The sequence below is a fragment of the Psittacula echo genome (genome assembly GCF_963264785.1).
Source record: "Psittacula echo genome assembly, chromosome: 12".
NCBI lineage: Eukaryota > Metazoa > Chordata > Aves > Psittaciformes > Psittacidae > Psittacula > Psittacula echo.
Genome location: NC_137747.1, coordinates 2,946,760 through 3,090,938, shown reverse-complemented (window position 1 = coordinate 3,090,938; position 144,179 = coordinate 2,946,760). Strand labels below are relative to the sequence as shown.

Genomic DNA, 144,179 nt, shown 5'->3' with positions numbered 1-144,179 from the left:
AGGTTTTGTTTGGTTTTAATCCTGAGCTGAGGCTGTGACTCTGCATTGTCATCCAGTTCCGGCGTTTTACAGTTCAAAATGCCCCTACACATACATCTGTACTCACTCATGTGTATTATTAGTAAAAACAGTTGCTCCTTTTGATGTACAATTAGAGGCACACTATGCAATTACTTCTACAAAAGCATTAATATGATTGGACTAAATTCTGTCTTAACAGGAGACGTGATATTTATCTTTAAACTTCAAGAACATGGCTTGTGAGCCTCTGGATGGGATTCACAGCATGGAACTAGTGTACTGTAAGCAAAGGATCATTTTTACAGTATTAATTTCTCCTGAGTAGGTAACTGATCAAATTCAGTTGTTTCTGACAGTTTTTTTAATCACTTATTTTGTTTCTCTATTTTTGGGTTTTTTTTTCCATTTTTCCTATCAGATTGCACCAGGTTGTTATTATGGAAAATACCTTTACTGCTGTCAGTGCCCTGTATGGCTGCTGTGCATTGTGTATGCAGGATGGGGGCACCTGCAGCATGCTGTGCACGTCTTTGCTGCATCCCTGCTTTCTTAGTGAGCTCAAATGAGATCAGAAGAATGTTTGCCTTCATATGAACTCTTGAAAAGGCAGCAAGAAAAAGCAGCAGCTAATTTCTATGGATGGTGGTTTTCCAATTAGTCCGAGTGTTTCAGGCTGCAGGCTGTGCAGTGCTGTCCTAGGGGGTGCAAAAGGTGATGCTAATTTTTTTTCCAAGCAGCAGTTTCCCTGTCAGGATGCAGGACTTTGGTGGGACAACGTCCCCTGCTCCCTTCCTCCAGTGCTCACACAGCCTGACACCCCCCACGCAATACTCACCTATTCTGTGCAGATTAATTCAGAAATATCAAATGAATGGAAATAAGTACACATATGCCAATGTATGCATTTAGCACTCCTGGCAGCATCTTTGGGTTTATTCTTCTTCCCCCCCCCACCCTGTTGAGCAACTCATGATTGTAATGTTTCATTAACAGTACAAGTGTGTGGTGGATTCTTCCAGTAGAATGGCCTCACAAATTCTCCTTTGGTTCTTCCATGGTTTTTAAGTGCAATATACGGGTTTATCCTTATTAACCACCTACATCACAATTTCTGATCTCTGAAGGTTGAGGTTTTGATATTAAGTATGACTTAAACCTTTGTTTTTATGAGGTTTCAAAAGCCTCCAAGTATTTGTTGCCTTAATGTTCATTGCATTGAGGTCTACAACTTCCTAACAGCCTGTGACAAAATGCATGCTTGCAAATGGTAATGAGAGGCACAGTTTTATTTTATGAGCCGCATGAATTCAAATGCCTGTGCTTGCACCAGGCCCTGAGTCACGGAACAGTGGAGGGATGGTGATAGCCTCTGATTAATCCCAGCCGGGCTGTGAGCCAGCAGCAACCTGAGGCTGGAAGCTCCATCTGCAATCTCCAGCCCGCTCAACCATGCAGAGCCCCAGGGATTTCGCTTGGGGCCTGTTATTCCTAGGCAGAAGGCAAAGCAATCCATTGATTGCATACTGGTCTGGGGTCCTTTGTGATTTTATGTTCCCAGATAAAACACTGTCCAAGTACAGGTATTATTTAAACAGTTTTTAAGCAGAAAAGGAGATCTGGTTTTTTCTTTGTTTTCCCTAATCTGTCTCACAGATGAGAAATTCTGGAGATCACAGCTCTTTTTGAAGCTCGGCTCACTTCTGACATCTAAGAATGTTGCTCGACCAGTTCTTTCAGAACTTGGTTCTTTCATAAAACTTTATTTCTAGAATACTTTTTTTCCCACCTTGAATCCTAGTAAGATGTTTTAGGCAGCTGCATTTTAATCTTTAGCATTAATTAACTTGGTAAAGTATAAAGTAGCAGAAGCATGGATGACAATATTAATGAAAGTAATAAAAACAGATTAATGACTAAATCCAAAGAAACAGAAGCCCAGCCTCCCTGCAGACATGGATATTAATGGGATTTCCTTTGTTTCTCTCTGAGGGTGCGAAGTTTCTCCTACTCCACCAATTTCTGCAAGTGCCAAAGAGCTGGTTTATTTTGTGGCTGGTTCCAGTTTGAGCCGCAGGCAGAATCTGGTGAATACAGTGAAATACTGTGAGGAACACGGATTTCTGACCTGACAGTAAATGTGACAAACCAGTCATCTTAAGGGGATTTTTTTTTTCTTGAGGTGACCAAAATGAACAGAGAGCAGCTCTGCTTTGGAGTATTTATACACACTGAATCTCTGAGATTGCTTTGCTCGGGTATGAAAGACAGGCATATTGCTGAGCAGCATCTACCCAGCTTATTAGGGGAATTTAAATGTATGGAAATGGATAAAGGGAAGGAGATGAATTTGGGACATTCGCCACAACGGCTGCTGGCCTGTTTGTCTGCGTAAATAAGACCAGTAAGTGTCTTGAGGACAAATTAAATAGAATCTCAATGCAATAGCATGTAAACAGCTACTGGGTATTTGGCATGCTTGTGTTTCCTAAGGTCTCCTAGTTTGTGTTGAGTGCACCCTTCCCTCACTTGATTTCAACAGGTAAAACACAGACAAGCCACAGTTTCTTACAGTGACGGTAGGGCATAACATCTCAATATTGGTGTGTCCAGAGCCTTTGTCCAGGGAAAGAAAGTGATGATGGACTGAAAATTAACAAGAGCACTGTAGTGTATATTTCTGTGCCCATGCCTGTGTCCTGCTTAGGGAATCAGATAAGGTTGGTTTGCACATTCCTTCTGTTAATGGCTTTGTGATCTTGCAGCAAACTCAATTTGTATCCATAATGAAACCTTATAATGTTAGTGGCAGTATTAATATCAGTGTAATTAATAATACTATTTATATCATCAAGAGACAGTCACTAATTATGCAGAAGGATTGATATCTAAGAGCAGATTAACCTTCTCTCACGAGGCAACAGCTTGAACTTGTTTTCACCCAAGTAACTCATTAAGGGAGATGCTCAGAAGCATTGCCATGGGGGCAGAGAGCTGCTGCATGAGGGCAACTGAAATGTCATCATCAACTGCAGCACTGCCAGGTGGGCGAAGTCTTGGGGCCAAGGTTTCCATAATTGAAGTGAAATAAAGTTGCACTTCTAAATAAAGCTCTCTCATGCCTCTGAAAGGGAACCTGGTTCTCAGGAACATACCAGTGGGACCAGCACATCTTTATTCAGAGCAGTTCTTTCCATTTAGGTTTGTCTGGAGCTGGATCATTCCCCAGTTATCTCATATGTAGATCAGGTTTCTTCACTTGTTTATAACAAATAGTGGGTACCATGCTAAAGAGAAATGTCATTTGTAAAACCAGAGGAGATGTGGTCATTCCCAGCAAAGATATTTCTCTTGATGAGGTGGACTCCACGTGGGTGAGAAGTGTGTGAACTTTTTTTTGGTTTAATTTATTTTATTCCTGCTTTATGATACTTATTTAAAGAAGCCCCAAACATTTTAACTTGTCAAATTCTTTCACTCTGTGGTTTGTTTTGTTGTGTTTTATATCAGATCCTTTCTACCTAAATGACTGGAGAACTGGTATGGGGATGGAACAAGAAATACCGTGCAGATAAAGGCTGATCCATGGTGAGGATAAGAACTTCTTTCAAACTATTTGAAGCTCACCGTTTTTTTGTAGTTCTACTTTAATTCAGAGTTCTGAGGAACTGTGAGGCAGGAGATGTCTTTGTGAAAATTCATTACTTCTTTCCCTTTATTTAAAGAAGAAATAAGAGTCTGAATCAGAGACTGCTGATGAGTTATATGGGAAGGTCAGAATTGATAGCAGCTGTAAAGAAGAACAAAACTGCTTTAAAACCTCACTCCTTTCTGGTGATAAAAAAGAACACCATAATACCAATTATTTTTCTCTTTTATGGACCTGTTTCAAGTGAAGAGTTTTTGTTATATGCAGTTTCTTCTCTGAAAACAAAGTACATTGGTAACAAAAAGTAATCCTTCCTTTGGGTAAGCTTTAATCCATGAATTCTGAAAACCCAGCAATCACGACTTGTTTCTTCATCCGCAGGCTTACAGTCTAAACCGCACAAAGGGTTGTACATGTGCAGTGCACAGCCAGAGCAATGTCCCACACCCATTTGCCATGTAAAAATGATGTTGTGGTAAGAAGACAACGGGGTTCCCAATAAGAGGTTGGAAAGCTGTCAAAGCAGCTGCTAAGTCAGCTTTTGATAGGAGTTGACTTTCTAAAGACTGCTTGTACTACTTCAGATAATTTATGCTCTTGAAATTTTAGCCATTGAAAACTAGAGGTCTCAGATATTTCACCACTGGCGGCCAGCTGTGCCTTACCTTGGTTTTTCCAGCAACCAGCAGTATATATTAAAAGGTAATGGGCTTTGAATTAGATAGTCATGGAGGCAGTGCCATCTGAAACCTGTCACAGCTTGAGTCAGACTATTGTGGAGATGTCTAGTAGTGCTAGATCAGTGCTTGGTGCTCTAAAGATAATAGTCTTGTACAAAAGCAGAGCAATAGTTGAAAATCTCATTGTAACCCTTCTGGTACTACATGTTCTCTGTTTTTTTTCTGAGCTTATCAAATGTTATAGTAACATAACTGCTCTATGACTCCACAGCTTCATGAGGGAGGTGGGAGTGGGAGGAGAGAGAAAAGCTGTCCTTAAAATAAAAAGGTTGAATAGTAAGTAGAATAATGAGATATAACATCCAGATACACTAGGGCTTCTGAACAGTCATCAGATAATCCCGTTACAGGGACATGCAGGGGCATAGCTGGAGCAAAACCACTTGAGGCCAAATTCAGCCTTGATGCAACCAGAGGCAGCAAATTCATGCCTGAAGCTCAGATCCTCCCTGGACCCTTTAGGAGGATAATGGTCTGTCGCACTGCTATGTTAGCTTCAGCCTGTCTCCATGGAGGACAGATGGGTGCACAGAGGGAGACAGATTGTCCTGCCCTTGACCCAGCTCCTGGTGATGGTGCAGAGCTTCAGGTGCTTCCCAAGGGGCAGGCAGCAGCTCTCAGCTGAGCAGCAGGGCAGTACCTGCCAGCTCTACTGCTGCCGGCCCCCCACGGGAGCCTGGTCAATGGGGCTTGGTTTGATTTGAGGGTTTCAGTGTTCAAGGAAAACAGACTGCTGTTTGGTACCTGGAAAGAAGTGTGTTTGCAGTGTGATTAGTACCCAGCTCAGGATCAGCACCTTGCTGCTTTTTCATCCTGAGAGACTGAGCTAGTTCACAGATACAGGTATGATTCCAGGAATATGAATGTCAAGCTGGGCCTTATTCTACCCATAAAATGAAGATGTGTGTGAGTTCCAGTCTATTTATTGAATTAGAAAAACAATATAGCTCACACTTTTCTTCCTTCTTTAATGTTTAATGCTTTATATTCACACCTTGAACCATCTTCTATCTCTCAGGCAGACCTTAGTTTCACATTCTCCTGGATAGCTGGTAGTCACCATTTAATCCTCATTCACCTCCCTCAAGATGAAAGTATTGGCCCTGAAGCTGGAAAGGCCTGCCCTGACTGATAGGTGAAGTTAAGCAGGAATTACCTGAGGCTTCCTACAACAAGCGGAATATTTTTTGTTACAAAAAAAGGATGAGTTTGCAGGTGACAGCAGAATAACGCTTGTGGGTTTACTTCCCAGCCCTGCAAGGCTCCCTTCAACCTGAACCGTGAGTCTTGGGTTTGAGCCTGTGCCGGAACACTGGACATCAGTCTTTCCTTGCAACCCGCCTTCCCTCCGAAGAGCCACCCCAGCACCTTCATGGGGATCAGGCTGAGCACAGAATTTGCTGGCTTACGCTGCCAGCAAAGGCCACAGTGCCTCCTCTGGAGATGCTGAGGCTTAAAGTCTGGGAGTCCCACGGCAGCCTTGAGGGCTGGTCCAAGCTGTCTGCAATCAAGGGAAAGATTTAGCTCACCGTGGTGGGTGTGGATCCAGCCCTGAGTCGTTAACATTCAACAAGAGACAAACACCCTCTCATTCCTGTAAGTAAGTGCGAGTCTCACTCACCAAATACTTAAACTGTCCACATAAGACAAGAACACTCACAATAAAATCTATTGTTTAATGGCAGGCATGACATTGAGCTCTCAGTCTACAGCAAGCCCATATTTTTGTCACTAAAGATGTAACTTCAGATTATTTGGCCTTTCAGCAGAAGCCCATGGATTCCTCCAGTAACCATAATGTGCGGAGTAACAGCATGGGTTTTACACACGCTCTCACATGAGGGAGGAAAAGCACTGCAGAGTTCTATATAAATTAACTTTTCATGTAAAAGCCCTGGAACAATGAGTCTTCAACATGCATCTATAAGCAATTAGTGCCGTTATAAGTTGGCTGGTTTCTTGTAAATTGACTGTTTGTATGTATTTATTGACTTTGAAAATTATTCCAAACTTTCCCGCTAAATCAGAGGAGCTGACTTTCACTCTTACAATGGTCTCCACGTGCCTAGGGGCATAGGGGCTTTCCCTAAGTTACAGAAGGAAAAGGCTCCCCTCTTGTGGCCACGAAGGAAAATGACATGTTCTGCGCTGTGTTCTCTTTCCTAGGTCGAGAGAAACACGTCAGTTATGAAATTCCAGTTCTCTTACACCACAGAATGCAGCTTTGCCACTTGTGGAGTGCTGTAACTTTTCTAGTAACCTCTTCAATAGCTGCGAAGCAAATGAAATACTGGGGGTGGGAACTGATTTATTTAAGTTGTAACTAAAAGCCATGATCTGTATCACTGATTTATTTAAGTTGTAACTAAAAGCCATGATCTGTATCAACAGTCATTGACGTTAGACTTGAAGAATGGATTTTAAGCTGGCTAGCATTTATCCTTTTAAAATATGTTCTTAGTAAATTTTGATTTCCATGTGTTGGATTTCTTTTGCTCTATAAAGTCTGCTCTTGGACAGAAGACCTTATAGGTAAATGTTTAAACCGTTCTGTAACTCAATCTTATTGATTCATTCATTCAGATTATCAGGGTTTTTATTACTTTAGAAGTGCTAATAAACATACGTTATTTACAGGATTGCTGATTTCATTGGTGTGAAACTGCTTTTGAATAAAACCTGAATTGTAATTTAAAAGTCACAAAAGACTTGGGATACATCCGAAAGAAAAGCAGTGAGTTTACACAGGCACACAGTTCAAATGAACGTATTTTTGCATGAAGGGAAGTTTTTCTCAAAGTTGAGACTTGAAGCACTTGTTTCTTGTCAATGTGTCTGCTAAAGTTTTGGCATTGGCTAATAGCGCTTAGCCTCTCACACCTCATTTGTATGTAAAAGTTGGAAGAAGAAAACTAACTTTCTTGTTTTTTTCAACTCTAGCCGGTTTCTCACCATTGAATGATGTACTCATTGAACACAGATAGGCCGAAACACAAATACACTGCGTTTTCTTTCTTCTGTGTGCCTACAGAAGAAACAATTGCTACCCAAAGTAGAGCTCATTTACTCATTTAACAGTCCACCTTCCAGGAGAATAGCTTCCTTCAGGCCACTTGCTTGACTTTCCTTATAATATCAGCAGCAATGATGTGCAATTTGAAAAGTATATAAATAATTTATCTAAAATATAAAATAGCTTATATTAAATTTATGCCTCAGTATAAGTTCTTATTATTTCAGATTTGTATTTTATATTTGTTTCTTTTAAAAAGAAATTTAAAATTAATTAAAAAGAAATTTAAAAATTTTAAAAAGAAATAAAAATTATATATTAATTTATTTAATTATAATTATATTTGTTTCTTTTTAAAAGAATTTGTTTCTTTAATATAATATATAATTTAATATAATATAATATATATAATATAATATATAATATAATATATAATATATTATATAATATATTATATTATATATAATATGTATATATAATATAATATAATATAATATAATATAATATAATCTGTATTTGATCCGTTGTAGAGACACTTAAATTCCAGGAAATAATTTAATCCTGGGATTTGAACTGGGCGTACAAGAAAACAGTGAAAGTTTTGAATTCAAGGCTATGATCTTGGACAACTCTCAAAAGGAAATATAGAAAAATGAAGTTCAGGAAAAAGGCAGCCTGAAATTAGAACTGTTGTTAATCCAAATATAATAGAACTGATTTAGATTTTAGTTTTAACCCTGGTGCTATTTTTATACTATAAAGAAGCTAAAATGGGAAATCTTATGTAACAAAAATCCAAATAGAAACAATTCCTTGTTGATTTCTAGATTTTGCTACTGAGGAAGACTTCTGATTTTCAAATTTGGTGCATCTACTATTATCATTATTGTTATTATTGTTAATGATCTTTAAAATGAGATGCATTTTGCCCCAATCCTTTGACACATAGTAGAACTGTTCACTTTTAATTATTAGTCTGTGAAACTACGCTGTTATTTTCTCTGTGTTGAGCAGATCAGTTCAGAAAGACCTGAAAATGGGGTGGAAATGGATTTGCACTTCAGGGCATCAAGAGGTCACAGCACTTGTGTGAGTATCAGTTCTCATATCTGACAAGAATACGGGTTGCTCTGTTTGTGTCCCCTGTCTTTGGCCACATTCTGCGTGATACCGTTTTGTACCATTGGTGACATTTTGAATGTCACTGATGCATTTCTGGAGCTGAGGTGCCTTTGCAGGGCAGGGCCACTGAGAAACTGAGCACTTCCATTCATTTACAAAGCAGAAAATAATCTGCAGCTTTTGAAGCTGGAAATATCCCCAAATTTATGTGATGTGTTTAGTCCAGATGCATTATGCATGTCCTTAGCTACGCTGAGGGCTTCTCAGGAGATGCAGCTATCACCACAGCGTAGCCAGCTATTTATTCTTCCCTCTGATACACAGAAAGGTTCCAGAGAAGGCAATTTCAGGCTGCTGTCTTTGGATTCAGCCTGATCTGAGCAAGCACTCCAGGAGGAGTGAAGGACACCTAAGGGCTCTGTGCAGTTTGCAGCTCCCCACAGAGAGCTGTAAATTTCCCGTGTTAATCCCCTGCCAACCAGATTAAAAGCTTTTCAGATCCTTTGCAGCTTGTATTTTTCTTTTTAAAGAAACAACCTGTAGAGTTCTGTAATCTCCACTGAAAACAGCAGCCTTCCGTGATGTGAGAGGGTGAAATGAGGGCCCTGCTTTCTCTACTCTGCAGGAAAGAGCTGATACACACACCACCCTTACAGAGCAGATCCCTCCTCACCCTTTCCTGCTGCTCAGCATCTGCTTCAGAGCAGGTTTTTCGGGTAAGGTGATCTGTTTAAGCCTTCCAGCTTGGAAGTTCGCCCTATGCCGTTTCCATAGTAGATTCTGAAGGAGCTCCCAGACAATTAATATGCAACGATGCAGGTGATGGCTGTGGGAGGTGATAGCAGTTGCATGGTAATCTATACCCCTCATGTCCTGCCTATGTGTTGCTCTCTCTCTGACCCAATGATGCTGCTCTCAGCACACATCAGGCCTTAGCATGAGCTGTGTGTCAGCCAAAACCTGAGCAGGAGTTGAGTGAAGGGACACTGAGGTGCCTGTGACTTCAATGATGCTGCTGCCCGGGACCGCAGGGAGGGCAGGGGCTGGCATGGTTTGTGAAGTTCTGCTTTGTATTTGCCTCTTAATGCTTCATAGAGAGTAAAAATTGTGTGTGCTTGCTATCTCATTACTGTGCATAAGATAGCTAGGGCTCCTCTGCATGAAATGAGAAATGCATGCCTCTTCTGCTCTGCATTTAAGCAATAATAATTTATGAATCTAATCAGGCTCTGGTTTGTAAGAATGATGAATATTCACATTCTGAACAGCTGAGAAATATTAAAAATGTATGACAGCTTTATTTGTTCCAGCTCTGAGCATTATGGGTGAACATTTTCCTGAATGTCCTGAGCTTTCCCAGCATCATTCAAGCTCTGAACTAGGAAAAAAGGGTGTCCAGCCTGATGCAGAGCTGCGCCTGCCCAGCAGACCTGTGTGCAGTGCCCTGCAAATGCAGTCCATGGGTTTTAAAGTCTCTGTGACAACTTGTTTCAGTGCAGTAGCTAATGTCCAGGTAATTTTCTAGTACTTGTATTTTTTAGAATCTGGATTTCTTGGAAGTGAAGTTAAGGATAATGGTTTCCTAATAACCTCCCCCTATTGCTTATCTTACCAGTAACTTTGGAATTTGTGTATTTGAGCTGGTGGAAGGATTTGGTAACTTTAATTGTATACATTTTGCTTTGGATTCCTCTGCAATAATGAAAGCAGAAAATCAGCAGTTTTGCTGCCCTTAATAAGGTGTTTAATTAACAAATCCTAGGTTGCCTGCAGAGCTTCACATTGTAGGGAAAGTATGTCATTTAGTTTTTAGATCTCTTCCTAATTACTTTCTATATTTTGCCTGGCTCACACAAAGGTTCAGCATTTGATTTGTTTGTCTTACAGTGATCTTTCCATAAGACCAAAGCATAATTTTGCCATCTAAATTAAAACTGGTGTGCTGAAAAGCCCATCTTATAAGAAGTTAATTTGAAATGCATGTTTGTATGGGGATTTTTTTTTTTGGTGCTTTTTTTTTTTGTTGATATCAATATAATTATCAGGCTGAAAGAACTGAGAAACAGAGACAGAAACATCTTCTGTAGTCCATTGTTCCATAGGGATTATTCTTATTTTGTTACATTGGTATCGAGTTTGGGGCACAGCTGACACTGAGGTCACATTATCTATCACACTGAATTGCCAAGTAGTGTGTCTGCAGTCAGCCAGCATATAGAGGTCTATGGTATGCTGCAGATTTCTTTGGGTTGGTTTTGGTTTCCAGAAATTATCCACATACAAAAGGAAAACTCGCATTTCTGCCTTGCAACTCACAGGATCAGCACCTTGGGAAATAATTTTCATACTTATGAATGAAAATTAGGTCAGACAACCTGGAATTTCAGTATTTATAAATCAAGTACTTTGGACTATGGAACTGACAATAATGGGAACTACTAACCTGCAACTTGAACACAGAGAAACCCCAATCTCCTTTTACCCCGTTGTTTTCTATGTTTAGTGTACACAGGGCTGAGGCTCTGTGTATGGCTTTGCACGAGCTGACCAGGTCCTACTTGGCTGGTCAGCACTGGCTGGTTAGTGCCTATGAAAGGCCAGGCTCTGGACTGATTAATTTTGTACCTAACTGGATCAGGCAAAATGAGAGCATGCTGAAGGGTCATTATCCCTGTTCCATGGACTGGGAAATACAAGACTGTTACACAATAGATGCAAGGGTGCCAGATGCTGTAGATGCCAGAGATGGGATTTAAACCCAGATGTTCTGAGTGCCAGCTCAGCACACTACATTCATAGTTATCCATCCTCTCAGAAATCCAAGAAGGCTTTCTGACTGATTCAGTTTTCAGAAAATTTTGGCTGCCATAAAGTGATACTTGAAAGAACCTACAATTTGTTAATGTGTAAGGCTATTTTTACTGATGAATTTAGCCTTTTGTTAGGTAAGAGAATGACAGTTAAAGCAGCTTTTCGGAAGTGGATGTTACATTACAGCATACATCTGAAGTGACTTGCCAATAGCACCCGGGAAGTCTATGTTAGAAGATATAGTTCTAATTCCACTCGATACGGCAGTGATTTTCAGGTATCCTTCATTAATATTTCCTTCCTCAGTTTTCCTCTGTTCTTTGGCACATTTTTTTAACTTTTCAGATCACTAAAATTGTATTGTTTTCAGATTGATAAAACCACTTCCTTAGACCAGAATAAATGGAGCATCTCTGGTGGATATGATTGAACTGATTTACAGGAAAGGAATAGCATTTAACAAGGAAGACACTACCTTCAGAAAAAAGAGAGTGGGGGGAAGTCTACAATTCCAAAGACTGCAAGTTTTGGAGCATAAATGACAATGGAAGTATATGGAGCCTTTAGGATTAAACCAAAGGCCAGCTCCGTTAAGCCAAATGGAGCATTCCTAATCTGACATGTTGACAAGGACCCCCCTGCCTATTCCAAAGGGAGTTTCAAATGAATCCAGATTTATCTTATGTTCCTAACAGGGGCTGGGCTGGCTCCAAAGGAAGTTATCCAGGCCAAAAATAAACAAGATACACATGAAGCTGCTTGTGCCACCAGGAAACCTTCCAGGGAATATGTGGAGAAGAGAAGGAAAGCCAGAAGAATCATAGCTTAAGATATCTTTCCTCTCTCCTCATTATATCCTATCTCTATTTCTTCAGAGAATGTAAATCCAAGTTTCTTCCCCATGAGACCTCTTGCCCTTTCCTCATCCTTGCTTCCCCAAGAAGACTGCTCCATGTGCTGTTTCTCCCCAACACTCAGCTCCTCCCTATCCTGCAGTTGCAAGGAAGCAGCTACAGAGATGCTCAGTGTTGAAGTGCTGATCCTGCATCTGCTAACATTCATTCTCGATTACTGCCTTCTGCAAGAGCTGGCTGGAGCCGAACAGCCATGCTCTTCCCAGGAGTCTGTGTACATAATATGAATTATGTAATTCTAAAAAGCAAATTTAGCCTTCTCCATGCTTTTACCATGCAGGCCCATAGTCACAGTGATTGCAAATATCAGGACCAGCACCTTTTGCATTTATGAGACCAACGTTTTAATTTGCTAAGAGACCCCAGGAAAGCTGTCCCGGTGGCACACGTTGTTCACTGCACCATGTCTGACCAGAGTCTGACATGGGCTTTATAATTTGCTGGAGTAAAGTCACTAAATTACATATTGCAATGAGATGTATAACCCCATGAGACACAGAACAGCACCTTAATACAACAGTCTTCAAAGAGGCATGAGCTCAAATACCACTGCAGAGGACAAAACTTCCCAGTGTTAGATACAATATTAGAAGAAGTTCTACCTCATGAAACATTATAGACTCCATTTTCAAAGGAAATCCAAATTTGTGCCCATAATAATAGCATGTTCAGAACTTGTTGCCAGAGAAAATGTCTGCCTAGCTATGTATAGACAAACATCAGTGCATACAAAAAGGAAGGCTCTAGAGTGTCTACAAATGCAACTCTAGGGTTTCAGCAGTGTATGCTATACACATGTAGGATAGAGACGGTTATGTTTGGTGGTGAGAGCCAGGGTACAAAATATGAGTCTCAGAAGGATGTTTTATAGCCTGAACTGCAGATTTTGCAGCAGCCTTAGTATTCTGTTGGTTATATTTTGGAAACCAGAAATCTGGTCTGGAGATGTGTGTTACCTCCCATCTAGTACCAAGATCTACATTTTTTGTGGGGATCTCTAGTCATCAAGATAACAACAGTCCTGTTGTGTTACTTACTATCCTCAGTGATAACGGCCATATTCTTGTAGAGTTTGATACTTGAAGGCAATATGCTAACAGAATTGAATGTGAAAAAGAGATAACTAGTGTCACTTGCAGCAGTGAAAAGTTTTGCAGAGAGATGGTGTAGGATGTTACTACAGTATAGAAACTTGTTGGAACACTGACAAAAAATAGGCAAACGATGATCAATGATTGTGTTTGTGTATTCACCACAGAGTCACACTGACTTTAATAGCACTTGATTGTACACAGCAAAGGAAGAATTTATATGTCATAAATATAAATAGATATCTATATGGATGGATGTGTGTACATTCAGGTGCAACACTGCACAAAACTGCAGCTGCTTGGTTCTGTCCTTTTGCTATAACAATTCACAAGTCAGAGATTTATTATGATAATATTACAGCATATTTGCTCCATGTACCCAGGGTTTGTTTGTTTGTTTGGGGTTTTCTGTATGTGTCAGGAAGGTAATAGGTAGCTGGGGCTTGGGGTTCAAGCAGATGCAAAAATGTGAGGCTGGCCAGATCAAGATTTAAGCTTGAGAGGTGTGAAATATATAGTTGGATCACTCCAGCAGTTCTAATGCAATGATTTTGCTCTTGTCTGTCTGTAAGATGTCTTTTGACTTGCTCTTAACCTTGGCAATAAGCTTAGATTTGAGGCTTTGGCACTCCTTCCAAGGAGCACTATTTAGGCCAATATGGACACATGAATTTCCCAGTCCTTACAGGAACTGATAAAATCATGGGCAAGTTCCATTAAATGACACTGGAGAGGTTTGCTTTTAAAATTATTTACAACTAGGTCGTGCCTGTTGTAAATAACTCAGGGTTACTTACCTTAAACCCGAGTTTAAGGGACTCAGGCTGGGTATACAGGTGGGCAGTAAGGAATCTGTGTACCTGGGTTGGAGACGGGGTGATATCACCCCTTACACTCCGATCCTAGCCCGGGGCTTAGGAACTGTTGCTAGCTTTGGCCAGCATTTAGCTCGCCATGGGGAGGCTGGAGGGGGGATGATGACTCAGAGGGTGTCTGAATCATCGGGGCTTCCCCTGGGCGAGGCAGGACTGGGCACAGCGCCCTGCTGCATCCCCAGGCAGGGAGGGATGGATGGGGAAGGAATTTTGAGCTCCACAGCCCCAGGAGCAATCTCCCTCCTGAAGGACCCTGTGCTGATAGGGGAGCCACAGGTGAGAAGCAAGATGAAGGAGACACATGGCATTTGCAAAATTCATTCCTGTGACTTTCTGTGTGTGTGTTTGCTTTCAGGGTCTGTTTTCAGTTCATCGGGGTTACAAACTCCAGCAGCTTCCCTGCAAAGTCTGCAGTAATGTGCAAACAGAAATAAGCGGTGAGTGGCTGTTGCAAACTACACTGGCCTCCTGGCATTTTTGGCTGTTTTCCACCCACCCTTGAAAATCATCTCTGGCCCAAAATGAAACTGTGAGCTGTACCACATGCTCTAAATGAAGTGCTAATCAAATACTTCTACTTAATGTAGACAGCATTTCTTTGAAAACACTGTAATGTATCGCAGATGTCATGAATTCCCGTAGAGAATGATGAAGGGAGCAACGTACACATTGCACCCCTCTCTAGGATGCAGGGATGTAACCTGGGTAGTTGGCACCGATAAGGCCTAATACTGAAGCAGCACTCATCTGATCCAACTTCCCACACACATTCTCCCACAGTGACCTTGGTGTCAGGAATACTGCAGATGCTTCCATCTGAGTGCACACTTTGACACATGGGAGGTAAATGGTGGAGCCATAGAGCTTGATAGATACTTGGAGTCTTAAAGAAACCAGGTAAGAACTGGCAGATGTTACAGAAAAGGACCTAAATCTCTTTGGGTGAAGGCTGCAGTCGCGCTGAAGGGGCTGGCAAATGGTTTCTGGTTCAGACTGTCCCAGTGCAGGACAGAACTGCACAGCAAAGGAGCTGAAAGGCTTTGGGTTTATCACATGCTCTAAAGTCCTTTCTGGCAACAGGAGAAAGGATGAAAATCCAGTTCCAGAGTAGCTGGAAGGCTCTTGTAAAATATTGCTATTGAAATCCTGGTCAGTCCTTAGGTTTCAGGGTCAGCAGCCATCAAGCTCAGAAGAGCCAGATCACCCAACTTTTGGGATATGCTTTTGCAGTTAATGGACCATATGTTCAAGTCCATTTCCAAGTCCAGACTTGCCCATGAGCAGCTTGCTTTCATGCAAGCTCTGGCACAGGCTCAAGTCCAGCTCTGCTCTGTCTTGAGGGAAGAGTTTGAGCAAAATGGATGTCTTTGTACAGACCCAGGCTGTCATCAGTGCAGCCTGGGTGGATTAGACAAAAGCAGGGCTGTGCATACAGGGGTTCAGTTTTCCAGCGTGAATCCAAAAATCAGATTGAAATGCTTTCTGTGTATACCAGACCCAAATTACCACTAGGGCAATAGCCAAGTGGACAGAAACTTGCATGTCACGGAGCTTGTCCCCATGTGCCTGTGCTTATCACACACATGGTCTCTGTCCACAGGCAGGCTCCGAGGTCAAGCCCTCTTGGGTGAGATTTCTCTCATAATCCACAGGCCTAGGAATACATCCTGTGCTGTCCTTCCTATGGCATTTCAAAACCTTGTGTGTCTGAGGCACTACCTGTGAGAAACCAGCGCTTCTGTCTTGAGCTCAGGCTTCAAGGATGGGTCAAGGGTCCTCGTTGCACACAGTGGGGCAGGAAAGGGAGATTTTGGAGTGTTTCAGCTGCAGTGGTCTGAATATACCCCACAAATAAAGTGAATAGGATGGAAAGAATAAACTGGGAAATCCAGTTTTCATGCAGTGATGGTTGCTTGCAGGGCTGGGGAAGATCTCTGATACTCCAATGTCAGGATGGGGCGAAGAGCCTGGTTAGGCAGAGGTTCCAATTCAGAGAGGAAGGAGCGTGAGCCAGGACTCCTGGATTTCATTAATTTGTGTTAACGAGTTGTTAGTGGTTTGCCTAATGATAAACCAGTTTGCTTTTCAAAATGGATAGTACTATCCTATCTCATTGAGATCAAACAACAAGGGTGTGTTAATGCAGGCGAAATAATGCTTACATAGGACTTCCAGGCCTGCAGATGAACACTGCAGTAGTGTCTGCATTCTGGGGTGACAGTGATGACGAATTAAATCTTACATTAACACTGGATATGTGTAAATTTAAAAGTTCATATTGGAGAAGGAGCTTAGTGCTGAAGAGTTAATACATGGGGGGGTGTGGGATGGGGGAAGTCCAGTTCTTTCTGTTTCCATTCTGACACAGTTTGCTTTGAACTGCAGCCAGCACGAGCCACCTCTGCCCTGATCCAGCAGTACATCCTCACTGCACTCACAGAGCTTTTCTCCCTGGGACTGTGTCCTGCAGGTCTCCCCAGCAGAAACTGAACTGGGTATTCATAGATCCCTAACTGCAAATTGAACTCTGTCTCTTTTTCTTTTGAAGATTGCAGGCTTGTAAAGATCTGAAGCTGGTTTAGCAGCTGTTCTCTGCAGCAGGATTGTGCTTATTGTGCAATGTTAAAGCAGTTATTTTTATTTAAAGAGTGAAGCCAGCGTGTTCTCTTGCTAGTGGAAGGACCAGTGTGGACCATACTGTATTGAGTTTCTGCCTGCAGTGCCCAAAGCCTGCAAGCAACATTGACTTGAAGGGTGATGATCTGGGGATGAGCAAATCTCAAGCTGGATAGTTTCTGAACATGAACTACTTGTAACTTGTAAGTGCGGAACTGTGGGTACAACCACTGTAAATAATATTTTGGATAGCACAATGCATTTATTACCCACCTCTTGTGGGTGAGGAAGAAGTTTCAATGTGGGATTCAAGCACACAGGGGTCAGAGTTGCTTTCATAGATGCAGTAGGTACCAGCATGAGCTCACAGAGAGCTGTGGGTGTCCTGTGTGAAGATACCAGGAGATACTGAAGAGTCTGATACTCTCTTGGGAGAAAAAGGAGGTAGGAATGCAAGATGATGCAGAAATGAGAAAAGGGGTGAAAAGAAAGCAGGTGACTAGGCTGAGAGCCTTCCTTAATAAAGTTTCACACATGGAGGATGTGAACTCAATTGCCAGTTGCTATTTATCATGACCACGTAAAATTCAAAGTGCTTTGGTATTTAAATAGTTATAGATTGAGATGAGTCAGGAAGCAGAACTGATATTTTATCCATGGCCATATTAGTGAATGCTTTACTAATGGAAGGATCTTATTTCCACTCTCATTTTCCAATGGTATTTCTGATCTCAGATTATTTTGTTGTAGATAAATGGGGCAAAATTAATAAAACTTGTACTTCTGGGGCTATGTATTATTACAGCCTTAATTATTGTCTTTTAAAAACCATACTGCTACACAGTATTGCAAAGATATTCCAAGTTCTCACTCTCCAGAGAGAATTAACTAAGAGTTACCTTCTGGTTCTACTTCTGTAGGAAACTTTGAGGGGAATTTTTTGCTGCTGTTGATGAATCAAATCTTATTTTGCGCATCTTTTTGCCAAGAGACAACATGTCATTTGTGTGACAGGCACTGCAAGCATCCTGCACGAGGGAATGAGTCTTTGGGAGTTTAATTCTCTGTATTTCTGCATATGGCAAGCTAGAATAGGCTGAAATTTGTACAATAAATAGGATCATTCACATGAAATGTATTTTGATACAGAACTTTCCCTCTTGCCTGAAGACAGCCAGCTACTCAAGCAGCCCCTCCACCCCTCAAATAATCTGTAATGGCGTGGTGGTAGCTTTCTCTTCCCCTGAAGGAAGAGTTAAGTTTGAGAGAAGACAGATCCTTGTCCCAAGGGAAGTATTGCTGATGTTAGAGTCAGGGACCCCGAACAGAGGCTGCTTTAGGAAGATGCATGTTGAGGATTGTTAATGCTGAAGAGGGAACTGACTCATCACATCATCAACTCTGCTCCTCTGCCAGTACAGCACAAAACATCTTTTATCATCACACTCTCTCTTTCTTCTTCATTTCTTTTTTAAAGAGGTTTAAAACTGTTCAGTGTTCTTCCCCTTTTCCAGCCTGTTGCTATTCTCTGGCTGGTGGTTATGATTTGGGGTGATGGAGCCCACATTTGCCCTGTGCAGAAGGACTCTTCCCATCCAGGCATTCTCAAGGAGAAGCCAGAGGATGAATTTCTTGGCTTCTAGCTCTGAGTTGCATACATACCCCTCAGCTGTAAGAGAACTAAGCTTTCCCATCTGAGTCCTTTTTGCTTCTCTTTTGCTTGCCTTAATCCCTCCTTTCTCTTTGTTGCGGAAAGCACTGTTTATCTTAACAGGGACAGCAAGAACACTCTGGCCACATAATTGCCATGAAGGCTACAGCGTGGTCCAGACGGTACCAGTTTGCAATGATGTTTTTCTGGAGCATGCCAACAACCAGCGGCTGCTGTGAGAGCTGAAATTGCTGCTTTTTTTTCTGCTCACATCTGCATCTGATTTTCAATCAGAGTTTGTTGGTGAAAAGCCAACTAATCTACGGGGCTTACAGGGGGTTTTGTTTGTTTTTAAGGGGCTGGTTTGAGCCAAGTTTAGTACCACAGAACTGGTTTTTAATAGAATTCCCCCCCCCCCCCTTAATTATAAGTACTGTTGGACTATTTCATATGGATCTTATAGGAAAATTATTATTCACCATTATTTTTTTGTATTAGTGTCTTGTGTATGACAGTTACAAAGGGACAGAACTTTCTGTGCCAGGTGCGTTACAGCACGCAACAGAAGGGCAAATCACATACCCAGGACCTGCTGGTGTCAGGGATGCTGCTGGGGAGATGGGTGCTTCCAGCTTTGTTCTCTGGAGTCTGGGAATCAGAGAGGTTTGACTTTGTGAGAGCTAGGGGAGGAATTTCCACAGGCTTGCATGAAACTCCTGGCATTTTGTTGGGGCTGGTGTCACGTTCTCTTCCATTTGCTGCTATTATGGCAGATAAAGAATTGGTTTTGTATTGAAGATGTATGAAAAGTCACTCTTTAGTTAGACGCTTCAAAGGAACAGGAAAAGAATCCATCTGTGATTCAACTATCTTAAGCTTTGGGAGACAAACCTGGTACCAAAAAAGAGGAAAAGGTCTTGGATCATAGAGTTTGCACCTTTTTTTAAGGTATTTTTTCTGTGAATTACAGCAACAGAAAGCACTGACCTGTAACTAACATAGTCTGCAGCAGGACTTCTAGTATTGCTTACTGTCCTTTATTTATCTAAGGCTCTGTTTGATGTGTAACACACTTTAGCAGAATTTGTTGAGCTAAACATACAGTTACAGTTGAAAGGTGCTGAAGGGACAACCCTCTGAAACTGGTTTTCTCATAGTGTGGGGGACATCGGTTGGGGGCACTGGCTGGAGGAGAAAGGGAGCAAATTAATTGTGCTGACAAAGCAAAAGCATAAAAGGTAAAAGCAACTGATATAGTTCAACAGTAGTCCTGTGAACCATTAATGCTCAGATCTCAGTGCTTTGTACCTAAGTTTTAATGTGTGCTAGTGCAAAATCAGTGTAAAAATCTATCTTGGTCAGTCTGGGGTTTTTGTGGGTTTTGTTTTGTTTTGGTTGTTTTTTGAATTGTTTAATGCATATTTTCTGTAGTTGTTGGTTTTTCAATTAAAGGTGTAGGCTTTTGTGATGAAAATCCACGAGTCGCATCCCTCCTCTACCTTTTTCTACTAGCAGGCATGATGTACTCACTGCAATAGTTTTAGCTTGTAAAGAACTGTTATAGTTTAAAATACTGAATAACTGTGTGGTTGTAAGGCAAAGTGCAACCTCCAGCAAGTCCATCCCTTCTTCTGATTTGTGGCAAAAGCTTGGAGAGTCCCTTGATAATGGACAGCCCAGAGCTGTCTACCATTCTTTTGTGGTTAGCTGTCTTTTAGCCATCAAAGATATTAACTGAAGAACTGGTATTACCTGCACTGATTTCTCACCTACCTTCAGTTTTCTGAGACAGTCCCAGTGGGCTGCATGGGTGAAAATATGCGATAACTGGAGGCTGAGCGTGCAGCTGCAGTGTTTTTGTTTAGGCAGCTGATGAAAGCTGGCAGCCCTGTTCGTGTTAGGTATTCAATACTGAGGGGAGCTGGATGTGCTGGTGTGTGCATGCTTGGGGCTGACACCATCCTGCAGACCGACAGGCCATCCTCTGCTTGATGTGGAGAGTGGAACGCGCAGAACTTTAGATCTCTGCCTGTCTCGGTCTTTGGGGACATTTTCAGGGAGTTTGGGTAGTTTGATCTGCCTTCTACATTGTGAATAATGTCATCAATTGCTGCCTTCTCTGCAGCACCTAAAAACCTTCCTCTGGATATGGTTTGTTTTTATGTCCGGTGTATTTGCCTGCGTATCTGACCTAGACATAGGATAAGCAAATTTAGGTATTTAATTTAAATATCTTCTCTTCCTCCATGCTTGGCTTTCAGAAAATGGTTTTGGTTTTGGGTTGTGTTTTTTTCTGAAGGAAGGAAGGAAAAGCGCTGAACTTCTGTTTACCTCATTTTGTTTGAACAGAGCCCTGTGTGTTAACCCTCTGCCACACAATGAAACTCTGTACAGTGAAAATTGGCTAAGTGGGTCCTTATTCAGGATCATTCATCACCATGGCATAGCCTCGTGCATACATGGCAGATTTACATCAGTGAAACTGAGGAAGGAAAACAAAATGCCCATGATCTAAAAGAAGGCCTCATGTTATTTATGAAGTGCCAGTAATGTCCTGAGGACTAGATGAAGATCTAATGAGCCTTGTTCTGCAAGGGTGCTGGTGGCAGGGTGACATGCCACCGAACAATGCAGCAAGGGGGGCAACATGTTTGGCAACTCGGGTCTCCTTAAAGGCACTTTGTAGTGTGCATTTTGCACACTAGGCTCTCCCCTTCGGAGGATGAGGAAGTAAGTTCAAGGGTGAGTACAGACAGTAAAATTAGTTAAAGGAAATAGTGTTCCTTTTGTATTTGCTTGTTTGAAGCCTCAGGACCTTCACGAGGCCAGGAAGCCACAGTGATAGGTTCAAATCCCACTTTGCTTATTTTGTCTGAGCTAAATAAATGTCAACAAATATCAGAGGGGATGCAGAGATGAATGGAGAAATGTGCTTCTTGGAGTCTGTAACTCATTCTCCTTGAGAGGCTCAAATATACACCTTCCCTGGTGTGTCTCTGCTGTATTTCAGTGAGGGACCAGCAGCAGCTCTGAAGTTGTTACCCAGGAGCCCAAACCCATAAGCCAGGCTCAGCCCAGCTTCATCAGGAGCATCCTTAGGATGCTGCTAGGCTGGGAGCAGTGTGTGCGGTGTCAGCTGGTACCTGCTGCTCATTCTCAAATGAGCAAAGGTCTTTCATAGCAATGGCAGTGCTTGCTCAACAGCCAGTGGCCAGGCCATGAAGAAGCCTTCTCTCACTCCCTGGACCCCTGGTGGTTTGTGTTAAAGGAGAAATTGCATCTCTTGGCCCTGGGTGAGATGAGAGTTATTCTGGTTTCCGAGGCGTTGCTTTTTGGTGAGTGTCTCCAGCTGCTGCACTCCCCTTCACTCAGGGCACTGACTCATGCTTTTTGCCATCACAATAAGTCTGTTTTCATAAACAAAATTAAGTGCACTGTGTTTATTCATTAGGGAGAGTTGAAGTCTCTCAGCAACCAAGAAATATGCTTTGTTGGATGAACACTTCTCCCTCTTCCACCCTTTTGTCTTCTACCAGCTAAGGGAAAAAAGAGATTTGGGACAACACTGGCCTGATACTATCAGCGAGCTGATCCTGGCCTGCTGATGTGCAGCATGATGACTGAGGAGACAGTATTGACTATTCAGCTGGGTTTGTACATCTCAGAGACTCAGTTCTCCAGAGAAGGGCATTTAAAATTGCTCAAAAGTGAACAGGAAAAAAAGGGACAGGTTCATGAACTAGGCTTTAAACAGCGCTGCAGGTGAGCACAGCACAGATGAGGAGTCTGCTTGACAGACAGAAAGAGAAGTTTGTCTGACGTGTGGATGGCTCTGTGCCAGTGGCTCCTTCATGGTTTTGGGTAGGACTGGTCAGGGGCATGGGCAGAGCCAAGCATGGAAGGTTGCCCGATGCCCCTGTGCTAGAGCCCTTGTGGCATTGCTGCTGCTCTCCGTGTTGTGTCATCTCACCCCCAGCCTCCTCTCTCCTTCCCAAAGTGGGAACACAGCTGCACCCAGCCCCTTATCCTGTGTGGGACAAATTCAATTTGCCTGCAGTGCTGATGGGTTTTAAACTGGATCTGCACCAAGGTAAAAGACTTATGTGGCTTCACTGTGCCAAGACCCCTTACTTTTGGATGTCCCTCCTCCCTGCTGCCAAGGCTTCTGCAATTGCTGCCATCTGGGATTACTGATGCATTGGTGACATTAATGTTTCTTCATTAAGGGCTGGACTAATGCCTGCAATATAGTTTAAGAGAAAAGAAAAATCTTCCTATGGGTAAGTCTGAAATAGAAATAAATCAGATGGGAATTGCCTGAGTGGGTTCATGGCAACAGGATGGATAAAATTTTGTGACTGAAACAAGCCTTATATCAGCTCACCAAAACAGCTTTGCTCCCTAGGATATAATTGCCTGTTACCGTGTGTTTTCCAGCTTGCCAGTGTGACGGGGTACCTACTGCTCCCTTTGAAATTTGGTTTATATTATGATGCCCAAATCAGAGACTTGCAAAACCCTGTCTCAGACTGACTGCATGTGTCTATTCGGCTAGATGTCATCCTGCAGCAGAGAATTTAGAAGCAATAAGCAATCCCCTCGTCAATGGGGAGTGGTGAGGGAAGCAGTTTGATTGACAGGTATGATGTCAGTATACACCTAGAGTAATTCCAGCCTCTAGAACAGTGCGATTTGGGTTTGAACCAAACAATAATAATAAATAATTTTCATAAAACCATGTTATTCCACAGCTGAAAATATACCTTGAATTCATATTCATAACAACTATTCAGTGACTTCTGTATTAGTATGCAAATTTTGCACCTATTGAAGAGGAGTTAAACATGGAATTTGCTGTCTTTGCAGCAAATGTAGAAGGTATTTTGGCCATTGTTGAAATCCCACTTTCTACCACATAGCAGAAATGAAGTGAATACCTTTCGCTTGTGCTTTAGAGAGAACATAAATCAGAAACAAAGGACAGCAGAATAACAGGGTGGTGTTTCTCCTTCTAGAGCACCAGATACCCTGTGCCAACAGCAACAACGTTCACACGATCTGTGGTTTCCATGCCAGACAATTCTATGGGACTTGAGTGCGGCAGTTGCTTACCATCCAGTGAGCCAGCAGCCAGTCTTCATCAGGGGTCATTCCTTGGTAAGAAATGCAGGCACTCACCTCAAACTTCATGCATCTGGGGGAGTGGAGCGTGGGTATTGATCTGGGATCAGACTTCTGATAACTGGAGTTTGTCCCAGTTATTACTGCAGCTGCTGGAGCTGGGACACCGGATAAGTCCATTCCCTGTGCCCCAGTTTCACCATCTGTCCAAACAAGGTCATAATATTTCCTTGAGAAATTAGTCCCGTGAGGGTGAGAAACCCCTGGGTAAACCCAAGGAATTTTGTGATTTTAAAATATTTAAATTTGTGCATGTTTTGTTGTCTCTGTGATTGACTGTGAATGCAGCGGGTCTTCTGGCTTAGGTTCCCCTACGGAAAGCTGGATACACTGATATGTTTAGGAATTTATCGGCTAGAAACACACCGTGTCTTCAAAAGCATAACCAGATGGACTGTCCTGCTAAATAGTCACAAGCATGTGACTGTGCACAATTCTTCAAAGACGACAACCTGCAGCCATCCCTCATTGTGTGCCTGCAAATACTGTCTTCAGTGCTTTTCTGTTTCTGTTGCTCTTGGATTCCTTCATCATTGAAAAATGCTCTGGATAAAGTGATGGCCAGGCTGAATGGGTAAGTCTAATTTTCAGCTCCTGCCAGGTAAGCCTCCAGCTCTGGTTGCTTATAAAACACCTGACAGATGAAATTGCATGCAGAAGTGTATTGGCCTCTTCACCATCTTCATCATTATGCTTATTTGAGAGGCTCCAGGTTGGCCAGCAAGATTTGGGTTTGTCTGATATAACATTAGGAAAAGGGATTAATCCTGGACTATAAGCACACAAAATGGTTCTCGTTTCAATATAGCTCTTCAGTTACAAAAAATACATGTTTAGCTTAACCTATTTCTAAAGAGCTAAGGGATAGTTAAAGCAATGGTTGATTGTTGCCAACCCCACTCCGTGTTGTGTGAATCAGAGGTAATTTATATAGGGTACAGCATCTCCACTCTTGCTCTGGTTTCTATACCCCCTCTGGACCTATGGCTCATCCCCACCTGGTCGGCCATCTCCTATTTGTCAGGTAAGTTTGGTGTGGCTTTCCCATCTGTGTAATGATTGGGGTTTAGAGGCTAAAATAGGACTGTGCAGTGTTGGAGAACAAAGAAAAAGGCCGGGAAGTCTTGTAGCAGTTGCAGAAGCTGTGTTGGTTTAATACAGAGGTGCTGTGATTAATAGAAAGGGCATCATCTATGATCATCACCCACTGCCTGGTGCGTGAAACGTGGTGGTAGACATCAGATCAACAAAATTCAATGCTTTCTAGTAACATAACTATGCAGGGACTCTGGTGATCAAATAGGCAATTAACTGATTGAAAGCTGCTCTGGGCAGCTCCATGGGACCACGACAGTCTTCATTGCTCTTTCCCTGTCCCATGATCAGCCTGAGTGAGCTGAGCAGTGCTGATGTCTGGGTTATCCCCGCGGTGACCTGGGCACGCTGTGATTCTGTGATTCCACGACTGATTCCTTGTACGTGGCCGTGTTTCCCCCAGCTTGGGGAGCAGCCCGGGCAGCTTTGGTCAGCGCTGGCACAGGCTGTGCCCGATGGCAGCACCAGAGCAGGGCCCTGCAGCCACCGAGGGGTCGGAGTGAGCGCCCAGAGCTTTGGTCCCGAGCCCATCCCTGCCCACAGCTGCAGAGAGCCTGAAAGAGCCGCTCTAAAGAGCCAGGGCAGGGAGCCCACGTGAGGACAGTTGGGGTGCCCCAGCACCCAGCGCCAGCCCCCATGGCCCCTCCAGCCCTGGGAACCCAGACCAATGGAAACCACTTCTCTGCCAAAGCCACGTGTGATCACAGTGAATACCAAGAGAGACAGGGTCAGAAAAACGTCAAGAAATGTATTTGCAAAACAACAAAAGTAAAATAAGCAACAAAGAACAACTGTTCTTATCAAAAATACAACTCTTCTACCTAAAACTACAACTATTCTACCTGAAAGTACAACTCTTATCCTTAAAACTATATCTATTCTATCTAAAACTACAACTCTTAACGAAAAACGAACAATCTTCTTAAGCAACAACAATCTTCAATGAAAACAGGAACTCTTCTAAAGAAAACTTCTTCAAATTCTCCAAAACTCCCATCTCCACATCGCTGGAAACAAGCAGCACAAGGTCATTTCAGTGAGGCTACTGATGGTCATTGTGGTTGCCACGCGCTGGGGAGAGCGGGACTCTGCCGTGGGGCTGAGCCGTTGCTGGGGCCGGGAGCTGGGCTCTGTGTGATCAGGCTTGGCTCACGTGTCCCAAAGGCAGCGCAGGGCAGCGCGGTGGTGGCGCTTGTGCCGCCAGGATGAGGCCACCGGGCACCGTGTCCCTGCAGCGGGGCCGTCGCACACAGCCCCAGCCCCAGCCCCAGTGTGGCAGCAGCCGACCCACCCTGACTGCCAGCAGTGGATGGGGGCACGTTGCTGCCTTAGCACTCATCAGTCTGTATCCATCGCCTCATCCTTCTCCACCTCCCCATCCACCTCCATGGGTTCCTCCACCTCCCCATCCACCTCCATGGGTTCCTCACGCAGCCCCACTTGGGTCCTGCTGGCGGCCTCTTCCTCCAGCTCTCGCATGTGTTGGAACAGCCTAAGGCAAAAGGCCAGCAGAAGAGTGCGTTGGTGCTGCCCAGAGCAGCAGAGCGCAGCTGTGGGACAGGGCTCTGGGCACCCCGGTCCCCTCTCGCTGCCCGGGCAGAGCCGTGGGGCGCTGGGGCCCCGGGCACGTCCCCAGCAGGAGCTGGCGGGAGGCCGGGGGCTCCTTGTGCAGCAGCACCCACCAGCTCTGAGAGGCTGGCGCGTGCAGCTGGAGGATCCTGCGCCTGCTTCTCTTGAGCGCCTTGCGGGGCGGCAGCGGCTTCAGGACCTGCCAGAGCAGAGCTCGGCCACCAGCAGGACAGGAGTGGACTTCTTTTGGAGCTGCATTTGGTGGTTCGAAGAGGGGATCAAAGGGGAAGGGAACACGAGTGTAGGGCTGGGAGCACTCGGAAAGGGCTGGGAACAGGGCAGAAGGGAACAGAGGAAAAGTGTGTGTTCAGGGGCAATGCTCTGAGCTGTTCTGTGGGCACGGGCAGTTGCTGGTGTAACGCGGCTGCGACATCACCCCAGAGTTCTGGAACTGCTGTGCAGCAGGGAATGGGGATGAGCCTGAAGGGGCTGCAGCTTCATTGAGGACATTGGGCAATTGTCACATTGCCCCCTGTGATGACAAAGACACACTTTGGTGCTTAAATAGTCAATAAAATGGGTGAAGTCTGCGCTGGCCAACTCCATGGGGCCAGAACCATCTCCTTTGGTCTTTCACTGTCCCACAAGCAGTCAGTGAGCGAGCTGATCGCTGCTGATGTGCTGCAGTGGGGATGCCTCCATGGGGGTGGAATTCAGCCGTGCCTGGCCTTGGGATGCCGGTGGCAGCAGGACCATGGCTGCATGGCTACATCCTCCAGCCAAGCCCGTCATGGGTGAGCCCATGCGAGGACCTGCACCCCATGCAGTGCAGCTCCTGCCAGCCTCTCCCGCCTCCCCCTTCCCTCAGGCCTCACAACCGCAGTATTTTTGCTGTGCCAGCAGTCTTGCCCTTCAGTTTAGTAGCTGTGGCCTTCCCTAAAATGATGAATAAAAACGATTCAGGCCCCTCTACAACATAAGTTCAATGAGGAGATGATGTTCACAGGGGCAGATGGTCCACAGGGGGTGAGCAGGGATAGGGAGGATGAGGCCAGTGTTGGGTGGGGGCTCATCCTTCCCTGCGAAGCTCCCTTAGCTGCAGCCCATTTCAGCACGGCCACCTGAGCGAGCCAGTGATGATGTATTGAGAAAAGAATCTGGTATGAAGCTGAAAAGCAGCTTCCTAAATCGAATAAATTACATTTGTATTAAAAAGAAAGAAAAAAAAAAAAAAAGGACTTGTAAATCGCCTATTTACACAATGGAGCACGCGAGCAAGCGAGTTCTCACATGAAACCCAGATGTTCATTAGAAACACGAATTTTTCTTCCTTGCTGCTACCCTGAAAAGTAAATTGGGGGAAAAAAAGTCAGCTGTGCTGAAGGGGTATAAAGGAGTGAGTTAGGTCTACAAAATCCAGGAAATTTCCCGTTAAGCCAAAAATCTGGGGTACTGTTGTAGTCTTTTGATTTGGACTCAAGGTATAAATTAAAACTAGAGTATCAGGTCAGGTGCTCAAGTTCTCAGCCCTTAACTGCGGAATTTCCAGGTTATGTTACTTAAATTTTCCCGTTGCTGAATAAAGCTCAAATCCTGTGTGCCATATATTTGCTCATCATAAAACGTTCTCTTCTAGCCAGTAACAGCTTCTTTGTTGGCGAAGCCTGTCTGGTTTATGAGCTTCCCAGCCTTTGTAACAGTGTACTGGGAGTTAAGAACTTCCACATGGCGCTTGCTGAGGCTTTTGTGAATAAGCAAAGCGAAGCGCTTGTTCTCTGTCCAACAAATGCATCAAATATGGTTTGAATTCTCTGTTTTTGAATGCAAAGGATAATATTGATTTTGTTAAGGTAAATGTCTTTAACTGTATGCTGTATAAACTCGACTCGTACTGAGACATAATGGGCTCTGGGCATTCTTCCAGCACAGCAGTAGGAAAATGTATCTTTTAGTGTCTCCAGTAGAGAAATGAAGAATTAAGATTTAGATTAACAAAAAGCTAAATGGTGTACATCCCCAGTCTCCAAAAAGCACATACTGATGCAGAAGGACATTTACACAGATGGCAATTATAGCTGTATTTAGGACAAAACTGTTGATGTGGGTAGCTTAATGCTTTTTATTGGGATGGTGCTGGTGGGAATGGAAAAATAGAGTGAAAACAAACGGTAAGGGAAAATGAAGTTCATAGAATTGTCACTGTATGAGTCAATCTATCATCTCATCTACAGAAACTGAGTGAAATCCTAATGCAGAGGGGTACTGGGCATCTCATTAGCAAAGTACTCCATACTCTGAAATCCTTACACGTCTCTGTGAGTATTTAGGAGGGTGATGAGGACAACTATCCATTGGATGAGTCACCCCTTGATATTACTTTATCAAAGGTGATAAAGGTAAGTAAGAACAGACCAAACACTCAGCAGCAGATGATATTCTTTCATTTATTGCTAAGCTACCATAGTACAGGCAATATATAAAAATATTTTACAGATAGCAAAAACTCATTACGTTGGAGGTTAACAATGTTGTTGTAGGAATGTGAATGATACAAATCCTTTTTCAATTCTTAAAACTTAGGCTTTTGAACAAACTGACTACAAAGACATCTGTTAGGATGATTGGAGTGACAACTGCTCACTTGTGTATCTATAAACACGCGGCTTTACCTGACCGTACAGGGTAGGGCTTCAGCAAGGAGGCTTGGATTTCAGTGAGGGAGGATCACTTTATAATTACACAGACTCATACACGCACACATATGTTAAGTCCCAATTAGCCCACCATTGTTCAGCCTGTATGTTGATTCTCTAGTCCCAGGTCTCACCACACTGCCTGTGTAGTAAGGTACTGATAAGCGTCAGTAAAATGATGGCAGTTTATCCCGGAATAACTGATTATTCCAACACCACATCTGTGGATTTCTGAGCTATTACAAACACATACATCATTATTCATTATTGCGGCTCACTCATTCTAGAATTTTCCACCCAGTTTTGCTATTTTATGGGTGTTATTAAAAAGAAACTTAAAATCCTAACCTTTCCCCAGATAACCACATGTTTGCAGCCTGTATGTTCTTCTACGGTATCAGCACCTTCATCTGAAATTTATTATGATGTGGGCCAGGTACCAATTTAGGTTTTTTGTACCCCAGGAACAATAAAAATGACTAAACAAATCTTAAACAGCCCATGGTAGATTAGATACTGACTGGTAGTTAGACTGCTATCAGCTGTCACCCGCTGCAGTTCTAAAGTAGCAGACATTAAACAAGACAGATGTCAATCTTATGTCAAACATTCAAAAAGGTGAATTATTCATTCTGAACTGAGATGAATAAGGAATTCTAACTTTCCACGTGTGATGGCAGACAGTTGCCTTATTTACAGGTAAGAAATCACTGCAATGTAAACAATGAGGGAAACAGTTGATTTCTGAAGAAGCTGCAATTCACCCAGGCTAAACCCAACTCTGGCATCCCTTCCTAGTGCACAGGAATATGTAATATAAATAGCATACACTCAGAATTGCAGATCAACTGGAACATGCACAGATTTTAAGGGGTGCAAAATTTATGAAGAACCGAATCAATGTAAGATTTGAAATTAAGACAGCCATTTTCTTGAATCCCATCTGGCAGATAATTGTTCCCTATTAAGTAGCAATTTGGAAATAAATGCAAGGGAAAAAGACAGACTGAAATATTTAGAAACATATTTCTGAAGTGTTTAAAACCGTCTTTGAAGTCTTTGGAAAATTTATCCAATCCATCTTTTTTAGGACAATAACCATTCCACAACAATTGCATAGAAAATACACTCAGAAAATGAAAATTTATCCTTTATAAATACTATCCTTAATCCAAACGGTGTTGCATATTTGGTCATACAAAAAGCATAGACACTTTTTTGTAAAGGTATGGATTACAAAATATACTTCAAAAAAACCCAACATGCTAGCTAATTTGAGAACTGTTTTAGATATGTTCTTAAGCAGCAGCATTTTATAGAATAGAGAATAACATAGTGCTGGTTTTGGAAATATTCTACATTCAGAAAATGCTGTATTCCTACAGGAAGAATGGAAGTGATACATATTTACATGGATACAAATAAAGCAAGTGCAAAAACCATGGCTCTTCTACATTCTTTCTACCAATAAAAACACATACATTAGACACTTTCATTCCATCGCTGCTGTTCAGATCTGACATTTGCTCATTCTCATGGAGAAAAACAAATCTGGGACTTCATTATTTCATTGCAAGTATCTTCACAAGCCATTATTCTCCTGGCAAACTGTACTTCCAACACTCATAACTGACAAAACCAAATCTTCCTGGTATCTGTCCACTCCCATTCCACTCTCAGACTGTTTACATATCACAAATGATGATTTTTGTCTACGTATTCATATACTTGATGCAGAAGTTTATAGAAGCTCATCCTGTATTTGCAGCCAAAGCTTGGATGGAAAAAAAATGGAAGTAAAAAAAATGCACACACACACAAAAAAAGAAAGAGATGAACTTCTGATTTCCAACGAGCCCCATGCACTTCACATGGTATAACTTTGATGGAAAATGCATTAGAGTTGTTCACCCTCTCGAGAATATATTTGGAGGCCTTTGGTACAATGGCAGGAAGGCACTGTGGTGAAACATTCAGATAACTGAGGAAAGACAGAGTTTCCTCATGTGCAAATATGGCTATCTTCCAGATAAAGTGAGAACAAATTAGTCACAAAATGGTATTAACTCTTCCAAGGTTAAGCTAATACTTCTACAGAAAGAGAGAAAGCTGTATTCAGTAACAAAATATTAATACTGGAAAACCACTGCTCAGCAAGAACAGGAAATAATTTAGTACTGTATATTTCAAAGTTCTTCAGCCTAGCTATATACTTTTAACATAACAGTTTTCTTTTTAAAAAGAGACACCAATGCATAACACTATGTCTGAGGATAGTCCTTTTCTCTGGAAATAAATATAAAATTGGTTAAAACTGTATTATTTAACTAACCTTTGCATGTAAAAGCAGATAGAGTAGCACAGCCTGACCTCATGTAGCTGTAAATAAAACCACTAAAATGTAGTCTATATTATATACGTTTTATGAACCCTCGATCCAGTAGCTGGCTTCGTGTGCCTGCATATGTCTGGCCAACTGGAGCCAATTACAGGATCATGCCCCAGGTTTGTAATTGTGGGGGGAGGGAAATGTGTGTTCATATATAATTATATGTATATAATATATCCATATAGATATATATGGTTATATTATATAAATATATATGTATATGCACTGACACAAACACACAGATTAATATCTATGCATTAAAAACGAGGAAGAAATAGAACTACTGCAAGCATGAGTAAAGCGCTCGTAGCCCATTAAATAACAAGTCCTCTCCCCCTCTCTACAGCAAAGTGCCTGAAGGAACTGAAGAGCACTGGAAAACTTGTCTTTCGGTTAAAGAGTGCGTGTTTCATGGAGGCATCCTGCAAAGCAGCTTCAATGGAGCAGTGCAGGGGCTCAGGGCTTTGCCTGCCTGGGTCCCTTAGAATGCTGAAAAGCCTTTGCTATGAGTCCACATTTTTCTTGTCTGCTATACACATTTATGCCGTATACTAAAAAGAGGAGAAAGATGTTTAAATGATCAGTGGGGGACAGTGGCAAAATATGAAACTTGGTCTGCATCATGAACTTACATACTGCAATCACACGCTGCAGGAGGAAGGCTGCCAGTGCATTTGCTGTGTGTTATCTGACTTCAAGATCAGCCATTCAGCTGCAAACAGAGGACTATTGATAAGCAGTTGCTATGGGCAATCACCAAATAAGCCGAAATATTTTTAAACTACATCAGTGTGTCTTCTGATTTGAAAAGCCCTTCATGTTGTTTGATATTCTAGTTAAAATCCAGCACGAGAAAAGTTTATGTATGTCACCTATTTGGGGATTTTTTTTCTTTGAATGGCTTTTTGGCTGGGTTTGTTTTAAATTTCCCCTATACTTTACAGGTCAGATCAGGAAAAATTAAATGGTCTTTTTTGATATGTCCAAGCTTGAATACTGTCAAACCAGCAGACACATTGCATCTGTTCTTTTACTCAGCTGAAGCAAAGAACTTCTGAAAGGCAACTTCTGCCCTGAGGATTTCTTTTAAATTGTCAAAACCCTCAGACTGCATTAAAAATCCACACTATATGTCAGATTTTGGTGCACTGGCAGTTTTAAAACAGTCCAAAGTAGCTAATTTGAGGCATGTGAGCCAGTTGAAGCGCTGTACGAATGCTGTATACTACAATCAGTAATTCGCCTGAGCAGAAGTCTTTTCAGCTCGTCTGAGCCTCAGTTTTGTCTCTGTAGAAGTCAGCAATAAAATAAAGCCATTTTCAGCTCTGCAGGCACTTGCGTATCTTGCCATTCATACTGTGTGCAGCTCACAATATAAGCACCAGCATGAGACACTTTTTGGTGTTGGGATACAGGGGACTCATTTTGTGACAGAAGATTCAAATCTCACAAAGCAGATCAGCTTATTCTGGTGCTGTTGGTAGGTGTTAGCAGTACTTCCAGGGGGAAAAAAAAGCAGTAAATCCCCCCAGGTTGTGTTATTAGTACCAGTTTGGGATGTGCAGTCAGGAAAGGCTCTGCGCTGGTTCTGGATCTAGGCTTGGTTAAATCCAGAGATTAGAGCAGCTCTTGTGAACTCCAGATTTCTGTTTAAGATGCAAGACAATAGCCCAGCCTAGGTCAGGTGTTCTGGAAAGTCTAATGCTTCTGTCTCCCACTCTGAAACTGAAGACTTCACAGAATGTAAGTGCCAGCTTTTAGTGGTACAAAATATATTATTCTCAATACTCCTGAAATGATCTCTGTTGAACCAAGAGCTCTGCAGGGTTTGTGCGAGAGCTTTCTGCACTACTGGGGAACAAATTATGCAGCTGCTCTTCTGGTCTGCTGTATTCATACAACTTAATTCCTGCTGTGAGCATGTGGGCACGTTGGTATTCAGCAAAGTTTACCGTGAAACAACTGAAAACAGGATAGTTTCACTGCGTTTCCTAGAACAGAGCTCAGGCTCTGCACTCTTAAAAATATCAGCGTTCCTCATTTACAAAACCAGAAAAGATTACTATGTTTTTCCTACAATATTATTGCTATCTTCTACTGTACATTGATTATCCATTCACGACGCCTTTTTATCACGCGGCGGTAGTAATGCCACACCAAAATATTATGAACTTGTTAGCTGTACAACTGCAGATGGCAGCGGCTATCCTTTAAACGTGATAAGCATGTGCCAGTACAGTATATGCTAACACATGAAGCAGAACATAACAAACATACTAACCCACATGGAAATTTAACCTTTTGAGAAATTGCTGGTAGCTTTGCAAAGCTAAAGAAACAAGGTGAAAAAAGTAAAAAAAATAAGTAAATGTGTATTTTTCTCTGGAACATATGGCTTCTGTAACATGCAATTGATGACTTCTGTAAGATGCAATTATTTTCCTCTGCAGCTTGCGTGGTTAAATGCTACAGCTGCTAAATGAGACAAGTTATAAGCCAATAGTAGGTTCTATAGGAAAAGAAACAGCAACAATTCATCAGAGAGAAAATCAGGTGTGTTCATACAATGCCTAAACATTAATGAGGATCAATCATAAACTCTTTGGATTTACTGGGACTCCTATATATTAACCTCTGTTTTGTCTGGGTTTATTTTACCTTGGGACAGGTGTTACAGCTGCTGAATTGCTCTCTTCACTGGTTCTCTGTGAGCATCCCTCTCCTTCAAACTCCTGTCCAGTCTGACAAGGAAAATGAAGAAAACTCCTGGATTCAGCTGACATCTACTATTTGAAATCCTGATCACAGTGCTCAGAGTCAGAAAAAAATGGGTTTTGATCCCAGGTTGCATAAAGGCTGAGCAAGCTTGGGTTGCCTCAGTTTCCTACAGCAATAAAATGTCTTGAAAGGGCTTTGAGACCTGAAGGGCAAGTCATTGTTAGTGAACCGCAAACTGGTGTTATTCTTTTATGGAATATATTACTCTTTCTTCCCTCATTTCCCACCCCACCCAAATAAGCACTAAGATATAACCTTGCTTGCTTTGTGCTGTGTTCAGGAGTGACATATCCCTTCTCCCTTATTACTAAGATAGATCGATATAGACAGATATTTTGCAGCAGGCTTGAAGAGTTTCCTCAGACAGATGCTCTGTTACACGAGAACAATACGATCTTTGGACGAAAGGAAGGGTGTCCTTCTCGATGTTTACAGAGAGAGGTGGCAAGTTGCTTAGTCAAGGCTGTCAGCTTGATGCCAATACATTGTTCCTTGCATTGAATTGGTGCCTTGAGATGAAGAGTTAAGGAAGCAGGAGGTTGCAGGGGCATTGGAAGGATCTAAGAGGTCAGTTATGGAAGGATTCAGTAAAAGTTGTCTCACAGATCTCTTCTTCTATGTTTGATTTCTGGCAGGGAGTCCAGAAAACTCCTTCCTGATAATTTCATTAACTGTGAAATAAAAGAAGACAAAGAAATATTAGAGCACTTTCCAAATCACAAGAAGTAAAAGCAATCCTTGGGCAGTTTGCTGTTCAGCTGAAAACATCCCCTCTGTATTTATAACATAACTTTATTAAAACCAAAAACTTTCAGTCCTGTTTACCCAGACTACATATTTTTGGAAGGCACAGCAGAAAGAGCAGAGAGAGGGGGTTTACGCTGTGTTCAGCATGCTTCGAGTACCATAAAAACACAACTGAGAAGCTGTACCAAGTCTCCAGTACATGCTACATCCGTTATGTACACAACGCCTCCCCTCTTTCACAGACACTTCCTTTACACAACGTAAAAAGGGAAAACCTGCAAGTCTCTGAGAACTTTAACATCTTCAGTAGGCTGAAATAAGAATATTTTGAAAAGAAAAAGGCCAGGTTTGGAGAAAATAAAATGGACAGTGATGAAAATACAAAGATTGAAATTCAGGTGGAAAAGTGGCTTTTTTGTGGTTTTCTTGTTTGGTTGGTTTTTAAATATTGCTATGGACTCTGTTCACTCTACATTTTAATTACAGTTTGTTTGCAGATTGTAGCAGAAGCCAACTTCCATGCACCACTGTGATACCAAGAGGCTTGTTAATAAAGCTCCAGAGAAGACACTGAAGAACTTTGTTCTCTGTTAAAAAAGTCAGAACAATATTACATATTATCTACAACAGCCATTCTCTCCTGTCACACGTATTTGCCTAAAGCACCCTCTGGTACCTCCTGGAACAACAAATCTCTCTCTAGGCTGCACTTTCATTAGGAGAGATCTAGGACATGGGTATTTTGATGCAGAAACATCAGAACTGCCTGTTTTGGTGCTCCATTTCACATGCAGCTCCTTGGTGCTGTACTCACCAAGGGGGTCCACAGCTTGGAAACTGTTTCTGTACTCCGACAAATTTGCCTTAAAACCAGAAGACCAAATTTGCTAAGGTTTCAGGCCCCAGATTTAAATGATTTCTTCCTGCTGATATTTAAGGGCTATGACAAGGACTAACTAAAACCAAAGCTGACCCTCACCCAAGACTCATTAATCCTCAGGTATACAGCTCTAGGACTCCTCCATATGGCCTAGCCCATTTCTAACAAATGTTTAAGAAAAAAATTAACATAATACTTCACCTCTTCCCACTATTAAAAGAAATGGTGGCCAATCTCTTATTGTCTGTGGGAAGGGAGAACACATGTATTAGCTTTTAATAGTTCTGACTAGTAGTTTGAAGTCTCCCTCCACTCTACATGCAATGGCATTTATCTTGGAGAAAGTAAATTCTATGTGTTATGCAAAACTCCATCTCATCCCTGTATGGATGTCTGCTGAGGTGGGCTGTACTCCTCAAGGACTAAGTATTCACACACATCACGGCTAGGTGCTTGCTTGATGGGAGGACAGGGAGCCTGCATATCCAGGTACACTAAATTCTCCTGAAAGGACCTTGTAGCCTGTGCCACACGAGGCAGTTTCCATCCCTCCATGGTCAAAAGTCTCACTGTAAACAGCCCAGAGTTTAGCTCTTTCTAATTCCAGCCTCTTGGAAAGGACATGGACGAAAAAGAATGGCTGAGAGCAGAACTCCTGTGTTCTCCTGCTGCCCAGCTTTCTATCTGCCACAATCACCCGCAGGCTTCTACCAGCCTTTTGGGTGAATTCTTGCTAATAAAGCACGTATGTGGGGTTTTTGGTGTGCTGCTGCTCTGCAGTGCAAGCAAGCAACCAGTGGGAGGTGAGGTTGGTCCACTTTCAGGCAAAACCCCTCCTTCAGCTCAGTCAGAAGAGCTTCCTGTTTGCTCTACCCAGGAAATGAGAGGAGCAGGTCTTCAATGGAAATTTTTCACAGCCTCAGCTAAAAATAGCAGTGTGGTAAAAGAAGTGGGCACCCACTCTTACGGGGTCATTTCCTTTCTAAAGACAAGTGGGCTGAGACTGCAGGCTGATCTATTTGTCAACACGTTTGTTTGAGCAGCCAGCGCGCCAGAAGTGCAGTGTGGGACTGAATACATTTCATTTAACACAGCCACCGCTGGTGGAAATATCAGAACCAACAGTCATCTTTGTCTAGGAAGGGTTAACTAGTAAGTGAAAAACGAGCTGGTAATTAAATGGAATTACCATTAATTACTACAGCCTTTTGAGGGGTCTGGTTTTGGTTCAGTTTCTCAGCCTGAGCTTTAGGCAAAGTGGAATCCATCATGCAGCAACAGCAGACCACAAGGCTGGAGCCCAGCTAGTGCAGGGACCTCCACTGGCTGGCTCCAGGCAGGTTAGGTGGTGTGGTAAAAGGCTTACTCAGCCTGCGAACTTCACTTTCCCTCCTGCGTGCTGCATGGGAGGTCAGCAGTGGGTTTTGTGGGCTGAGGTTATAGGGGTACTGCAGTCTGAAAAGAGCTGAAAAATTGCATGGGAACTGTATGAAACATTAACCCCATAGATGGGCTGTGGGACCATGCTCGGGCACAGCCAGGCTCTCTCTGGGCAAGCTCTTACAGGCAGCAAATTGGGGTTTTGTTGTAAGCATCTGAATAACCAGAGAGCTTCCCGTATCAGTGGGCCTGAACAGCCTGTAGTCATCCTGAATTTCACCTAAAGCCAGGTAGTGAAGGAGTTAGGTGGAGTTTAAGCTAGGCAACACTAGTCTGGGAGCTCTAAGGAAAAGATGTGTAAGACAATGATTGTCCCAACACAAAAAGTCCTATTCTGCAACCAGAGCCCCTAAATCTAATGAATATATAAACATAACAGGAATGGATCCGAAGGCATGTATCTCTCTCACATCTTGGAATCACCTCCAGACCAAGTCTAGTGAAATCGCACATCTTTGGTGATCTGCTCCAGATTTGGGAGCACATGGATACAGATCCAGGTGTACTCTCAGTGACTTGGGCTTCAAAAGTAGGTTGAACAAAATCAGTACTCTGAGATGTATCTAAACTTCAGAGGAAGCTGAGCTCATGTGCTGAACTTGCTATCCTGAACTTCCACCTATCTTTGTTGGTCACACGGTTAAAATGTATTCCAAGTATCAGTTCTCATTATTTGCTCATTGCTACCTGAGAAGAAATGGAGATGATGTGATTAATAAATAAAATATTGTTATTTAAGGTGCTTCGCATGTGGCAGCTCTAGAGCACACAGCTATTGGTCTATTTAATGATAGAACTGATTAAATGGAGCCATGAGGACATATGCAAAGATAATGAAAGATTAAATGATAAAAAAGAATATTGAAACTACAGCTGACCAAGGAAATGCCTAGTGAGGCCTGAATGTCTTCAGCATATCCTCTGCTAGATACTGCTGTTGTATAAATATTACAACAGCCCTGGTGCTTGGAGATCCCCAAGTTAACTGAATGCAAGGGGCTGGCTGAAATCATGGGAGAATGTCTGCGTTCTTCTAATCACTCATCTTTGATGGGTTAGAGTCAGTCTCTCAGGCTCCAGTCCTCAAAGACATTTAAGACTCTAATTCACATCCTCTCAGATAGAAATCTGGAGTGTATTCACTTGCGGGATGATAGTGGGTTGTATTAAATACCGAGCTTCAACTAGTAGTCCAGAAACAGAAAACAGCCTCCAATTTCAGCTGGCAATGAGTCAGGCTCCTTGTTATTGATTATATATATGCACACACACACATCAGCATGCATGCACACGCATTCACACACGCATCGGAATAACAACTTCACTAGCGTTATTCCACGTATATGTCTGGAGTAACACCGATGAAGTCAACGCTGTCACAGCACTATACCCATGGCAGTGGCTGGGGTCTTGTGCCCTTTGGGGATCCTGCAAGACTGAGGGTCTCATCAGAGGAAGCAAAGCTCAGCTCCAGTGGGCTCCTCCCTGCACCAGGCAGGGATCCTGTGATGCTCCACATTTGCGCCACTGACGTGGCCAAGGAGCGTTTTACATGCAAAGCAAACACGAGGCACGCAGGGAGGAACTAAAGGCATAACAGGGGCTGGGGAGGAAAGTCGAACCCTGAATTTTGAGCGTGCCCTCCAAACGCGATCAGGCAAACCACGGTCCTAACACAGTTCTGGATGCTGCCAGGAAAGAACAGGATGCTTTAGCCCAGCATGCACAACCCCATCTCTCCTTCCCTGCCCACCAGGCCCCAGCTACTTCAGGACAGCTCTGTGGTACAAAAGTGGGGAAGAAAAGAATGAAAAAAACCCTTTAAGCCAAATAAAAAGGGGCATGACTTTTTAATTATAAAAAATAAATAAAGGTTAAGAGAAACACACAGCTGGAGAAAAGGCAGAAAAACACTAATTACCTTTCTTTTTGATTGCTTGGATCAAAGATCACAGCCATTCTTTCTCATATAATGTTTTGTATCCAGCTAAGGTGTGTATCTATCAGCTCTGAAAAAGATTTGCAAAACCATTTTTGAGAAAAAAAGGTCACCTTTGACCAGTGTTGCAAGGCCAAATGTTACAGTTTTCAGCTACTCTTTCATTTGGTGGTTTAATTTATTAAAAGGACATTTCAGCATATACCATACATAAGGCAGAACTTAACCGCTGACCTTTCTGTTTGCTCAGATCCAGCACTAGATTTTACTTTTTCCCCCTCTTTTCTCCACTGGTATTATCTAAAAGTAAGTATGCAAAAAATTACACTCCTGAATTGATCACAAAACACACAAAATGCTGATAATTTGATCTGAGACTTCAGAGGCACAGGAGGTCCATGCTGTAAGTCAGGTCAAAGACTAATCACTGCCTTTTGCAAAATTCAGTTATATTAGCATCTTAGTGGCCCAAATCAAGCATGACACGTTTATGCCAGATCAAAAGTCAGTCCCTTTTAAATAAGAGATCTAACCACAGTGGCCATGTAACACAGACTTTGCCTTAATTGTTAAGAACAGGAAAGATATGTGCAAAGAAATTATGGAAGTTATAGTCTTTGCTTCCACCAGAAATAAGGTGATTTTTATTTCTAATAAAATGGCACTATTTAAAATTGCCATATTTAAATATTTTAATATTTTAAATATTTAAACTTCTGTTTCACTTTTGTCTGATCTTTTTAGATTTCTTTTAAATTCATCACGAGAGCATTTGGCACACCTGCAAAACCATGTGGAAATTAAAGAAGTTGCAATATTAAGGAGGAAAAAGTGCCTCTTAAAAACTAAGCTAGTTTTGAGTGCAAGATTCAGAAGTATCTTTGCTGCTGGATTTCAGGTGACTATATATAGAAAAGAAATATTTTACTTGGCTCCCACAGATTGCACACTGGAACCTACCAGTCACTGCACAGCCTATTCTGCACCCTGGAAAATCAGCTTTTGCACATGCAAGCAGAGCAACTAATTGACTGGTAAATACAAACTTAGGTGTATCAGGCACAAGGAGCCCAAACCCAACAAACTGTGTTGGGGAAAAACACTGGGTGCATGTGTAGGGGTTGCTTTATAAATCAACAGCAATGAAAGGCTTCTTTTCTGGAAATATGGACATAGAACAACTATGAGGCACTTGGCTGTAAAGCTTTACATTTATTTTTCTTTACGTCAAAAAAATTTTACTCCTATTGAAATAATGCCCATAGATGCACCCTACAGCCTGCCTTCCTTGTGCTGCTTGTAATCTATGAGGTCTGTGTAAACTATACACCTTTTCTACACCATCCAGCCCAACAGCAATCAGGTCATCTCCATGAATTAAGGGAACTCTTGGAAGATGTTCCTGATCTCAAACTAAGTGGCAATTCAAGTCCCCTGATGCATTTTTTGCTATAATAGTTTCAATAGACTCAAAACCCATCGGCATCTTTCCATGAACTTAACAGCTTAACATAGATATCTGATGGAAAACAGGATCTAAATAAAATGCATATTTTTGGCTGAAGCCTGTCCCAACTGAAATCAATATCTAAATTCTTTGTGATTCACAGGATCTGGATTTCACTGTCGACGTTTAGATATCCTTCCCTTATATTTCAATCTAGTTACAGAGCAAGCTGCAAAGATAAAATTATCAGTATCTATGGTACTATCCTACCCAAAATCTTTGACAGGAAGCTGTGTGTGCCAGTAAGAAAAGAGCAGAAAATAAAGATAGTATTTCTGCTAAAAACAAATTAAAAATGATCAGTGTCCTAAATGCACTACACAGCAAACCTATCAAGGAAATAAAACACAAATCTGTCTGTGACACTACCCCAGAAACTTCAAGGGTTTTCTAAGTACCTTCACTATTACCAGAGTGATTCCAGTCAAGATCAACAGCCTGCGTTGAAAAAAAAGCAAGACCTAGTGGTTAAAGCAGAAGACTGGACAGTGGGACTCCAGGGCCTGGACCTCTCCTGTATCATCATCTTGCCATATGGCCCTGGCCAAGTCCATGATAGCCCTGAAGGACCAGATTTATTATTGGTTTGCTTTGGTCTGAAAAATGCAGAAAGATTGTGAAGGTCACACTCAGGAAACTTCAATAATACATGCCTAGATAACAGAAAAAAGACCAAAATGATGACATGCATTGAATGAGCCTATACTAAATGTGTGGATGTAGTAGAGAGCAATCATTTTCTGAAGTCCCTACAGGGATGTTTGAAAGCCCCTAGGTAGTCTAGATCTCAAACTACCAAAGGCTTGAGGTGCTGAGCTCACCTAGGCACTCTAAAAAATCCTAATAGGCGACAATTTAAGTTACCAGCCTAAAACCTTTAAACCTATAAATGTCAGTCAATGTTGCAGTCCTCATCTCTAAAAATTAGGTCATAAGTATTTCTATTAGGAAATTGAGCCAACATAGGTAACAGAGAGCACTTTGGAGACAGTGAGCTGTTCCGACTTTGCTGTATGGCATCTAAAGTCAGGAGACTAAGGAGCATCCCTCAGCCCTGGATGCCTTGTCCTGGGAGATGCTGGGGTATCACTTGTGAGAAGCTTCACAGATGTTCTCTCCACTGATTGTGCAAGAAGTCTGGGACTGGTATCCCCAGACAGTTGGCAGCCTGAATAACTTCTTGTCAACAAGCAACCCTTTGCTTTTGTCTATTCATGCATTATCCTTGGACAGAAGTTCTTACTCTGCAGTTCCCTCCAGCCAAGCCCTCCTCAGCAATACAAAGCAAAGTGACCAGTTACGAGGGAAACAAAGCAGTTTGCAGCAGTGGAGATAGGTGAAACGTGTGCTGCTCTCCCTGTACTACTTGCCCCATAGGGAGCTGTTGGGTGCCTGTCCTAGTTTGCCATGCTTCACTTCAGCTTGTTACACAAGTGGCCACGCTCTTGTAAATCAGTAATTAGTTGCACCTGAACCTGTAAGTGATTAGCAAAAAATCATTACACGTCCATGGCCAGAGGACTTTCACACAGTTAATCAGTTAAGAAAAGAACTGGGTGTTAACTGGTTGGTTAGTTCCCTGAAAAAAAACCCCTCTGTAGCAAGAGGACTGAAATCTGAAGTGCAAGGAATATATGGGAGAACTATATAGCTTACAATTCACATACTCTCCTGGAGAAAGAGGCGCCAAGTGTTGCCCTAAAATGAGCCGAATGGAGGACTTCTAAGGCTGAGCTGGTGCCACTTTTGCTTTCAGTTCTTTAATCCACTTGATCCCTGTTTGAGTCTATTGGAAATCAGTAAGTTAACTTTTCTAGGCACCTCCTCCATGAACCAGGAAGCTGGGGTTATGTGGCACTTGTAGGACACACATTCACACATGCACAAGCTTTCTCATCCTGGGCTGTTGGCTGGAACAGCAAAAGAAAGAGCAATTTTTGCTCCAGAGTGTGATTTCCTGTTTGCTTGGTAGAATTCAGTATTTAGTCATCAAGTTTTTTTATCAGAAGATTCTAAGGTAGGTGCAAACCATGCCTACACATTGACTGGAGGAGGAAGCCACATCAGCTGGCAAGCAGGAAAGTGCACCTTTAGGCACAATTTCATGCCCTTTCACTCCTGCCCCCTTAGGCTTCAGCATATCACTGTGAGAAGCCCTTGAAGCCCATCTGTAGGCTCAGTCCCCCTGATGTAAGAACCCTAATTTGGAGAAGTTGCATCTTAGTCACTGCATAAGTACAATGGGAAGAGGCACGCCATCAGACTGGGGTGTTTCTTTAAATCTCATTCTCAGAACCTTCTTTATGCCTGGTCCACTGTGCTGCACATACTGGAAGTGAACACATGCAGGGTGGCACGCAGTGCCAGCCACTGCCAGTCTCTTTCACGGGTTACCTGACAAAGAGCTGGCTCTGAATATTAATGTTGACACTGCTGGGAACCACATGAATATGAAGCAAAACCTCTTGTGTTATTAAATTTGCTAAGATGATGATAAATATCCTGTTTATTTACTGGATAAACCCTTTAAATCTGTTTAGTCACTACATGTAAGGCATAAAGGAAATGCAACAATATGTGCAGTTCTTTTACGAGTGTCAGCAGCCGCTTTGGGAAGCGTACCTTGAAAGTGGAAAACTAGATCAGCCTGGGTGTGATGAGGAACTCCAGGCCACCGTGGATTCGGTTTGTAGTAGCTTTCCATAACAAAGTCTTTTTTTAACTGACTTTCTTTCTGCTCACATATATTTAGATATGACTTTCATTCTGCACTGCTCGGATGCCAGATAGTTTTGGCTGAAATTGCAAGGGAAAGGACACGTGTTTGAGTCATGCAGTTGGCTCTCTCTAGTTGATAGGTAGCGAGTTACTGAGAAGAGATGAAGCTTGTATTTAATTTTAGTTAACCAAGTGAAATATCCCAAGTAGAATACGTACATAATAAATAAATATACAAAACTTATACCAGAAGGGGAAGGAGTTCATCTTCTTAGACCACATTACTTGCCTAAACCAATACAGGAATATTAGGCTGATGGACTGAAGCTGAAGAAAGTCTGCATTTTGCCACTCTTGATCTAACTCTGCTGCAGCAGCTGCTGCTGCAAAGCACAGGGGTGAACTGTTCTCACATTTACTTTTGTGTGCATGGTGTGGACCTTACGAATTTGCTACATAAATGCTGAGATAAGCAGTGGCATTTGGCATCAAGGCATATTTCGTTTAGATTAGAAACCGCAAAACCAAAGGAGGTTGGTGATGACTTTTTCCTACAGTAGCTTGCACCTCAGGGTTTAAAAGCTAATGAAATTGATAATAGATACCACAATGCCTCTAAAATAGGAACTGCCGGCAGGAAAAGCACACAAGCAGTGGCACTATTTATTCACATGTCACTTCGCAGTTTCATCATTCTCCTAGACTTAATCTATTTACTAAGAGGAGATATGAGTCATTCAGCGAAGTGCTTCAAGGAAGAAGAGAAAGAGAATAAATGGGAGAAAGCTATTTTTTACAGGAAATAATTGGGGGGTAGGAACTGAAGAAGAGTTACAGCATGTTCAGGATTAGCTGAAAGAAACAAGAATAGGCAATGCTGCTGCTTTTTTATTTCTGTCACAAAGGAGCTACCAGAACAAATATTTAATTGAGGGGAAACAAACCATTTAACAAATATTTAATTAAGGGGAAACAAACCATATTACCCTTCCCTTTAGGCAGTTTTGCAGGGGATGCAGTCCATTATAGAATCTATTTTCCTCCCTTTAGCACTAGCGCTTATGTCTATTAATCCACAAAACTATTTATTGGCTCTAACTCTCTGGCATCTTATCTTCTGCTGTGTCTTAACTTTGCAAGCATCCCTACTGAAGGGCTTGTGCATTCTTGCAGGATCTGGGCCGCTCCAGCAAACTGGGTTTCCCTCCAAACGTGTCTGAACCGAATTTTGAGCCTGGTTCTCAGGAGAAAACAGCCAGCAGAAAATCACTGTCCAGGGTAACAAGGGAGATGCACAAGTGGCTATGAACAATCCTGCCAGACAAACCAAGCTCTCCTCTGGAACCAGCATGTGAATAACCTTCTGCTTGCAATTACTCTGCTTTCACAAACAACTTTGGAACGACAAGCGCGAAGAAGGCATATGTTTCTTATGTGCTTTATTTTAAAGAGAACTATGGGCAGTAGGCACACTCTTCCTAGTGAAAAACACATGAAATCACTTTTGTACACAGATTATTTTTCTATCATGACTCCACATCCTTCAGCAAATGAATGTTTGGGGTAAGATTCATCCCCCCTTTCTTCTAGGCACTGAACGGTGAGCACTGTTTTAGGAGCCCTGGTTGCCTTCACAGGCAACGGGAAGCAATGGGCACCGCTAGAGAGGTCTGCGGGTCTTGGCGATGGGACTCCAGGACAGCCAAGCCCTAACTTTGGGGCTACAGTTATGAGTCCCAATTTAGCTGGGAAGAATCCAGACCATTAAATATTTAAGTGGTTATTGACAGAGTGTTATAATTCACATATAACAATGTCAAGGAGGTGCCACATACAAGATACTCTGTGTCTGCCCACATCCATCTGTTAACTTTTATTTTGCACTTTGACTGCCAGTCCTCTGAGGCAGGAACTGCTTTTTTTTTCCCTTTGGAGTCAACACAGCATCTGCCACAACAGAGTTCTCATTTATGCAGGGTTTCTAACAGAAAATAATGTAGTAATGAAAGTAATACATAATACTATGGAGTATATATACAAATCAGAGACCAGTATGAATGGAGAAAGCAAACTAATTATAAGAGGCACTTATACTTAGAAAAAGGAGTGCAAAAGACTATGGGAGCAGATACTGTAACAGACTTTGCATCTCACCTCAAAAAGGCCAGGAACGTCTGACAGTAAATAGCTTGAGAGAATAAGAAAAAGGTATATGCATCACCCAAAGACTTCAAACTTTCAATTTGAGTCAATGGCACAAACGAGAAAACTACTGTTCTCGAAAAGAAAAGAAGATAAAAGAAAAGAAAAAGAAAGAAATAAAAGGATTTAATTACCAGAAATAGAACTGAGCTCCTTGATGTCCAATAGCTGCCGAGGTGACTTTAGCTGAAGTGCAGCTGGCGCTATTGAAGTCGGGCAATTCCCAACCTCACCACAACAGCAATAACCTACATTTGTTCAAAAATTAGCCCTCAATTATTTCCAGACCTCACATCCCAATTCCAGATCAAGACATAGGAACAACCACCCAAAGAGACTGCCCCAAGGAATCCTTCCCAGGATTTAATGATGAGCCATCCCAAATTTTCCAACTGTGAGGTCTGAGAGCTGTGTGTATCCCCATGCAACCCAAGCAGGAGGTGAAATGTTATGCTCCGTGCAGTGTCTCAAGGGCATGCTGCAAGACACTGTAAGTACCTGGAAAGACCATCCTAATCACTCCCAAGTTCTCATCAGCTGTATGACAACGTTCTTTCTCCTACACAAGTTTGCACAGCCAGCTCACAGGCTCTGCATTTGTAGCTCATATTGAACCTATTAGTTTGCATTTAACCATCCATTGCTACACTTCCTGGGTGAATTCCAACCAAACAACGGAGGCTTTGGAACCACATCATGATAAAACACTCTCTTGCCTAAAATAAAGATAAAACTTGCTTATGTTTGATATGATCTCATCTGACTACAGAACACATTCGGAAGCAATTGGCAGGCCATCCGCTCTGAACACAGACTGAATGGGAATACTGTTTGTCCTGAAGTTGGGGAACTAGCCACAGACAGCTGGAAGACACAGTAGTAGCAAAGCTAAAGGCCAAGATCACCATAACTCTTTCTGAGTGGTCCTGGAAGGAAAGTGACCGCCAACAGCAATGAAATGCCCCAGCTAACATACACACAGCATAATGAAACTGTATAAAGCCACCAGACATCTTCCACAAGGGCAGATTTTGGTAGATAACGCTCAACTAAATCACTGTGAATGATACATTAGCCATTTTGTAAAAAATCAAATACACAAAGAGACAAGCATGCATCGCCTCTCAGAATCTGGCCTAGGCTGTACCCAGCGTTTCCTAACAGATGAGATGGTACAAGTGCTTGGGAACACCAACAGAGGATGTCCTATGATAGGAACTGGGGGCTGTCCTTTAGGATGCCGGGTACAGAGGGGACGATTTTTGCAGTAGTAAAGGCTGATTCATGGGAGGGGATGTAATGCTGAATCCTTGCACACTCTTTGCAGCATCATCACGAGGAAGGCTCACAGTGTGTCTATGCAGCACCATGATGCAACTTCACCATCACCACCATCATGGAGTGACGCTGCACGACACTGCTATAATCTCTTCTCTAGGGAACAGCTCTGATGGCTGACTACCACGAGCTGCTAGCTGCTGCTAGCTACCGTGGGCTGCAGCATGTGCTGTAGAGCCTGTCCCAGCCAGCACTGGTTCCCATGACGTTCCTCAGCACCGCAGGACTGCCTGGCAGCAAGTGCATCTGCCACACTTCAAACCACACTGGAATTACCTGCTGGCAGCAAAACAGGCTGGTGCCTGGTAAAGGGGAAGGAATATTCTAGGTAGTACGAAAATGACACCTAAAAATGAAAGTAATTTACTGGTGGGAAAGAATAAACTGCCACAGAAGCTTTCCTTTCTCTGCTATGAAGGTAAAAATGCGCTTGAGTTTAAGCGCTTGAGTTTAAGCAGGTGGATAAGCCATAGTGACTTCAGAGCAGGCTTATGCTGCAGTGAGTACTAGGAGAGGGCTGAAGGAGCATCATGGAACTGAAAACCTTCACATTGTGAGCTAGAAGCAATCGTTAACATTGGAAGAGTCCCATCAAGCAGAGATCGGTTATGCCTCATGGCCAAGCCAGCAGCCAAGATCTCTGTGGGGCCCATCAACACAGAAAGTGAGGGGGGAACACGATCCATGCTGGCTATGCCGCAGGTCACTCAACAGGGCTTTCCTCTCAGTGGGTCCCCTTGACATGACTGAAATCAATCCTAAAAATAATAGCACAGTTTATATTTGGGCTGGAATTCACCACTGTTAATAGCAACAGCTAGCAGAGTCTCCAGAGAGAATTTGGTCACTGTAACCCTGGTGGAGATCTGAAGGATGATCGGAATACAGACGGCTGCAGTTGGCCACAAAGAGGCAATTTGTACAGTTCAAGACAGCGATTGTCTCCAGTAGGAACTCTTGCCCCTCTCATCATTTGTGATAGGTGCCCCAAAAATATCCCCTAGGTGCATTTCTTCTTGTGCTACGTACTAGCCTGGTCCTCCCACTGCACTGGGGCAGCATCAGAAGGGGGACAGAGAGCAACATGAGAGTGGCTTGGTTTGGGTTGGGCTTCTTTCTTATTTTTTGTGGATTAAGAAATGTCATCTGCATCCAGCTGTTAGTATTTTGGAAATCTGCTGGGTTTTGTTTTCCTCTTGGGCTCAGTGTGGCTGATGCTCCAGCTGCAAAACTCTTGGCAGCCACTGAGCCTGCTTAAAGCAACTGTACATGAAAAGCCACGTTCTGGCTAGCACCTCCTCTCCTGGGAGCACCCAGGGGCTCCCCTTGAGCAGCCTCCTCATTGCCGTAATGGGAACGGTGCTTAACTCCATCACAACCACATCAGATGAGAGTGCGCATCAGAACTGCACAAATAAGTATCTACATCAAATGATGTGGCAAAGAATATATTTTAGTTGCAGCCAACAGAATCCTGACCCTGACTTCTGAATGCTTGGCAATGCTCACACTGTGAACTGCAGCATAATAAAGATACTGTGAATCGATAAACTTCCAAAACACTACAGCATTGCTATAGTGATTTTCTATATATTTTCTGCTTTTTTGCAGTTTGTTTTTTAAAATCCCATATTGTCATGAGTATAACCTGTGTTTTGTATAAAAAGACCATGATTCGGAAACAGGGCAGGTATACATGAAGGAGGGTAATGCCTTTTACCCTTGCACCTTTTCCTTCCAGTATGCTTCTCCCATGCCCATTTCAGTTGCTTGCTCTCTCCCAAAGCCACAATAATCCTCTCTTCTTTCCCGTTATCCCAGAGCAGACACCCCTGCTAGAGGTGGAGAATGGCTGGATCCAGAGCGCCTACACGAGAGACTGCAGTGTAGGAGGAGGTGGGGGCTTGCTGAGACTTATATCCAAGGAACAAACCTTGAATGAGGTGTGTGTTATACATGTGAAAAAGGAAAGTTAAGTGATAGGGTTTTATTATTTAAATAATTCTTCCCTTTGACGGCAGAAGCCCGAACCCCCCATTTCCATCCACACAATTCTAATCCCGTGCTCAGTTACCCAGTGACATGGACCATTCCTGAGCAGTCAGGTAAATCAAACCACCACTAAATATAGCCTGATCATGTAATTGCCCTTTATGTGTCTTTCTCTCCCAAGCAATAATGGAGGCCACGTCAGGTGATTAATAACCCATAATGATTATATTTACCAAGTAAGCTATAAAAGAAAGTCTAAGTGACACGAAAGCGTATTTGCTGCAGCAGAGGTGTTCAGTGGTGTGCTGGGGGGAGTGCTTCACTGGGAGGGTTAGGACAGGCCCTGGAGGCAGTGATGCAGTGCAGGGCTGTGCTCCTGCCACCCTGCCTCTGTGTGCCCAAAGCTCCAGGGGAAAGGGGTAGACAGAAATCCTCTTTTGGGAATCCCTAACTCCTGCAAAATGATAAGCACATTGTAGAGGAAGTTAAACAAAGAAGAAAATATTTCATGTGAGCTGCTTGTACAGTCACAAAACCAGTGGAGAGGGGATTACTTTAATTTCCCTTTTACCTGGAAAGAAAAACAACCTGAAAAAAGAAAAAAACCAAAATAACCCTATCACCTCTTTTAAGGGTTGGAAAAAACCTGTCTGAGAAGAGAGATAGTTTAAAACACCTCATTGAAGCGTGTGCTGTTTTTCATCCCCCATAAGCAGGCCTTAGTGTGTCTTTTACCACTGCTGGCCTGGATGCAGTGGGAGAGACGGGGCGAGGAGCAAGAGGACGTGAAGTTTGCTGTGCTGTCCAGAAGATGAAAACACTACTGCTGTTTATAGAGGGAAACCCAATTCGTCAGCCCAGATGAATTCCTGTGCTAATCCATGCAGGCTTCATGTTTTCCACCAGCCCCAGCCACTGTAAAGACTATCTTTAGGAGGCACAGTGTGTTTGGAAAGGAGCAGCTGGAAAGAGGGGACATTTATGCCAGCTTGGAAGGCGTTCTGGTATGGAAAAAGAGGAATGCTCTCTTGGGTCTCCCCACAAAATTAAAGCATCTTCATCCAGAGCAAAATGATGCCAAGCACAACAAACAAAAGCGGCTTTCCCCAACTCTCCTGGGCAGCCTCACTCCAGGGTTCACAATGGTTTCCATAGAACTTGTTTTGCTATCATAACAAATTCGATCTATCCAGGCGTGATGGCGCGCACTGTTTTCTGAAGACAAGAAAACTAATTTCCTTGCTTATACGCCTGCCAAAGCATTTTTGTCCAGGTGCCACAGACAGGGACTCCCCAGATAACCAGTGCATCTGCCTGTTGGCTGAGTGCAGCGTGAAGAGAAAAATCCTCGAGAGGTTTTGGTCTGTGTGGCACGATGCGAGTTACCTCTGCTACAGCGGCTGGGGGAGAGGCTGCTCTCAGCTAATCACTCGGGTTCCTCAGCCTCTGATCCTCCCAAACTGAGCTGGCCTCAGCACAGTGTGCCTGTATGCGGCAATGCAAGCTTCCTGTAATAAACCAGCCATCAACTGTGTGCATCTCTTGTTGCATACACAGAAGGAAATGAATGTCTTGTTATATTGACCACAATCTGTTGAAATGCTAGTAAATATTACAGTCTAGCTGTGATTAAGGGCTAGATTATTTGCATGGCCCGATAGCTGCACTGGAATGTCACATGCGGGAGAGGTTTCATCCAGCTTTTCCGCAGAGGCACTCACGCTCAGCATTGGCTTCTGAAAGGCAGAGATGCTTTCTGGCATGACAGGAAAAGCTGGAGGAGATTTAATGCCACATCTCAACCAAGACCATTACCAGAACAGCCTGAACTTTTGGCATTTCTTAATCTTGATCTAAAACTTGCACTAGCTTTGAAGATGGGATGAGCTATGAAATGTAACCAAGTATAAAACACATGGATATTCATTTCTAAAATAGACATAACAGTTTTGTGTGCTTTTTATTTTAATAGTAGACTATAACATTTATACTGAGCTCAAATTTGTATTAACATCATTGGCACTTTTTTAAAAAGGAAACATATCTGAAAACATAGTAAAAGCTATTTGAAGACATGAAGCTGCAGGATGACCTCAGGAGAAGAGTTCTCAGCCTACCCAGCTGAAAATCTCACCCTACAGTTTGCCTGCTGGAAATCAGGATCTTAGGGTGCTTTCCAGGGAAGGAGACAGCACCGCATTTAAAGCAAATGAAAATGCGTGGAGGAGAAACCAGACAAGAAAAATTTTAATGTAATTTTAAAGAAAAAAGACCCACAAAACACAATGTAATTAAAAAATGCAGCTGCTAAAAGTCCTCCTTTGATTTGCCTCAGTTCTGGTTTAAAAAAGCCAGTTTACTCACTGTACCTACCCAATGCCTAGAGTGGCCAGTATTTGTAGACTATTTCCAGCCTTTGCAAACATTAATTTGTACAAAATTATAATCACTTCCTATCCAGTACCTTGAATTGAGGGACTTCCCCAAGTCCTAAGGACAGGTTCCTAGGCTGACCATTGATCTACAAAAATTTTTACATGGCTTTGACAGACCCATGAAACACAAGGTTTAAGCACAGGTACAGCACTGCCCTGAGTGACCCCTGCAGTACTCCTTCCCCTGAAAAGCAGCAGCTAAAGGCACTGTCTGGGGGCAAGCTGGGTGTACCCGAACCACACAGAGCATCTGAGCACAGGTGCCTTTCGAAGTCAGGACCTCCACACTTTCAGAGAACAGCCCTGCTACCTCCTGGTAAGAATCAGAAACCCCGAAGTGGCTGATGAAGACCCAGCATGAGCACCAGGAGGTATTTGATCATAAAGGGATTGCAATGTCTGATACATCATCCTGCTTCCCCTGGCCTTGTGGCTACAGCCTCCTGGAACCAAGCTCTTACAAAATAACCAATGCTGTGTTGCTCATAATGACAGACATTTAGCCCAGGGAGGTTTAACTGTCACAATACTTTCACCATTGACTCCCATACTTCTGAAGTGGCTCCCCCTTCATCTAGTCATTCTCACTCTTTCCAAAGAAACTTACAAACCACCTAAATAAACCAGCACCCATCGAGACACTGCAAATGTCATAAGAGTCATTCATGTGTCTCACTATTTGTCCTACATTTGACTCAATTCATTCACAGATGATGAAGTCATATATCATTAAGAAACCAAACCAAACCACACCACAATTTGGGAATCTTTGACTGGACTCCTCTGGCATAGATGATCAAGAGGGAATGATTGTAAACTCACACTCCTCCAATTTACTGCTGCTTTCGCCCCAGCCCAAATTATTGTTTGTGCATTAAAAGGGAAGGTTCAGGGTCCTTGCAAAAAGGCAGAGAAAGTCAGCATCGAAAAAGGATTAAACTGTGCTGTCACTTTGCTGTGACATCATCTGGCTCTTCCTGCAGGGCCTCAAGGTTTCCTGGTCACGCAGTGTGCATTGCCTGGGTGCACAGGCAGGTCTGGCACACAACCACCACACTGCCAGCACTCTCCCACCACCCACCATTCAAAACGTGCCCAGATGCACAGCTCAGTGGAAGCAAGGGACAGTCCACTTTGACCTTTACTTCCACACCTGACAATTATCCACGTGGAAACATTCTCCCTTGGATGCAAACCTATCACTCATTCCAACGTCCACAGGCAGATAATAGCACTGGTCTCACTACATCTAGTTCAACTATGGTTTCACTCTAAAGAAACTGTGTTTGTTCAGCTGAGGGCAGAGTTCAGCCTGTTTTGAAGGGCAAAGTTTCCAAATTAAAAACCCACTAAAGGACACGGCCCGATTAAAATGGGAACTGTGTGGATTAGGAGAACCTTCCTGCGGGAAGATGGAGAGTATTAGAGCAGTTTCTCACTGAGTGAAATAGTGTTGCCCTGCTGAGTCACACAGACATTACTGTCAAAGCCCTTTGATCCTCAGTGGTTTTTCTCTAGTTAATTGTAGCTGAAGAATTAACTATTTTATACCTAACACTGGTTAAATCCAACTCAAAACCAAGTTTTCAAAGTCATTGCTATCAGACCATTAATCATGCCAGTATAGAGAGTTTTAATTGTCAAACAGACTGTAGCATTTCTAGTAGATGTGCACCTAAACTGGAGAACGTGAATGCTTGCAACGTTGGGAGCACTTGCATTTAGGGATTTTTGTGCAGACCCCTTTCAGAGAGAGGATCCAGCTGTGAAATTCACAGCTGGATGTACGCCCAGGTTTCTGTGCTTCCCAAATTGAAGCATGGGGACTTGGAGTGATGACTCAGAACTCAGACACAACTGCATCGTTTATACATTTTAGGCTGGCTTTTACCTTCCTCTGGTTTCTTCTTGGTAAACACAGAAGAAAATACATTACAGAATGAGGAAAAGTGTGAAAGCAGCAGCTGGTTGAAAATTCAAACTCAGAGCTCATATACTGGGAAGGGAGTTCTGTGGTCTTCAAGTATTTGCTGCTCTTTCCCCCTGTCTCTGACTCTCCTATTGGCATGACTACAGATGTGCTGCTTGTTTTTCAAATCAGAGAAGTAGGAATGACCTATTAGGTCATCTGGTACCTCTCACAGCCAGTGCAGGATTGTCTTCGTGTACATTTGTCCAGTCTGCTTTTAAAATTCCTCCAAAAACATACTGCATCCAAATGAGAGCTCAGAAGTCTCTTGGAACTGGTGAGTAAGCAGCACTGCAAAATGACTGGGGAGCATAAGGCCATACCAGCTTCTGCTGGACAGAAAAGCTCTCACTACTTAAGAGTTCTCATAAGAAAACTAACTTTGATGAGAAATTCATATGATTCATCATCATTTTTTCATTTAAAAGTGGCCAGGAATTTATAAATAATAATAATATTTTCAGAAGAAACAAAGTATGAAAAGCAAGAAGAAGAAAAATGGATTTTAAATGAATCACCTATAGGTCTTCACACTTGTGAGAGAAAAGATCTGTAGAGACAACAAGTCCCCATTAACTATCCATGCTGCTTGGAAGGATGTGGCCTTAACTGGAAAAGTTCTGCTTGTGTGAATAATGCTGAGAATCCAGCCATTTTTCTATAGTGGAAGACTTTCTAACTGGCTTTCAGTTTGCACCATAACCAGGCTGTACATCTTTAAGATGGTTATCCTTGCCAAGCATTTTATTTCACAATAGTTAGAGAAATGTGCAGATGTTGTCCAAACTTTTCAAAGCAGCAGGGCTCTTCTGCAGCTGCTTGCAAGATTTCAGAAGTGCAGTTCAAAAATGGCTCAAGATGCCTTTTCACTGTCCATCGCAGGAGGAGCCGAATCCTCCCAGTGTATTACACTGAGCTGTAAGGGGAGAAAGGACCCCTACCCTTTTCCCCCATTTGCACATCCTTAGCATTAACACAGTTTGTAACAAATCAAACTGTGAGGAGCAGCAATGCCAAACCCAAGCGTTCAGCACTCATGACTCAGGCCTCTAATAATCATGAACTTGGTTTTAAAATCATGCAATCAATCCCCCACCCCCTTAAGTTGCATCATTTTTGTCTGCCTGGATTTTGAAAGACCAAAACAACAAGGTTCATATTTTTAATGGTTTGGGTTTTCTTGGACCAGACTTGAAAAGATCACTCAGAAGAAAATAACTCTTGTCCTTTGTTGCAGTCACCTGCACGTGGACTTTTAAGTCACTATAAATATTCCAAGACTCACACTGAAATTGCAAAGAATTAGCAAAAGCTTCGAGCTGCCAGATCACTGGTTATACTTACTCAATTACGTCGTGCACATTTTAAAGGAGAGATAACAGGATAAACTGGGAGGACAAAGAAGCACTTGGACACATGTTCCTTATATAGTTTGAGGGAGGGTACAACTCCCCTCAGCAAAGCTTCTTTCTAGTCAGTGAATTCAGCCCATTGCATCATCTTTGCTGGAACTTACTAACACTAGGATTCATTCTGAGGTGGTCAACATCCAAAGCAAGCAGGCTAAGCTTGTACAGTTATTGCCCATGTGAAAATCCCTTCTATCACACAGGCTGGAGCTACCCTCACAAGTTTAGCCAGACTAACAGCACTGGCATTGCCGGTGGAAACCCTCCTTGTAATGCAGACATAGTCATCCCCAGTACAAAAGCCTTTCAGTGAAACAGCCGGTGGTGGTTCCCTGACTTGGCATAAGCCGTGCTGATTCCAGTCTTTTTACACCAACAGAGCTGTGTCTATACAAGGGCTTTTACCAGATCAGCTGTGTTAGCAAAATAACACAAAAAAAGAAATCAACCACCTTAACCAGCACAGTTATGTGGTAAGCTCCTCAAGTGTGAAACAAGCCTTGTTAAAGGCTTCCAGAGAGCACTTCTCTGGTTCATTGCGAAATGGTGAATTTAGCACTAGAAGGAGTTAACCCCCTTTCCTGCTTTGCACAGTTCTGTTATAAGCCATTTCCTATCTGCACACTTCTTGCTTCTCATCTCCAAAGCTCCTGTTTTCAAAAGATGTTGTCAGAACAGTTATGGTTTTGACTGGACTGAGAGAACTTCTGCATAAAGCACCCAGTGTCACCCCTACCTGGCAGGAAGACCACTGATTCCTTTTCCTTACATCCTGTACTTGCTTATACAGCAGCTTTTCTCTGTCTCCAGTCTTTGCCCTAAGAAATGAGTGTGCTCTTAATAAGGTGTTCCTGTTCCCAGCATGGCCAGTGCTGCCTCAGCTCCTGCACATCTGGACAACAGCTCCACACACCTTTGGTACCCCCACCTCTGCACGAGGGATGCAGGTGGGGAGACCTAGCAGCCTAGGATCCCCCCAAGGCAAGTTACAGTTTTAGCAGTTGACTTTTTTCATCAGCTGTTGCAAGTCACTTAAAGGCTCTGTGCCCTACTTCACCCACCTGTAAGAGCTGGGGAAAAGCTCATCTGCTTCTTTCTGCAGTGCAATTATTTTCTTTCACTACCATTTCTTTGCACTGGATGAATAGTGTCACTGGATGAATAATGTCACTGGACTGAAAAATGTTACTGTTTTTATCCCTTTAAATTGAAAGTGGATTGAAGGAATAAAAGTAAATGTATGGTCTATTTTGGCAGATGTCTTCCAACACATGGGTGTCTATGGTCTTCTTTATAAGAGCTGTCTGCTGTCTGTGATTCAGACCGCCTAAGGAATGCCATGAGCATGGAGTAAATGGACAGCAAGTCTGGGAAAGGACTTTATTGTGGTTTAGAAGCTTTCAACTCCAGGAACAAATTCTTTATTTTGAGTAGCTCTTTGCCAGTATTTCAAAACTATCACTGAAAAGTGCTTGATGCCTTCTGAAAACTGAGCGCTTTCTGCTGATAACAGTCCACTGGCGTAGCCTTCAAACAGTGGCATGCCTTCCACCAGCAAATGGCTAGAACTGGGGATTACTGACTTGGAGCATCAGTTCATGGTGAGATCCAGCCCACTGAGGCACCACGTACCCATCCTGCAGTGTCAGTTCTTGGCGGCTGTGCCCGTGGTCTCCTAATGGAGTCTGCATGTTCTTTTGAACAGGAAACGCTTTGTAACACAACTTGCCTGTGGGCACTTACTGCACCAATTAAAGATTCCTGAGCTCGAGAACAAAGAGGTGCCAGTGGAACTATGGTTTTAATCACTTGATTCATTTTCTTCCTTCCTCCACTGATTTCTTTTTCTCGCTTTGTTTTGGTTTGCATGTTTTTAGGCAGCAGGACAGGCGCTCAGAAACACTGCTGGGGAAAGCAGTTTTGAAAAAGGGCTGGATGCAGCTGAGGTTTTGAATAGCAAATTGTTTCTAGAGGTGAAGAACAGCAGATGCCAGCCTGCCGTAGCAATACAAATACTTAGTTCTCATTCAGGTATACAGATGCTTTTATTTCTGAGAATCCATGTGAGTTTTAGTAACACGAATGAATTAAATGCTGAACTGTACTAGAGATAACAAGATACTTTTTAGTAATGGTAAACTGAGCTACAGGGAAGTTAAATACTCTGCTCAGGCACAACCCAGGAGACCTGTCTCCTGATACACGGCTCTTCCAGCTTCCTGCCAACACACTACAGGTTTTTGGGAGCAGAACCACCTTTTTCTTCTCTTTAAATACTGCCTCTAGAAAAGCAAGACCCTGACACATGATGGGGAAGTCAGATCCTAAAGCAGCACAAACCTACAATAGCAGTGATCCAAAAATAAAGCATGGAGTGCTGTAAGGTCCCAGTAGAGAAAAGAAAATCTGGAATAATATGAGTCAGAGCTTCAAGAATGACTCTGATGAATACAGAGATTTGCTAGAGCATTTGAGCAAAATGCGGTAGAGAACGTATGTGCTTCACTCTTAGTCAAACTCTGCCTAAGCAGAAATGACCACACCTTCTATGAAAAAGCAGTTCTAATTAAAAACAGAGCACGGCTCTTTTTGATGTAAATTATTGCTCTAACTGAACCGCAGCCCATTTGCAACATTCAAATTCACTCCTGTCTAAAATGCCAGGAAACAAGCACATCCCCCCCCTTCCCTGTATTGCTGGTTTACTTTGCATGGACACATGATAACAACTACAAACCAAACTAAAACATGCTCTTAAGCCACAATCTTCTGTGCTTTCTGGGGACGAAATCAACCCAGTGTTAAGAGAGAAAAGTGGCTTCTCTATGGCCGGGTAAGGCCAGACCCCCGGCCTCTGCCAGTGCTGCTCCACTGCTCAATGCACGAAGGGCTTCAAACTGCCTTTATGGTGCAGCCAAGGCTCCCCGGCACAGGGAAATCCCCAGCTGGCAGCAAGCTGACAGAGCTGGCTTCGTGCCATCCCTCCTCCATCCACTGTGCAGGGGCTGGGGAGGGCGAGCAGGATGCTCACAACATGCTAGCATCTGAGCCAAAGCCATGAGGACCACGCTGGCTGCGAGGGGGAGGCCTGCATCCTGCCTTCCCTCCTGGCTGTCCTGACCCTCTCCTGTCATGCACACACGCACGCTGGTCTCCCCAGGGAACACGCAGGACCAGCACGGGTCAATGAGGAGGGCAGCAAGAGACCAAAGCCGGCAGGAAAGAGCTCAGTCCCTGCCTGCTGCTTACTCAAGGCTGACACAGTAGCTTTGATTCTTGGGTCCCCAGGAGACCCGGGGTTTCCTGGAGGTACACCCTGCTCGGGCTTGCGTCTAACAGCTACCGGCCTAAGGAGAAAAGAGCTGGTCAGAAAAGAAAGATTCTTCCTGAACACGGAGGAAAGAAGAGATTGAATTTCATTTTGCGCCACTCTGGAGGCAGACTTTGGATTTTGTTGTTGTTGAATGAAAGAACACACACACAAAAATATAGGGACCTAGCACTCTCCAAATGGTTTGGGATGAGACCCATGGTTAGGGCAATGGTTGCTGCGGTGAGCAGAACTGCAGAAATTAACACATGGCTCTTAGTGAAGGTGATTGAAAGCAATGGGTGATTTACGAGCATCACGCTGGGCACCCTGCAGATCCACTTCCTAAAGAACTATCTGCTGTGTCTGACATTTTCTGTGAAATACACGAGTTCACTATGAAGCATCTCTGCTGATCGGCAGACTGATAAACCACTACACAAGCAGCTGCCTTGCTTTTCTCCTCTCCATTAAAGATTGCACCAAAACTAATTTAGAGCTGCTGTACGAAGCAGGCAGTTCTGCGTGTCAGATGTGGTTAGTTACTATATGAATAATGATGATCGTTTTTCTTTGTAAAGTAAAAAGCATATGACATGACAGCTGAACTGAAAAGAATAACTAAATCTAAGGCAGGCAAGTTGATAACATTCAAGACAAGAGCTACACAATCATTATTTGTATATGGAAAGAGCCTTGTATCTCTGTGTCGCAGATGCAGAACAGTGGCACAAGGCAGCTCGGTGGCTTCCCCAGAGCTACACAGGAAACCTCTGGCCCTGCGGCACAAGCATGAGCAGGCCAGGGCATGGCCAGTGCCCCAAGCCCTCTCCATCCTGCCCCACCAAAGGATTTTGGATGGTGCTGCAAGTAACTGAATTTCTAACTGGATTTGTACTTTAAAGTGCTAATCTGGTTGCTCTGAAAGTCCTGGAAGAACTAAGTTTTATTTGTCAGCATATTTCTGTGGTTGTTTGTGTAACTTTTACCATTGTGGGTGGTTTTGGTTATGAATAATATTAAGATGAGGCCTCGGCTGAAACATGCTGAGCACTCTCTCAGAGAGACTATGGCTTTCACTTGCATTTGAAGCTAATCACTGCTTGCCAGCATTAGCCTGGACACCCTGAAGGATCCTGAAGGATCTCTTGACCATGGCCTATCTTGACTTCCAGAGTATTTCCAACAGGAATGAATCTCCAAGGCAGAGGTGTGGAACAAAGGTTTCTCTGCTAATTTTTCATGAATAGTCCCTTCCTCTGGGGATTCAACTCTCTACTATTTGATATAGTTACAGATGGGTATATTTTTTTGATGAAGAAATATGGAGATATATGGAAGAACATGTACCTGAAGATACACACATGTGTGGCAATGTCTAACCTGCACCAGTCTCCCTAATGGCTGCATTTCCAAAGGCAGCCTCTGGATTTCCAAAGCCTTCCTTCAGCAACCACACATTCTGTAACTCTGTCTGGGAGAAGAAACCTGGAAAGGGGGCTGCATAGGCTGGGCTGGGCACCTCTTACTCTAAGGCAGCACCGGCAAGAGGAGAACAGGGGCAAATGTCTCCTTTCAAGAAAGCACATGGCAGGTCTCTGCATCTGCAGTACGGTCAGAAATGAGCTGCAGATATGCTAAAGTTACCATTAAGGTAGCCAGTATGGATTGTACCAGTTGTGCGGCTTCTGCACAAAGAGGTCCTCACACGTGGCAAAATCCACCTGAGAAGATGGGTAGATATTTGCCAATACCTCCCTTAAGGTCCATGCTGTTTTGGCCTGACTGCTGACACTATTCAACCTTGAGAGGTTACAGCTTTGTGAGCTATGGTGACACATTTGACTGTTAATCCTCCTGTGCAGGTGGAACCAGCTCTTATCTTCACAAGGCAGGAGGTAAAGGCAGGTTAAGTGTGCTAAGTCCCCCGTATTATGTTCCCTATGAACCAGTGAAGACTCTGAGCGAAGAAGAAACCATGGTCTCAGGAAGAAGGACAAATACCTTCTTTTTACAGAAGGAAGAAGGACAAATACCTTCTTTTTACAGAAGGGAAAGTAAGAAAATAATGCAGGGTCTTGTCAGCAGTGGCAGCAGGACACTGGGCGAGGTAAAGAGAAATAGCTATTGTGTTAGCTAGGAGGTGTTCTTCTCTGGTCACTTCCAGAACAGCACAAAGACTGGATGAGCATAGCCACTCTGAGAGGCAACAGCTTCAGGAATGAGGAACCAACAGAGCAGGGCTTGTTCCAGGTCACTCAAGAAGTTCATGGCCAAGCTCAGAATAGAAGCAAAGTCCAGAACTCCAAGGCTGCACGTTGGCCATGAAGGCAGAGGACAAGAGTTGATGAGTGGAGGTCACAACCATAGAAAGAGATGAAAGCTGGACAGTCAGCAGAAAATACAGACAAATAACACAGAAGGAGGAGGAAGATGGGGAAAGGGAAGAAGAGCGAAGGGAAGCGAAAGACACTGAAATGGTGATTACCTAAGCCTGTGCAGCAGCAGCAGCAGTGCTGTGCACTCATACCAGGCCTGGCTGGGGAACTATCATCTCAGTATCTATCTGTGAAAAATCGTGGCAAGACCTAACAGCTCACTTTATCTCAGAAGAGCTTTCTGGATAAAGGGATTTGAGGGTAAAGCCTCCATAAGCCTTTGGGGTTGCTTTCCTTTAATGCTATAAAGCACAAAAATAAACTTTCTAGTCAGGAAAAATACGGCTTTTGTTATGTCCTGAGTCACTCTTCCCCAGCAGCAAACAAAGTGGCTTTTCAATTCAAGTCCTGAACGGTTCAGAATGAAATGTTTTGTGAAGTCCTAAAGTAAATCACAATTCTCCAAGTCACATTTCTAGCTAATGTAAACTCACTGAGGTCAGTAAAGAGACTGCATGAGACCAATCTTGCCTGGCCTGACTTGGGTGGCATACTTGATAAATTAATCTCCAGTTGAAATCAATTCAAGATGATCCAGTCACCCCAGGAGAAGCCTGGAATTTCATTATTAACTTGATGCCATTCTGCCTAATGGCTTCTCTTACCACAGAGGTCAAGTACATCCCTTGTGAGCTATGCTAGTGAGATGTTACTGGCCTGATTCAAAACCCAATGAAACTGATTTTGCAGTCCATTTTGGGAGTTCATTTAAATGGACACAGGCCTGACTTTGAAGCTTGCTAGCTTTTACTTAAAGTTTCTTTCTTTTTATTTATTTTACATGGTCTGTACCAAATATTTTTAGAAGCATGGAAGAATCTCTAAGCTTCTCATATTAAAAGTACCTTAAAACACAGTGTTCAATTTTGCTATTAGAAACACTATTTTGCTTTGTTATCATGTCCCATTCCCTGAATGGGAAGTGGCTTTTACTTAGCTATATTCTTGCAGATCCAGCAAATCTCCTAAATCAGCCACTGCTAAAACCAGATTCAACATTGCTCTTCAGAGGCAAGGGGACCAGTAAAAACTCTCTAGATTTTACTGTGATGGCACCAAAGCTACATCAACCACATCTCAAACACAGACTAAAGGAGAAAACCATCCAACTCTACTCTGCCCACAAAACCAGCAGTGCAGACTGTACATGATACAACCACAGGGCACCCAGTACCTAAGTTGAAGAAAGTAAAGCTTTCATGGGCATAATTTCACAACTCTAGGTGAGTAACTGCAGTAAAAATTCCAGACTACTAGAAGCTTACAAAGCACATACAAGTACACATTCACAAGATCAAACCATGCATTCAGTTGCCTAGACTGCGAGGACAGCAGCAGTGAATATATATGAAAATCAGGTCTGTAGTTCATGCATAAGAACACTCCATATTTGCAGCAATATACCCAGCAACATCACTCTGCTGCCATGAAAACTGGTGTTGAGTTTGCTAGTGGCCTTTACGATTTCAACATCCAGCTGCACAAATAACTTTGCATTGATTTCCTCTTGCAAGGAACGTGCTTTAATAAAAGAACCAATCAACCAGATTGCCAATAGCTGCCTACCTAAGAATAAGCAGGATATGTTCAAAGAAAGCTTTACTCTAACTTATATTTATTCCTAAAGGCTAAATCTGCTGGCTCACAGCAAAGAAACAGCATTGTTTTACTTATCAATGTCCTACTGTTCATCTAGAACATCTGCAATAGTTTTGCCTGCAGCGCTACCCCATTCATTACAGGCCTTGATAGACTGTTCAATGGGCTTTTTTTTTTTTTGGGTACAAAATGTACAAAAGCATTTTACAAAGTGGACTTTGCCATGATATGAATAATAAAAAAATAATTTAAAAGTGCATTTTGCTTCAGATTCTCCATTTTCCAAACTAACAAAATTGAACACCTAAAAACCTGACAGTTCACTCCATGGCATGAAGGAAGACAGCAGGGTTTCTGCAGAGCACTATGTTTTTTGCTTGGTTGCCAAAGTGCATTGCCATCTACCAAAAATGCAGTTGATGAAAACACCAACTGCAGGATGACCAAACAGCAGATATCCACAACCATCAAAAGGAGGCCACACTGGTTTTGTGACAAGGAATAGGTGGGACTTACAAGCCCTAAACTTTCCCCCTCCCTCCAACAAACCAACCCACACAAGAAAAGACAATTGCTTACCATCATCCAGATATGCCTGGTCCAGATTCTGTTCCTGTTTGATAGTGACTCCAGCTGGTAACACCTCTTTCTGGTCGCTAACCGGTGGTCCATTTTTTGCTGCTCGCTGGCCTGAGGCTGTCTGCTGCTGGATCACGGTAGGATATGAACTTGGACTTAACCTTTGTGCTTGACTGACCTGCGGCTGGCTGGATCTTGCAACGTTGGATGTAAAATTTTCACAGCACATGATGTGCTGAAATTCTTGGTGACTTCCACACCTCAGCTGCTGGTTGGTTGGAGAATAGTGAATCACTGGAGAAGACTGCTGGTTGCCTGGAGAGTGGTGGAGCACCGCTGACGTCTGGCCTGGAGAACCAGCATGCACCAGCACTGACCTATGGGCATCTGAAATAGCAACTGGTGTAGCCATCAAATTGGATTGCTGGTAGCCCAGTTGGCTTGGGCTAAGGCTCTTGCTTCTTTGGTATATTACAGCGGCTGGATTCTGCTGATGGTATCGAGAATCAGGAGAAGAAAGGCCTGAGCGCAACTGCTGGCAAGGAGCCATAGTGGCCACAAGACAGGAAGGGGATTCGGTGACCATTGTATGCTGTGAATAGTAAGGCTGTGTTACTGTTCCCAGACCACTGTGTACTGTATTGCAGATTAAAGCTGGATCATAGTCATCAATGGGCTCTGTTTTGATTGATGGTACTAGAACAAAGCATGCAAAGGATATTATTCGTAACAAGCTGATAAGAAACAGAGGTTTTCCTTGAAGTAATAAGAGATATAAGCTGTTTACAAGACTTGCATGTGCAAGCTCGTATCTCCCAGGCATTGAGTTTAATAAATCACGTACATGCAATCATGGCAGAGTCTCTCTTGAAAGCACTCTGTACTAAGAGGTTCTTGAAAATCTTTAATGAACTATTTAACCACAAATTTCTAAAGCTGAAAAATTCAATACTTTAGCTCATATTTTAATTCGTTTCAGGAATTAAAGAAGCAAAACATAAGCAAAATAAGAGCCATAGATGGGTGTTTCATGTAGTACTTCCATCTCAAAGGAAGGCTAAATAAATAGAAATCCCATGACATATACAACTCCTAATTTTTCTGTCAAACATTTAAGTAGTGACCAAAGGCAGAGTTTGAATTATTCTAGAGCTTTCCTTTTAGTTCCTGCACATAACTTCCTCCATACTGAGAGGTGAAGACCTTTCTGACACCATCTTTTAAAAGACCATGATTTACTAAGAGTTGTGTGAATCTTGGTGTTGTCATGCAACAGGGTTCTTTTTTGGAAGTATAAAGATTCCTTCTCTGAAGTGGTCTATTTTAGACATCATGTGGAGATAGTTTTGTGCTTTTCAATACTATCCCATAGCAGAACAATTTAACAACTCTACAAAACCTTCACATTGGTGACACCCTATGTACAGTTCATAAATTCAGGAAGAGGACCAGAGATTTTGAGGCTGGAGGAAACTAAAATAAGAATAAGGATAAATGTTTGCCTGTCCTTAGAAACTAGTCAAGATATCATCTGAAGCTTGCATAAAGTCTGGTACTGTTATTTTATGCTTTCTGGTTTCCGCAAACACAATACCCTGATTTTCTCACAATATTTTTCTCCCAGCCAAAGCTGAGAAATTCTGGGAATCTCATTAGTAATTCTGTTGCATTTATTGTGACATGGCTCACCAATTCCCAAGAGGAAGAACATCAGAAAAGCATTCATATTTTTCCCAACCAGCCTCATGCTGAAGAACATATACTGCTCGTCTTCCTCCATGCCAAGCCCTTCTTACTTTCCCAGACCTGACATTATCTTACTGCCATACACGTCAGCTGGGGAAGGCAATGCTTATGGTTTTCACAGGGTCATATCATGTCACAGACTGAGTCTGTTCCCATTGAGGCTGCTGGCAAACTTCCATCAAGTGAATGGGGCAGCAGCAGCCTATTACCAAGATAACTGTCCCCTTAAATTTATGGAAATTCGTGATCATAAATCACATGCATCATTTAAACCAAAGAGTTGTTGAGTGCTCAGCTGCACTCAGGTGAATTAAGTTAGTAAAAATCAGATCCTGAAATAACAGCAAGAAAACAACGTGGCAGAAAATATAATCTTGCTCTTGAGAACTAGGCAACAACTTGCTCTGTCCTTGAGAGTTACCTGGGTGATAGGTAAAATGCTGGGGTTGGCTTCTTTTTCTTTTCCCATTGATGACATAGAAGTTCACCTTCACAGCTGTGCGAATGTGCTTGTTACGGTACTCTGGTATTTCTACAAAAAGCATGCTCTGAAACAACACAAGGTGACAATGCAGGATTAGTAACTGAAGCTGACAGGAGATTTTGTGCGCATCTCCCCCGTTATGTATTCAGGCATAAAGGAAGAGAAACCTTGCTACTCATCACTATAAAGTAGGGTGTGAGAAGAAGGAAGGAAAAAAGGGCAGACGGTGAAAGACTTGACGATTTTTGGTACTATGAAGCTGGTTTCTATGTACTGTATCCTCTCTTGTACTTGATGTTGTCCTGAACTTGGAGAGAGAAGTCTCAGCTACAAATAAAACACACAGAATGAAGATGAAAGTGGGAGCACTGTTAATCATACTATGCTTGATGAACGAGTTTGTATTGCTGAGGTCCCTCTTCTTGTTAGAATAAACTTCATTATTCTATAGGCTTTTTACTTATACAAAGACGGATCCTGCTTCCATGGAAATTAACAGCGAGTCTCCCATTCTCTTCCGCAAGGGCAGGCATGGCCCATGGCAATGTAAGTGCTAGCTCTTGAATACACTGAACAACTACAGTAAGGTCTCATTAAGCAAAGCGAACAAAGAGGCTCATTCCCTTGAAAGATTAATGTTCATTTTAAATACTATAGTCCAAATCCTGTCCTGCAAAGTACAGAGCACCCAAGACTTCCATGCAGGCGAAAGGAAGTCAGGACAGCCAGCATCCTGCAGTGGACTGAGCTGATACAATAGAGTCTTCTGCAAGAACACAAAATCTAGCAGTTATTCAATTTGTTGTGGGTTCCTGCTAAATGAATAGTTTCTTTTTGCAATACATTTACTGCTTAAGCATTTGACATTTGTTCATCACAGCAATAAGATAGCTGCTCTTTCTGCTTTTGAGAAGCTCTTTGAAAACTACTCCCTGAATACAACTTGCTGTCTGAGAAGCTCGAGGAGAGGACATCCAATGTTTTGCATACTTACAGGCTGGCTCTTATCTTTGTCCACTGTTGCCTCCATTTCCCAGATCTGCTGCCCATCTAGAAGAATATTACAATATTAACCTCACTGCACTTTTATTAAATCATAACGCTTGACTTTAAAAAAGGAAACAAATTAAAGGCATCTAGTTAGCAAAGCTCTCAAAATGGACTTAATTTCAAGCACCTTCCCAGTCCTAACTAAAACCAATAGCATTTAATTTAAACACATCACCGAACACTCCTTTGCCAAGAAAAAGCTTACATACATATTAAAATTAAATGTTTATGTAGAAATTGGCCAAACCGAGGAATGAAATATTTAGCACAGGTGCAACATCTGCTTTTTACCAGTCTTTACTTCAGCCAGCTTGACTGATGGAGGGCATCAGAAGGTCAGATAACTTGTTAATGGTCCCATTTGGTCAGCAGCTCAGCAAACTTTCTGCTATTTTAAGCTAAGACCACATGGCTCCCCACCAGTGTGTAAGTGGTGGAATGGGTAAGGAGGTGAAGGAAAGATTAGCTAAAAATCCACATCTTGTACGGGATGCATAGAGATGGAAGCAAATAAAGTGCGTTACTTCAGGGCTGACTTTTAGAGGTGCTGCAGAGTGAAACTGCTCTGAATTCTCACAGGAGCATAGTTTTTTCCCAGAAGTAGTTCAACAGTGACATATGGGTAATTGGGAAACCTGCTATATAGGGTGCTTGATGTCTGTTGTGTGTGCCCTCTTACTATGTATGCTTTTATATGTGCAAGAAGAAACATCAGCACATGATAACTATCAATACATCTCCTCTGATCAAGAAACAAGCCCAACAGCTCCAACAGTGCATCCATGCCTCAGCACTGCCACCACTGCAGGCTGTGACAGAGTGCCACCAGCACTTCTGAAGTCACTATAAAGCACCAAACGTTCGCCGTACTCAGCATAAAAGCACCTCATTGCATGTGTAACAGCCTCTACCACTGAACCACTGGGAGTCTTTCTGCTCTTAATTACATCCATGCAGCTTGTCTCCATTCTGAGTTACACAAAACTGTATTTATAGAGGAAAATAAAACTTCATCCTCCTGTATGGAATACAACCCAAGTAACCCCGTGCTATAACAGTACCTCAGTAGTGACAGGGTGTTTGTACACAGATTGGGTACTTCATCTGGCTACAAATACTTCTTATATCTACTGTCACCTATACTTCCAGAAACATCTTTTAGCAATGCCTTCCTTATTGCTTTTTTTCTATATATACAGGTTTTAATTTCTACCTCTTTGATTTTTATATTCCACTGAGCCTTTTAGCCAAGAAATGTGCAGAATAAAAATACTGATGGGGAAAAAAACCCCTGCCTCATACCTTTCTGAAAGCTTGGTTTTAAAATGAATAGGGGACACATATCCAAATGAACCAACGTGACTTGAAATACTGCAGCCGCAAAGGCTGGTGTTTGCTTTAGAGAGGGGGAGGCAGCTCCTGGGCGCGTTTCTGTGGGGGATCTCAAGACTGCACACCCGGGACAGGGGTGGAAGTCTCCTAAAACCAGTTCTTCTCACAGGACTTTGTATTTTTCCCAATTCTTGGAAATTCTGCAAGAGCTGCTTTTGTCCTCAGTTATTTAAGCACTTCTGCTTCTGGCAAAAAGGGAAATGAAAGAGTATTTTTAAATGCATTTTGCATTTTTTCTGTTGTTTTCCTCTTTGTTCTCCACTCCACACAGACAATGAACTGACAGATGTGCTCAGCTCCCTAGGGTGCCTCTTCCTAACAGGGACTCAAGCTGCCCCAGCTCCACATCTCTTCAGCCTGGGGATCCCTCCTGGTGTGCCCACTGCCTCCCCAGCACCCCACACCTTAGACACCTCTGCTATGTTCTGGGGCCCAAACATGCACGAGGAAGAGAAGGGCTCTGCCTGAAGCCATCACCAACAGCGAGCCCCTTCCTCCCTTAGGATGGCTCAGCTCCCCAGGGTGTCTGGGCAGAGTGCCCAGCTTGTGGTGGGGCAGAAGTGGGCACACAGCACTGGCTGGGCCTCCTCACCCTCAATCCGGCCTGCTGGGGATGTGGAGGCAACTGAGGAATGGCTGGAAGTTTGGCTCCATCCATCAGTTACCTGGGAGGAAAAAGCCTCTCGGGGAGAGAGCGCCTGGACCTCCAACACCTCACGCCTCTACTGCCACAGCATTCTAGTGCAGGAAGGACAAGCCAAATAATTCTGCCTTCTCTTTCTTTAAGTGCTTCAAGTTCCTCACAGTCAGTCAGTTGTCTTTTCTACACTACCATGTGGATTAGTGACAGACTGCCAGAGCAGAGACTGCCTAAGCAAGCTTTGCAGACAGAGCCAGCAAGAAAAGGTGCTGTTTAACCCTCACTTCCCAAAGGACCGCTGTGCAAAGGAATGGAGAATACTTGTTCAACAATAAGTATTCACTCTGGCCACTGCTCTGGACTGTTGAAGGTTGAATCTATACCTCTATTGATGCAGTGAACACCTCACTGTTGTTGAAAAGGTAGACATAGAATCATTTAGGTTGCAAAGGATCTTTAGGATCATTGAGTCCAACTGTTAACCCAGCACTGCTGAGTCCACCAGTAAACCATGTCCTGAGCATCACATCTACAAGTCTTTTAAATACCTACAGGGATGGTGACTCTACCATTTCCCTGGGCAGCCTATTCCAGTGCTTGACAACACTTTCAGAACACCTTGGAGAAAGGGGAAGCCAGCAAATACTGGGTGTTTAATCCAGCAAATACTAAATACATTGTTTGATGACAAGGCATTAAACACTTAACAGGGAGATTCCTCTTCTAGGTGATCTTTGTGAAAACAAACCATCACAGTGTGCGTTAAGGAACTTCCTCATATCCCCAAAATAACCCCAAAAGATGATTTTGGAAAAGAGGAGGGAAAAGGAAACAAAAAAACATGTCATAAAATCAGAGCTCTGACAGAGATACACATCAGGAACTGTCTAAGCAATGCATTATGAAGATGTCCTGACAACAAGGACAGCCAAGCAGGAATATGTGACATTGGTTTTCCTCCAGACAGAATGTTTTCATCTTTGTTTCTGTACTGCTAAATTCAAACAGTCTGTGCAGATACAACAGTACTAACTTCACAAAGAAGGTAGAAATCAAAAGGATTTGTTGGTCCAAAGTGCATGAAATAAAGGACAAAGTCATCTGCTGTATTCAAGAGGCCTGTAAAGCAGATGTGGCCACAATCACAGTGGATTTGGTTTAGTAACAGAGCCACTGAAATTGCACTAAAAGCTAATGAAGCCAACCATAAAAATCAAATGTTGTTTAGACTCAGTCCAGAGTCTGTGGGGATTAAGGGTATGAACGAGAATAAGCCCAAACAAACAAGAAATAAATGTATTTAGGGTTATCATTCTAATGATGATGGCTGCTTGTTTGGATATATTCATGCTTGTGGCAGTTAAACAGGTTTCTAACAAATCTGTCAGCAGCAGCAATCCCTGTTCTTTAAGCACGAAAGCCCTGTTGAATATAGCCACTCTGCAGCTCACTCCCTGACCTTTATGCTTAAATATCATGATGTGGCTCCATCTGTCTCACTGACTCACTTTAGCTCGAGACAATCATATTTGCTTTTCCTTTAACCTCTCTTGATGTGGACATTACAGTGAGCTTTAGGCAGAACGATAAGGGAGGCTGTGAATAAAATCAAAAATACAACTGTGTTCAGAAATCTCTATTTTAACCTAATCTATTTTTGCTGGTAATGAAATAATTTGATTATGCACAGTCAGAGTTAATAGAGAGCAGGAGGAATAAACTGAGAAGTTTAAGGCCCATTTCTGGGACAATTCAAAGAAATTTTGAACAGAGAAAACTTGTACCAAGCTGTCAACACAATTTCATCTTTAGAATGTGTATAAATGAGATTTTGGGGGGGGTTTATAGGAAGAAATTAAAGTGGATGTTTCAAGAAAGCCATCAAGAAAAAATTGGATTTTTATTGTAAGGATAAGCTAAAAATCATAATGCTAACATGATGGTAGAGAGCGGCCCCCAGTACAAGAGAACAGCCTCCAATACCTGTGTCACAACTTGGGTATACTAAAGTAGGCCTTTTTCTCCAGTGCCAGTGCTGCAACCCAGATGGTGCTTAAACACTAGAGATGCATTTTGCTTTGAACAGGAGGTTGTGCTCAACAACCTCCTCAGGTCCCTTCCCAGTCTTCACTACCCTGTACTTCTGTCATGCCACAAGTGGGACAAACGTCTGGTCCCCTCCCTGCTTTCAAACCAAGAAGATTAAGCCCCAAATTGACTAATAACTTAATCTAAAGTCTACAAGTTCAGAAAGCTGTTTATTACCTATAATTAAACCTGCTTCAACAGTGGAGAGGTAAGAGAACTGCAAAAAAGGAACAGCACCATTTCTGCTGAAGTACAGTAAAAGCGTGAGCACAGAGAAGCAGAGAACGTGTGCTGTACAAGTCACATCCAGCACTGGGCTGTCCTGGCAGTGATACCCGCCAGCCAGAGCACTGCAGGGATGTCCCATTACATGTGTGGATCACATGGGAACTTAGTGCCAGGTCCACGTGTGTGGTGTGTCTCAAATTCTACCTCCTCAATGGGGAATTCAATCCGTGCCTCTGAAAAGAGTGGTAGTAGTTCCACTAAAGATGATAAAATATTTTTGGATTTAGACCCTGAGGTCTTACCAGCCATGGCTGCAACATGAAATACTTTTACTGTTGTGGTTCCCTGGCTCATTTAATGGTTTGTCTTAGTTGGCAAGTCTTTAACACCACAGGTCAGTGAAATGTTCAGGAAATAGAGATTTTTGTGCTGCTTCAGGACTATGAGACTTAGCATTAAACCCTGATGAGAGATCTGATTGTGTCAGCACTCTTTGGAGAAATGAATGAGTTGTTGGAAGAAAGTAATTCTGCCCTCCCTAACTCAAACTGTGATCATACCAAAAGTCTTGCTTCAAACTTTGGGGAAAATCAAAACGTCAGTCTGCATTAGGAACGTTTTGGGTGATTCTCTGCAGCCCCTTATAGGGCTTTTTTTAATTAGCCAATTAAAGGTTTTCTGAACCAGTTACAGCCTTTACACATTATTCATGGTCCCTTACTCATGACTCTGGGGTCAGTAACTAGCAGAGAAACAAACTTACTACTTTATTTGAACAAGCATGACTGATGGACTGAGAAGTTCAGGAAATTTTCTTTGCAGTTCTCTCCAGTTGAAGACTAAGCATACAATTGTGCCAATTCTGTATGTGATTCTGTGCCTGGATGTGATTTTATGCTTGAAAATATACATTGCTTTTCAGTCAAGCATTACACAAATTACTTAATGAACAACCTGTTACCTTTTTCCTAGGCAGCAAACCACACTAGTTCACCAAAGAAACTGAGCCTGGTAGTTAGTGGGACAGCTGCTCTGACGACACATTTCTGCAGAGTTCCCTTTGGGCTTGCAATGAACTGTCCCTATTCACAGTGTTTCCTGGAAGGACTTCCGAAACAACACGATAATTATCTCTGCCCGCTTTTATCAGTAGATAATAGCATCTCTGCAAAACAGTCAAGGGTTTTTAAAACCACCCCAAGAACAAAGTAAGCAACAACGAATGCTTCCCAGCAGAACAGACACCACTTCTGGGATGTGGAAACCTGATGGATAGGGGAATGCTCACACAAAGTCTCTGCTGCTCTTTTCAAGGACAAAGTCTGATTTCAGCTGGGAAGTTACTGTGCTTCATTGTCACTGCAAGGTTGCTCAGCATCTAGTCCTAAGCAGTTGTGTCTTCCTAAGTATTTACTTCAAACCTTACAGCAAACACAGCATGAATGACTTTAAAACTCACAAAAGCAGAGCTATTGAGTTTTTCACTGAGCTTGACTTCCATGGATTTCTTTTTCTTTCTGAAACAAGACTGCCCACTGCAGTTAATGAAGCTCTGTTTATGGTGAGCAGAAGCCAGTGCCTTCATTTCACTGTGGACACAAGTTTGAGTCACCAAGGCCAAAGATACAAGTCAAGGTCTGGGAGGTAAAAGGCCAATGGATTAGTCATCCACTACCCAGCCCAGCCCCAAATCTGACATTTTGCACAGTGAGAACAAGTCTAGAGGAGATTTCTCCCCATCTATTGTTGAGGAATTCAATTCACACTAAAATAAAACATAAACACAGTAGTTGAGTGGTGAAGCAGCAGGAGCAGTCTGTCATTCCAGAGCTCTTCCAAATGATTCCTTATGCCAATTCATCAAAATAGATGTGTTGTTTTTTCAAGATTATACGTGTGTTTGTGTGTGTGTATGTGTATAAATTCTTAAACAAAAGCTCCTCTCAAAATAAAACCACTGGGAACCTCCATGTAATAAAATGAGTCACACCAGGATGCGATGACTAAGTGGGAGAACAGGGAATTCCACTCCCCATGCCAGCTTTCTACATGATCAATTTTCTGTCAACAGGTGATGGGAGCTTGTCTCTCTGCCTTTTGTTTGTTCCAAGAGTTATTATTTGTTAATATTCCCTTTAAACAATTAAGATTCAAAGCTGAATAATCAGGACCAGGCATACTTCCATGAGGCGCCCCCATAGTAAACAGTGAGCCAGGGAATCCAGGCCAGTAGTGGCTGCCTGTGTTAATAAGGATTTACCAGCTGTAAAATTCCAAAATCTTGTGTCATAGGGGGAAACCTTCCAAAACACTGGATTCCACCCTGTCTCACGGAGTCTCTAACAGCTATGGCAACTCCGTTTCTGCAGCCACACACTTTTGCATTTCTGTGTGTGTGATCCTTAGATTTTTTCCTGTTTTGCAGTGTTTTTCTGGTATCCCCCGTTTAATGTCGGGCAATTGCCCCATGGGACTACGAGAACACCTGGGGCAGGCAGCACACTTCAGCCATGCGGTAAACCTGGGGGCACAAAGGTTTGCTGGGTTTTCAGCAGTTATAATAGCAAGGAAAAGCAGAAGTTATCCCATTTACCCTGAAACTTTGTCATTTGCATAGCAGAAAAGGGCAAACTCTAATCCTCTTGATTAGTGTTTGTTACTCTTCAGTGTTCACAAACAGAGGGATTTGCTGAGACACCTTCCTCTTTTGCTTAGAAAGAACAAACAAAAACTCAGAGAGAACAAAACCTCTCTGAACGCCCCAATTCTGACATCTTTTTGCAAAGAGAACTACCAAGCAGGCCCTGTGCTCCCCATTGCAGCCACTTTACTCTGGTGCACCGCAAGGCATGAGGAGGGAAGATTAACCTGGAAAGTGATCACCTTTAGCTAATGCAAAAATCAGGTGGGCCTCCTGACAGTGATACCTGTAATTCGTTCCCTGGTTCATCCCGTTGCTGTCCAATTTTACAGTGGAGAAGACACGCACCCAGCTTGAAAGGCTGGACTCCAGCCAAAGACTGCGTGGAGCAGAGAAAACTAAACTACCAAGAAAATAGCAAGATAGCAAAATTTATTTCATATACTCTCTGTAGAGCCTCACGTGTTGCAAGCAAATTGAATCACTTAGGATTACAGTACCACTCCTACTTTTGCTAGCTCTAGAACTATTCCCAACTATGGTTTTTAATTTACCCTTTCCCATTAAAAGAAACACACAATAGCTTCTTTTCCCCAGATGCTGAGCTTTTGTCTCAGGTTAAAATGCCTTAAAAAAATATATTGCAATGCATGTTCAGCAGTAGACTGTATCAGTGACTCAGTTATGATCCTGATTTTAAGATATGTCCCATTCCTCTTAATCCTCCATAACTTAATCATAGAATAGATGGAAAGGACCTTAAGATCATCCAGTTCCAAGCCCCTGCCACGGGCAGGGACACCTCACACTAAACCATGGCACCCAAGGCTCTGTCCAACCTGGCCTTGAACACCGCCAGGGACAGAGCATTCACAACCTCCCTGGGCAACCCATTCCAGTGCCTCACCACCCTCTCAGTAAAGAATTTCTTCCTTATATCTAACCTGAACTTCCCCTGTTTAAGTTGGGAACCATTACCCCTTGTCCTATCACTACAGTCCCTGATGAAGAGCCCCTTTCCAGCATTCTTGTAGGCCCCGTTCAGATATCGGAAAGCTGCCATGAGGTCTCCACGCAGCCTTCTATTTCAGCTCATTAATTTAGGAATTTAGCGAGGGAACTGGAGCTTGAATTAAATATTTAAAGTTTGCTATTTGACTGGGGTCAGATAGCAAACAGCTTTGGGATGGATCTGGGAAAAAAAAAAGGGTTTTTGTGGTTTTGGTATCTTTTTTATCTGTGCCTGAGAAAATTGCATTGTTAATTTTGCATCATTAAGTTCAAAGAGAGAATTGTTGAAAATAGTTTGCTATTTTTTGTATTCCTTGGGAATTTTTTCAATCATTCATGAAACTGTCAGATTGCTAACAGGCTTTAAGTTCCCTCTTTGGGGCACGGTGAGAAATTTCAGACTTGACACAACAGAAAAGGGGAAACTTTGCTGTGGACTGTCTTAACATATTTATATATGTGGAATGTCTTAACATGTTCCTTTCACATATCCCACAAAGGACCTCAAATACTGTGTTCAGTTTTGGGCCCCTCACTACAAGACTTTCAGGTGCTGGAGCATCTTTTCTAGGAGCTGTGATTTGCTTTACCTTTTGCAGGAGAGGTACAAGAAGATTGATAGCATCACTGGGTCCAACTTATTGGGCTTTATAAACAAGACTTTTTCTAGAAAGTGGAAATTCCAAAACCAGAAAGCACTTGTATGTTTATTTGCTAGCTTGTGGTGCAGCAGGAATACTGAAAAGTGCAAGCTTGAGAGCTAAATCTCTCTAGAGCCTGCTTGTTTGCTTCTAAAAGAGAAAGTAGTATGTTTCAAAGACATGAAATGATTTGCCCAGAGTTAAAATGAAGCGTATCTGCAATTAGAGTTGTACAGAAGTGCTGGAAACCAGAGAGACACTGTGAAGTAATACAGCTATCATCAGAATAGGTATTAACATTATTGTTATTCTAGTGATAGGCAAGCCAGTGCAAAGAATGTACATGAATATAGTGGGATACTGCAGGTACATGTGGCCATGGGTGCTTCTGAGCACATGAGCCACTATACTTAGCACAGCTGGATGTGCAGTGACAGTCCATCTCCTACAGCAATTCCCAACAGACAGCAACATATAAAAGGAAGCAGAGTCCCCAGCTTCAAAGAGGTTGGGCAAAGGTTGGACATCAGATGCACACCTCAAGCAGCATGATACTGCTCCTGCTGTGCATGAAGGATGAATGCTACTGCCCAACCTGGAGCAACAAACTCTATAAATCGTATTTCAGATATGTCAGTAAAGCTGCCATGTATCCCAAAGGGGGTACAGGATGGAGCAAGAAGAGGTACAAGATGGAATGAGAGGGAGGGAAGAGGAAAGGCTTCTGCTTGTGGTATCCTGGCACAGGCTTTGTGGTTCATTTCCAGGGCATGGAGGCAAGTGCCTCATTTAGACATGGCATTTTGGGCACCATGCAGCTGAAAACCTCAACTCATTACCAAGACACTGAACACAATGGTCCTGATCTTGCCCTGTGGTGGGCTCTCCTGAAACCAGTAGACACTCAAGTATGTCCAAGCTCACTTGCCCTAGCTATCAGCACCCTAGGAAACCATTATCACAAAAAGACCACCGAGGTGAGAGACATGCAGAAACTCACAGGAAAAAGAAACTACAAGCCCATTACTTGAATCTAGAGCTGATAAGATTTATTTTTGTCAAATGGACTTTGAGTGTCCATTCTTTAGAGGCCTTAACAGCTGCATCAGTTCAAAGGGCACAGAGAGCACCACCTCCTCTCTTTACACTGTATGGCCAAACTGAAAGATTTATGGTGGATCTGCTCCAAAGATGTACACTTTCTGTTTGGGTTGCTCCTCCACCACCCACATTGTCCTAGTGATGATTCATGATGTCCATGTGGCCACCATAAGAGTTTGGCAGAGGAAAGCACAGTTCATTCGCACTTTTCTCCCAGAGAAACACGAGACTCCTCTATCACTTACAGCACAGCAGCAGTAACCAGTACACAAATGGGAGTAAACACAATGCAACCACCAACATCTGACTTGCAAATTGTTGCATGACAATTAAAACAAATAAAAGGGGGAATTCCAAACCTTTTCTTTTTTTAACTACATTATAAGATCTGGTCCCCAACCAAACACTAACACCCTTGACCTTTAGCATATTCCAAATCCTTGATGGGCATAAGACTACTTCTCAAACTCTCTCATCCAGATTAAAAGAGCACATGCACTTCAATGTTTTCTATTTGTACAATCCAATCTAGTTGCTTCCCTGACCTATTTCTATTTAGCTGGGCTCACTCATGTGTTTCTGAGTTCTTAAAACTGCTTCAGCAAAACTCTGCTTTGTGTGCTGGACTGACAGTACTGAATTCATGAGTTCTCCTGGCTTACAGCAGCTACAAGTTACAATCGTTCAGCAGGAAGAGAGAACCTTAAAGAGAACTCAAAACTATGTATGTTTTGACATACATTTTTTACAACTATGTTGGTAAACTTTATCATTGAGAAAATGAACTCTATTTATGCATCAGCATTTCACATGCAAGTACTTTATCCCATTGCTCACAACTAAACACTGAGCTCCAGCCCTTCAGTTCGCTTCCTGCTGCCATTTCCTGTCACAAGCCTAAAATGAGAGTCTTTTTCAGACTTCTCATTGGCGATCTCATTGCAATAATTTGTAGTACATGTAATACAAGACAGTTATTTTTATAATGACATCCCAGCATAATTTGGGGAATATTTGTTTTCCAGGTATTTCTAGGGGAAAATATACCAATCTATAGAAGCATGTTGTATTTTGGTCACATACGAACAGTTCTACATTCCTCCGTGTTGCTAGTAGTGAGTGAAGAATTGCCTACAAGATCCACAGGAAACTGAAACAGGTTTTGAGTGTCTGCCTGGGGGATAAAACATAATTTACAATTGTGAGGCCCAAGAGCAGCTTCCTCCGTTTTGCTGACTGCTGCCACCTTAGCACCTGCTTCATGGCAGACATTGATCCAGACCCGGGGTTCAAGGTGCACCCAGGTTCTGGAGTCTGTGAAACAATTAACAGGAGAGTATCTCACTGTGCAAAGATACCTGCGCAAAGGTTTTCTGGGGAAAAGAGTCTTGCTTCTCTCACTTTAAACACTTGACAAACAAGTCAAGGAGCTCTGTGGAGTACAGCATACCAAAAGCTATTAGATGGTTATCAAGCTCTCACCCTTGTAGAGCTAAAACTGGTGGCAGAAGTGGGAAATCAAGTACCACTTGCTAGCACAGATAAAGCTTGTGCGCTGTTAAAATGAAACTCAAAGAAAACCATGCGAGCTTGGGGCATCTTCCTGCCTTCGCAAAGGTGCGATTGTTTCACGGGCTCCCCGGGGCCGTGTCATGCTCTGGAAGAGGGTCACACTAGCGAGGCACTATCCACCCACCGGGATGTTTACTGTGGCTTGCTTTGCTTTTGAGCAGCTTATCAGCACTTTTTGCAAGGTGCTGTGCAGCCTGGATCTGCAGCGAGCGAGCTCCCCGGGGCGAGCGCAGGATCCACCTCCTCCTTCCACCCAGTGACGTTTCTCATTGTAAAATCGGGCTGATGAAACGGGCCCTTTTGTTCCGTGTTCATGCAGCCTCATGCAATGACAATGAAGCATGGCCTTGGTAGAGATAATGAAAATGGTCTGCAATATACAATGAGGGAAGCTGAAAGTTACAGGTGCATAAGACCTTAATTTTCATGCAAGCTTGGGACTCCCATTAACCTTGGACAACCCAAGTACAAAGGCTTATTTCTCAGTCTGCTGCAGCGAGAGTCTGATCGGCCCCTCCACGATTTGCATATTCAGCTCAGCTTCTTAACCTTCCTCACCTGAAGATATACCTATTAAAGAAAGCAATCTTCACTTAAAAGCCTCTCAGAGTGTATCTGTAAGAGGTATCGCTGCAGCATAACACAGTGCATGTAAACACAGAGGATTAGCTTGCCTTCAGCAGAGTCCCCAGATAACCCACTGCAAACTACACAGACTTCTGATTCAGAGCAAAGATTTGACTCTGGGCCTCCCATGTTGTAAATTCCCTCTCTGCCAGTCATTTATTCAAAGTCCAGCAGACTGGGACTGCCTGCAGAGACCGAAGGGTGGGGGGGAAGCCGGATATGGAACACCAGCATGCAAATCCCTGCTCCAGACTGGGCACTGCCGCTGGGATAAGTCATGGCTCTCAAACTAAAAGGAGGTAAAAAAAGAACAACAAAAATGTAGTTTCCCCAGCAGTGAAGAAAAGCTTTAGATTTAGTGTGGAAAATAGTGTTGTTCTTTTTACTTTCTAACATCTATTCCAGCCACAGCCTTCTCTGCTCTTATATGGAAATAGGGGCAGGGCGTTCTGGATGTTTCCTCGAAATGGCATTAAAAGCTACCTCCTTATAGTGTATCATCTCCTTTAGTTACTGCAAAACATTCTTGGGACAGGTACTGTTACGGGCTGCCAAGCATGTTCCCATGCACCTTCATGATTCACTGACATCGACGGAACAGTGGCAGCACAGTGGGAAGGAATTAATACACAGGCTTAAAAGGAAATACAGGGTGCCAAGAAAATGGCTCTGACTGCACAGGCTCATCTGAACCTCCACGATCCAGAGGCCCAGAGCCTTTCATTCTTGCTGTAAAATAGCATGGCTTGCTGGTGGTGCGGGAAGAAATAGGGACCCACAACTTGCTTCCCCCTGCCCCATGTCACCAGGTGATGTCCACATATGTTAATTTTTGGATCAATTCTTACTTTCTGCCAAAGGCATTGCCCTATAAATCATACAGACGCTGTTCACTTGGGCAATGCAATTTTTTTAATCCCTTGCAAGTCATGAGATCTATCACTGAAGCTGCCTCTACCTCAGTTTACTGACAAAAAAACTTAGGAGCAACATGTTTTCTTAACAACACAAAGGGAACACAATGGCTACATAAAACAGGCTGATGCCTTTTGTACTGCAGAGTCCTTTGTCTCACTGGGATCCACAGGAGTAAAGGATGGCAGAGCCCAGCACTTCATATTTGCAAAGTGCTTTTTGGATCCCTGGACATTGTTATTATCCTTGCAGAGCACAGTATTTAGAATACAAAAATCAAGCCTAACGAAGGGTAAGTTAAACAAGTCCAGACCATTTACAAAGAAACAATGTCCTTTAGCGAAAGCCTTAGAAAATCCAATAAAATACACATACTGCTTAGTGAGCTGAAATGAAATGCCTGCATGCATATGATATTACAAACAATTCAGCTCTGAAAAAAGAGGTAACTTCAGCAGAATGGATTTGTTTGTTCCTCCTGTAAACAAGAGAACCTGGATTTCTGCTGCCCACCTTCACCATTAGATCATGCTAAGTATTTTTTCTGGGGTCAGTTACTCATTTAGTTAGAGAGCAAGTAATGTTTATTATAGCATGCCATTATGAAAACACAACATAGAGAGCTCAGGAAAGGCAGTAAAGGTGATGCTAGGCAACTAAATAACTCCTGGTAACCATTCTTTATTCCTGTTATTTATTTACATTCATCCAACACCAGTCAGGGCTTGGAACCATCATGTACTGGCTCTCTGCAAGTCAAGCAAATAAGTAGACTTATGTGAAAGGGAAAGGGAATCTACAGTCTGCCACTCATTTCCCTTTATGATTACTCAAGAGCTTGCAAGGTTACCTGAAAACCTTGGCAAAACATGTTTTAAAAGAAGCAGCTCTACTGGGAAAAAAGTAGCACTGGGCTGCAACAGGAGGCCTTTGGCCTTTCTCTTTGTTTTGCTACAGGCTGAGCCCCTATAAAAATACCTGAAAACACCATGGAAGATGAAGTGATGTGTTCTTGTATCTCAGTATGTGTACAAAAATAACTTCATTCTGATATAAAAATACACATTATGCACATTTTTCACCACAGACATCTAAATAGAATAAAACACAATCTTTGCCTGGAGTTCACATCAATAAAAGATATTAACTCCAGTTATGATTTCTCCAGTAGCATTCACTAAACATGAGACTGAGCAAGCACAGAGAAACATGCAATGGTAATTTCATTTCTTCGATAACATATCCTGTTCCTGCTGATTCCCAGTGTCTGTATTCGTGTGAACCAATAATACAAATACTTGCTCCCAGGTCTAATTTTACTCACATGGTTAGGTCAAGCGATTTGGTTTTACTTACAGGAACCTGAATGGGATTACTCACTCAAGTACAGTTACTCATGAGCACAAACCTTAGGATGAGACCATGGGACACATCGGCACTACAGATTTTCCTTATCCTACTAGGGAAAGTTAGGAAAACCCCTGCCTTACCTGATGTTTTTTCTGTGAACACCACCTTGGACTCTGCTGTGAAATTCTGTCCGGTCAGGATCATTTGTTGTCCTCCATAAACAAGGCAGCTATCAATATCTTGTCTTTCAACCATTGGAAGTTCATGAGCAGACCTTTGGGCTGTGGACAAATTGCAGACATGAATGAAACCAGCTCTGTTTTACCAGGACTTTCCAAATCTTCCCAGAACTCTCCACAGATCGATCTTGTCATCGTTACCATCCACTGACTGCCAAGCAGCTTCTCCAGGATGCTAAATTTAGGTTTGAGAGGGAAAAATAAACTTACTCAAGGCATTTTATTTGGAAACATTCAGGAGCTGGCGGCAGCGTTTCAGCTGTGCTGGCATTACTCCTTGTCCTTGAGAAAGGACAGCTTGGATGAATGAGCTGGAACTTGCCCATGTCTGTTTCCAAATAAATGGCCAAATTTTCAAGTGCAGGCACACTACAGCCCTGGAGCCCAAAAATTCCACCTGCAGAGAGGATTCCACTGAATAACACTGAATTCCTTCAGAAAAAAAAGTAAAAATAAACCTTTTCTACAAAAGCCCACTGCCTCCTACACAACAGGGACTACCCTCGGCCTGGAACAGCAGGTTTGCCAACAAAACCACTGTCTCCATGTGCAGGCATCGAGCCTTGTACACACAACAAGAGGGGCAATCACAAAGCTGTATCTGCAAGCAGAAACGGTCACATCAGGACTGCTGCAGCCAGGCCTTTTTCAAGCATGTTATGCAGAGGCCTGAACATCTGGGGAGCAGGGCCTATGCGGCAGGCTGAGTTTGATTATAAAATGCAAAGAAAGAAAAGGTAGGGTGGAAGCCAGATAGGCATGTATGTGATCAAGGCTTTCTAAGGTCTTTACTGTTCTTGGCCACAAACTTGGATTGTGATTTCACCAAGTTATTCTCTACTTCCCTAGCCAGAAAACCAGGATAACACCATCTCATCACCTTCTCCTCCCATTAAAACAGCCATCTGCACGGTCAGAAAAGCTTCGGAGAGTCCTGTTCACCATCCCTGCAAGCCCATTTCCAACTGTTTGCTAAGAAGCCGCAGGAGAAGACAAAAGTGAAGATGCGAGAATTGCTCCCTGCAATGCAGACAGCTGGAAGCTATCACGAGCTTCCCTGTGACGAGACCAGGTGGGCAGCAGTTTGGGTCTGGTGAGCTGCGAGTTCATGACCTGCACTCAAACTCCTCCAGATTCATCCACCCCAACTGGAAAAGCCTCTGGAGGATGCCGCTCATCTATTTAACAGCTGCCTTGGCTGCAGTTTAACTTTCTCTGACAAAGAGCCTGCTCCCAAGAGAAACCCTGAGCACTTGTGTCTTCCCTTTGCTGAACACCGTTGGCTGCGGAGCCAAAAAGAATTAAACGTTATTCTATATGCTAGCCCTCCACTCACACACAGGCAAGGCTGTGCTTTCTGTGACCTGCGCCCGGCACTGTTTTACTGCTGTGCAACCTTCAGAAGGCCAAAACCCCAACAGGTCTTGGCCACAGTGAGAGCTATACAAACTCTCTCACCATAGGAAGAAAATGCTAGCGTATATGGGAGGAAAACACAAGCATTAAAGCTGTCAGGCAGGTGTCTGTAGAAGTGAGGAGCAACTCTTCTAGCATGGACAAGCTCAGCTGGACTCCTTCTGCCAGTCGTGACACAGAAATATTGCTCTTGTTAAAAATATCGATAATTTGATATTTGTAACTTTCTTGTGACATTTGAGAGGCAGTTTTAAAAATCTGCCTAAGACAACCTTATGACTCATTGTCTCCTTCAAATACATAACAGCAGCTGGGCTAAGATACTGACAAGTAAGAATATATATTCAGATTATTTTCACAGAAGCTGCTAATTTCTTTCACATGGACTGTGATTAATTTCTTTCCCTAAGTCCTCAAATTTTTAATGAGTTCATAATTAGATCTATCACAAAGACAGATTTGTAACCTCAAAAGTTTAAGAGTAAATAGCAATAATCAAAACCAGGTCTACAATAGCCAAGAGAAAATGTATTTAAGCTTTGCCCCGGACACTGTTTATTCCTACTCAGTCCCCAAATTTCACTTCCAAAGCATCCCAAATCATCAAAATTCCAGGTTAATTGATGCCTCCTTCAGATTTCAGTGTCTTAATAGAGAGCTTTGTGCTGACATCCCACAGATCAGTGGTTCTCAAGGCTTCTTCAGGATGAGGAAGGACAAATTTTAGCCTGGAAATAACCGTCTGACTCATCTTAATTACTTTTGGATCTCAGCAAGTTGGAAATGACTGCTGAAGACCAAGCCTCTGTCCAGCTTCCATAGAGCACAGTGTTTGTGTACGCTGCGACCTACGAGGGAGCCGGGAGGACAGCCGGTTCACTGGGAACGTGCATCCCAGCCCTTAGGAAATGCCAAATACCCTTCTGTGCCTCTCAGCCAAGCTGGGGCAGCCTCAGCAGCGCTGCCTGGAAGCCTGCAGTGGGCAGAAGTGTTCTGTGGGTTCCCTGGTGCGGCTCTGGGCTTCCACAGCCCCATGGCCAGCAGCTTGGCTACCGCACAAGCAGGCTATGGGCATCTCCAAAACTGCTTCTGCCCTGACACAAATTTGGTTGTGCCTGTAGGTGTCAAAAACCCACTTGTGCTCTACATGTGCTGCAGAATAATACCATTTGGAAGTGCTTCAGCTGAGTTTCTCAATGCAGATATCATGCTAAAGGGAAAGGTGGGAGAACTCAGGTACCTACTGAGCGCCAGGTTTTCTTTGCCCATTTTACCCGCAATCTTTTCCCACTAGGCAGTTTGCAAACCCTTTCCTCAAAACAAAACCCCACTTTTCATTTTCCAAGTTCTTTTTTTATTTACCAAGGCCTATAAGAAGGTTTCACCCCATTTCTACCAGTAAGGAGGCTCAAGGTTCAACATAGAGTTGCCTCAATAGGATTACTTTTTTTGCACTCTGCAAGAAATATTAATTGCCAATAAATCCCCTTCCTCTAAAGCTCATGATGGGTGGACTGCATGCAGTAATTTCACACTATTCCTTCTCTTCCCCCAGGGGTTGGCACTTCATAAAGTGACCTACAGCTACTGGAGTTTATGAGCATTGAATAAACAAAACCTTGTTGATTTAACCAGTTGGGGTGTTTACTTTCAATGGCAACAGTTACTGACATAAGGCAGCAAAGCAAATGCTATAGAAATACTCACACTTGGCCCGAAGCAGTGTGTCGACCTATTAACAGGGGACATTATTCTTCTATTTTATTTGACTGTCTGCAAATCAAGATGTCATGGACACATGGTGCCAAGAAATACAATACATGCAGCGACACAAGAGAAGAAAGGGAGCTGCTGTCTCAGAGCACTGCCCACCCCCAGCGACCCTCAACCTGGGATGGAAGCAGCTACTTGCCCTGCCGCCACTGCCCACAGCCCACCCAGGCTCACCTTAACTCAAAGGTTAAGCCTTTGTCCCCTTTCCCTATGCCAGCATGTGGGGCAAAAGTTAAGATGGCCTAAACCTCTGGGTCAGCAGGCTGAACTCTTCACATGGGACACACAAACCTATAGGCTGACTGTAAGGAAGTGTGCCACAGCAGGGTGAAGGTGTTTCTTGCTTCCCACCTGCCTGCAGCATCCATAACTGCTCCTTTTTCAGCAGAGAGACTATTTGGCTTCTGGGGAAAAGAAGGGATATCTTGAAACAACTGATTACTTGGATAAGTCTGTTGCAGCTCCACATCTCCTCCAGGACAGTGTTATCCATTGCTGCTACCAGGTTCCAAGTGAGAACCTCAGTTGTATTCCCTAATGCGCTCCTTAGGTAATCCCAGCTCCACCTGAGATCCCCTTTGCCCCCCGTGCTGCCCAGCTCTCCCCATCAGCGCTCCTCTTGCACACACCTCCTGGGACGAGCAGTTCTAGCTCTGCCTGAGCAGTGTGTTTCTTTCTACCAGCTTGGAGGGCTTCCAGGCACTGCCTTGTCTTGCCCAAAAGCTGACTCCTTTTATGAGGAGTCTTAGCTGAAGCTAAATGTCTCTTAACAGCCTCCAGAGAGGAACCGTCTCGGCAATCTCTCCCCACGTGTGCAATAGGAACGATAGATTGGGTAGTGCAGGCAAAGCAAAAACACTGATGTGATCTTCCTCTCGGGAGGAACAGGCTTGTGAACTCTGCACCGTCTGACCAACACTTCCAGAGCAGAGATACTCTACAGCCTCCATCTATCAGTGCACTATCTCAGTGCCACCTTCTGCAGAGTGTCTTAAAGCCTCCATGCAAACCTCTGTGTAGACAGAAGCCAAAGAATAGCTGCTAGAATGAAATATGCTCCACAGTGTCTTTCTGACAGCTGCAACACTGAATCCAGAGCTTAGCTTTACCTGTTTTAGCTTTCCCCATAGCTGACCAGAGTTAAGGAGAGAACTTACCCTGGGCAATCACAGGGAGGACTGAGGCTCACCTGCAGCTCAGTGAGGACAAAGCTAGCATCACCTCTCATTACCTCTAACTGTATCACAAGCCAAGTAAACTCAAAAACGTGGCTAACCTAAAAGAGGTGCAGTCTTGCACCCCAGTGCAGCAGTCTCCCCAGGCCACATGCCCAGGTCCCTCTTTGGACCCCCCCCTGCCCTTGCACTGCCCAGGGCAGCCCCAGCTCATCCCAGCTTGCTGGAAGCCTTCAAGCCGTGACTCACCACTCCTGACTTGTCTTTCCAAACCCCCAACGGCTCTTGGCTCCAGACACTGATTTCTGTTGGATCTGGGAAGAGCAGATAGAGCTGGATGTCTACTGCTAACACCATCCCCCTCCCAAACCCTAAAAGCAATAGCAGAGGTGTAATTTGTAGTGGGATTAATTCTTCCACCTCAGTGCAAACCTGAATGAGCCAAAGTAAATATTTCATTCCTCCTGTCACACTGTGTTTAATTACCACAACCTGCCTGTCTGGGGTAGGATGGATAGGAGCAGAACTCCTGTGCCCAATGCTTATCCAACATATTAATGTCCTCAGAGACGTTGATCCCATTCATCGCATGCAGAAGCACCCTGAGCTCTTTTGTGGGAGGAGAGGCAAAGGCTGGGGAGCTGCAGTATGAGAGACCAAGGACAGAAGACATCTCCAGCAGGCAGACAGACAGACATCAGTAATGCACCCTGGAGAGCAGCAATCTTCTAATTGGAGGGATGGGATGATTTACCTCCTGGTAGGTGTATGGGGCAGTGGAATGCTTAGGTGAGAATCAAGTAAATAAAGCAAATTTCCAATCCTTGTGATTAGATGGGGAACCTTGAAAATCTAAATGCTATGAAAAGAAGAACCCAGGATGAACGACAACAGTCTCCAATTTGTTGCCAGCAGTTTGTGTAGAGCCATCCAAGAAAAAAAGCACCAAAAATAGAGGGCTTTTCTCCATCTCTCTCTCTGCACATAATTTACGATGTCCCTGCAAAGGAGGAGTGACAACCATTGATGGCAGCAGTGTCAGATAACTATGATACTTTCTATGAACTGCAGCCAGCTCACCAAACCAGCGTGTGATTAATGACAGGAAAACCATGGCCTCGGTTCACTTCTCTGTCAATCATCTCTGCGGGTACGCACAGCATTTCCCTTTAATCCCTTGCGGAGGAGATGTGATGAGCTTCAGTTATGCTCAGAAATCCATGCTCTGTGTATTACGCTGGGGTGCTTGCTTTTACCAACTGTGATACTGCTAAGACAAGAAGTAAACAGGAGCTCATCCTCATAGCAAGGCTTGCAGGCTGCAAAAAGGGCGGGCATATTCCTTTTGTCTGACTCAGACCTTCCAGACTGAAATATTTTGGGTGCACATTAAAAGTGGCACATGTCGTCAGAATTAGCTTTCAAATTCTGTGCTGTAAGAGAGAATATTTTCACTTTAGGAAAAGCACCGGGTTTTGTGGCAGCTGTATTTAGGGCAAACTGTGTGACTGCCTGGCAGTTGAAATGAAAGAGGCAACAGAAATTCCTTTAATTCAGCTGGAAACCATTCTACTCACATAATAATCGTGGTTATGGTTAAATTTGCAAATGGGTCTCACAAGTGCAAAGAGATCATTCGTTTCTATTTTTTTATCTTAGTAAACTAGGGCTCCTTCTCGCTTGCCATTGTATTCCAACCAGCACAACTCCCAGCCAAGGAAAAGCATTCGCTGGTTTGCCAAGACAACATTCTTCTACATGACTAGCTCTTTCCTCTGTAGTTATTAATGTGTCACATATCATAGGGTCAGATTGTCTAATATTATGGGAAAATCTACTAGAAGGAGAGAAAAATAAAGGAAACTTCCAGGGAAATTGATTAAAGGGAAATAAGATATTTGACCCGATTTAGTGGAACAAAATATGGTCAATAATAGAAACTATTTAAATTCCTCAGATGGACACACAGTTCTTTAGCAATGAGGTTTGTTTGTTTTGTTTTTTTACCACCTTGGGATTCTATTACAAGAACAAGATTTTAGACTCCTTCTCTCATGCCAAGTGCAATTGTTTGCATTTTCAGGGATTTATGAGCACAGCTTAGTATCAGCAAACACAGCTTTACTCAAAACAAGGGAAGAGTTAACCAGGATCCATTAGAATAAAAACCATCACAGAGTGTGGATGACAACTCCTAAGCCTTACACCCGCATCTCACAGACACTCACATGAAGCAGTTTTTGGTTGCTGACAGCATGGAGTAAACCAAGCTACCTTCCTGGTGCTTATGTGGCTGCTCTGAACTCCCTTCAATACTGCTCCTTCTCTGCTCCATGGGTGTTTCAGCCGACGAGTAGAAACATAACTCCAGATAATCACTCATAAAGAAATGAGTTTCAGGTCATAGTGAAGGGCAAATCAGAGCAAATTACTAGTTACAGAAATTTCCTTAATGGTTTGAAAGCAATGATCAGGTCTGCAAGCAGCAAACCCCTCCTTGGGCGATTTACCAAGTGGCTTGTTGTTATTAGGGCTGTATTTGAAGGTATTTGAACACATGCGATTTCATCACCTTCTGTGACAGCAGCTCTGCAATAGCCCTGCCTGGCCCAGCAAGAGCTTATCTACACAAGCTGGCTTATGCCTAAAGCCCAGCCCCGCACGACTGCACTGTGACTAATAGCACCAAGGTGTAGAGAGGAGCTGGGCCAAGCAACACACTGCTACACAGACCCATCAGCTCTGGATCCCAGGGACATCTCACACAGTGCCTATAGGGCTTGTTGCCGTTTCAGCACAGAGCAACACTCAGGAGAAGGGATTCTTCTCACTTTTCCAGCACCACACCTACAGGACAGTGGCTTTTTATCCCTAACTAATAGACAACCTGTTGCTACAATTATCAGAGGGCTTTCAAATGCCTTTGCCTCCTCAGTGGCTTCAGAACGAATCAACAGGCAACAGGAGAAAAAAGCTACGAGCTGCTGAATATGGAGGCTTGTCTGGATATGAGGTCCGTTTTAAGGCATAACTGATCGTTTAACAACATATCACCTCCTTGGTCCTCCCACACAGCTGCCTGGGGAGGAACTGGCTCCGGATGATGCTTTGAACCTGTGAAATCCCCTCCTAAAACCTGTCAAGTGCTGAATGTGACACAGATGAGGTGGAACCAAATCGCCCTGTGAAAAGCAGATACTTCACAGTTCTTGCTTCATTGCAGCTAATGATCTGCTGACACCAGTGGGAGCTTTTAGCCAGGATCAGCTTCTGCTGAGGAGAGCACTCAGATATTCTGTTGGTAGCAACAGTGCTCTCGGGGGAACCCCACTGGTAGGGAAACGGCCAGTTATCTTGAATCTGCTACTTACTAGGGCTTTCCCAGCGGGATATTATTAACAACTACCAGACAGGAGAGATCTTACGGGACAGTCCCTGAGGATAAGGGATTCCCAGGTGGCCAAAAGGAAAAGCAAACAAAGGCGAAAAAGGAGAATCCCAGCAGCACACAAAGGTGGGAAGTGGGACACAAGGAGAAAGCCCCTTCTTAGCAGAGCACCTGAGCTTACCTGAGTCTGAACTCCGCAACATGTGCGGATTGTCTGGGAGGAACTGAGATTATCGTCTCTAGGGTGGCTTAGCCTGCATTACTAATGCTGGCTGAACCAACTGATGTTTTTAACCAACTTCCCAGAACTGGGCTGAGATCAGGAAGTCATACTGAAATGCAAAAATGTGGCTAAATACGCAACATACACACTAAATGCAAGCAGCTTATTACTCCAGATCACTTTATACTCTGCTTCCATGAGCTCAGAAATGAACAGTCCTTACCTTATCTCTCCAAATTGCCACTATAACCAGTACTACACAAATAAAACTTCTTTGCTTTTTTCCCCTTGGGGAACAAGCACTTTTTTCTTGCAGGAGCTTTGCTGTCCTCTGTGCAACCAACATTTTCATATTTTAATTATACAAAACATAAAACCAAGCCAATAAAACCAAGATCCTGGTATCTCCACACTTGGCTCTTTTTTATGCCCCCGAGACTCATCAAAGCAAACGCCTGGACATCTTAACCAAGCCACTGCAAATAGCAGTCATTGCACAGCAAATGAGGTGTGCACATACAGTTCAGAAAAACCGTGACCAGATTTCTGCTTGAATGCTCTTTGGTGATGGGCACAAATAGCAAGCGCAGTTGTGGAAGGGTCTCAGAAATGCCTGGCTAACTCATATTTGGGGTGTGATCTGCAGGGCTCCCTGCATGAGCCAGGGACCATCCACCCTCTGCTCTGGGCTTGTGCTGTTTTCCTGTATGTCTGAGTTACACCTCGAGTGTCCCTACCCAAGTAGCTCCCCATTTCAGGCAGGAATGAGCTGTTTCCACTCAGAAAAGAAATCGAGGCAGAAACCAGGTGATCCTTTGCCACAATTGCCTTCCCATCCTCAGAAGCTGCAGTTTACTGAATGTTTCCTTTAGCAAATGGGCCTTTGTTTCAGCAGGGACATGTTTGGGGTGGAGGCCACTATTGTTTAAGCCATCTGGTCCCATACAGGATCATAACTCTTTCCTATGGAGAAAGGTGGTGGCTACTCCCACTCCTTTCCCCATCACAGTGCCCAAAGACTTCACTCAGCTGCTAAAATGGTCTGATAGTATCTTCTCATAAACATTGCCAAAAGATCATACATATCCATCATCCTTGCCTTAGCCTTGCCTTGTTTTATTCATTTATACTGATTTTTAAAAAGCTGCCATCAGTAATTCACTAACCACAATTTCTCTTGATTTCCCATCCAAAATTGGCTCCTCTCTTATTCTAAGCAGTTATTTAAGTAAAGCCTGCATCTCAATAAATAGAACTCACACATGAGAAACTCTTCAATGACTTTCTTCACATGGCTTACAGCAAGATAGGTTCTGCTAAAAGGGTGAGTCATTTAGCAAAGGGAGAGGAAAACCGTTCATTGTGTATTTGTGAATTCCCCAAACCGCTGAAAAGGTGCCATTTACCAACAAAAAGCATCACAGGATGCATATGAACCAGCAAAGCGGGTAGAGCCCTTCCAGAAATGACTGTGACACAGGGAGCACCTCATCAGAGGCCCCTTTCTCAGGATCCTATATATTGAAATGAGTGGGAGGTGCAGGTTTCTCAGCTTACACACCGATAGGATTTGCCCCTCAAATCAAACCTCAGGGTTTCTTCTATCCCTCAGGGGAATACCAGAACAACCCAGGCTTTCCCTGCTTCAGCTGCAGCCTCCTGAGCTGTACACCCTTTAGCACCAACATCTACACAAAACAATAACCAGGATGCTCTTGAGCCTCTACATCAAACCTGTTCCTCCATTTCAGTTGCATTCCTGCCACAGCTCACATCAAAGGTCACTCCTTTGGCAGGCAGGACTGGCCACAGTGCTGGGATCTGGCCCAGGTTTGAATTCAAAGCCCTCAGCCACCTGCCAGCTTGTGGATAACAAGTTCTGGTTGTGCCTCCACTCAAAATGAATCCCTTCCCAGGAAGGCAGGCTGCTTGCATGCTCATACACAAACAAGGGGAATGCATATATGCCCCTATATGCACACTCACACTGGCTCCCTGCTCCCAGAAAAGACCTGCTAGCCAGCAACACAAACTGCAAAGCCCCAAAGTCCCTTGTTGTCCTCACAAACTCTAAGCACCATGAAGAGCCACCTGCCACCAAAGCTTGTTTCAGGAAAGTGAGTTCATATAGGTAGGAGCTGCAGGTCACTCAAATGGTGGCACAGACCCAGCGTGCACGAAAAGCAGAGCACTTTGAGTCTATCTGAGCACACTGGGGTTTTTCCACTGCATCATCCTGAAGCAGAGGGACGAGACATTCGTTGTTACAAAGACAGAGAAGGATCAAATCTCAGGAGATACTTACAGCATTCGATGGGGTTTGATGCTGCCTGCAGAGAGATGATCCTGCCATTGGACTCAGGGATGTGCACACGGAAGACAAGCCGGACGCGGGTGTTTTTCCTGCCAATGTCTGTCTCTCCCTTGCGCAGCTCGATGTCTGCATTCCTCAGCTTCAAGATCCCTGCGCAGTCAATGCTGCCAAACACACATGCTGTTTAGCTTAACACTGCTGCTCTCAAACAGTTTGGAAATAGGTGACAGTCAAGAGGATTAAGCTGGTTTGCTTTGATCCCTGGGTTAAGAGTAGCTCCAAATACTGTGCTGCTTAGGATCTAGATACTGCTATTTCAGCAATTCCAGGGGAAGAAATCCCAGACATGCTGCTGGACCCCTCCTCAGGGAATCTGGGCCTGGCGGCTCAGTGTGTCCCAAGCATGTCCCAGCTGAGGGCTAGGGGGGCCTTTACCCTGGTGACAGCAGAAGCCACTCTCCAAACATTAAACCCTCAAGTCTTGTTTCCCTCCTGTGCTAAGCAGAAGGGAAAACATGACAGAGCTCCTCCCAGCACACTGGGCCAGGGAGAGTGAACTGGAACCAGAAGTGCACACTGGGGCAGACAATAAGCTGAGCCTGTGCTGCAGCCCTCTGTGAGCTAGAGAGCATGAAAGCCCCCACCACCAGCTCTCCAAACAGCCCAGTGTCTAAAGACTGCACAGCAGCTATTGCCTGCACATGGGCAAATTAGTTCAGCTCCATGGGAATCACAGCAGTTGAACCAGCTAATTGTATGTGCCACCCAGGCATATCTTCCCACAGTTTGTAATGCCAGCACTGAATTCAACTCCAAAGCAGCAATCAAACTGTTCTCTCCTTCTCTTGGACCAAGTAGGTGATACCACTACAGCTGGGCTCTCCAGCCCTGGCCCAGGTCACTGTGTCATCCTCCAGAGCCCAGGAATGCTGTTCCCAGCCAAAGCAATAGCCTGGCAGAGCAGAAAATGGTTCTCTGCTCCCACTCACCAAGTCCCTGCAGTAACGGAGGGTGTAGGGAGTAGAATGGGGCTGAGCAGCAATAAAGAGATTAGGATTGCTTGAACCAGCATTGCAACTTAAAGGTGGTGTAACTGCAGGTTAACTTCTTAAGAGTCCAGTGTAACCCAGCAAACACACTCACCTATGTTAAGAGAATGTGGCAATTCATATTTAGAGAATCTAAGCTCTTCAGCTCAGCAACACTCCTCAGAGGATGCAATGAGCACTGTTATCAAACAGGCACTGACAACCCATTTTGATATCAATTTTAAAGACAGAGCGTTTTTCTTCTTTTGATATGAATTAAAATCACATTTTGGGAGGCATAAACCCCAAGCTGTTTCCTACACCCACATTGCTCCTCACCACTGCATGTGTGCAAGGGTTTATTACTCCGGGGTTACTTGTTAGGAATGAGGTATATTTTCTGACAAAAAAAAGGTTATGTATAAAGAAAGAATGTGCATTTTGTGATGGAACAGGGGGCTTAAAAACATAGCTGCTCTGCCAATTTTGTCAGTATCCTCTGAAGGATGGAGATACAGCTCTTCCCTCTGCAGAGCAATCACTCTCTTGCTGCCTGGCACACATTCAAGCCTGAAGTTTCAGACTGGTGCCCGCCTCATCCCTCTGCCTCCATAAAACTGGAGGGAATAATACAGAAAAGATGTGCCTGTACTTGCTTTTCTGTTAACCTATTACAACAGGAGACTGTGATTTCATGGCCAGAGCACTTGGCTGAGTTCAGAAGAGATGTTTTCTATTCCTTCAAATCCAAAATGAATTGTACGCCTTTCCTCCACTGCCTGCTGCTCCTTGCTACTCACTGTGTCCCTGCAGCAAAAGGCCTTTAGATCAGAATCTTGTTTTTCTTGGTGCCCTGAAAAACCCATTCTATCTTTGAAGATGACACATGATTGCAATACAGTCAGTTGGTGTTAAGAGCAAAAAATACCTGCATTGTCAGCTGATGACTGGTAACTCTTTAAGCAGCTTTTACCTAGGTGCTTGTAACTGCTGCTCATGTGCTCTTAAAAAGGGTCTTACACTTGTATATCATCCCAATGCTTTGGAAAGGGGAGTACCTCCAGAGCAGGCATCATTATTCATTTAAGTGACTCCTTCGAAGGAGAAGGAACTTCAAATGCCAATTTAATCCTCCCCAACTTTGCTAAGAAAAAGAAATGTGCTTACGTTGCTTTCATGTTGTTTTTGGGTTCCAATGGGATCTCTAAAACTTTGGTGTTGCCAATGATTTTTTCATAGCTGGTGGTGGTGACGGTTTTTCCCGTTATGCGATGGACTTGATAGAAAGCGTGAGGTTTAAGTATCCGTTCATCTGCTGTCCCAATGAAGATCTGAAGGCCCAAGGGTTTGTTCTCCATGTAACCGTGAAGCTGGCAAGACATTAAAAAATCTGTTATCACACATAGGGCTTGCAATGCCTTCATGTCAGGAAACCAAATTATCTACAGACATATAGACAGATATGGAGATAAAGATATCTGTAGTACAGACTCTCCTACTCTCAGAGACAGACATCCTCTTAAAAGCATTTGCTGGAGTCCACAATACATAGGGAAGGGAGATAATGGAACACATGCAATTAATAGTTATTATACTAAATATATCAAGACGAAAAAAAACCAGACAAGCTCTTGATTACCAGAAATTTGTTGTCTCCAAAACAGACTGATAAATCCCCTCAAAAGATACATTTTTGAGTACACTTGTGTAATTTGCAGTGACTGATTCCTAAATGAGGTTCAAAGGATGTTTCTCTGTGGGGTGGATAAAACTGCAAAGCTGTGTTGACTCCCTGCACCTGCAGCCTTGGGCAGTGATTCCTGCTTCCTGTCAGCAGGAAACACAGTAAGGACAGAAGTCTCTGGCTTGCATTTATATTCATAGTACCCTCACATCCACCCTCTCCAGACCTTATCAAAGCTAATGGAAGATGCCAATTGACACAGGGGGCTTTAAATCAGTCCCTATGTGACACTCAACTTGCAAGCCCTACTTTCTGTCCAGCCTAACATTCAGTAAAATGTCTTTGCCTCAGCTCAGCTTCTGATTCCTACTTCAACTGCAGTATTAACAAATAACATTTTTTTCTCCCTTAAACAGGAAGTACCTAGTGAATGTGCCTGTGATTTTGAGAACTGAAAAGTTAAACCATGTATAAACATTTCAGAAACTAACGATCCCTGCCACATCCCTTTCTCTGGCCTTGGCAGGCACAGACTTGCCCCAGCTCACATCCATTTCAAACCCAGCCAGAAGGATTGTGCTTCCAACCTCCCACTTTGCTCAGATCACCAAGCTTCCCATCTCTCCTGCTTCCTATCCATACCAGACATAAGCTGCCTGCCTTCATCTTCAAAGTTCTACTCTTCTCTTTGCCCTCTGATGTCTCATTTGCTACCCAATTATCAACACCTATTCCCAAACTTCCCTAAATCAAGCCCCAAACACCAGCATCAACTTCTCCAACACTCACAGCATTGCATTTTCTGCTCATCAGCCTCTTTGCCCAGGGAGGATGCCTCCTTTTAGTACCTACATCTCCACCCTACAAATCTCCCTGTCTGCAGAATTCTTAAGTGGTATTAACAGGAAATATGTTCTTGTTCTCCTGAAATAACTTAGATGGACTGGTCTTGATTCACTGCTCTTAGAAACTCACCCTTCCTCCAGTTGTTGGTTCACCCTCAGCCATCCCTCTTGCACTGCATTAAAATATCATCTGTATAGGTAGAGATGACATTTTCGCTCTGTGACTGTACAGCACAAGGAGGTCTTAGTTGACCTTAGAGACTGGGGCCTCTAGGGTTCAAGGACATAAACATACTCTTCTGTACTAAATAACCTTTTTATAAAGAGCATTTGCTGCAAGCGAAGCAAGAAAGCCAGAATGCCTCCATAGGCCAGGAGACGAGGAAATTTCCTCTTCTATATTAACATTCAAAATTACAAATCAAACCATTCTAAATTTCTCACATAACCAAAAATGAAAACCAGACATTTACCGCACAGCCATGATCTAGCTGAAAGGGAACTTTATGGTCTGAGACATGCTAAATTTGTTTTCAATTATTCTGTCCACATACAAAACCTTGATGAAGCCATACAAAACAAATAGTACTGGAAGATCAGAGAAAAGAAGATTAAGCTAATGGTATTCATGGCTAAACCAGGGTTTTTTTCTTTTCACCAGTCAGCAGGAGGTATCTTTGCATAGAAGGATTAATTCCCCCCTGGAAGGGGACCACATGCAGCATCAGTGCAATCCTGGCAACCTTCCTCCAGTATGGCAAATGTAAAGCGACACTCACTCTTCTGAGCTATCATTACTCATCTAGCACATATTTGCAAGGCATACAAAGACAGGGTCTATGCCCCAGAGACCTTACAACCCAAGGGCCCGAATTTGCAGCCTCCGCTTACATGAATAGCCCCATTGAAGTCAACAGGCCTTAAGTGAGAGTTGTGCAAGAAAGAATTACAGAATCCAGCCCAGCCACAGCTCAGACACCTACGATAACTCACTCACACAGAGCTTCAGGAGATGGTGAGGAGGGAAAACAGGGTACAAGCCTTTGTGCAGACATGCCAGTTGGCTCTGGGAGGGAGCTGGAGGAGCTAAGCCGGACTGCAAGCACAAGGGTTGGTACTGGAGAAGCAGCATTGCCAAGAATGTGATGTATACAATGGCAGCCATGGGGAGATTTAAAAATGTATAGAGTGTATGGAAGATTAAAGGCAACAAAGGTCAAAATAATAGATCTACTTGGAATAGGCATGAATGCAAGAATCATCCCCTGTTTATCCATGGAGGCACAGTAAGCCCAGGTCCTCTGGGAGCCATACTGAAACTCATCCTAAGCATGGTACTTTCAAAATCCAAGATTTCCTGCCCTTCAATAAAAAGCCATTGTATGAGCAAAAGCCATTTTGTCTTTACAAGGGGAGAGGGAGGAGAGAAGTGCATTTTTTAAGAACTGAGCATGTTTATTGTCATGCCTGACAGAGTAATTCTTTGACGATCCAGCTAAGATGACGAGAGGATCCTTTGGGCTGGAGCAGTTATTACAATGGCAGCAAAGCAGCTTTCACTCTACCCTCCCCCCTGGCAGAGCAAAATCCCAGAGTTCTAGGTGAGAGACTGGAATGGAGGAAAACAGATAATAAATTACAAAGCAGAATTTGCCCCCAGTGAGCACAGTCAGTAGCAGCTGTAACAGAACTGGCTACATAGAGAGTTTTTAATACTGGCCACCTTTAAAAGTAATTTTGAGTGGTGTTTGCTCATGTATAGAATGAGTTCCCAAGGCAAAAATACTCATGGTCTTCTAATAATACATATGTGCGTGAGTGTGTGTCTGTATAAATGTATACATACTTAATGAAGAGAGGAATTGATTGCATGTTCATATGGCAATGTTTGTTTCATCTGCTGGACAAAGGGGTATAAAATACATAGTAAAAGGATTTCTGGTCCTCCACAGCACCAGATTTGAAATAAATTGTTTGATCAGTGGAAGAAAGTAACATAATTATTTGGTAATTTATGGCATTATGGCAATGCTTTGGGATGACTTCACTGTCAAATCAAAATAGCTCTTTAAAATGAAATACAAAGATATATATGAAAGTGACATGCATCCCCATAATAAAAGGTTGTGTCCTTATCTTGAGCTGATTGATTAAGTTTTAAAAGATATTGTAGATGATCATTTACCATAAGCATTTCCATCTACCTTTCACTTGCTAAGAACTCATCAGGATGACTTAGGAACAAAAGACAAAGATGGACAACCCACAGAAATGCTCCAGGAACTTTAAAATCAGTTTTACACCCAGCTCTGCAACCAATTTACTACATAGCTTCAGTCATGTCATGCAACCTCTCTGTTTATCGGTGTTACAGTGATGCTAACCCTACTGTGCAGGGACAGAAATCAGTTAATGCTTCGTGCTGTTATTTTTATATAGAAAAAAATCATCATGAGCTAGAATGAAAGAACACATTAAAGCTAGGTTTCAGATCTATGTCCTTCCTCAAAACGGAACTATGAGAGACTGGTATGCTCAATAAACATCTCCACTATGCTAGGCAGCTGCTTTAGTATTTAACCATAATGCCAATCTGTTCTTTGGCAGAGCAAAAAAGTAAAAGCGACCCCTAAAGAATCCTACAGAGAAGTGAAGACTAAAAACATTTTTAAATAACTACTTTGAAATTCTTTTTCTTTCCTTCCTTAGCAACAACCACAATGCTCTAAAGCCTCAGTTTTTCAGTCCTACTCTTCTGCTCATCTGACAGAAGGGGGACAGCAGCTTGCCCTGCAGCTGCCTGAGGGGAGCTGCAGCAGGAGATGCAGCACAGACAAGAGCAGGGGACCAGCCCCACACCAAGGTGTTCCTTTACTCTTTTTCACTCTTCTTTCCACGAAGAGAACAAAATCATCCGGATTTCAGTTTCTAGAGAGCGAGAACTGAGAGAGATTTATGAATACAGAACTCTGGGAGGAAATATTTTTGTGCATTATAAGGTGACCTAGTCACAATAAAACTCCCCCAAACTGTATACAGATCGAGCTGGAAAAAACCCAACTCCTTTGAGTCACATTTGCCACAAGGGGAAAGAGAAGCCAGACATGATGTGTACCTTTCCATACTCTATTTTGGGATTTTAAGATCCTATTTCTTTCAGTTGAAAGATTTTTCTTAAACTTTGCTTTTGCATAACTCTTATAATATTAGCATAGCCAGACATGGGCTGGTCTGTGACCTGAGGAAATGCAAAGCACTTTGGCAGATAAACAAATAACATCATTCAGAAAACAAGACTTTTCTTGTTTGGTTTGCTGCTACGATTTGGTTTCTAAACAAAATGGAAATGTGTGGCATGATTAAAATCATTGGCTCACCTCTGCATAAATAAAATTCATTCATTCTGCACTCCATCTGTGGATCAATACCAGTCAAATTTGGGAGAGGGGGGTACTGAAGTGCCATTTTCAGGAATGGCACGTGTGTAATTCTGCATGCAAAAACATTAGCTCCTGTGTATTGGCAGCCCAGTTACCCACCTGAACACAACTCCTCTGACAGTACCAGCAACCACAGCCATCGAGACCACACATAAGGCATATGAAACAACACTTTTTTTAACCTTGTGCTATTTCAAAACTAAGTTCTTACAAACTAAGACCCCAGCTCAAAATGCACTTAAAGCCAGAGTTTAAAATTCACATCTAAATCGGTCCCTACCCCAGCGTTCAGGTGGACCAAACCCTGCATCCGCGCAGCTGGCACTGCCTCTGGCTATGAGGTTTAAAAACACAGGGCTGCATGAACAGCAAATCCCTTTGCACAAGTGAAGCCTGCAACATTGCTTAGTTATAACCAGGTAATAAATTGACAGCAGTCAGAAAGAGAGGCTAATTCCTTAAAGATTATACATACCACATATGTATACGCAGAGGGAATTTAGTAAAACCTGCAGAATTTAGGTCTTTGAATCTTGGACACATTTAGTTGAATTTAGATAATATTATATTTTATACAGAATTACATTATTAGCAAGAGAAAGGAGGATTCACAAGAGATAAGATAACGCCTTATTCTTACGTGGGGAAGCAAGAGCAGAGAGGTGCAGTGATTTGTCGGTTCCCACAAGGGATGGGCAGCCAAAGTACAGGGAGAAACCAGAAGCCTCTGTCCTCCTGTGCTCTGTCTTGCTGCAGGCATTGCTGACCTCGTTCTGCAAACAGCACGAGCGCATGGTAGCATCTCACCGGCCACAGCACCTCAGCTTCCACTGGTGCTGTAAGCTTCTGCCTTTGCCTCTTCAATTGACAGGTTTCAGAGCCAAATTTTCTTGGGGATTTCTAGTTTGAGTATTGCACTTGTAAAAGTCTGCATGCAAACAGTGTTGAGCTTTGCAAGACAAAAGCAAAAGCATCTGCAAATCTTATGGGCACCTTTGAAAAGCCTCGACACCAACCTGTGTAATACAGAGGCTGATTTCCTTAGAGAGAAGAGAGTAATTTGGTTCCCATTCATCCCAAAAGAGCTTTGTCTGTCAGGAATTCAGTTTTTTCTCCCCTGGGAAGTATAAAGCTGCATCTTTAAAGTTGATTGCACACATCTTCCTGTCTAGACAACGCAAGCTACTGCCAGAAGGAAAGTATAAAACTGGAGAACGAATTCTCTAGTCTTGGTGATTTTATTTGCTTGAAAGTAATCAGCTCTCTTGCTTGCTCCAGCTCACTGTAACATGAGGCTTACTCCATTAACTGCTGCATATTACTTGCTATCTCCCTGTGGAAGTCACTCCAGCTTCCCCCCAGACTGGGCGTGCATGTGTGTGGTCAGCTTTGAGAACAGCGCCGGGGTGATTCAGATGGACCATCCCGGGCCGGTAGTGAAAAGTGGGAAAACAGAGCTCGACCAGCAACGTTTAATTAGAAGCAAATACAAAGCCGCGTGAGAAATCACTTCCTCCTACTGCTTCCCTTTTCCTGCTGTACACAAGGAGATAAGAAAGCACTGAACAGCTCACCAGGAGCGGCACGTGGTTGCGGCACCACTGCCCTAGCAAGGAGCCCCAGCTCACCCAACGCCCACCTTCCTCTATGAACAGTGAGAGGTTACAGAGTTAAACCCGTGTCTCAAAGCTTTTGACACCACAAACTATTGCCCAGCTCAGACTCTTCATCAGTCCTGAGGCTGTTTTCCAAGCCAGAAAGCATTTTCAGACAGCAGACAAGAGGAAGATGTGCCCCAGCTTAGAACAGTGCTGCTGTCGTGCCCCTCTGCTCCCTTCCGGGTGGAAGCAGCTTTGCATCTCAGATTTGATCACTAATTCTCATTATTAATACACCCTTTGATTGCAGCAATTTCAAGCATTTTGGAGGGACAACGATATTGCTACCAAGATGGAAAATTTCACTGTATTGTCTCAGGAAGACTGGTATATCAATAGCTGTCAGTAATTAAGACAAAGACTTCATCCAGACACCATATCATGTAGCAGCTTGCCTGCCTGCTTCAGTTAGAGCTGACATTGAGCAACAAAGTTGAATCTTGTCACATGTTTTTGTTCAATTTAATGCACTTTGGACATAGCAAAAGAACGCAAACCAGAACGAAATCTCTGCCTTGGTTCTTTTTGCTCCTTAACAAGGCAGTCTAAGAAGGCCTCCAAAGATAATTCTTTGAACATCTGATTCTGCTAAATGATGAGTTTTTATTATACTCAATTTTAAGTGTTTCTTATTTTGGTGACAATTTTGTCAAAATTCCAAGGACTGAATCTCATTTGCTCTGCTGCTCCTTACAGTAAATGACAACCAGACTCCCAGTGCCTAACTGGGATTTCTGCTTTCAGACGGGGTTAAAATACAGGTCTCAGACTTTGATGGCAGCTCTTGGGAGAAAGTAGTTGGGGGTTTTGTTCCCTACTGTCCTGATACTGACCTCACATTGCAACATAAACAAGTTGTTCCTCTCTGTGCCTCAGTTTCCCTACCCCTGTGAAAAGCTGATCCTGTTTTCAAGATGCTTTGACTACCTTGGCTGAACGTTTAAAAGAAACACTATGCATCTGACTGCTGCATATGTACATATATAGGGATTCAGAGATCAAGTCTGCATAGCGGGGTGTGAGGCAGCCCCAGGACGATCACACTGTACAACCAAGATGTGGCACAAAGTTTGAGAGCAACCACACTGACAACGGGCAGGACGGGACAGCAGCAAGAGCATCTTGCAGTTATTCAGTTCAGCCTGAGATGATTGATATGGCTACACTGAATCAGATCCCCAGAGCTGAGCCCTCTGCCAGGGCTTAGTGCTGGGCATCCTGAGAGGCCGGTTTGGGTCCAGGAACCATACCCAAGCACTGGCTATTTGACTGAATGTCAGCCAGACTTTGGAAAGAATCTAGGCCAAAAAGCATTTTAGAGAGAAAAGAAAGAAAGAAGAATCAAAAAAGCAAGCCCCAGGAATCTCTCTCCTCCCCAATTTCTTCCTCATGTTGAAACCCATAACACAAGGCAAGCTCAAGAGGGAGAATAACTCAGGTCTGCTGGAAGCATCAGGGTTTCAACAGTTGTTTCAGAATGAAATAGAGACCCTAGAAAATTTTCACTGAGGAGCAGCAGCAGGAGGAGTCCAGTCCCTTTCCCCTGAACAGCCATCAGCCCGGTGAGCACTACACTGCCCAAGACACAGGAGACCCAGGCACGAGTCCCCACTTGGCATGAGCCACTTCCAATTCAACAGACACTGGTCTTGAGAGAGGGAGGGAGGCACTGGAGGTTTAGTTGTGTGGTGAAGCCCATGAACAGACAGCTCAGATGTGAGTTTACAGGACACTATCTACCCTGCATGGACTTCTGCAGATACTCAAGCGCATCCTGAACAGGATGAGTTATGTCAGTGTTACTGCTGTGCTGGAAGCATCCACATTCATGGCAAACAGCCACAAATTCCAACTTGGGTTTACTGCACAGACTCCCCCATGCACAGTCCTGCAGTGAGAACATACATGAAAAAGTAGCCTAAATCTTACATCTGCCTAATCCAGGCATATTTCTAATCCTTTCTAATTCAAAGAATAACCCAAGCCTTGTGCATAGCACAGGCATCACCCTCAAACCAGTTGGAAATCCTCCTTCCCCTCACCTCTGCCAAAATTACTTTCTATCAAAAGTAACACACTCTGAAACAGGCTCAAAAGTTTCAGTGAGAACTTATCACTCACCTCTCACGCAAAGCAGCTTGGCACATGGGAAAATCCCACTGCTCCCTCGAGGTACTTGGTTCACTGCTCATCTGCCCTGCACCCCAGAGCAATCCTGCCTGTTCTTCCCTTAGGAGCAAGCTGCACTCGCTCAGCCGTAACATCTGGGTGACAGCATCCCTTTCACACAGGGATGCAGACCCAGTTTAAAGACTTCAAGCAAGAGAGGACGCAACTTATCTCTGGTTAAATTCTCCCAGTAACTAATTATCCTCACTGTTACCAGCAGTTCTCACCTTAGTTGCACAGCACAGGCTGGCTCCATCATGCAAGTCCAGCACAGCCTGCCCATGGAAATGCAAACACACAGGTCTTCATCCCTTGGACCTCCCCTTTGCTAAAGATGGGCAGAAAAGGACCAGTTCAGCTCCCTTGATGTTGATGTATCAACAGTAAATCTTCCCAGGCAGGCTGGTTTGAGTTGCAGCAGAAGCACATCTCCAGCCCAGCCTGACTTGTGAGAGTGTGAATCACGGTATCAAGCTGTGATTTGGTTTTGAGTTTCCATCAAAGGTTCTGGTTTCACTAACACGCAAAGGGATTAGTTGAATGTTGGAAGTCACATACAGTTAGAAATCAGGGCCCCATGGGAAGCTTAGGCTAGAAAACAATGTCTCTTTTGACTTCAAAACCACAAGAAAACACACATGGCAAAATTCAAGTATAAAAGGAAAGTAGAACATATGCTTGTTATTGTAAAGCAGCTCCTGTGTGCTCCATTGACAACTCTATTATTGCAGCTTCTTTTTAATAAAAAAATATAAATAAAATAAAACGAAGGCAGTGGAAGCCACCACAATTTTAAAACTTAAAACCAATGGAAACAGTTGGGGTGGCTGTGCTGGACAGGAGCCCCCCTCCATACACCTCTCTTGTTTCAAAGAGAAGCAAGCAGGAGACTAGCACACACAGGCATATGACAGGTTGGGGTACCCTGTGCCCTTCGCTGTCCTCCACTTGAGCACCAGGTTTTTGTAGACCTGGTCTATGTTTGGATGTTGTACCAAGTTAAATAGCGGGGTAATGTATTTAATGTTTACCACTACAATGAAGCCAGTAAAGGAGATTTAATTCTGGCAGTAGGGTGATAGCTCATAGCAGAATTACCTCCTCCCCTTTCCTTCTGAAATTAAGCAGACGGGAGGACATCCTTTTCCCTGTTCACTGCCAGTGGAAGGCCAGCTGTGCCCAGTTTGCCCGTTACTGCCATGCTGAAGGTTACTGCCCCTGAACCTCTGTTAGAGGAACTGTTAACAGCTTTTGATGTTGTGTGCGTGAAGAATAGAAGAGACTGAAGACACAGTGATGTCCACGACATCTGCATTGGCAGGGCTTTTCTTGACTAAATACAACTCCCAGGTGATTTTAAGACAGCAGCAACAGGCAGGGACTCTAGTCTCAGTTCACTTGCAGTATCTCCACCTGCTGCAGGGCAGAAATGGGGAAAGAGTAGTCCCTGATGCTCTGACTTGAAGGAAACATTCCCTTCTCTCTCCCAGGCCTGTTACTCAGTTTAGCCCACCACATCTGACTAAACAAAGACCCCAGAAAGCAGCAGCAGCCAAGGCAGGTCACAGGAGTGCATCCTGGAGAAGTCCCCAAACCACCGAGCTGTCACCTAAAGGCAGGAGGCAGTGGCTCCACCAGCCACCAAGACTTACAGTCCTGAATAATACTCACCCCAGACACAGGCTCAACTGACTCAGTGCAGGGCTGCCCAAGCACCTGAACCTCCAGCTGCAGGAAGGTGCAACCCTTCTGGCTGAGGAGTGAGTTTTTCCCCACCCCGAGTCAGGGACCACTGATGCAGGATGTCCTCTGGGCAAAGTGCTGCCTTGGAAAACAGGGGCTCCGATGACCAACATCCTCAGCTGCTTTCAAACACTGCAGCCTCAAGTGTACTGAATGGATTTGATTATCTGATACATGCAGTGAGGGAAAAAAAGCAGGTCTGTTGATGTAGAATAGAGTTAATGATGTGGTTAAAGTGAGAGAAACAAAGTGAGAGATGCAAATGGGTTACTGATTACTTATGTGCTCGTTTTCATTCAGAAGTATGTGAGCCTTTTGTAAAGAGAAGTTAGGAAATCAATACATCAGGAGAAAGACTTGCTAAAATGGCCATTAAAAAAGTGCCAGTTAGGCACAGTCCTTTGAGAATATGCCTAGAAATTACTGTGCTGAAGAGCTGTGTAAAACAGCAGCTTCCGCAAGGATTGGTTACGGCAAGGTGAGGCCAAAACCCAGATGCTTGGGAAAAAAAACAGAAATAAGAAAAACAAAGAGTAAAAAAGCATATATTTACCCTTCGACCCTGAGACTTGGCTGAGTTCTCATAAACAGAGTTTTAACAAGTATACCTCAGCCTCTTTACAGCCCATGACAGATGCACATCTGAAACTGATGCCCTGTGTCACTGCTCTCAATTACATGAGGTGAAGGCAGCAGTAAATTACACTTTTATCTCACACTGATCACCTCTAAGGACCCCGATGACTTCAGAATGTGGGAAGACTGTGATGTGAAATGGGCTTGCCTCATTTATACCCATGGGCTGCAACATGAGTAAAGGCAACCACTTCTAACAAAATGAGTACGGATCAACTAGCCAGAGTACAGCTGGACAATCATTTCCATAAATCAACTGCTCATCTTCCCTAAAAGCTTTTCCTTCCCCCTCCGCTCTCCTTGAACAAAGGACAAGAGCTCTGCTTAGAACTCCCTGAAATACCACACAGTTGTGCAAAGAATGTGGCTTCATGCAAAGCAGAAGGTCAAAACCAGAACCACTAGGTTTAATGAATATCTCCAAAATAGTGTATTTATGGCTTTTAAGGGACCATAGATTCTGCTTGACCATGGGTTGAAGCTCATCTAGACCCAACCTTTGTTACTGAAGGTCTTTCCTTCTCATCACTGCCTTAAAGACAGGAGAACCTTTGCTGAAAAACTGAAGATCTGTCGAGGTTCTTATCACCACATTTCCCTGTGGGCAGTAGGTGAGAGACATTGAGTGTTACTCAAGTGCTACCACATGTCCTGTTTCCCCCAGACAACAGGATACTGAGCAATGCCAACAACCCCAACATTTTACTTTCCTTTTAAGAGGAAAGAGCTTCTAGAAGGATTATTGAAAATAATGCTGGGAGAGATGTCAAGGAACCATCTCATTCATCTCTCCTGTCCCAAACAGAATTCAAATATATCAATTCCTTCCTAGCAGCTGTTTGCCTAAAAGCATGCAAAGATGGAGATTTTTACTCCTCTGGGCAGGGCATGCTGCCGCAGGGTGAACTTGAGCAAAGGAAGGTTTGTATTTGGATTGCCACCCGTATCCAATCACATCCATAAGCTCTTCTCACAGGAGCAGTCACTGCCTTTCCTAATGAACAGTCTCTCCCAGAACCTTGATTGGAGCAATTGGGTACAAAGAAGCAGCTGTCCCTCAACTTTGATGAAAAAGAGCTGGAATCCAATCATGCCTACCCTTCCTCTGCAGTCTCAGTGACTGGGTGGACCTGCAAGATGGTAGGTGCATATAAACTTCAGCTTTGCCCTTGCTATGCAGCATTTCCTTGCTGTTCTCAATGACTTAACATCTCAGGGATACTCACAGTGGCATTCAAGTTGCATCCTAAAATAGAAGCTTGAGTTTCTCTATAGTCAACAGCAAGTTGGTTTCCTCTGCAGAGTGACTCAGAACGCCTAAACTGGAAGCCTAAGCTTCCCCATGTGACTTCAGATGATCTATGATTTAAACAGCATGCAGGCCTTCTCTCTTCCTCCCCCAGGCAAACAAAGTAAATGCCCTCTGCTGTGTGTCCCATCTAGCCAGAGGTTTTGATTAACCAGACTCTTCTCCTGTCATACTTGGAGTGTACAACTGGTGCAGAGTCTTCAGCACAAACTCTCGGGGCTAGACACGTGAAGAAGAGGAAGCAGCATCAGAAAGATAAACCACAAGATAATGCCTGGAGGATATGAGATCTGCTGGTCTGTAGCTTCAGAGCACCCAAAAGAAAAAACTTGCATGCAAAATGCAGCTTACAAAAAGTAAGTAATGCAGGCCAACACTGCACAGCAACAACTAGCCAGCATCTCTTCCTCCAGACAGTTCAGCTGGGTAACTACTCATATGGAGGGTTAAGTTGGTTTTTTTTTTTTACAAGATTCTATTTTAGAAAAGGTAATCAAAATAGTGGAAAAGCAGCATATCGAAAGTGGGTGTAAAACGTGGGACATGAACACGACATTCAGCCTCAGTTTAAATCCCACTGCTTTGGCGGGCTTCTCCAACTCAGGGCAAGCTTGGCTTCTCAATATTTAACTCCAAATGTCTAAAAGACAACACTGGATTCCAGAAAGTTAACAAAAGTTGAAGTTTGTTGAGGGGAAAGAAGGGGAAAAAAAAGAAAAGGAAACTTGAAGCCAAATGACTTATGACATGAAAGCTTTGGATTTTACAAGCCTTCCCAAGTTTCAGATGTCATAAACCATACAGGTGCAACTATCTCATTGCTCGGCACCCATATGAACCTTGTTAAAGTGAATACAAATCCAACGAATACTTCCAGGTTTATTATAAGCCTTCATAAAGAAACCATCCATATTTTCCCCAGATGCAGGCACAGCTGTGCAGAGACACATCTGCTTGGGAAACTAACGTGGATCATTGAATTTATAGTTTAAGATCCTTAGCTTGATGGCAAATTATGACAAAGCTAGGAATATCAGTTCCTGTCCCCAACAGAAAATATAAATCCTTCTTTGATTGATATTGATTACAGGAAGGAAACAAAGCACTTATATTTCCTCATGTCACCAGAAACTCCTCCAGTGCAATAAACATCCGGTTGATAGGAGTATCTTGGGAAGGTAAATGATACTATACTTGTAAGCAAACTGAGAAAAGAACAAGTGCTGATTAGCCATATAGTTCATACATCCATGTAGCCTCAAACACACCACAGCAGGCTATGAGTTTGTCAGACTCATAAACCAAAGAGATTGCATATATTAAAGTTTGTATGTCAAATGTGATTGCTATTTATTATAAACCTGCACCCTTTACTCAAATATCCAGTCCATACATGTAAGTCCAGCTCAACCAAAGTAAACAAATTCATTGATTTAACGGCTTATGGCTTGATTTATATAAGGTAGTGAGGCTGCAGGGGAATATCTAACATATGTTTGAAGTTAAGCACAAATCAACCTAGTGAAATAAGTGGTATTGATCACCTGCTTAAAATCAAGCATAAACTTTAACATTTCCCTGGTTCATGCTTGCTTTAGCAAGTCCCGAGTGCGACAGAAACATCTGTAGGATGCACCCTAACTTTGCTTAGTGAAAGCTGTAGCTGTGGCTGATCTGTACAGCTGCCATCCATCATTACCAGCAGTATCACACTAACACCTTGCAACCCCGACCAAAAGCCTAACTTTCCTTCCTGAATGGCACTGGCAGAAATGAGGAGGAAATGAGTGAAAAGACTGACGTGGCCCCACGTGACCCTAGTGCAGCTACTCTGCCATTATTTTACACTACCCTTTGAAAGGTGAAGGAAAATTCACCCTCCACAACAGAATAAGAGTTTAGCTCATCCACCCCTCAGCTCAGCAAAGGGCCAAAGTTTGTTACCTCCATCACTGTGAGCTTGGGTTATGTTCACTGGTTTCAGCAGCATGACTTCCCTTCTCACCAGCATAGCTAGGACCAGAATTGGACCCTTTAGAGCAATATAAATAATACTTCAAAAAGGATGAAAAATTCTGTTTCTTTCATGCCATCAGCCCAAATCACAAGAGAGCTCCTGCCTAAACTATTAATTCACTTTTCTCTACAGCATTACAGCATTGAAAAAACATGTCCTCTCTATATTTACAGCTTTAGAGAGGCCATTCTTGAGATCACCCCCACTGCTATATAACTACCTTGTCCTGCTGTCTGTCTCCTTATCACATGGCTACTATCACTAGTACAGGTTTCCCTTTGGTGGGATATATCCCTGACCAAAAGGCAGCATTACCAGACATGACAAGCAGGGCTTCAAGCAAGGTGGGACACAACGTCAGCAAGTTACATATAAATCAGGCACTAGACTGAAATGGATGTACTGAGAGCTTGGATTACATGTGAGTGAAATTCTCTGACCTGAATTTAAATGAGCTTAAAATTAGAAGTTCTACCACGTAACCAGAGGACAGAGGGGAAAAAAAAATGAGGAAAATTGCTAAGGAAAAAGCAAATGCATGAAAGATATTTCTAGCAAAAGGCAGCTGTTAACTCTAGAGAAACTCCAGTTTAATACCCATACCTTCCTAATCCAGCTCCCGCACACAGCAACGAAGGTTGCTTTGCCTTTCTTTAAACTTCAAGAGAATGTGTTTGAGCCTTGTACAGTTTGACTGCATGGACCAGAGAGCAGGGGAGGCTAGATACAGGCAGAAACACAGGTAGCAACTCTGTCACATGGACTTGCTCTGTAGGAAGCACAGCTCCAAACCCCTCCTTCATCCCCAGCAGGAGGATGTGGTATCTCAGACCTAACACCATCTGCTAGCTACTCTATCTGAGTTTGATAGGTTACTAGAAACACCGAGTCTGAATGCCAGAGTTGATGTTTGTACATTCTGAACCTCACAAAAAGCCCCAGTTTACACAGAAGAGTCTCATTAAGGTAAAATGGGTTCAGCTGGAATTCAAGACAGCTGGGCATCATACAACAGGGTTGGGTCACAGAAGGTGTAACATATAGCCCAGAAAAGGTGGCAAATACTTTGCCTAAGTTTCTGAGCCTTTGCAAGCTAATCAATCCAAACCAGCTTTCCAAACACATAGGACTTCACCGCAGTTCAACTTCAGACACTTTATGCACATCTGCAAACACACCCAGCTTCACATGGTCCTCCTCTTTCATGCTCAGGCCCCAGCTTTCAGAAAACAGCTTGCCCTCCCACTGTTCCTCTATGGAGCTGCTCTCCAAGGCCTTACCTGCACGACGGGATGGCCTCCGGTCGGTGCCTTTACGGCCCCTCTGCTCCCCTCCGTCTCATAGTGTGCCCGGTGGTGGGGCTTCGGCTGCACCTCGATCCGCAGCTCGTAGGAGCCAGACTGGCTGGAGAGTGGCCACTCGAGGGGCGGGAGTGACTGGACGGGCAGGCTGGGCAGAGAGAGACAACATCAGCTGAGATGCTTTAGCACTTGATTTCTCACTGCCCTGACCCCTCCTTCCTCCAAGTGCCCCAACAGGGCTGCCCTCACTGACATGTCTAGGGGTCTGCCATTAATGTCAATGAGAATATGCTATCCTGCTCACACTTGATTACAAATTCTGCTGAAATTCAGGATGAATGCAATAATTTCTATGGGCCCATCTCCTTGTGGAAGAGAACAGAATATTTCTATCTCTTCCATAGAAGAATCTGTAGCAGTTATATTTTTCCAAAGATCCCCCTCTTATCTGACTTTTACTGTGCACCTCAAACTTCGATCACAGAATTTCTGATACTTCAAAAGAGATGTAACATTCTATTTCTGTAGTGATATCAGCCCAAAACTTGAGAGAGCTCCTGCCTAAACTACTCATTTACCCCTTCTCTGTGGCATTACAGCACTGATAAAACGTGTTCTCTCTATATTTACAGCTTTTCTTCTGGAAAAAGATCACATTTCATATATGTCCTGAAACAGTAACTCCATTTATCCTTATGAGCTATGTAAATTAATAATCCTTATGACTTCCATAAATACTAAAATACACACAAATGAAATGCTAAATATTCTTACCTGTTACTAGTTTTCCTGTTACCAAAATACGCACAAGTTTATAACATGAAATTCGTACAAGTACAGCCTGCACTGGATTTTAAACATCTCTTATTTTGTGAGTATAAACTGCTGCCAGGACCCATCTAATGAGCCAAAGACAGTCACAGCCTCTGTTGTTTCACTCACAATTTGCGTTTAGTGGGTCAGGAGCAGCATGGGATAACATCAGCACAGAGACAACCTTGCTGCCGAGCAGGATGGCAGGGCTGAGAGGGTGCCAGCGGTGCTGCACGTGGAGTCACCCATTTGGCAACCTCCATCCTGGCAGATCCACACAGCACAGGGTCCAGCCACCAGTCCCAGACAATGCAGGGAGCTGATGAGGATAGCGCCAACTGAGATTTGGGTTAACCGACAATTAACAAATTAACAACCAACAATAAGTCACTTGGGGTTGACAAAATGCTCAGTCTGACTGGGAGCAGCGTGCTTTATTTTGAATCAGGAAATATTTAAAGCATTTTCGTCCTTGATTGAAATTTGCAAGTGAGACGTTCTCTGACTTTAGAAAAGCGATCAAACTACCATCTTTAAAAGCAGCAAGACGGAATGAGAGCATTCAACCTTTGTGCCAGAGGCTGTTTGCAATCTGCAAACACCATGAGAAAACACACAGCCACAAGAAGCATTACATACCTGCAGATAGGTATTGCAGGCACGAGTTGCTTTGTCCAGGATGGAGGTACCAACAAAATTGATTCTGGGGCTGAGTTTCTCCTGTCTTCCTGCTCACAAGGCCCATGGAAGTCAACAGTCTGAAAGACGTGACATGGAATGCTGTTTTTGTGGGAAGGCATTGATGAAGGATCGGGGCTGGTTTTCCAGATTTTCGTGGGAACGCCACAGGAAGGATCTGTAGGAAGGCTGCTCATAGCATCCATGGAAAGAGGAGCGCTGGGCAACTGCGTGTAAGTAACTGAAGAGTTGTCTTCTCTCAAGGGAACGCGAGGAGAGGATTGTGGAGAGGGGGTCCTTGACTGTCGTGGAGAAGTGGAAGGCAGCTGAGTACTGTAGAGCTCAGTGCAAGAATACCTTCGTTTTGCACCTGGTGATGAAGACCTTGAGTTGGGACAGGGTGATGGTGAATGGCGTCCCAAGCAGGTTTCCTCCGTGATGCTTGTTCGTGGTGACATTATTGGAGAGGTTCTAGGAGAATAATGAGTATGGATGTTTTGAAACTGTGGACAAAGGTCATCACTAGGACCATTATTTGGTGAAACACATGGTGATGTGCAAGGAGATACATTTGTCTCTGAAATGAAACTTGCAGAGGAGCCGCTACTAGCTGGGCTCAAACACAGTGGTTCTCTGTAGCCCTCAAAGCCAGGGACAGGCAGGGTAACCCTTGGGCTAGTGGTAGCTGAGTTTGACTGATGTTCTACCAAAAGAACATCTGTGTCTCTGCTGCGGAAGGGACCCCCTGAATGAATCAGTTCATGATATGGAGTAATTTCAATCCTAGGGCTCGGAGCAGAGGCCCCTGCAGCGTTGGCAGGGTGTGTAGGTGTTGTCCCTATGCTATCTGGCTGTCCATATCTGCCCATGGGATCTGCAGAAAGGCTAGAAAAAGGCAGGGGGCATGGCTTGAGGCCACAGTCCAGGACATCATGAGCGTATGTAACTCCAGAGGGTGGGCTGTTGGTTTTATGTGGAGTCGGTTCTTCTGGAAAAAGAAGGGTCTCTTTAAGACTATAAATATTATTACAGAAGCTGAGCAATCATGGATTAAAAATAATGCATATTTATAACCTGGTTGTGATCTGATATTAGGTAAATATCTGTTTAATTCTCTTTAACTGCAATTAATGCTTGTGAAAAGTACTGGATTAACAGCCAGGGAAGCTCAAGTGCTCAGAGCAGATGCAGCATGGACAGAAGCACTGCAAACACCTTCACACCGCCCAGCTGGGCTCCCACTACCTGAGCCCTGAGCTAGAGGGACGATCCCGAAGGAGTGGGCCTCTGTGCCCATTCCAATGCTGCCTTTCCTACTCCTTCTGCTAAATATACCACTTAGTGCCAACTGGGACATTGTGACTTTGGTCAGCTTTTGCCAAGTAGGAGCTGGACTGAGACCATCACATCACAAAACCATTTCCAAAGAGGTCTATACAAAACCAAAAAGTTGAGGAACAGCTTTTGGTGAAGGGAGAAAACCCTTTCTTACACAGTAAATTCCAGCCAGAAAAGGCTTCAGGAAACCAAAGCTGAGCTCAAGTTCTTAAATTAAGAAGTCAGTTCTGTGTGATGATTTGTTTGGCTCCATGTCAATGAGTTTTGGTGATAGGTTTCACGTAAGTAAGCACCAGATGATCAGAAAATACATTCACAAATATACATTAGAAAAGGGAGAAATCGAAAGGATCCAGCCCCACAGTTACAGGCAATCACTTTCCAATTTCAGCTCAAGGAACATTTTGGCCAGAGATGGATTATAAACTACACAGTAACAGGTATGTGTTCAGCGCAGCACTTTCTCCTGGCATAGAAAATACTCAATTTTCAGTGATTCTCAGTCTTGCAAACTATCCCCAGGTTGTAGAGTACAGGGATGTATCTAGGCAACACAGAATTCCACCAGCATCACTGATCTCTTTCCAGCACCCCATTGGATGCTTAATGCCAGCAGCATCTGAGAAAGCAGGGTAATGCCAGGTATTATAATCCCTGGAAGAGAGCCCTCAATGCACATCAGCTCCTGTGGCTTCCCCAGCCTGGAAGCTGAATAATATTTGTCATTACACAAAAGCATGCAAAATATTATTAGGATTTTTATATGGTTTGAAAGAGTTCAATGTATTCAGCAGGAAATACCTGAAACAGCTCTGCAGTTTGAGATTAATTCAGACTATCTGCTTGCCCCTGGACACACATCAGTAAGTGTCATAGGCAGAGATTCATTTAAATATTTAAGTAACTGTTCCATCATTTCTCTAACTCCTATACTACGTGAGGCAGAACTTCCCATGAGCAAATAACATGGTACATAAAGCCAGGAAGGAGCTGACTGTGCTTTCTGCAAAGGTAGCCAAGGTTTGTAGTAAAACTTTTACACACAGAGAGATTGTGATTTAATTTCAGGGGGGTCTCTTCATTTTCAGTTTTAAATGCTTCCTAGTGTGAAAGCAAAATTCTTCACTCATTTTTGACTACTACTTTTTTGTGCTCAGTGTTTTGCACAACCTGGAGAAAACTCCACAAACAGGTAACAGGAACTGCTGAGCCTTTGTGTTTAGCAGGAATCCCTGACAGCCGACCAAACAAACCAACACACAGAGTGTCTATGTGACGGGATGGGAGATGAATGGGAGAGTCCAGCTTGCAGATTTCTTAAGGTTCCCTCTGGCTTTTAATCCCAGCACACAGCTGTTTTGGGGATGGGAAAACAGCAACAAGGAACTTGAGTTCTGAGCCGAACATATTTTTAGCATCGTTGATCTCGGATATCAGAGCTTTGGCATTCAAAGGAACAGTGCGTCATTCACATCGCTCAAACTCTGACGCATCGAGCCTAGATACTGATGCTACGATTCACTTTGAATTAAACTCATCACTCTTTCAGACTCAACAGAGCAACACACCCCTCCGCACAAAACCTCACCCCCACCGCCTTCAGAAGGAACACTCCGATTTAAGCTGATGCAAGGGAGCAAAATCAGCATCATGCCAAGCAAGGCTTGATGCCAGGACTTGAAGCAGGGTTTGTACAGTGACCAGCAACTGCAGGAAAGCTCTGAACAGCTTCACATCAAGCAACAGGTGACTGTTTCACTTCCCCATTCAACACACCTAAGTAAAAGCAGCTCTCACTATACACGTTAAACCACATCATCTATATCAGATACACAGACAACAGATAAAGAATTAAAACTCCTCACACCACACTGTGCAGCAAAGCTAGCATGTGTAAATTGGTGATGAGGGGTATGGGAAAAGCAAACACATACTTTTTATGTGCACATGCAGTTTTTAAAGTCTGAATAACAACAGATGCCACCACCCATACTTCCTGCCCATTAAAAATTGGGGTTTAGATAACCTAAATCTCCTTTGCTTTTCCCTGAAATACTGTATTTAAAGGAGCACTTTCATCCCTGGCATTCCCCCTCCTGAAGGATCCATGTTCCAGATATTTATAACAATGTTCACGCACAACAACAAGCTGCAACGTGCCCTTGCCTTCACACAGCACTCCTGGGCAGTGCTCTATGGGCTGCGCAGAGCTGAGTGCTCACAGGCAGCAAGCAAGGCAGGCGCCCTGTGCCAAGCAGACAACACCCACAGCCTTCTGCAGAGCAAAAATATTTAGTTTCCCCCCACATGGCAAGTTATCAATAGAGCAGGCAGAGCACAGGAACGTGGGCAAGACTGCAGACAAGAAAACCTCGGCTCGTTTGAAGAGAGCCCGGGGAACCGCGCCAGGTAGAGATGCCCAGAGGCTGAGGCTGTGTCTCGGGCAGGGGAGAGGCTGCCAGCCCTGACTCATCGGCACGGCTTCGTCAGAACCTGGGGCTTGAGGGGTTTGGGGAGATCTCCTGACAGAGTCCCAGCCCTGCAGAGCTCGAGGTACAATGAAATCACTGTCCTGCACGCTACTGCCTACGCCTGCAACGTCAAGGTCTGTAGCCATGGAAATGCCGGTGATGCTACCATCAAGGCTCTGACCTCACCCGGGAAGGGAAAAGGGGCGAATGCTGCTCTCCAGAAATAAACAGTTCTTCCATCAAAATTGGGAGAAATTCTGCTTTCTGCTTCAATAGGAGGGGATCAGCTACCCCATTCCCAGCCAACTTGGCTAAGGCAGGCTGGTGTTTGGAATCTGCTTGAAAAAGGCGCAGACCACAGCCAACATCCCAGCTTGCCCAGGTGAGCACCACAGCAGTTCGGTTTTGTAAACAATGTCAAGCTCCTGCCCTTGTGAGGTGGGACACACACACAGAGAGAACAAGAAGAGGTTGCTCCCCTGCAGCCCAGCTGCTTTCCCTCTGCAGATACCAGTGGGAATGTGGAGCAGCCCAGGGCGCAGGAATGGCTCCAGGCAGATGGCTCCAGCAATACCCATGCATCTCCCTGAGCTGCCAAAGCAAGCATGGTTAGGGTGGCAAGAGCTGAGGGCAGCAGACCACACACTGCTGGCCCTCTGCCACACATCTGGAGACAGCAGCGAGCAGCCCAGTCACCCACTAGCTGGGCTCCCCAAGGAGAGGAGATGCCATTGTACCCCCTTACAAGAGAATAATCATGTGACAGATCACCCTAGTAAGGGTGTTTTTTAAGAACTGAATCTGCTTTGAAACCTTTGTACCTCCGAGCATCCACACAGCTGCGGTGCACCACCTTCAAGGGTTCATGCGTTCCTACATATTGCATCCCAGAACACAAACTGAAATACTCCAGCAAAGGACCATCCTCTCCGCTGCTTTTCTCAGTGAGCAGCACGTCAATTCCAGCACAGCTCCTCCAAACACCCCTCTGCACCAGCAGTACAGCACTTCCACGCCTCCTTTCAACTAGGCATTTCCCAGCCTGAGGTTTCACTGCTGAATCATCCTCTGATTCAGTACCAAAAGATCCTTCTTGTTTGACAGGGGGTTAAAAGAAAGTGAGCTTCACATCCAGACAACACTGGCACCTTTTCACATCCTCAGTCAGCAAACAGCCTATTCCCCTGTGTCACTCAAGTCCCACGACCACTGAAGCCCCGCAGCATCCTACCCAAGCAGCCAACTCTTATTTCCTGCTTTTTCCATAGCCTTAACCAGTTACTAGTTCACAAAACCATCTCTCCCTACAGCAGGGAAGGGAGGCAGGGCTCTGCATGCTACCATGTTGTAAACTAACAGCAAACCAGCTCCTACAGACAGGCTCATGAAAACTGCAGGCAGCTCTACCAACCATCTATCTGCTCACTGGGCAGCCTCCCCAGGTGGGTACCTGCTTTCAGGGCTGCCCTAAGTGCCCATAAGCAAGGAGAGACAAAAGTCAGGTGAGACAGATCAAGGGATTTAAGCTTCAAAGGACTTCACCCTTGATTCGAAAGCTCATTTTCACACAGCTCTGAAAGGCAGAGAGGAAAACCCATGCCAGGTCCTGCCAGGCTCCAGAGACTCCCCAAGCTGGATGGGACACACACCAGTGTGTGCACACATGGCTTTGCAAGGGCCCACCCTCTGCTGTTTGTTAAACTAGGCAGTAACTTCAAAGCCCTTCAGTTAGCCAAATGTGACCTTGCCAATTAGCATGAAATTAGGGAACAGATCACCCAGAGCAACTGCATTCCCCAATGGGTTTAAACAAATCACCATGCAGGAAAAGCTCAAGATAGCCAAGGGAGGGCAGGGAGAGAAGTTCAGCTTTGACCTCACATCCGTTTGCTGCAGTGCAGCTCCCGGGATCTGAACGGAGTTCCTTATTTGCATAGAAGTCAATGGTTTTTAATGAATTTGCTTATTGTCACTTGAAGGGGCCAGTCCAGAGCTTTTTGCATTTTTCAAGAGCCGAGTTGTCTGTTATTTACACTAGCTGCTTGGAAGCTCAAAGTGAAAGTTGGTTTCCTGAGTGAAATCTGGTATTCTGTTACATGTGCATATTTGTTTCTTCACTGCAGGGCTACTGCTGAACACTGCCTCCTGTGTTTGCGAGCCAGTCACCAGGACCAGGCTGCAAGCATTTATTTTTTCCTTTTAATAGCTTTGCATTGGGAAGGAAAAGAAGGAATGGAGCAAATTATACAGGGCTTGACACCTATAAGACGTGGCAACGTCCCTGGGAGCCTGTGTACAAACAAGCATCTAGAGGAGTATTAATATTTATGGCTGCTCCCCCTCTATTATACATACATAGACCTTGCAGATTCATATCACCAGATGCAATGTTAAGAGTCTGCTGATCTACAGCAAAGGCTTGAGCCTACAAGAAAATGCTCCTTCCCGTTTCCATTCTCATCTGCTGTCTTAGGGCAGGAGAGTGTCTGGATTCTTGCTTAAAGAAGAGTTTTGTATAGACTTTAAGTTTCAAAACACACCTCAGAGGATCAGTTCTCAAAAGGGCTAACTCAAATATTAAAAACTGTGTGGCAGCTTTACCTATCAGTGGATCACCCCACAGCAAACACAAAAATACATGGAGAGAGCTGCTGAAGTAGAGCAGCTGTCTGGCTTTTCAGCACTTTGTCTCTCATAGTGGCCAACAACAAGTATTATGGTACACAAAAGCAGTTATCAGAACTTAGTCATCTGGGAGTCCTATTTGTCGGAGCTAGTTCAAATGTTCATTAACTGTCTATCAACCTTTTCCACTGATGAACAAGGGTATTCAGCACCTGTCAAGTTTGAAATGAGCTAAAACTAGGGATACCACCAGCAAAACCTCCACACATATCTGTAGGGAATGCCTCTAACCCTTTTTTTTTTTATCAAAGGAGACAGAAAACATCAATGCCCGTGTAAAATCACAGCTTCACCCTAATAACACAGGACACCTGCTTTCCCCAAGCCTACCAAAGCCTGTTCACCTGGGCATGCCTCTGAGTTCACTCTGTTCAAGGCAGATGTTTCTCATTTGCAAATGCTAAAATGATCATAGCTAACTGAAGTCTGCCTAGTGAGGGTGAAAGTAAAAGGCACATGGAAAATGGCACTTTGTACAGCACTCCTCCTTATGAAAATGGCTGGCTTAGAGAGGAATATCTAATATTAATAATATTGACTGTAGGATTTTTATTTACTCTTTTATTTCCCTGCTGCTTTTATGGCAGTCCATCTTCCTGTTGTCTCAGGCACACATAAGCACTACTGAATGCCAACTGCTTTCAGTAAGGATATTGCTGGCATTTCCATGGCAACAAGTTGTGATATAGGTCCTACTTTTCAAACACAAGCTTAGGTGGGTAGTGCCAAATCCCAACCTTTTAAGAAACTGTTTATCAGAAATAAACTTTCATCTCAATTCATTCCCAGAATTTGCCTTTAAAAAAAAAAAAATAAAGCTAATAAAAAAAAAAATAAATCACTTTCAGCATGTTTATAGAGATTTGTTATTATAGGACTTGTTGTGAGCAGCGGGTGGAGGAAACCAGAGCCTCTTTCAAATGGGCTTGGAATATAGGAACCAGACTTAAGTGCTGGGATCCACAGACACTCCAATGGTTTTGGTTCCATTTTGAATCCTCCATTGAAAAGGACTTGTTTTCTCAAGTGTAGTTCAGATGAGGCCAGAATTGCACATGAACAATAAGCATCATTTACCACCGGCATGTGGATAAAGCCCTTTCTCAAAATTTGAACATTTTCTGTTCTCATGTAAACATGCTTTAATCTTTTGTACATTAAAGGTCACGGATGTAGGCCGGATTGCTTACAGACTCTAGCTGGTGCCTTTTCAAAGTGAGGGAGAATGTTCTCCAGATTACAATGCTAGTGTATACGGTTGTGATCTCTCTTTTTTTTTTATGCTAATGATTTCCATCTTTGGAACAAACAAAATTACTACTAATTATGGTTTCCAGTCACTCAAATGTGGAGAAAGCAGGCTCAAGAAGGAAGTTACTTCTACAACAAGCATATACTGCTCTGCATTTATGTGGTTTGAAGATTAAACTTCCTACCCCCCACCTACATACTATTATATTCTGTAGAACTTCCCACTTAAAGCTTCACAGTAGTAGCCTCTACTATGAAGATGTGAAAAAAAAAACCCTAACAAAACCCAACCCGGTATCTGAAGCTTTCACTAAGATTTAATGTATTTTCATTAAAAATCATTGACCGCTCCCCATCATGGATTTATTTCAGCATGGCTTGAGCTACATTAAACCCTGAAAGAAAATTGAGCTCTCTACATTTGATGACATTAACCATCCTCACTCGGCTTTGATGCTGGTACATATCCTGTATATTTAAACAAGTATACAAAGAATAAAACTCAGTAACAACTCTCCATTTCACTAATGATGCCACGATTAAAGCCTAATAGGTTCCCTCCTGCGCTGTCCCTTAGGAACACAACATCTCTTCCTTCAAATGCCCTAGAGAAATGCCACCTCTTGACTTTGCAGAATCAAAACCAACGTATCTTGGAAACAGTATCCCAGCAATTCCTTCCTCTATGTTCTGTCTTTTAGCTTTGTTTGATTTACACAAATCTGTATTTACAGAATAGAAGGTATCGCTTTTTAGTACCAGCAGAATTATCATTTAGGAAGTCTGGGAACACTTGTCACAGTGGTTTTGGTATCACAGACTTGCATAAACTCAGAAACGAGGAGAACAGTCAGCAAATCTTTCTCTTTTTAATTTAACTTAAGCTTATGGTATTGGGTACCAAACTGGAGACTAGGTCTCTGCAGCTCCCTGCCATCTAAGCAGGACGGTCAGACTCATTGCAGGTAGCTAACTCCTTGGGGCTCCTAACCCCGACGCTCACGTTGCCTTTCCGAGCTTCCAGAACACTCTCTACCATCACGGTGACAATCACAAGGCGACCAGAGCTGCTCTCTCACACCCGGGAGCACGGCTCTGTACATCACAGCAATGCCCCACTGCCGCTTTCACATACTCCATCACCCGATGGAGCTTCTTGCCGCCGGTGCTGGTGCCCGTTCTCAAGCACCTGCAGGCTACCACGGCCCCGCCACGCCGGCGCTGGGTCCCGCACCACACCGCAGCCGGGACAGCCGGCAGTCAGGCCGAGGCACAGGCCCGGCTGCAGACTCGGCGGGGCTGACCCGAGACAGGGCTGGGCCCCGGCAGCACCCCGGCTCTCCACCGCCCTCTGAAGGGCTGCCGGAGGGCTCAGGCAGCACCCGGCCCCCGGAGCCGCTCGGTCCGGCAGAGGCGGCCCCGCTGTCCCGTCGGGGCGCAGCAGCGGCCGCTTCTGCGGCGGCTCCTCACCAACCTTCGATCGGCTTCAGGTAGTCGTAGTCGAAGAGGATGGAGAAGTCAAACTCCTCCTGCGGGCTGCCCTCCGGGGCCGCATCGGGGCCATGCCCGAGGCCCCCCTCTTGAGGGTCGGGCCCCGGGGCCTGGGCGGCGCTCATGCCGGCCTCAGCCTGCCCGGCAGCGGCAGGGCAGGAGCGGGGGCTCGCCGGAGGCCGGCCGGCTGCGAAAAGGAGCCCGAAGTGCGACCGGCGCCGCGAAGCCCGCTGGTATCCTTCTCAGAGCAAGTGGAGAGGAGTTAGAGGGGAGGCAAAAAGAGGGAACAAAGCGGGGAAACAAGCGAGAAGATCTCCCGGGGGTCCCCGAAGCGGGCGCGGCTGCCCCCGACGGCGGGGCTGCGGGCGGGGAGGCCCAGCGGCGACACACGAGGGGACCGGCGCGACGAGCGGTGGCAGCTTCCTGCTCCCGAGCAGCCACCTGCTGCCGGGGCCGCCCCCGGGAGGAGGAGCCCGGCCCAGGCCGCACCGGCCCCGCGGCAGGACCGCAGCACGCGGGACAGGGGCTTCCCCCGGGGGATGACTGCAGGGGTCTTGGTGGGGAAAGCGGAGGATAGGGCCTGGGCTGGAAGGGACAAGGGAAGAGCGGGGCTGCATGGGAACGGGAACCTCCAGATCATCCCCCGTTCGGGGAGCATCTCTGCGCTGTTACCCTCGATCCAGCATGACTTGCTGTCTTCCACGCAGCCGCCTCCTCCCCAGCAGTCAGGCCCCTTTCTGTTGAGGTTTCCAGGGTCTCCAGAAACTCCAGGCAGCGCGGGCACTGCCCTTGCCTTCTCCAGACTTCATGTGTCCTACACCATGTGCTCCTGCCTCCCAGCACAGGCTGCTGCTAAAGCAGCAGTGGACAGGTTTCTAGGTGTGTCTCGTTCTTCAGCCACAGCCCAACCTCTCCTAATTGAAGCACCTTGGGAAACATGAAGTCTGTCAAGCACAAGGTCTCTGTTCTCCTCCTGCCTTGCTCACAAACAGCGTTTCATAGAATGGGCTCTTGCCATGCTCCCTGCTGACCACAACGCCAGTCCTGCCAGCTTCCCCAGGTACCCTCAGCCACATTGACTCTATTCATCAACATCTACCGCAGGCTCTTCACAGAGTGCTGGTCACTGCCTCCCAACAGCCTTCTATCCCTCCAATGGCTGTTCCAACCAGCAATGATTTCACTCGTGGGTAACTGGAGATCCTAAATTTGTGTGTTTAGAGCATCTGTGGTCAGAAGACTCTGTTCCCTCGCTTATCTGCTTGTATGGTCCCCTTTATTAGTGTACTGATGGCTGTCAGCGGGTCTCTGAGTTTGAAAAATGCTTTTAGTCTGTACACAAGGAAAGAAGGCAAAGGCAGATGGACCAAGATCATTAAAGAAGTATTTTGGTGTTTACTTCAATTTGTTTATATTTGCTAAGCCTGTTAGCGCAATAGCACTAACCACATTACATATTTGACTCTATGTTACTTGTCTAAGGTCACACAAAGTCTTATATAGCACACACGAACTAGAATCTACGTTTAGGCTCATACCCTGTCACCTTTATCATTGATGTGGCCAGCCAAGTAATGAGAAATCACACCCTTTTACACCATCCTTTGCCAGTCTGGTGTGCAAGAATTCAGACTTTTCCTATGCTTTGAAATCAGTTTCTACACCGAGCTTCTGAAGAATCCCAGCAGCAATCCTTATACTGGCCATTACCCCGCTGCAGCCGCCAGGAGATGTTAGAGGCACCTGTAGCTGAACAGGAACAGTGCAGGGTGCTTTGGGAGTGAAAGAGGAGTAAGGGGACTGCAAAAACGACTGTTGCAGCTGCACGAAGGCAGATGCAGAACTATCAGACCAGAATGAGGCCTTTATAGCATTCATTTGTTGCTGAGAAGTGCCAAGGGATAAGGAAACCTGTCTTTCAAAAAGGGCAGGTGATCCTGCAGATGGGATATGCCAGGAAATAGCATGAGCCCTACTGGTATATTTACTCTATACATTTCCCACCAAAGAGAAATGCAATTTAAATGGAGAGGGAAAAGCCTCTATATTCATAGCCACTAGATTAATGAGTGATTGCACTGCAATTGATGCCATGCTTTAACTTGGCAGAAACTAAAAGGACAATTTTTTTTCTCATTAATGCATAATATACACATTAACACAATAGCTTCCTTGGACCAAAGTGTTTGAATTTTCTGCTGCACATGCTACCAAAATAGCCAGGAGTGGTGCTTTGCTGGATTTCCACATGGGCAGAACACAGCCCTGTGTGCATGTGCGCAAACAGACGTGTGTTAAGTGGCATGAGAAGGTCATGGGCTTTTTAGAGATGTTCAGATGATGCTCTTCCTTGCAGGGAATCATCTCTCAGAAATGCTGCTTCATGATGATGTGGCAACAGTGCAGGGACTGCTGAAGCCTGCTTTGAAAAGTTTCCAGTGCTTGCTCTGTGATTGAGCTGGAGACCACAGTTAAAGCCTATCTCATCTGCTGCAGCAATTCTTAATACTACACGAGACACTTGCTCTCTGTAGTTTTGTAGTATCTGGTTCCGACAGAGGCAGGGCTCTGCTGCCACCAGGCACAGACAGGGAGGTCAGAGCAGCCAGTGAGTAGCGGTCTTGGCTACCAGCATTCAGAAATAAGGCCACCCCAGAAAGCTGCAGATGGGGTTGAGCTCTAACCCTCAGGAGTGTGAGTGGGGAATGGAGGCTGCTGACCCCTTGGGGAGCACATCCTGCTCCATCTGAGAGCTTGACTCCTTCTGAATTGTTTAAATGTGAAGAAAACGTATATTAAACCAGCCTATTTTTATATCTGTTCTAAAATGATGCTTACCGTTTGCCGGAGCGCTAGCCTTTTATCATTGGCCTTTCTATTTAAAATTCATTAGAAAAACCAAATATACTTGCTGATCTTGGCTTAGCACTAAAGAGAGCTGTCATCCTTGCAGCTAACAACACATGGAGCACGATTGGGTAGCATCATTTGTATTAGCCAGAAAAAGAAAAGACATGAACAATAACATTGGCCTTTTTAAGTAAGAAATGGGTGACTGGCAGGAAAGCATGGGGAAACAACCTCAACTTCTGCTGAATCTTTATCCAGTCCTTTATTTCCTAGCTCGCCTGCAATCCATTAAGCATGTGAAGTTTCAAACTTATCCTCAGCTACTCCTAGAATTAGTAATACTCCACAAATGGAAAATGTACCTTTTGCTTTCCAAGATGACCATGTCATCTGAAATAGTTTCACTGCTAATGCATATAATCATAAATTCTGACACTGGCGAGGACTTTGGTTGACAAGACAGCAATGAGAAAAGTGTTAGAGAAATGTAGGAATTAGCTCAGCTTATAGGATTCAACACTTTTGCCCAGCAACAACTTGACAGATGCAAGGAGCCATAGCCACTAGGCATACCATCCACTGGGTTCCCCTGCTCCCTTTTGCAGCTCTCAGGGCACATAAGGACATTGGTCCCATATGACCACTATGGCATAATGTATAGGCATAACTGTTTCCACATGCTTTGAGTGCACAGAGGTGTGAGTTCTAACGCACTATGGGCAGTGCTGGAACCTACCAGTGCGTTATGTCAAGCAGAAATGCTTCAAATTCACAAAATACGGATCTGGCCTAAATAGTAGAGATGCATGAACCCATTATAAGGTGCAAGCAGCTGCAGAATTCAGCTGAAGTGACAGCTGTAGTTTTCGGAGCCCTCCAAGGACTGAGTGTAGTTTAGACCCAAAACATGCTCTTGAGCCCACAATGAGAACGGAATATTATAAATGGCTCAAGTTTTAGCTGTTATAACTACATAACTGAGAAATACTGCCCACACTCTGTCATTAATAATTAGCAATGAAGAAAAGGCAGGGAAGCTACTCAGACTTGAACAGACTGTGGACTCTTCAGCTCAATACATACACTCAGAAAAAGCATCCAGCCACTCCAAATCAAAGGAAAAACCCAAATAATGTGATAAGCACTTCTCAATGCTCATTTTCCATTAGGGCTCAAGTGAAAGGCTGGAATACAGTGTCCACAGACTAGAAATACTAGCTCCTTCCCCTAAATCTCAATCTTTTTCATATCAGAAACGGTTCCTTTCTACAAGGATCCCCCATTTGTTTCTCGTTACCACTATCAAAAGGCTGACACGACCTCAACCCCAGCAACTGGTCACAGCTTCGCTTAGACTCACAGCACCTACCCAAGAAATCTGGGAGTCAGCATTAACTCCCTTTTTTTTTTTTCCCCTCTAAAGCTGTTTTTATGAGCCAAAAAGGTGTTTCAAGAACTTAAGCAAAGTCTGTCCTTGGCAGCATTAACAAAAATTGCAGCCACGTATACTTGCAGCAGGCTCTACACAGAGCAGAACTGGAAATACATTGTGCTGCCATTTCAGGGAACTGGAGAATGGAAGGACTCCTTTTCCACATGGTTGGATCAGTGCTTGCCTTTGGCAGGGCTTTGCTTTAATAAACTTTAAAAGTATGTGAATACTGGGCTACCTAGGTACTAGGGGACAAGGAATCCAAAAACAAAGCAAAGAAAGAGTAGTTTCCAGTGTAATCCAAACTATGATTTTAAAAGCACTTAACATAGTTCTCAGTGTTTAAACTTACTGCAAATGTAATCTATCATTTACTATTTTCAGTTCCTGCTTAGACTATCCCATTGTATTCCCTGTACCAACAACTTCACTAACGCAACAGATCAGATGATGCTCTGAGCTGAAGGCAGTTTTGGATGATCTTCTCAGTGACTTTGCTAATTATTATGTGGCCTACATGACATGTAATTTACACTGCATCTGTAATACTATAATACCCCCATATTAAACTTTTAAAAGAAAGAGAGATAGAGAAAAGTGGATTAAAAACTAAGAAGCTGAAACCCAAAGAAAATACAAGTCAATGAAAAATCTAAGTGTTCTAAGGGTGTATGTGGCAGGCATTAGAAATTTAACAGGCAACTAAAACTTGCACATGGACTTAATCCAAGCTCTTTAAAATGAGCTCAGACTGTGAGTGACTAGTTGCTTGGTCTGGCGTGTGGGGAGTGCTATTAGAGAGGAAAAAAAAGAGCAAGAGGGAAAGAAATATCCTGGTACTTCCTTTGAGAGGCACACATACTACTATTCAATTTTGGGGTCAGGTTGAGTCAGAGATATTACCCCCCAATTTCAGGCTTTAAGCGGTTTGGCAAGAAAGGACAATGGAAAAATTGCTCATATCGCCATGTTCCCATTAAGTACTGAAGTCTGCTGTGCAAACCAAAGGAATGCACATATCATAGTTTAAAAAAATAGATTAAGCCAGTAGTGGAAAAGAAGTTCTAGGATATTATTATCCTTGGCTATTTTCAAAAAAATGAATGATGAAACATTTCAGTTAGAATAGCTATTGGACTGTTAATAGAAGAGTGCTTCAATTATGTCACCATCCCATCTGTGAATGCAATTCCTGCCCTGTACGAAAGGCTCTGAAATCATTTGCTGTCAGCTGGTGTGACAAGGGAGGCTCACAGATAGAGAGGGGCTACCTCAAGTAACAGAGAGTAACAGATGTGGGACAAGATGACAGAGGGACTCATGAAAATCTTTGACGGGAAAGACCTGATGAAAATCTCTGCCGTGGCTTGTCTTGCAGGAACCGGCAGAAGCACAGCTCAGGAAGCAATGCTACTGAAGCATCTTTTTGCTAGCAGGGTGTTAGGCTATGCAAAGTCTTCCCTCCACATTCTAAGCCTGCTCTAATCATAAAAGGGGGCTAGGACCTAAAATTATTAACACATCGTTTCCACATCCTACATTAATGAGACTCCTGCACTTTGTTGTGCAAGGGTGCAGAAATCCTCCCAAAGCTAGGTGCTATTAACTCCTAGCAGCTTCGTGCCGAGTTGGTGCCAGGGTCTGCTCCCATTCCCCCTATGCCACTGACAGGAGCACGTCATTTTGTGTAAAGGAAAAAGGCATGCTGCGGCCCAGGAACATATTCTTTGTGAAGCATCTCTGGGCTCTGCTGTGCCGCTGACTGCCCTGCTCATCTGGCTACTGTGGTCTCCAACATTTGATCTGAGAAAAAAATAAATCAGTGCCTTTCACTTTGGTGTGTGACTGCACAGCTCTGGGGAAAGCAGAGCTGCAGAGCAATCAAATCGTTGCGGCAGCTGGCACTGGAGCACTGCCTTGTGCTTTGATCCACTGCTATCCTACAGCAGGTGAGAGTGGGACCTTGCCAGCACTGAGAAAGAAATCTCTTTTTCCCTTTCCTGCTTTCTCTGCAGAAAAATAACTTCTCCGGAGTGTTATGAGAGTGACTAAAAGCAGCTGAAGCGCTCAGGAGAGAGGGAGTTCTGTCTGGCGAAAGCCGCGATACACGAGGCAGGGCAATGGCCTGATCCTGAGGCGGTATAAAGCCGCTCAGAGACTTTCCATTGACTTGTCCGAGAATCGGAGCTCTCGGGTGATCCGCTCCGGGTGTGCCTGTTAACGAGTGTGTTTTGGCAGGTGCCTAGGGAGCCTGCTACGGCGGGAGAAAACAAACAGCCGCTACGAAGGGCCGGTCAGACGGAGCTTTGCATACTCGCCCCCCAGCCCGCCCCCCGCCTCCGCCGGCCCCGGGGCGGTTCTGACTCAGTGGCGGGGCCAGCGCTGGCTGCGGGCGGCCGGAGGGCGGGGGGGGGGAACTCTGAGATGGAGCGAGTCGATGGAAAAGCGCTTCCCGGCTCCTCCTCCTGCCCCCCGCACCGGTAGCCCTGTCAAACTCGCAACTCACCTGTGGTTCCCGCCCGGGCAGCGAGGCGAAGCGCCGGGCACCCTGGGGGAGCGGGCAGGGCCCGGCGGAAACAGCCGGGCTCGCTGGTCCACGGGTGCTTTACAAGCGCTGGGCTGCGGGCGGCGGGGGGGCTTCCTCCCGCGGAGCATCCTCCGCTGGCGGCCACACCGACCCCGGGAGCTCCAGGCACGGCTGCGCCCGGAGCCCCCAGCCCTGTCTGCCAGCATCTCCCGGGGGATGCCCCTTCCCCCGGCTCCGCTCCGGTCTTGCACAGTCCCTGCCGTGCCTGCAGCCCCCTCCGCGTCCCTACGCGGGGCCGCTCCCGGCGCCGCGCCCTCCCCCGGGGCCCGCAGCCTCGCTCGCCGCGGCTGGGGAGGTCAGGGGATGCCGCGGCCCCTCCTAGACGGCTGCCCCCCGCCTCGGTGGGGCCAGACTGGCAGCGGGGAGACCTCCGCTGCAGAGGCGGGGGATGGCTTGGGCCACAGCGGACCCGCGGAGCGGCGGCGCCGGGGGCGCGCACCGAGCGCTGACAGCGGGGCAGACTCCTCCTCTCGCCGCGCTTAACTCTTGCCGGCACCGGCACACCGCGGCGGGAGGGGAGCGAGCCCCCCCTCAAGCCCTCCACGGTTTGCCTTGCCCGCACGCCCTGCGACGGTGCCGGCTCGGCAAAAGCCTCCGGTATCCCCACGGGTAGCGCAGTCGCTGAGCCGCCGGCCTCAGCCCAGCGGGGCCGCAGAGCCGCCGGGCCCGGCCGGGGAATCCGCCTGCAACGCTCCGAGCCCCTGACCCAGGCAGGCGGCGGAAGAGTTAAGCTGTCGGTCAACGAGACCCCGGGGTGACGGCGTGGAATAGGATAATCCCTCTAGCAGGAGTTTAAAGGTTTCTCTAGGCGGATTTGTACCCGCCGTCGCGGAGCACTTCAAAACCAAGCCTAAAGCCAGTCCCTTCCCGAAGGACCTTCTCGCCGTGAACGTTTTCCGCCTCCCCAGCCAAGCTGCCAGTGAGCTGAAGCCGGCGGGATAACCCGGGGAGCGACCCAGAGGGACCCTCGGAGCAGGGGAGCGCACGGGGGATACACACACAGACACACAGCGCGGGAGGAAGACCCTACCTTGATCCATAGACCTCATGATGTGGTGGTAGTGTACCAGCCTGCAGGCAGCTTCTCTCTGCATCAGGAATTTAAAAAAAAAAAATAATATATATATATATGTATAAAAAAAAAAAAAAACCAGTAGCGGGAAAAAAAAAAAAAAAAAAGAAAGAAAGAAAAGGAAAAAAAAAAAAAAAGAAAAAAAAAAGAAGAAAAAACTCTTTAAACCATGTTCAACCAGTGCCGCCTGGACAGAGGGAACCCCTCTTGCTCGCCTCCTCCGTAAGTGTTTGGAGGTGCAAAGAGGGATCCGAACTGGGCTGAGCTTGTTCCTGAAGTGAAGTCAGTTCTCTGCTCTGAGATGAGGGTTACTAGAGAGGGAAAGGCCACTTCCTTCCCTGCTCCGAGTGTTTATAGTCTTTGAATGCTGTAAAATAACGGGATTCCCTCACTGTTTCCTCCTGTTTATCCCAGTGCCATGGAAACCCCTGGATCGGCTCCATATCCCAAACTGAGGGCTTTCCTGCAAACTTCACACTCAGGAATCCATGACGTCTCCCAGCTCCGGGCCAAGGCAGCTCTGCGGCTTTCTCAGTCTGCAGCACAAGCACTTAATTGTTGAGCAGAAAGTTAGAGAGCGAGAAAGAAAGAAATATGGATGATGTTAAAAATCCCAGTGTGTGCTTTTTAAACAAAACTTGCAGGAACTGCAAAGCCTTTCAAAGCAACGGGGCTTCTGTGCTGAAGTTTTCCTTCTTCCCAGCAGAGACAAGCTCGGACTGCTGCTGCCTTTACCTTTGAATAAATCATTCAGAAAACCGAAGTCCCCAGCTTATATTTATGTCTTTTAAAATCGCCAGCACCCTATTAATACCCATCTTGGTACTGGCAGAGATTTTGGCTTCTAATTGCCACTGGCTCAATTCTTCATACAGAAGACGAAAAGAAAGAGAGAGAGAAAAAAAAAAACCCCGGTTAATTTGTTTAGTGGCATTTCACAGACCTCTCTTTCTATTTTTAGACCCATTTAGAAGAGAGAGGAGCAACCCCATGGATTTCCATTGATACACGTGGAGTTTAGCAAGAATGAAATAGCCAAGGAAGCCTCCGAAACCAAGACAACCCGCGTGTGTTTACACGTCCTATGTATAAACAGGAAAATAAAGCAAAAGAAAACAGGAAAATAAAGTCGGAGATGTCATGAACCGTGTGCTGCCTTGCAATGTGTAGCTTTACCAGCGTGCCAGTGATGCCGCGCTGGGCTCAGCACCTCCGTGCAATAGAGCTTGCACGGAGTTATTGCGGAGAGGTGAGGAATTCACGTGGAGAAAACACGGGGGTGCCGCAGTCCCGCGCCCCCCGGGGGCCGATCTGCACCCCCAAAGGCGGCGGCCCCGGGGTCAGCGGGAGCCCCGGGCAGCAGCGGGGTGAGTCACGGCGGCGGGACTTGGCCAGCCCGGCGCGGAGGGCTGCCTGGCACCCGCACCGGCGTTTCCATTTTTCACTCCCTGAGTCCCAAAATCGACTCGAAGGAGGTATCGCAATCAAACTTTCTGCTTCTCGGGTTTGTTGTCCTGCAGGCTAGCAACTGCAGGCAGGCCAGGGAAACTCAGCGCACCTCACTTTCCTAACCCTTGTCATTTTTGGACGTGCCGAGGCGGAAATACCTTCCGTGGGCCCATTATGCAACCGACCTCCACCGGCCCACCAAAGCCCCATCCGGGGAACCCCGCAGCTCCCCCCAGCCCTCGGCAGCGAGCATCCCTCCGCCGGCGCTCGGGGGAGCCTGTTCCTCCCGGCCACCGTGCAGACTGAGCCCCAGCCCCCTGCAGCTCCAGCAGAGATGCCACTTGCGAGCATCGCCCCGCGGGGGGGTTCCTGCCCGAGCCGCAGGCTGGCAGCGAAGCTCCGAAACGCTGCACACGACATCGACCTCCAACCCAGTGCTTCACCCTGTAACAGCTCTCATAATGGGGCGCTTTGAAGCTACAACCTTTACGAGAGAGATCACGCAAAAAAAAGCCCGGCCCCAAGCGGAATGGAGCCCAGCAGCTCACCTGGAGCAGTATCCCGTCCAGGCTAGTTAGGGTGCTTGATTGCACCCACTATTGGCATCAGGTGAAGTCAGAACCAACGAATTTCTATTTAAAATCATTAAAGGGAAACCAAGGTTGCTGCTTTGCTCGCAGAACAAAGGAATTGTTAATTAATCATGAGAGAGCAATTAGTAATCTCGCCAGACTTCCAGCCCCACCGCCCAACCTCCTCACTAGGGCACTACGTGGTCACTCCAGCACCAACTGCATTGAGAGATGCAGAGAGGAGGAACTGGGGACAGAGGCTTAGAGGAGAGGGAGCACCAAAGCAGAGTTGGGAAGGGGGGGGGGCTGGTGGTGAGCAGCTGGGTGCAGGGGAGGGACACACACACACGACCTGGGGGGCCCCAAGGCACCGGGCCCTGCCAAAGGGCATCCCCGAGCGAGCGGAGAATGGGCGACCCCGACGGAAAGCTTCGCCTCCTCCCACGGCCGGGGGAGCAGCCCCGGCTCGGCGGTTATGGCACACAGGTTGGCTGCCCTAGTCTGGACCGTTTAAAAATACAATATCTTTCTTTTAATAGCTCGGTTTGATCGGCTCCCGCTAGTTCACATGACAGGGTTTTCCTAAAATATCTTCTTCCACCGAGTTTTTTCCAACTTAAAAATGCTGAATCCTGCTACCCAAATTAAACTCAGTGCAAAGCGAAGAGAAAAAAAATAAATAAAGAAGTGAAAGAGGGCTGGCGGCTGCCTCCGGACTGCTCGCATTCCCCAAACCAGCATATGACACAACTGTAAGATTTCCAAGGCTTTTGGAGAGTTCAGCGAGAGAATCGTGTCCTCCACTGGCTGCAGCTTCCCCGCTGAGTTAAACTTTCCTGACGGAACCTTCCTCCATCTGGCTCCGGCCCCCAGCGCGTTGTGAGCGGCCGCGGAGGAGCGGGGGATGAGGTTCAAGTCTTATATAACTGTGCAGGCTGGATGCGGGGGCAGAGACTTTCCCTAGAAACGAGAGATTTTTATATATATATAGTTATTTTTAGCGTCCTTTTTCAAAGGAAGGCCAAATACCTCCGACTTTCCTTTGCTTTCTTATTTTGGTATCACTAAGGGATTTTATTTTTGGAGGTACGGAGCTATTAATAGCTAATATTTTTAGCTATTTATTCCCTCTTTAGGAGAATACTTCCTCTTCCTTTCAGGGGCACATTCTGGACCGCATCCCTGCCCCCCGACACAGACCCACTTCTCCCCTCCATGCCCATGGCATCCTCCGGGATTTGCCAGTGAGGTGCCCAGATTTCAGGGACAGAGGAGGGTGCGCATGGCCCGGCCCGGGGCGGGGAAGTTTTGGAGGCCGGTCTTGTCCTCAGGAGCAGCTCAGCCCGTCCCCAGCGCCGGGCTCCCGGCGAAGAGCTCTCCCTGGCTGGGGAAGAAGAGCTCCGGGAGGCCAGGGACAGCGAGGCCTTAAGGAAGAGCCGGGGCATCCAGCACAGCGGGGTCCAGGCTCCCCCCCGCAGCATCGCCCCACCGCAGGGTAGGACAGCTGCCCCTCCCGCTGGGGACCGGGCGCAGCGCGGGAGGCTCCGCGCTGTCAATTGGCAATAAACCTGATTTTTAAATACTACTTTTAGTTTCTCATGGTCTCCAGGAGATAAGGCATCGAGGCTTCCTGAGGATGTGCTCTCAGGCCATTGGGGCAGCTGGCAGGGTTTATCATCATAGACTTCATGGAGACATCTCTGTTTTCCACTTGCAAAAGGTATTTCAGGCTCACAGTAACAATAAGTAGTTCTGACAAAAGCTCCTCACCCTTCCAAAGTAAATACTGTTCTCCCCGAGTCTGCCATAGCGTACAATGCACTCCCCGGCGCAACCTCGGAGCGCTAAAGCCGTTGAGCAAATCGGTGCTCAAACACCAGGTTTACACACCCGGCTGCACTTACACATTCACAGAGCTCCCGACCGGAGCTCAGCAAGGACCGAATCCCTCCCCAGCTGCAGCTCGGCCTCCTGGAGTCCCGCGAGCCGGCACCTCCCTCCATCCCATGAACAGTCCTGGAGCATCCCGACTCCGTGTCACCAACCCGGGCTTAGTTCTGACGATGCACTTGTCTAAATAACATATTCACTCCCCTAATTAAGTTACAAACGGAGTGTCTGATCTTGTAATGAGCTCCACGTGGCCAGGGGAATCCACCCACATAGAGCTCGCCGAGATTGGAACTGGGACCGCTTGAATTTTTCCCATCAAAACATTTTTTCCAAATGAGAAATAGCTTTTCATCTACAATGAAAATTGGTCGAAATTTTCTTTCTTTTTTCCTTTTTTTTTTTTCCTTTTTTCCTTCCCTCCCTTCCCAACGAATCTCAAGAAAGGCTATTTTTTTTAGTTAAAGTAATTTTGCCGTTGAGGTTTCTTTGGTTGTGTGTGTTTGCTGTTGGTTTTCTTTTTTTTTTGCCTTTCTTTTTTCTTTTTCTTTTCTTTATTCCCCCAAGAACTCGCTTTTAAAAACGGATTCGATTTGTGAACATTAAAAAGATTTTTTTTGTAATTGAAGAGCAATTTATTGTTTTTAATTTATCTTTTCCTGAACAAAGGCAACCTCAGAAAACAAAACCACAAATGCAAAAAGGTACTGAAGAAAGTGCAGAGAACATTCTTTCCCTTCTCTCTCTCCTCGAAAATTTCCTGTAAAGGAAGAAATAAATGTATTTCAGCTCGCTCACAGTAGGGCCCCACTCTCGCTGTCTTCAGTCGGGCAGCTCCTGAATTACAGTCCTCATATGGGACTAGGAGATGTAATTAATTCAGCTGGGATGATATGATACCATCCTGGGCTGCAGTTTCACGGTTTACCTGTTGCAGGAACCTGGGGCGCTGCCGGCAGTGAAGCACATTCCCAAGGTAGTCACCCGAGTTCATCACTACTCGTGTATGGAAATTCCGACACCCTCATGTCGTGTTATGCATGAAGGGATCACGGGGGCTGCACCTGCGGCTGGAGGAAAACCTATTCCGAGCCTCAGCCACCTGAGAAGCCCGACCTGGTTGGGGTTTATCCAAGGAAAAGCCAAGCGGCTTCACCTGCCCCAGACACGCCGCATCCTGACCCGTCCTGGCCCCGCCGCATCCTCCGGCCCCTCTGCATCCCGACCCATCCCGGCCCGGCCTCCGCCGCGACACCCGTCTCCGGCACCTTCACGCCGCTCCGCTCTGCCCTGGCCCCGTCATTGTGCCAAGAGCCGCGCTGGTTCTCGGATCCGGAGTTTTAGAGGCACGGAAATTCATTTACAAGAGAGGGAAAACGAGGATGCCGGGCAGAGGGCAAACCCGAGCATCCGGCTGAAAACCTGTAAATCTACATGTATTCCCCATAATCACAGGGAAAGGGGGAATGAAGAGGGACTTTTGACAAGGGCACAAAGGAAACGGCTTTAAAGTGACAGAGGGGACAGGCACAGAGAAGCTATGGCTGCCCCATCCCTGCCAGTGTTCAAAGCCAGGTTGGATGTGGTTTGGAGCAACTTGGTCTAGTGGAAGGTGTCGCCGTCTGTGGCAGAGTGGTGGAACTGGATGAGCTTTAAGGCCCCTTCCAACCCTATCCATTCTAGGATAATTTACTGTCCGTAGGACAGTGCCACATACTCCAGTTAGTTTCTTGCCAAAAATATTTTCTCTTTAAGATTGTAAAACCATAGGTATTCGGGTTTTTTTGTTTCGTTATCCAAGATTTTAAGATACGGTTCAGAAAGAAGAAAGTCAAATAGAGCAATTACTTACTCAAATAATTAGGAACAATTAGTCACATTGGGAGCTGGAGAGATGCTTCCCCATGTGGACAAGGTAAGTAAACAGCAGGTTTCCATTTACCTCTGTGCTGTAGAGGTTGAGGCATTGTAAGTGGAGTCACCAGGCCACGCTTGGGGAAGAGATCACCAACAAAGAGCCAGGCATGAGAAGTACCAATTCTTCTTCTTAACACTGGGATTTTAGCCCCATAAAATGTTGCTACCTGGGAAATTCCCATTAATGGTCATATCAGGATTAGAAATGGCTGATGAACCTCCCTCCCTTTGCTTAGCACAGGAAAAAAGGGAGAAGAAGAAACTAGGCTTGCTGGCCAAGACCTGCTGGTGCAGTCAGCTCAACCTACAGCAGCCCTCAAGCTGCTCCCTCCAGTGCCCTTCCCAGGGCAGATAAACACCTGGAATCCTTTTTGGCCTGCTCTGTTCTGGGAAGCAGAGTACAACCATCCCCTAAATTTCAGTTGTTACAACAGTACAAGGAAATAGCTGGTCACTTTTGCACGTTGCTCCCAGCTCACAGAGAGTTTTTGGAATGAGAATGGCATCATTAACTGTTATTCCCAGCTATCCAACTCACCTTCCCCTTCCAAGGAGTCACTGTAGAGAACCAAGGTTGAAATTTACAGAGATCCTTCTGAATGCTGGTGTTATGAGCAATTTTCCCTGGCTGTTCCTTTTAGGGGATGGGTTCAACAGCCCCTGGGTACCTGTCCACACAGCAGCAGCTTCCCAGTTCTTATCACAGACTTTCCTCCACACAGCAGCAACCACTTCTCTGGGGGGGCTCTGGGAGGTGTTTGCAAAGCTTTTGGAAAGGGAAAGCATTGACGGCTGGTTGAAAGCTTGTTCAGGAAGCACTTTGCAAACCTGGACCAAGACGACAGCTATGAAACCCATCACTGGGCTCAGACACCCACACCTATTGACTCCTGGCTCAGCCGGAGGATACAGCAAAGTGATTATTTCACAGAAGTTCAGAGTGAATTGCAGTTCAGAGTGATATTGTATCTAAAGGCAGACTATCACCCACTATCAGGGTACTGGCAAAAATGCATGTATAAGTAGATAGCATTTGTTTCAGTTACATTAGGACATGAGATGGTTTATTAATAATAAACCCACAAACTAATCCAGTTGGACACCTGTACATTAGGTTCAGGATGGAAACACTGATGCAGTCATTCACTACATCATATGATGGCAAATTAAATAAAGATAATAAAGAAAGGTTATGACTGTTTTGAAAAGGTGGTTTTATCCCTTTAATATCACTGCCAGGGCAAGGGAATCTGATATTATATCCTGAACACAATTTACAATTCATTACTGGGGCTCTGGCCACACCCGGCAGCTAATCTGGAATTTCACACATTTAATGAACTTCAGACTTGAAATACATGGTCTGTAAAATCTGATTTACACTGTTGTTAAAGGAGTTGGCATTTGAAAGAAAATATAGTTTAAAGGATGTATTTGTGCACAAAGTTTGTTGTGTTATTTTTTTTCCTAAACCCCCAAACCTGGTCATTAATTTACCCTAAAGCGTATAAAGCGCTCCCTACAGTGTCATTCCTAGTGCAATATTTCTTTCAGCACCTCAGATTTACTCACTACATTTCTTCAGGAGCAACTGCATCCAGTTACACAAAGGAGTAGAAAGCCCCACAATGTAATTGTAAGTACTTCAGTCAGTAAGTTAACTTGACAAGTCAGCTCATGATGGAGTCCAGGGTCTATAATTAGTCCTTACCTGCCACCATCATAAAACCTCTGCATTAGGTCAGTCCTTGCTTGGGCCGTACAAGAGGGACTTTGCAATCCCGGTTCATTCAAGCGTGTTAGTTTTTTATTAGATGTTAACACCTGATATTTCCTCCAGGCTCTGGTTTTACTGAAGGCTTTGTGGCATTATGCTCTTCAGAGATGGAATGGCAACAGGAGCTGAAAGAAAGAAGAGTGGGAACCTGTACAAATCACTGCCCTGCACAGCATCCTGATGGTGAAAGATCACAAAAGACACTTAGGCTGTGGAAGGAAATAGCTGTCATTCACATGTGAAATACAAGATGTTTCTTTCTGTTGAAGGTTATTTATGGTGAACACTGCACCTGCAAAAATTAGTTCCACACTTCAGTAACAAGGACTCACAAGAATTCAACTTGGACTTGAACAAAACCCAAGAGTTGGGTGAGAGTGTGGATGAATGTAACCTGTTTACACCAGCCACGGGTCTTCCACAAAGACACTTAACATAATGCACTTCTTCCCATCTGATTTAGGAAAGACTTTTCTTCTTACATGTTAGTGTCACAAATCGTGATTTCACTTAGAAAGTTTATTTTCTTCCTCATTTCTTCTCATATATAAGAAAGTTCAGATCTCAAAATCTGATTAGCAGGAGGCTTGAGACTTCCTAGAAGCAAAACTGGGCAGCTTCAAATCAAACTTTATCTATAGGCAGTTGCTTGAGAAATTCTGGCACTAGCCTCAGCCTAAAATGTAAACTGCCACTTTCGTTAGTTTACCTGGATCCAGAGGAAAGGCAGCAATGCATCTTGACAAATAAAGAAATGGATAATAAAGACTGTAAAGAGGCATACCTGCAGAAAGCGAGGTAGATGAAGGATTGAGAACATTTAACCTTGGTCTTTTAGAAACTTTATTCACTTTGCAGCCCAGCTGACAGGGTAGAAAAGGCCCAAGTCCCTATGCCACACTGGAAACAACAGTTCATAAAGGCTTCTCTGGAGTAGCTCACAGCAGACAATGACAGTGTAGATCCTATTTAAAACTCAACTTCCCCTTCTCCAGGGATTTCACTTACCTTGAACTCAGAAAGAGTTATAGAGAAGAACCAGTGTTAGTTTCCAGTTCACACTTTAGGTGAAAAGATCTCAATGCTCTTGCTTAATTTTATTCACTGTTGATGTTAAAATCATTTTTCTGTTTGTCATTGGGTTTGAAGTAACTGTTAAAGGCTAGAAAAAAAAGCCAAGATGACATACTACATGATTAAAGCTACATTAATAAACAGCAGGATGTAACTGCTTCAGTTAGTATTAAAAATCAAAATAAGAAAATGTCTTATGTGCAAATCAAGTGATTTGTAACTACATCTACGCGAATAGAGAGTGTGCACACAGAGGGAAATCAGGCACAGAGGGAAATCAGGCTCGATACTGCCTGGGGGGGAAATCGGGAGGTGAACCTTGGCTGGGCAGGGTGGTGCGTGGGTTTCCTGGGGCTTGTTAGGCACCAGCACAGCTCCAACAGCAAAAGCTCTCCGCACATTGCAGGCTCATGCCAAGGGCGCAGTGGCAAGGGCGTGGTTAAAACGCTGGCTGCTCTTCACTTAGGGCTCTGAAATTTTACAGCGCATGGTGTGCTGGTTGTCAAACATAAGGAGAACAGGATGGAGCCTAATAGAGGTGCAGCTGGAGAGCAATAAACATTTCCAGCAACATCTCCAGGGCAAAGATCCTGCCTCGCAGGGCTGAGAGGATGGCTGGCAGAGCTGCTGCCCTTGCCATGCTGCTTCACCATCTGCTGCGGTCCAGAGGTCTCTCCTCAAAGGTCCTATCCATTAACTCTTGGAACAGGATGAAAGCCAAAGGTAATAAAAACATGACACATTGGAGTTCCCAGCACCCTGGCTGGCCCAGGAGAGCCAACTTCCATGTGGGACCTTCCTGTCTAAAGGGACAGTGATGGCTCTGCTGGTCCAGGACAGTCACACCAACAGCAGGATGCAATGATTCACTGGAAACCGCTGCACTGGAGCAGAGATGCTGTCTGACCAAGGGAACACCGACCCTCATAAATGTGCCTTTTATTCAAAACCTTCATCTCAGATTTACAAACAGCGCAGAGGAATTCTGCGCCTGCGGGAAGCATCCCCTGCCTTTCCTATAGGCTCGTGCTGAGCAGTGTTTCTTTCTATGGCAGGAGCAGGTAACGTGCTTCATGGAGACCATTACATGGCATTTCATGTAATGGTATCACTGACAAGTGGGTTGTTCTCATTTTAAGTAAGGATCCCAATCATGCTCAATTTGCACCATTTTTTGACAAGTCACACTTTGGTGAAATCTGGCACTGCACAAAATGAATCCAAAGTGACACATCTTAAAAACAGAGGAGCCAGCACAGGACAGATCCGTGTCTAACGGCACAGGAACACAACGCCTACAGCAGAGCTACAACACGAGCTTTGCTGAAGCAGATGTGAAACACGTGAGTAAATATGCTGCCTGATGAAACCATAAGTACAGGAGACACCCACATCCCATGTGCCCAAGGTGAGCTCTGGGAGTACTTCTGAGCTGACTAAGCAGAATCACGCAGTATAATCCATTTACCTCTACTCATGCTATTAATTTATACTGTGGGTAATTCTACTTTTACCCTGGTAAACAAGTTTCTGGATATGGTTAAGCTACTCAGAGTGTACATTTAAAATAAAATCTGTTTCACATAAAAGGACAAATGAGAATGACTATTGCCCCCATCTTTAATGCGCTAAATTCTTTTGCACAGATTGTTCTTGTTACTACTCCTTTCTGTGAGAGAATCTGAACAGCACAAAATATTCCTCCTTACGTGCACAATTACAGCAAGCCAAGAGAGGGAGGCTTTAAAGTGGGAATGCCATGACTTTACAGCCCTTTTTTGTAACCCTCTCACCCAGTAACAGTTAGGCTTTAGGCCACAAAGGGAGGAAGAGCAGCGGAGGGAAGGCCAGATCCTGCAAGATCCTCATCATCCATAAATTTAACTACAAGCAGCAAAATTTCAGACATTCACCATGTAGCCTAGAAAGCCCCACACTACCCAAAGAGTTTTAGGGCCTGGAAACACTAGCTTGTGGCCCAAAGAAACCACAGCATCGGCTTTGATACTGATCTTAAATAGGTGCTGGACCAAGACTTAGTGCTGCTAGTAACTGCTGTTACACTCAAAGTTTTTCCTTGTGTTACCTTTCTGCAGTTGCAGCAATGCTGTTTCTGCAGCCAGCTCTGCATGATCCAAGGACCAAGCCTGTTGTCTGAGGAAAGGCTGAGAATTGGGTTTGTTCAGCCTTGAGAAAAGGTGGCTCAGGGAAGACCTTATCACCATGTGCCAGTATTTAAAGGGTGGCTACAAAGAAGATGGAGACTCCCCTTTTGCAAGGAGTCACATGGAAAAGAAGAGGGGTGATGAGTATAGGTTACTCCTGGTGACATTCCAATTGGACACAAGAGGAAGACTTTTCAGAATGAGAACAATCAGCCATTGGAATAATCTCCCCAGGGAAGTGGTGGATCCCCCAATGTTGGATACGATTCAGCTGGACAGGGTGCTGGGACACCTGTGCTTTGCCAAGAAAGGTTGGACTAGATGATCCTTGAGGTCCCTTCCAACCTGGCATTCTGTGATATGATTCGACGAACAGGTCATGCTCAGGGCCATGCTTCAGATACCCGATTACCTGCCAGCACCTGTTCTTTTTTGGGCTTCTTTTATTTAGACAAAAAAAGAAGAAGAAGAAAAAAAAATGGCACACTGGTGTATAACACAACCACAATTCGAAAAATAAGGCCACTGGCATTCTTTGGTAAAGCCTAGGCTGAAAACTTATCCCAGGATGCATGATCTTCCAAAAATCTGCCAACCCCTGCAGTGTTCAAACTTCTTGTATGACCACAGCCACATGAAGAATGAAATTAAACCCCATGGAAATCTTTGACATTTCTACTATTATGCAATGTTTGGGTAAAAAAGAATATTGCAGAAATTCTCCTTCCCTTTCCAGAGTGAGTTCAGAAAAACTATTTCTAGCTTTTTTTAATTACACATTTCACCATTAAAAAGAAACCATCCATAAATTAAAAGAACCACTAACTAGGGCTTATGTAACCTATTTAGAGTGGGAAATTGGTACCACTTGGGAGTGAAGTCTGTTACTGTAATTTCTGGAGTCTACACCATCCATTTGATGTGTGCAAACATCACAAAAGTTGTATATTTAAATATCTGCACTAAGTATTTTATACAAAAAAGTTAATAATGGGAAAAGTTAAGACACAGCATCCTATAGGAACTGAAAGAAAAGCTTTAATAGATGTTTAATGATCTAATGGAGAGCTTATCACTGCTTTAGTAATAGATTTAGTTACAGATTTATTTATAGATTGATTTTATCAAATTCTATTTTTATTCTGAGTGTTTATGGTAGAGAACTGTTGTACTGTGTTCTCAGTCAATGTTACTGCAGTTTTCCCTGTGGAGAATACTCAAGTGTTAAAACTACTGCCTCTTCCCATTTCTGACCCAGGAGCGGGGCAGCCAACCCCAGCCATGGGACTGCTGTTGTGCTGAGCTAGTTATTTAAATCAAGCATTCAAGTGATAAGAACATTCCAAAAATAGTTGTTCCTAATACTATCGCATTATTGCTTTTCCAAGAGCAGCTTATATATGTTTCATACAAAAGACTTTCCTCCAGGTCCCAGCAACGTGGTCCAGCAGAAGGACCATCTTCTCCCTACTTTGGGTTGCACCAAAAATTGTGAGGATGATTTGACCTGAATCTTCCTGAATGAGATGAGTCTTTTCAAACTGAGTTTACAAATTACAGGGCTTACAATCCTTGGGGCAGTCAGGTACTCTGGGACTAACTAGTTGGAGAAAAGGCAGGAGCAAAGCAGCAGCCTGGGGCTCATTCCGCCCATGGACCACAACAGCCATGTCCTCTCACTGGGGTGAGCTGGGGCAGTGGCAGGATGACAGGGGGCCAGCAGAGCTCCACACAGAGCTAATCCACACCATTAAACTGCAATGATGACATGCAAAATAATATCTTGAAAGAAGCCACTAATAAAGTCAAGGTCTGCAAAAGATTATACCAATACTTAATAAAACAAAAATCAATCAAGTCCTCCCAAAAGAAATCCTCAAACCCTTCCTGCAGCGACTCTTGGGAAACTATAGCAAAGAATTTAACGAAGCAGGGCTACACTGATCAGCAGAAAGCACTGATCATTTCTCAGATACACATTCCCCACGCAGAGAAGTTAACGGGCCAACAGTGCAACCTGACCTATGTACTTAACAATTCTGTCTACAGACAGCTTGGACTGATCATGCCAGGACTAACTCAGGTGCATCATACATGGTGCATATGGATGAAGTAAAGAAGTTGCATAAAATTTATTTTTCCACCTTGTTTTACAACATTCCCTTTTAAGATTTTACACATCTGCAACATATAACTCCACAGAACAATAAATAATTGGCATTCATATTTCTCTTGAATCAAGAGTATGCACACATTGTTTAGCTAGATGACAGGTACAAAACATTGGCATCACAGTAAATATAATTTTGACACCATAATCCATTTCCCCAATTAAAAATGAAATTAACATTTTTTAACAGCTGTAACAATTAAAAATGTTCTCAAAGGCATGTAAGTACACAGGTTGTTGTAGGCAGTAGTAATGAACCATATTGGCAAAGCTGTAGAACCCAGGATTTCATGCAAACCAGAGTTTATTAATTATGAAATAACTAATAATAAATGAAAGCCCATCCAGCTCACTCTGAAGATTTTAATGGGCACTGGACTGGCACCAGCAACTGTGGAGATGAGTCAAACCCCATCCAAACAGTTGTGTCCAAAGAACTTGGCGATGGTGAGCCGCAGGCAGTGGCAGCTTACATACCTGGTTTAGAGCACTGCTTCTGCAAACCAAGGATTTTTGATGCATCAGATGGTGCAGCAGCTTTCTTTAAAAGACAAACCCAGAAGACAAGCTTTAGGGCTTCACAAATCTAACGTTCTGGGCCTCCCTGACCAGCAGCTCAACTATAGCAAATTCTTCCTCAGCAATTGCAGAGGATGAGGTTGTCATAGTGTTTAGTTGTGACAGTTCAGTAGACCACATTAAAACAACACCTTTGGTGCTGCTGTTCGGTCCAGCTGTAGCTGTCGTCATGTAGTTCTCAACACCAAAGGGACACCAGAGGTGTCACTTATCAGTCCTCAGTCCAGTTCTGGTAAGACCCTGTAGAGATTTAAGCTGCTGCTGTTGAACAGAGAATGCTGCGTTTCAGTTGCACTATAAGCTGAGCAAAATGAACGTTTGCAAGATAAACAGGACAAGCTCTATAGAGGAAACAAATATAGTTAAAGGAAAATAAATAAATAAATCAAGAGGGTTACAACACATCTGAATTACTGCTGAGATGCAAGAAGAAAACAGTGCATGTCACAAAACCTCCACGATAACTAACCACTGCAGCAGCACAGCACGGAGCGTGGGCTTCCCTAAGCATCCACGGGAAGCAAGAGAGACATACACTGCTATCCTACAGCATCACTTGGAGCATAGTCCCAAAGCACACAGGTTACATGAACTGCTACAGTATGTAAACCAGAACAAAAAAACGAATAGGAAGAATACTAAGTAAGGCTACAAACAAGATACTACATAGAAGAAAACAATGCTTCACTCCCAAAACGCACAAATTAGCAGCTTACTAGAAGAAAAAGATTACATTTCCAGCAGAGAATCCGTTTATTCAAATGTACAGTAAGTATGAACATATGTATTAAACTTTGCTTTTAAAAACATTTTTTAAATAACTTAAGAGAAATAGATTGCAGACATAAAGTGCTAAACTTGAAAAATACAACAATCATTCCTCTTTCCTGCTGTTTGTTAAATGGCAGTTTCAATTTTCCAATTGCTTTAAAAAGATGCAGTGTACACCCAGACAGAAATTACTTCCTGGATTTACAACTTGTGCAAAAAACTACCTGCAAAAGAACATTCGCACCCCAGAACACGGCTATACATTACTATCGATTCACTAAATACGAGTTCCTTTTTAAAGTTATGATTCAATAAATATAAGTGAAATCACAATTCTCTCCCTTTCTTGGTGTAAGCTAATATTTTGCAAATATGGTCCACTCAGTGTAAACTGTATTGACTTCAGGAAACAGTGAATTCCACCGTATATACGTCTCAAATATTTACATACAGTAGCATGGCACTGTTATTCTTGCAGGACATTTAACTCCTAATACACACTGGATAGGGACAGGGCTTTACAAGGATGTGTAATGCAATGCGTCTGCCAACAGTCAAGAGGGACTTGACTTCTCAGCCACAAGGAGTGGCCAAAAGAAATTCTTGATTCTTGTATTTAAATCTGCTTAAACCAAATGCTGACTGAGGAACCCCAGAACACCTGCATGGCTGACACTATCCAGGAGCTGGAGCAAGTCATACTAAAGACAACATTAAGTATCTTTTTGGCAAAGTGGCATAATTCATGAAAGCCTGCTAGCCCAACTCCCCAGGCAAATGGGCTGTCCAGGCACTGCTTTTCCTCTGTGAAACAAATCACTGGGAATATTGGACTTCTGGGGCTCACATGAACACGTGTGTCAAGTAGAAATGCATATTGTCATTTTTAGGAGCGCGAAGAAGACAAGAAAAGAGGTAAATCTTATACAAGGGTCAATACTAAGGAATTAGCTTTCCTTAGCCTGTAGGTTGTTTCTGAAGGTGGTTGCTATGTATCAGGACTTCACACAAGCACCTATCAGACGAGTGGCACAAAAGAAAAACCGGTGAGATAAGATTACAGAGCATTTGCTGCTCTTATTCCCGAAGGATTTTGCAACATAATGTTCTGAATTAGGAGGGCTTCCACTACATGAAACAACAAGAAGGTCATATGGACTTGTACCTTCCTCTCACCCTGAGCCGCACACATTAAGAAGCACATCTAACTTGTCTCTAAATCTTCTGGAACTTGCTTCCCCTCCTCTTTGATATTTACTCACAGGATCCCAGATCAAGGAAGGCAGCTCAGGTTGTGCAAAACATCCCCCAGAGCAATTACCACACATTGACCACATAAGCTACGGCTATCTTAGGTCTGAAAATTCAAGCCATACCCACTCTGGGTCAACACAGACTCCAGCTCTTTTAAAACAACACTCCCATTTTCCACAGATTTTCACATCAGACTTTTTAATGCAGCATTGTGCTGCCTGCGACAGTGGAGCGCCTGTAGCAATAGCAATAGAAGCTGGCAGCCCATTAAAGAGGTTCAGCATGGCACACAGGCGACCATGGAGCTTCTGCTCCTCACACCAGCGTGACTGTCCTGGCCTGGAAGAGCTGCCTTGAGAAAGCAGAGGGGAGCTCAGGCCCTGGGCTCTGCCATTCTTGGTCCCTCCATGCAGTAGACCAACAACGGTGCCAAACAGTGCCACCTCCAACAGTGTTTTTTATGATGTGGGAATGAGACAGCAAGCAACTGATTTAGCACAGACTAAACAGCCATTAGATGAGGATGTCTGCCACTAAAAGCTCATACATGTTTGATGCATGGGCCCAACTGCAAAAGGTTCCCATAACTGTCCTTCTCCTGAGCAGCCTACATACGTGTTGCTCTCCTCATGGTATTATAGTGTGGACCAAAGCTTATTATAAAAACAGAACTCACTGAGTTTAAGTTTCGAAAATGAAAAATAAATTCACAAAATTGCTCTGTACATGAGCTTAACACCTTCGTATGAATCCCACTTCTGTGATTCAAGTTCAGTTTTCAGAGCAAAGCAAGTGCAAAACTGCAAAGCAAGTAAAAAACTGCCTCTCTGTAGGGAGTATGTCATGAACAACATCCACCTAGGAGTGCCTCAGCTTATTTGCAGCTCATCTTCACAGTTTCACCCTAACAGGAAACAGATTTCATGTAGCTGTGAGGAGCAGCAGCTCTGTGACCTCTCCTTTCAGTCTCCAAGGATTCAAGACAGGACTGCCACATTGTCTGCAGAACAGTACGAGTCTCTTCTCACGTTGTCAACACATTTCAAGTCTGATCAACTCCAAGTTTCTTTTCCAAAGAGGATTTGCTTTAGTTTAGATAATTTTCTCCTATACAAATAAACACCAAGTAAAGCTATTATGTCACCAGCTCCTTTTAACAGGATGCACAAAAGCTAAACAAAACTGAATTTCTTCATTTTGGACTAGCATTTCTCTATATTTATTAATGCCTGTATACCTCCAAAATCACTAGAGTGACCACATTTCAACTGAAGGAAGATCTCAAACACGCTCAGATTCTCAAATGTGTGTAGATCCGACATGCTGGAGCCCCATTATGGAA

General features: G+C 44.2%; 1 protein-coding gene across 1 annotated transcript; it reads right to left on the bottom strand.

The window, feature by feature from the left end:
- Positions 1 to 34,820: 34,820 nt before the first annotated feature.
- Positions 34,821 to 119,403, bottom strand: NFATC2 (nuclear factor of activated T cells 2; the record flags this gene model as incomplete). The annotated part of the gene is made up of 10 exons (XM_080627622.1): positions 34,821 to 34,876; positions 62,708 to 63,403; positions 64,875 to 65,001; positions 65,932 to 65,987; positions 80,334 to 80,474; positions 90,713 to 90,885; positions 92,917 to 93,119; positions 108,531 to 108,699; positions 110,004 to 111,030; positions 119,262 to 119,403. The coding sequence occupies 10 exons, from the start codon at positions 119,401 to 119,403 to the stop codon at positions 34,821 to 34,823; spliced, it is 2,790 nt and encodes a 929-aa protein (XP_080483748.1).
- Between the last annotated feature and the right edge of the window lie 24,776 nt (positions 119,404 to 144,179).